The sequence below is a fragment of the Neospora caninum genome, chromosome V (genome assembly GCF_000208865.1).
Source record: "Neospora caninum Liverpool complete genome, chromosome V".
Taxonomy (NCBI): Eukaryota; Apicomplexa; class Conoidasida; order Eucoccidiorida; family Sarcocystidae; genus Neospora; species Neospora caninum.
The window spans coordinates 778,826-896,260 of record NC_018391.1 but is presented as its reverse complement, the minus strand read 5'-3'; the positions used below and the strand labels follow the sequence as shown (position 1 = coordinate 896,260).

At 54.3% G+C, this 117,435-nt stretch overlaps 12 protein-coding genes across 12 annotated transcripts; 5 read left to right on the top strand and 7 right to left on the bottom strand.

Moving 5' to 3' along the window:
- Positions 1-2,810: 2,810 nt before the first annotated feature.
- On the bottom strand, positions 2,811-15,759 carry NCLIV_013170 (putative WD domain-containing protein; the record flags this gene model as incomplete). Its single annotated transcript, XM_003881508.1, has 9 exons — positions 2,811-2,876; positions 3,335-3,874; positions 4,338-4,770; positions 5,090-5,401; positions 5,803-12,696; positions 13,199-13,777; positions 14,358-14,596; positions 14,984-15,349; positions 15,655-15,759. The coding sequence occupies 9 exons, from the start codon at positions 15,757-15,759 to the stop codon at positions 2,811-2,813; spliced, it is 9,534 nt and encodes a 3,177-aa protein (XP_003881557.1).
- Positions 15,760-21,641: 5,882 nt separating this feature from the next.
- NCLIV_013160 (conserved hypothetical protein) lies at positions 21,642-30,492 on the bottom strand (the record flags this gene model as incomplete). Its single annotated transcript, XM_003881507.1, has 8 exons — positions 21,642-21,771; positions 22,306-22,350; positions 22,876-22,994; positions 23,233-23,334; positions 23,779-23,840; positions 24,320-27,202; positions 27,689-27,866; positions 28,288-30,492. The coding sequence occupies 8 exons, from the start codon at positions 30,490-30,492 to the stop codon at positions 21,642-21,644; spliced, it is 5,724 nt and encodes a 1,907-aa protein (XP_003881556.1).
- A 3,800-nt stretch (positions 30,493-34,292) lies between these two features.
- On the bottom strand, positions 34,293-35,717 carry NCLIV_013150 (conserved hypothetical protein; the record flags this gene model as incomplete). Its single annotated transcript, XM_003881506.1, has 2 exons — positions 34,293-34,521; positions 34,954-35,717. 2 exons carry the CDS (start codon positions 35,715-35,717, stop codon positions 34,293-34,295), a joined length of 993 nt encoding a protein of 330 aa, XP_003881555.1.
- Positions 35,718-39,408: 3,691 nt separating this feature from the next.
- Positions 39,409-44,492, top strand: NCLIV_013140 (conserved hypothetical protein; the record flags this gene model as incomplete). The annotated part of the gene is made up of 3 exons (XM_003881505.1): positions 39,409-42,714; positions 43,184-43,596; positions 44,102-44,492. 3 exons carry the CDS (start codon positions 39,409-39,411, stop codon positions 44,490-44,492), a joined length of 4,110 nt encoding a protein of 1,369 aa, XP_003881554.1.
- Positions 44,493-48,893: 4,401 nt separating this feature from the next.
- NCLIV_013130 (conserved hypothetical protein) lies at positions 48,894-59,624 on the top strand (the record flags this gene model as incomplete). The annotated part of the gene is made up of 14 exons (XM_003881504.1): positions 48,894-48,897; positions 49,444-49,694; positions 50,238-50,291; positions 51,133-51,580; positions 52,263-52,780; positions 53,214-53,343; positions 54,514-54,999; positions 55,367-55,542; positions 55,795-55,923; positions 56,537-56,613; positions 56,987-57,158; positions 57,495-58,217; positions 58,841-58,992; positions 59,525-59,624. 14 exons carry the CDS (start codon positions 48,894-48,896, stop codon positions 59,622-59,624), a joined length of 3,420 nt encoding a protein of 1,139 aa, XP_003881553.1.
- A 1,851-nt stretch (positions 59,625-61,475) lies between these two features.
- NCLIV_013120 (putative activator 1 36 kDa) lies at positions 61,476-70,188 on the bottom strand (the record flags this gene model as incomplete). Its single annotated transcript, XM_003881503.1, has 16 exons — positions 61,476-61,562; positions 61,854-61,890; positions 62,508-62,586; positions 63,040-63,093; positions 63,785-63,920; positions 64,122-64,159; positions 65,032-65,075; positions 65,385-65,422; positions 65,933-65,963; positions 66,319-66,409; positions 66,803-66,984; positions 67,671-67,753; positions 68,303-68,379; positions 69,184-69,240; positions 69,622-69,685; positions 70,075-70,188. 16 exons carry the CDS (start codon positions 70,186-70,188, stop codon positions 61,476-61,478), a joined length of 1,212 nt encoding a protein of 403 aa, XP_003881552.1.
- A 2,683-nt stretch (positions 70,189-72,871) lies between these two features.
- NCLIV_013110 (conserved hypothetical protein) lies at positions 72,872-80,862 on the bottom strand (the record flags this gene model as incomplete). The annotated part of the gene is made up of 11 exons (XM_003881502.1): positions 72,872-73,006; positions 73,350-73,478; positions 74,041-74,149; positions 74,706-74,846; positions 75,268-75,343; positions 75,934-76,032; positions 76,562-76,768; positions 77,193-77,745; positions 78,237-78,464; positions 78,986-79,569; positions 80,037-80,862. The coding sequence occupies 11 exons, from the start codon at positions 80,860-80,862 to the stop codon at positions 72,872-72,874; spliced, it is 3,087 nt and encodes a 1,028-aa protein (XP_003881551.1).
- A 6,728-nt stretch (positions 80,863-87,590) lies between these two features.
- Positions 87,591-90,044, top strand: NCLIV_013100 (putative KH domain-containing protein; the record flags this gene model as incomplete). Its single annotated transcript, XM_003881501.1, has 2 exons — positions 87,591-87,890; positions 88,197-90,044. The coding sequence occupies 2 exons, from the start codon at positions 87,591-87,593 to the stop codon at positions 90,042-90,044; spliced, it is 2,148 nt and encodes a 715-aa protein (XP_003881550.1).
- Positions 90,045-94,228: 4,184 nt separating this feature from the next.
- NCLIV_013090 (putative protein kinase (incomplete catalytic triad)) lies at positions 94,229-96,405 on the top strand (the record flags this gene model as incomplete). The annotated part of the gene is made up of 2 exons (XM_003881500.1): positions 94,229-94,988; positions 95,597-96,405. The coding sequence occupies 2 exons, from the start codon at positions 94,229-94,231 to the stop codon at positions 96,403-96,405; spliced, it is 1,569 nt and encodes a 522-aa protein (XP_003881549.1).
- An 802-nt stretch (positions 96,406-97,207) lies between these two features.
- Positions 97,208-102,885, top strand: NCLIV_013080 (hypothetical protein; the record flags this gene model as incomplete). Its single annotated transcript, XM_003881499.1, has 8 exons — positions 97,208-97,239; positions 97,541-98,208; positions 98,572-98,680; positions 99,574-99,689; positions 100,122-100,339; positions 101,000-101,092; positions 102,310-102,402; positions 102,862-102,885. 8 exons carry the CDS (start codon positions 97,208-97,210, stop codon positions 102,883-102,885), a joined length of 1,353 nt encoding a protein of 450 aa, XP_003881548.1.
- Positions 102,886-105,661: 2,776 nt separating this feature from the next.
- NCLIV_013070 (conserved hypothetical protein) lies at positions 105,662-109,434 on the bottom strand (the record flags this gene model as incomplete). Its single annotated transcript, XM_003881498.1, has 6 exons — positions 105,662-106,187; positions 106,887-107,008; positions 107,596-107,680; positions 108,087-108,239; positions 108,689-108,930; positions 109,291-109,434. The coding sequence occupies 6 exons, from the start codon at positions 109,432-109,434 to the stop codon at positions 105,662-105,664; spliced, it is 1,272 nt and encodes a 423-aa protein (XP_003881547.1).
- Positions 109,435-112,571: 3,137 nt separating this feature from the next.
- On the bottom strand, positions 112,572-115,692 carry NCLIV_0130 (ADP-ribosylation factor domain-containing protein; the record flags this gene model as incomplete). The annotated part of the gene is made up of 4 exons (XM_003881497.1): positions 112,572-112,709; positions 113,643-113,723; positions 114,318-114,480; positions 115,628-115,692. The coding sequence occupies 4 exons, from the start codon at positions 115,690-115,692 to the stop codon at positions 112,572-112,574; spliced, it is 447 nt and encodes a 148-aa protein (XP_003881546.1).
- Between the last annotated feature and the right edge of the window lie 1,743 nt (positions 115,693-117,435).

Below are 117,435 nucleotides of genomic sequence, written 5' to 3'. Positions count from 1 at the left end.
ATAAAGATCCCGAATGAACAGGGGTCGGCTTCCCAGTGCGCTGGAGCAGCACGTGGTTCGGATCTCACGCAATCTTCCCATTGCTATGAATGTTCCTTCAGACCAGATTCCTGAGGTATTTGCAGATCCCGGTCCGAGGCCGGAACCGATGCACATTCGGATAGCCAACGAGCTCCTTGAAATGGTAGAAAAGGGAGACCAGGACTGAGGCGCAGTTCCGCAGGCGATGACTGTTTTCGCAAAAAGAGCTGAACACCGGCGCCGAAGGATGTGGAGATTCGATTGTCGGCACGAAAAAGCCGTGGGCGCCTTCGAGGAAAAGAGTGGATATATGTCGCCAAGTTGTCTCGATCACAGAGTTCTCTTACCCAACAAGGGGGTCATCCAGCAGAGCTGGAGAACACGGCTCGTATACAGCCCTCTTTCCGAAGAGGACCCAGTGGCAAGAGGAACACAGCGAAATCGTACTTCTGTCCTCAGAGCAACGCCGTAGGCGTATTCTACTTGTGGATGCCCTCGGCTCGAACTGCCGAGCTGCAGACTGAGGGAACGAAAATTGTTTGTCCTGCGTGTACGGGACGGGAGATTTGTTTTGTATCCATGCGGACGGGATTTGAGCAGAAAGCTGCTTAAGCATTTGGCAGCAAGTGTTTTGGGGTCGCCAGCGACTGCAGAACTCACTCCACAAAAGGCAGGCACGCGTCTACCCGCGACGGCCTTACGATGTAAAAAAGCGAATATGTTGTGTCTTGCCGCAACTTCGAGTTGACGAGACATACGAAGAGGAGCGGCAATTTGATGCGCGCAACGCCCGTGTACAGAATACGGTCGTCCAGGTTATCTATCTTCAGGCCGTAGTCCAAAGACGTGCGCGGTGGGAAGCCCTCTACGGCAGCAGTCTGAAGGCAAACCACACGCCAATGCGTGTATAGTGTGTGCTCTGTGCTACGTCAGTCAGTTCCAAAATAAACATGCCAGTGTGCAATGTGAGCGGGCCCAGGTGGGTCGAGCGCTCGCGATAAATGGGTGTTTAGAGAATAATAACAGCCACAAACCTGTAGATCTCCTGACGTGAATCGGCTTTTTACGCAAAATAGGAACTCGAGCACATGGGAACCACTGCCTGGTCACGGACCCCCGCAGCGACCGCAGTACGCGTTTACCCACCAGAATCAGGACACCATGGACCGCAGAATGAAATTGCATTGGCGAAGAGAAAGACACCATTGACGCAGTCCCCCAAAAGGAAAAGGAACGGAAGTGAATGCGGAACAGGCCGGACTGTCCGACCATCCATATACGGAATACGCCTGCAAGCAAGAACGCCTCCTGTGCTCAACGAGGAGCGGCGAATCGGTGTCGACGGCAATCGAGACACTCAAAATCACGTCGGTGGAATAAAATGACTGCAACACCGACGTAGCTTCTGCATACGCTAAAACTCGGTGTCACACGGCGACGGAAGCCTCGCGGCGCTTGCGCGACCCAGCGCTGTAGGGGGTGCAAATCATGGCCTTGCGAGCGTTGTTTTTTACACTGCGCCGGTTGTCGCTGAAAGCCCCGGTCCGCTTGAGCAAACGACACCACGCATACGTGTACGGCAGTTCACGTACCAACTTACACCAACAAGGCGCCGTTTGTTCAGTGCACGAAATCACGAATACATGTACGCTGCAAAACCGTGGCGCGGGATCCAGCGAGCCGCGATTGGGGTGTACACCCAAGTCTTCAACGCCTTCGGGTCAGCTGCGCTCGGAAAGTTCCGGTCACATGACGCCGGCTGTTCGCCTTCCTCGAATACGTGAACCGAAGAAAGTCGCAAAAACACGCCGAAAATGTACGACTCCCTTTGTTTATGGGACAGCCGTGGGACTTGCGCTGAATGACCTGTCAGAAAACTATCATCAGTGAACTGGTCCCCGACGTCCCCGTATACATGCAAGCTTGTCTACGTAGTAGAAACAACAACGAACGAGACATGTGTGCGCTGGCGTACTCGCAGGCCCGTTGCTCCCTTGTTCTGCATGCACGGGATTCCTTTTTCTAGCTCTCGTGGAAAGTACGACAGAAATATGTACACGGATGCACACACTTGAAAACCCGCATATTTATAGGTGGCCAGAGACGATGAAGGCAATACCCACGGATGCGACGCTCCTGCGATGCATTTTCCCCCTTTGATCCTGCACATTTCTACCGTCGAGGCACATGTGACCGGAATGTTGACACCGCGTTTCCTTTGTGTCAAGAGCCGCTTCCGACGGTAAGCGATTTGGAACTGACACAACTCTTCACAAGTTCATTTTGGGCTATCTAGCAGAGCTGAGTAGCCTACGTTCTATTCAAAAAAGAATTGCCATATACATAACGCACAAGCAACACTATTTCTGCATCATCTCGACACCTACATGTGCATCACTTGATAAAGTCTGTACATCCATAAAATACGCACTCGCGCATATTTACCTATACTATCCGATTCAAGTGAAGTGTGTACATTGTGATATGATCTTGGTATTGTGGGATATGCTTCATCTTCTCTCGTGTCACCCTTCCCCTCTCTGCCCGTCCCTGCTCGGCTCAGACACAGACGCGCACGTCGTGTGTCTCCCTTCTTCCCCCGCTCTCCATCTTGTATCCTCTTGTGAGACTTCTCTCCTCTTTTTTCTCGCTTCTCTGCTCACAGCAGGCGAACCCTTCGAAAACAACGTTCGTCGTTACAGTGAATCTCTCTTCCTCCTCGGCACCGACAACGACAGGAAACAAATGGGAGAAGGAAAGAGAGAGACAGCCGGCGAGAAACTGCCGCGTCAAAACGACTGTCTCCGATGCAGTTGAGCCAGAAGATCCAGCGTTCTTTCCAAAACCTTCGCACCCTGAGAATAAAGAAACAAAATCTCTCACAAAATACGCAGATTACATCAATGATCCACTGCTGACATGCGACAGATCAACGAGAATTCCCCTCTCATGTCCATACGAGTGTGCAGTTCTCTTCATCGACACATCTAAAACGCCCTCTTGCTCTGCCTACAACTTTTGCGCATATATATCATGACAAAAAATATTCGTCGGCGAGCGGCTCCCTATCTGTAATATGCCTCTAGTAGACCAATGTATCACCGCCCATATCTGAGTTCTCCCAATAGACACACATAAACCAATACATGCATACATGCCTAATACATATACACATCCCTCTACAGATAAACATATATATATATATATATATATCGCTGCAAATGTTCTATGCGTCTGGTGAAAATATCCATTGTTGCATGTATCTTGCATACGCTTGATGTGCAGCGTGTACGCCTTTGCCTGTGTCTTTTACCCGATAGAGGTTGATCACGCGAATTCGTTCGTTGGGCAAGTGCGCATTGTCGCTGGCTTGCCCCAGGGGAATCTGAATGGCGACGACGTCGTCCAAGTTCGCGGCCTTCTCGCCTTTTCCGTCGGTCTCCTTCTGTCCCTCGTTCCCCGGGTTGCTCGACGTTTTTTCGAGAGTCAGCTCGCTCGGGTGTCTCTCCTGGTCGGCGCCCACGAAGGAGGAAGAGCCGGAAGACCGGAGACTGGGAGTGATCGCGCACGCCGTGGAAGCGCAGCGCAAGACGGCGCTGTGCCGAATCAGAAGATCCGTCAAGACTTTGATCACCGGCATTGAACCGCCTTCGAGAATGTGAAGAGGCTCCACGCCCCAAATCTGGGAAAAGAGAGGAAAGCCCCCCGGAAAAAGAGTGAAAGCAAACGACGCACGAACGCGGCTGACAGCGGGGACCATCAACAACGGAGACGCTTCTGCGGAACCCCGCGGGAAGACAGTGGGGCGCGATGAAAAGGGGAAAGTGCACCCCACGAGAGCGACGAGGCAGGACTGCGAGAACGGAGACGCACAAAAGAACGAGACGTACAGCGGCGGCAGAGACCCGCGCAGAGAGCAGGAACACGCGATCAGGACGCCTTTCGAAGAGGGGACTGCCCCCGGGCGGCGCATTCGCCTCGAAAACGGAGTGGGAAATGAAGTGTAGAGACACACGCGGATTTACGGGCGGCAAGAGGAACACCGTGAGGCGCCAAACGACCAGCCAGCAAAACGAGGAACACAAACCCGACCAGACGAGCCTTCACAAAAGGGGGACGCAGCGCACACTCGCCCCACACGACGGCCAGGGCCTAAGCGTCTCTTTTTGAAAGGGCAATGCTGGAAACGTCCAGTCGCTCCTCGGGGCGCAGGGCGCGGCTTCTCGCCGTGAGAAACGCGCGACCTCGAGAGACGGAGAAGCAACGCCGCCGAAAGAACGAGCCGCCCCCACACGGGTTTTCTGGTTGCTTCCTACCTCTTGAATGGCCTGGTGAGCCGCCGAGAAGAGCTCTTTCGCGCTGTGGCTTTGTCTGTTCGTTTTCCAACCTTGGCCGTGGCCCACCAGGTGTACGTACACCTGGTGCTCCGACTGCATGTCTCGGAAGAGCGCCTCGACGTAGCGCTTCAGGGCCAGAAAGACCGCGACTGGGTTTTGCGACGGGACCAGGCGAATGCAAAGGTCGCAAAAGGCTGCGGAGGGAATGATGCGGAAGTTGCCGCCCGCCGAAGGCGCAACGCTGCCATCTCGGGCGACGGGGTGGGCGTGGTCACAGCGTGCATGCAGTGAGGGCTCGGCCTTGCCTGTCCACTCCGCCAGAGACGAGGCAGGCAGAACGGCCGCTGCGCCGTCGGCCAAACACTGCGCCGAAGACGAGATGTTCACGACAGACAAACACGGCTCTAGCCACCTGAAAAGAGAAAACGGAGACACGGTGGAAGTCAGAGCGTGAGAGCGGCGCGCGCGCAGGCGCTGAAAGAACAGGAAAAAGAGGAAGAGTCGAGCAAGGACAGAGCGGGACAAGACAGAGAGAAGGCGGCGGAAGAAGCGAACGGCAAAGCAGATCCAGAGCACGCAGTTCGAAGACGCATGGAAGCGGAACAAAGGGCCGAACCGCCACATGGCGACGGGCGTCGAAGCGAGAAAAACGCGCCTCTCAGCTCTCTAGGGAGAGATCGCGACCCACTTGCGAGACACCGACCGCGCAACTTTCTAGAGTCTCCTCTCACCTCTTCCGCAGAAGCGTGGGCCCGTCGCGGCTCCGGAGGCCGGCATGCTTGACCGACGCTCCATAGGCCGCGGCGTCAACGGGAATTTTCATAAGCGAAGACACTTCGTCGTCGGGGAGAGGCAAAACTCCGTCGTAGAAGTGCGGCACGCGCACACGCCCCGTGCGAACGTCCGTGAGGCTCGAAACCGCCTGCAGGAGCTCCTGGAGCGGCTCAGCCACGGCCCCGCCGTGGACGCCCGAGTGATGCCCAGTCTGCTCTCCTCCACCCTTCACCACGATTCGCGCATCCACCACGCCGCGCATTCCGTATCTGCGGAGGCAACCGACACAGACGAGGAAAAAACGAAACACTCGCGCCGAAAGAGAGATCCGTCACTTTTCCCCTCGCTTGCTGACACAGTGCACGGTTCTCTCCGTCACACCTGAAACAGAAAGACGTCACGCCTGCTTATACATGTTTATAAACATCTACACATATACAGACACGGACAGATGTGTATACGCATACAGACACATTCACACTCACAACCGCAGCCATTTACATAAGCGCACGTCCAGACATATACATATATATATATATATATATATATATATATATATATCAGCAGAGCTCTTATACGGCCAGCTGTACTTCGATATGTGTGAAGGATTGTGCATGAATTGAAAGAGTGGTGGGAGGCCATATATCTCTTCGTTTTTTTTTCGACGTACACGAGGCAGGGGTGGACGTCGTCGATCCAGTAGCTGTTGGTGCATATGACGAAGAATTTTGTGCCGACAATCCAGTTGAGGTGTTTCTTCAGTGCGTCTTCGAACCCGCCACTTCCGCTTTCTTCGCGGCCTTCAGAGACCCAGACAAAGTTGAACGGCAGGCCTTTCTCAGTCCGGCATTTTCTCTCTCGAGTGCCGTTCCCGCTCTCGCGCTTCGTCCCTTCGGTGTCTCCGTCTGTCTCCCGTGTCGCCTGGCCCACTCCGTTCTGTGCACTCGCGCGCCTTCGCTCTTCCTGACGGTCTCTGTTCTCTTCGGTTCGCACCGCCAGGTGTCTCCGTCTCCGTCGGTGCCGGGCAAACGCGCGAACGGCAAACAGCGTGCAGAGAATTGGGCCCTTGTTGTCGCTCACGCCCCGACCGTACACGTAGCCATCCTCGCCCCACACACTCCATGGATTGCTTCTCCACGAGGAGAGAGTCTCCGCGGCGCCTGTGCCGCTGTCTCCGTCCGCCTCGTGACCCTCCGGGCCCTTTCGCCGCGCCGTCTCGCGCGGAGACGCCCCACACAAGGCCTGCAACTCTCGCGCTTCGCCGCCGTTCACCTCTGCGCCCACCACGTCGTAGTGCGAGTAAAAGACGACCGTCGGCTTCGACGGGTCGCTCCCCAGCCGCGCGAGAACGAGCGGCAAACCCGCCGTCTCGCCCGGATCCCCCCGGCCCGACTGCGGGGCACAGGGTGCGAAGAAAGGCCCGTTGGCGGGCGCCTCGCGAGGCTCGCGCCCCGCCGCCGCACCGGCCCTCGCGCCGCGTTCTCCGCCGGCAAGGGTCGCCACGGCCCAGGGCGAGCAAGAACTCGCACAAGACGTGGGTATGAGCCGCACCTCCGCCCCCAAGAGCCGCTCGAAGCAAGACGCTAGGAAAGAGGCAGCTTGCCACCCCGGAACCACACAGGCAGGAGAACCTGAAACGGAGGGAAGGGAGACGAAGCGTCGAAGGAGGTTCATGAAGCAGGACGAAGACGACAGCGAGACGGAAGGCGCCGAGACGAAAGGGACGCCGAACGGAAAGGGCGCAGTCGGGCGGCTGGCCAAACGCTGGAGGTATGCGAAAGTCAAGAGAGAGGGCGACGGAGACGCTCCCGCACTTCGTGGGCCTCGAGCGCGTCTGACGGCGCGGCGACTCGCTGCCTCTGTTTGCCGTCGCGGCGTCTCTGGCCTCCGGCTCCGACCTGAGCCCGCCAACCCGGTCCCGTCGTCACCCTCGACCGCCTCGGCGTCCCGTCGCCAACTCTCGCGACCGCGGCTCGGCTTCTGGGCTCCAACTCGCGCCTCGCTGTCGGGCTCGCCCGTGCCCGCAGGCGCGCGGGTCTCCTCGGGGTCGACGGGACCCTCCGAGGGGTTTTCGAGCTGGAGGGACTGGCCTGTCTCCGTGAGGGACGCTAGCAGGGCGAGGTGCCTCCCGCGGTTCTTGAGTGAGGGGACCTGCCAGACGCGCAGGAGACCGTTGCCGGTCGCTGCCCACAACTGCACGGTGTCGGTGCCGTCGCCGTCCAGCAGCAAGTTCATTTCCACGTCGTCCTCCGAACTGTTGCCGCTGCTCTCGCCACTCGAGTCTCCACTGCTCTCCTCTGTTCGCATCCCGCACCGTGCCTCCTTTCGTGGGGGCTCGTGCGCGCCCTCGAGGGCCTGTTTCCGCCTCGGGGCCTTCTGTGAAACCGTCCTGGGCGCCGCACCGAGGCCCTCGTCGCTCTCTCCTCTCCCCCCTACGGCCCCGCTGAGACGCGGCTCCACATCCGAGCCCGAAAACCCGCGCTCCAGCCGCCGTCTCCTCGGGAAGCATTTCTCTGCCGCAGCCGTCCGCCCCACCAGCAGCAGCGCCGTGACAGCCACGCCCTGGCCGCTTCGGGCGAGGGCTGGAGACTGCTTTGGTTCTGCATGCGGGGGTGCGTCGCCGTCTGGGCCGAAGGCTTGCCGGAAGGAGAACATGCTCGGGGACAGCAAGGGACGATGGGTGTTGCCTAGACAGGCCGTGCCGAGGGCGTGGACGACCTCCAGGGTTTCCACGCACCACACGAAGATCTCGCCATTCGCTGCCCCGCTAACCAATAACCCGTGCGCACAGCTGGACGTGAGCGAGAGAACTTCCGCGCTGTGTTGGAGGAGTGCATGCACACATACCATGTCGTCGATCCGCCACACGCGAATCGTTTTGTCGCGACTTCCAGAAAACAACAAACCTTCGGTCTCCACGTCCGCCTCGTGCCCCCAGACACCTGCGGAACGGCGACCTGCGGCGGGCCCGAAACGCGCAGATCGGACCCGCCGCGGCGCCGACTCTTCGCTCGACAAAGGGGACAGTGTCTCCGAGAGACTCCCCGCCTTAAACGCGGAGCCTTCGGCCTCCTGCGCCGCGCCGCCTGGAAGGTGCGCCCTGCGGCGGCTCTGCCGCGCACAGCCATACCCGGGATCTGTTTCCCCCGCGTAGAACGAGAGACACAGGACGCCGCCGCGGTGTCCCCGCAGCTCGCCCCGGACTGTCCCCGTCTTTGGAGCCCAAACGACCACGCGCCCGTCTCCGCCGCCCGAACAGAGGTAGGGCCCGCAGGCGACCACGCACTCCACGAAGCCGACGTGCCCCGGCGGGTCAGCTGCCCCCGGGAGGGCAGCGAGGGGCGAAGACTCCGGCGGAGACGACCGCATGCACGACGCCATCGCCACCCCCGTTTCTCTCTTCGGTTCCCTGTCTTGCCTTTGGTCGGTTTCTCGGTCCTGCCTTCGAGAGCCTTCTCGCCCGGGGGACGATGCGACCGCTTCCTGTGGTGACGCACAAGGCTCTTCTGGCGCAGCAGCTCTCACTTCACGACCTCGAGAGCTGTCTCCGTGCTTGTCTCCGTTCGGGGAGGCACCCCTGTCTCCTAGTCCCTGGTCCCCCCCCGATCTGCCGCCGTCCGGCGCCGGACTCTGAGGCTCCACCATCCCCACCAGCTGCGACGACGCGCAGATGGCCGACACACTTGAAAACGCCCCCGCGTGGCAGAAGCCTCCTCTCGAGGCCGCAGACGTCGGCGAGGCAGGCGGCGACAAGCAGGCGGTCGACGGCGAGCGCTTGCCGCGCTCAGGGGTGCCTGGAAGCGAAGACCAGCTGCTCCCGCCGAAGAGATGGCGTCGACCTGACCCCTCCACCTCTCTCTCGTCGTCCTCTTGAGGGCGGTGCGCGCGTGTCAGCTTGCTCCGGTCGCGGCCGCATTGCGAGTGCGGCGAGCACCCCGAGGCTTCCAATGCAAACGGCAGGAACCGACACTCGAGACGCAGGTCGCGGCTGCTGAGCAGGGAGCAGCCAAGGGCCTGCAGAGGAAACAGCGGGACGCTAGGCGTTTCTGTCTCGCGCTCGCCCTTCCCGGTTTCGTCCAACCTGTCTCCGCAGCACGACGCCTTTGAGAGGGCAAACAGCGTACACGGCTGCGGAGACAGCGTCTCGCTGAGGGTCCGGGCGAGCAGCAGGCCTGGCGCAGTCTCGCGAACGACCGGGGGACACGCGGAGCGCCTCCGCGACGCAGCTGCCTTGGAGAAAACGCGACTCTCTCCTACTGGTTCTTCGCCGCGGTGCCCATGACTGGCCTCGCCCTCGGCCTGCTCGTTCTCTGCCCGTTTGTCGACTGTGGGGTGGACCTCTTCCTGTCTCCTGTCGCCAGCAGCACTCTCCTCGAACGACCGCATCTCTGCGAAGGACTCGAGTAGGGACAGGTTCCGATATCGTCTGAGGGAGCGTTGCAGCTCGTCCTGGAGGGACGCGTTGATCAGGGGGAAGACGTCGAGGTTATCCGGAGCTTTGCATGCAAACACGCCGCCGGAGAAACAGCAAGGGTGGCCGGGATGTCGCGCCCCGCGTTTCGGCTTCTTCCGCGGGTAGCAGACGTGGTCCTTTGTGTCCACGAGGACCACCTCTCTCAGCAGTGCGGCCGCGAGTGCAAAGATTTTCTTGCCTTCTTCTTCGTGGCGCAGACGAATGTGGTGAAGGCCCGCCTCGTCGGGAGTCTCCGCAGACGGCGTGGCGCGCCCCACAGCCGACGAAGACCTCGAAGACGCGGCGGAGGACGCACCGGACGCCGAGCCCAGGGAAGACGCCAACAGGAGCCGGTCCAGAAACACGAGGAACGCGTCCACATACGCAATGTACCTCAGCAGAGAAGGAATCGACATCACCCCGACCTTTGTCGACTGGAAACCCAGAAAGAGCAGCGACGGCGCTGAGAACGCCGAGGCGAAGATCGGCGAGACGTCAAGCCCAGGCGGCGACGGCCGCCCTGAAGAAAGGGGCGAGAGCTCGGGCGGGGCGAGCAGGGACGGTGGCGAAAAGGACAGAGGCCCCGACGCCCCCTCCGACCGCAGGATCTTGCTTTCTGAGCCCTTCCGGGACGAGCGCGTCGGCCGTCGTCCCCACAAATCGCAGCAACGCGAACAGTGGTAGTAGGTGTACACGCATCCTGCTCCCGAGTCCAGCGGGAGACGCCTGTCTCCAAAGATCCGTTTCGCGCCTCGAGGCGCGACCTCGCAGCCTCTCGCCTCGCCCCTCCCACCCGCCTCCTCGCTTCGTCGACGCCCACCCTTTCCCCGACGAGACTGCCTTTCTTCTCGCGTGCCGCAGCCTTCCTCTCCTTCGTCCCCCTCCTCGTTCGACTGAGCCTCAGCTGGGAAGCCCGAGACCGAGAGGACGTCTCCCTGGTGGGGTCTCAGGCGGATGCGGAGGGCGAGCAGGGCGTTCGCGTCTAGCTCCATCTCGACGTCTTCGATTTGATGGGATTCGCGCCGGATGTCCCGACCGGCTTCGCCTTCGCGCCCCGACTCGCGAGTCTTCTCGTCTTCACCTTGCGGCAGAGCAAAAGGCGGCGCTGCGACGGCCGCGGCGGCCGACGCCGCAGCCGAGGAGAGCACCAGCGAGGAAATATCCCACAGCGCGACGGACGTGTCGCTGCTTCCACTGACGAGGTAAATTTTCGGCAGTTGGCGACGGCAGCACGTGCATCCGCTGCCTGCCTCTTCATCGGAAACGGGTGTCGACTGCTCCCTGCCTTTCCCCCCTTCCACTTGCGTCGCTAGCCCCGCCCCGTTCTCGCGAGCCTGCGCGTCGCGTCCCCACGCGTCCTCGCCTGTGGAGGGCTCTGCCGCGGTTCTCTTCGCCTCGCTCGCGGGATCCGCCCGCCCCCCGGGCGTCACTGCAAACGCAGTTAAACTGAGCACGCCGCCGGTGTGGGCTTGGAAGCACCGGCGTCGCGAGAGACAGGCAGAGGGCGTCTCCACGACGGTGATGCTGCCGTCTTGCCTCCCTGCAATCAGGAAGCGACAGGTCAGGTAAAGGCCCTTCGACTGCTGCACGTACCGCGCCTGCGTGTGTCTCGAGGCGGAGCTCAGCGCTCGCCCCACAGGTGTCCCCAGAGACGCGCCGGGGCGCAGGAGCAGATCGTCAGGCTCAAACGCCTCGCTTTCGTCCCCACTCGCCAGGGACGAGAAGGACGACAGCGCACAAGAGCAGCGGGAAGTGTCGAGGAGGAACCGGACAGTCACGGCCGTCATGCTCAGAATGGCGCTGCGGCTCACACGCAAAGTGTGTACCAGATGGTAGAAGGTGGACGGGAAGGCCGACGGGGAGGGCGAGTAGAGCGAGACAAGGGGTGACGAACACGCGAAAAAGGGCGGCAGAGAAAGACCCCGCGACGGCGCCAACGGCGACAGCAGCCGATGCGATGCGGGCTTCTCTTCCCCGCCCTCGACGCTGGGGCAGAAGGGCGCTGTCCCTGGGAAGAGCGCGACGGCGGGGGGAGGCAGCGCTGGAGACAGAGTAAAACTCCCTGACCACGCACCTTGCGGCGCACCTGCAGCGTGGGGCGAAGCCGCCGACGGAGACGAATCAGAGAAACAGTCGTCTCTGCCGGTCTCGGGAACCTCGCACACGCGAAGCGGAACGCCACACGCGAATGCCTCCAGTCCTCGACTCGACACTAGTCCTGGCCGTTGCGATTCCCAGAGAGCCCCGTGTCCAGTGGACGCCAGCTCTCCGGCGAAACGCGGCGAACCGTCTTCTCTCTTGGCCGAGATCTTGGTCTCCAACGCCTCTTGCCTCTTGTCTGTGACTCTGATCTCCAACGCCTCTCCTCTCTTGTCTGTGACTCTGATCTCCAACGCCTCTTCTCTCTTGTCTGTGCCTCTGATCTCCAACGCCTCCTCTCTTGCCGCACACTCGTCCGTTTGGGCCTTCATCGCGGTGGCGACGCCTCCCGCGTCCGTGTGCCCCGCGGCCTGGCGCAGCTCCTCACCCGGTCGCGCCGCCGGGGACACAGGCGTCCCGGGGAGGGCGCACTCGGCGTGAGGGAAACTCTGCGCGGGGCTCGGGACAGACGAGACCAAACTGACTCTTGCGTCTGTGCTTTCCGTCGTGAATAACGAGAAGCGCGTGGGAAGCGTCTTCGCTCCGTCAGGCCTCCTGCGGGGCGACAGCACGCACGCCGGGACCTCGGGCGAAGCCGCCCTGCACAGGGGCTGCGCGCTGCGCGCGGACACGACGCCTGCCGCCCCGCCCTCCACATTGTGCTTCTCCACGGGCCCCTCCCGCGGATTTTGCCACGGAGACGCAAATCGAGACCCGAGAGCCGGGGTTCCAGTGTTCACCGTTATGCCACGGCCGCGTGGCGACGTCTGGTGGAGCACTGTCGAAAACGGAGAGAGACTGCGGGAAGGAGACGAAGTGAAAAAGAAAGACGGCATCGTGAGCGACACCGTGATCGGGTGAAGCATGAGATCGATCGCCGGCGTGATGAGGACCAAGTGGTTCCGCGGGACTGCCATCCAGTCGTCGGGATTCGCCGTCAACGGCTCGCTCGTCACAATGCAAATGTCGGTCCTGGGAAAACGCAAACGAAGAGAAGCCAGCACAGCCAAGATGAGAGCGCACCGCGCGCAAAAGTCACCCAAAAACTTCGCGCCAACGGACTCCCGCGCAGCGGCAACGGGGGCGCCTGAAGAGCTTTTCGGACGCGCTAACCAGACACTCACGTTGACAGCGACGGGAGGAACCCTTTTTACCGTGCGCCTGCGGCCTAGGCGTATACATCCATATATATACATATATATACATATATATACATATATATACACATATATACATATATATATATATATATATATATGCACAGGTGTGGAATGTGTCCATATAAAGAGGGGAAAAAGATCGGAAGAGCGAGCAGGCCCACGTGCGTCGATGCCTGCTGAAGGACGCGCAAATGCACCGCGTCGTGTGTAACTCGAGTCGTGGCAGTCGCGACCTCCATTCGGCACAGAGAATTCCCTCCAGTGCGCGCCCGCACACATCCGCCCTTCGCGCCCCCAAGCCGTAGAAGGCGCACCGTTTATCCGAGTGAGTCATGACGAAACTCTCGGGGTCTGCTCCCTGTTGCTGCCACCGCGTGCCGGTCGCAAAGTAGAGACTCGCGGCTTGGGATCCATCTTCTTCGAACTGTGGAGAGTCTTCCTGGTCACTGCCTTCTTCGGTCGCCTCGAGCATCGCCTTGTACCACTGCGAGTACACCGCAGGCAACTTGTCTTTCGGCCGCGGTGCCGGAGAGAGCGGAGACAAGGGCCTCCTGCGTCCCTCGCCCTTGGAACCAGGCGAGTGGGGCGTGCGTTCGCGGTCGCAGGTTCTCTCGCCGCAGCCGCCAGTGACGAATTTCGTCGCCACCACGCATGCGCCGTCAGTGACAACGACGTTCAAGAGAGTGATGGAGGTGCTCTTGTGCTTTTCGAGGAGGCAGCACGTCACGTTGATCATTTGCTCCACTGCGTTGCGCATCGTCGCGGGCGTCGAAGGCTCCAACGGGGAGTGCGGCAACAGCGAGAGGAAGAGCGCAAACAAGCAGACGCTGTCGATGCTGCTGTTCGTGATTGCGTACGTGAAGAAAGGGTCAGGGAGCAGCGACAACAGCGGCCTGCACAAACACGCGCAAGGTACAACACAACCAAAAAAACCACCTGGGGGGGGGGGGGGGTGGGGGTGGCTGCTCCTGAGGGGAAGCGCTCTGTAATCACATTTCCGACTCGGGAAACGCACAAACGAGACGACCAGGGGAAGAAACGCGGACCCGCCGCTCGCCGCAGGCCTGGCCCGAAGCAGAACCTGACCGGCCCCTCGCACTACGCTCGACGACGCACACGCACATGCCAGGAATAGATGGAGAAACCGGGAACCACCGACAGGACGGAGAACGGTGAGAACAGGAATGAGACGAAGGAAGATTGTGGAAGCGGGGACGAACGTCCTCCCGCTCGGAACACAACGCGGCACTTTCTCGCTGCCCGAAAAGAGAGACACAAAGGACACTATTCCCCGGGAACGTCTGCCCTCAAAAAGAGACGAGACGTGTGAGCACGTTGTGTGCACGATTCAAGACAGAGAGAAACCCTGTCCACTCTGGAACGGGCGACGAGAAAAGGGAGGGAAAAGCAAAACGAAGCGAAGAAAGCAAGACGAAGAAAGCAAAACGAAGGAAGCACGAAGATCTTGCTCACCTTCGGATCATCTCAAAGTCGCCGATGCCTCCATTGTGCATGAAGAGAAACCGCCCGCAGCGGAAAGGGTGGCAGCAAAGCTCAGTACTGACGCTGCTGCTGCACGTGGCCCAGAGAGGCAAACCGCCGTTGTCTGAGTGGTCGCCCGCGCTGATGGCCTTCGCCGCAGCGCCGGCGCAGCTTCCGCTCAAGTTTGTGCTCGCGGCTCTGACGTGAGCAAATATGAGTCGACTGGCAATCTGGAACAGCGCACACAAGGAACCACAGAGGTAGGAAGAGGAGACAGAGGAGACGGTGACGCCACGCAAGCGACCGCGCAGAAAAGGCCCCAACGAAAAACATCCAAGCGGTCTGCCTCTCTCACAGTCGCCACATACAACGCAAAAACCCTCAACGAGAGAAGACGCAGAAAAGAGACACGAGACTGTGGAGAGCGCGCATGTGTTTTAGGCGCAGGCGCGACGAGGACGCGAACCTACAGAGAAGTCTTCAAAGGGTTCAGGAGGGAATGGGGCGCTAACGGAGCAAGAAAGGAGTCCGGAGAGAAAAAGAGACCACGCAACGCTGTAGAGAACAGCGCGTAGGTTGAGACTTCAAGATCGAGTTTTGCCTCGTTGGAAACTCACCTTCTCCGCGAGAATGAAGAGGTTGCGATCTGCCCATGCAGGCTTCAGAGAAGTGAAGACGCAGGGCTCTGCATCCGCAAGCGACGCAGGAGAGTGGTGAGGGTGGGGTTCGCCTCCCCGATCTCTCTTTCCATTTCGCTCCACGCTCCTGTCGTCGTTCAAACAGGCTGAGTTCGCGGAAGCCGGGAAGTTGGTCTCTCGCGAGCAGTCCTCGTAGGCCTGCGAGTCGAAACACGACTCCTCGTCGTCGTAGGCAACAGGAGGGGCATAAGAAGACGGGGAGGAGTACCACCCCACTCCGAAGCCGTCGCCATTGAGGGAAGCTTGATGATAGGCTTGGCGGATAGTACGGTGAGGAAGGCGTTCCTGAGGGGGAACGGAAAAACGAAGAAACGGTGAATGGAAAGCCGGAAGGAGAAACGAGACAAGGAAACGAAAAAGGCACGAGAGAAACTCAGACGCGGAAAGGCGAAAGGGAGAGAGGAGCTGAGACCGAAGAAGGGAGCCAGCGAGGCAGAGACGCGAACCCCTGAGGTGAACGAGGGACTGGAGAAACCGAGAGAGAGAACAGCAGGAAAGGCAGAAAGATGGGAGAAAGAGATGCCGACGAGATGGGAAGAGAGACCCACAGAGGGCAGACGGCAAGCAAAAGAAATGTTTGGAATAGCTACCTTGCAGTTGAAGGACTGGTGAATAATGCCCATTCGAGGACGCGTCAAAATATCCGCCAGAAGCAGCGGCTGGCCGCTGGTGATCACGCACGTCAGTCGGCACATCGTTGGATAAAACAGACGAAAAACTGGAAGTGTCTCCGTCCAGACGGCTCTCTTATCCGCTGTGGGCGGCGTCTCCCTACAGAAACGAAGCTTGGTTCATCGTTTCCTTCCACATTGTCTCAAGGGCCGTTCCAAAAAGAAACGCATGCTCGGCTGAGCCTGAACTCCTACAGTCCGGTCCCACCACCGCCCAACCCGTTCGTCTGCTTCTTCCCCAGTCGTTTCGTCTCCCCAGCGCTTTGGGTTTTGCTTCCTTCGCCTGCAAGGGGAAACTGTGAGTCGGAAGCGTTGCTTTTGCGCAGGAGGAGTCGGCTTGGGGAAGAAAATCACCGAGACGCGGCTCCCCGTGGATGGCGCGCAGCGGCTCGTACGCCGCTGTCTCCGGCAGTCCAAAAAAGGGGAGAAAGTGGAATGCGCACGAATAGATTTTTTGTCGAGAAGGCTCTGAAAACACGTTTTCTTGCGAGGAGGCGCGCTCTTGCAAAAGATCGGTTGCGCCGCATGCGCAAAGCGTCAACGGTCCGAAGAAACTCGGAGCGACCCGGACTTGCCCACTCGCTTCTACTCACGGAAAAAGGAAAGATACAGTGAAGAGATACGAGGAAAAAACGCCAATGACACTTGACGCAAGAAAAGAAGCCGGACTGCGAAACTGACGGAGACGCCCCGTCCCCCCCGGCGCGGAGTTTAGGCGGGAGCACGTGGACCGAAGAACTCTCGGCTGGACCCACCACCGGGAAACCATAAAAAATCAAAGATGACAGCAGTCGACAAACTCACAGGAGAAAAATGTGAAACGGGGAGAAGACGGGAAATGGCAGGGAAGACGATAAACTCGGAGGACCGACACGGGAAGAACCCGAAGAACGCGTGGGCAAAGTCACCAGTACAGATTCGCCGATTCAGGCTCAAGGTTGCCGGCAGCCTGATCTTGTAGGAGGCTCATACCGGACTCGGTCAAACCCTAGTCAACGAGGTTGCCTTCCTCGTTAACTTTTCCAATTTCCCGTTTTGAAAAAAATGGCACTCTCTCCGCTTAAGCAAGCTCCTTCTCAGTGTTCCGTGACCGAGAACGGCTCAAGTGTCTTGCTGCTTGAGGAAATACGCGCCTCGCTTGTTTCTCGAGACAGCCTGTCGCCCCCCCTGGCGTGCTGCTGCGGCGTTCACCGGAGAAATGTGGCAGGCAGATTCGAAGCGTCTGTCCTCTGTGCGAAGACGAGATGGAATTAGATATGAAGGCAACAGAAGGAGAAGAGACGTGTGCGTTGTCTGTGGTCACTTGTTGACCTGAAGAGCTGGAACACTCATGCAAGCAGACCGACGAGCGGATTCGTTGACGAACCAGTAACACCGGAGAATGTTGATTTCTCGGCAGATAGAGACTACCCAGAAGATGAGGGGAGGTTGTGTTTTCGCGGCGGGCAAGGCAAAAAAGCATCCTTAAATTGCCGAAATAAAGACATAGGAAAAGTGAAGAGGCTCTAGAGGACCGCAAGAAGTTTTAAGGATCGAGCAAGGCCGCAGGGTAGTCGGCGTAGTTGCTGATCGTCTCCACAATCTTGTCCGTTGACCGGTGCCGGAACGGCAACGCGACCGGCCCTCGGCATTTTCGAAAAGCAAGAAGAGACGTGTTTGATGAGCGACCAAGTACTCGGTAGTTGTCGTCGTTTCAGAGGGAGTCATGAATTATAATGGTCGTGCCTGTCCTGAATACTGCCGTGAAGCTCCTTTGTGCGACGGCCTGGAGTGGTGACCGGTGGGGAACTATGTAACTTTTTGCCTGGATGAGTTAACTGGGGTATCGAAATCGTGCGTTTGACTCACCTCTATTCACGTGGCAATTGGTTCCCAAAGGTATGGGACATCGAAGTCGGAACACTCACCGAAGTGGTTACCGCTTGGTCAACAGGCTCTGTTGCGCCTCTATCGAAGAAATGCAGAAGACGGGATCAAAGTTTCACGCATGTATCGTTCAGAGCTGCTTTTAGCTGTTATGCAGTACTAGCGAGTAAAGTATAGAGGACGCATCCCGTGGTTTCATCGGGGGTTATCGCACGCGCACCGCTCCCGCTGCAGCCCCCATCTCGAGGTGACGCTCACAGTGTTATGGGAAGCTTCGTCAAGATTTGTGTTTTTAAAACCGTAATTGGTCTGCCGATTAAATGAACTAGCCAAAAAAAAGGTGGTGAGTGACTGCACCGTATGCCTGGCGATGTCATCTTTCACTCAAAAGTCACAAGCACACACCACATCTAATTGGTAGTAGAGCTAATCGCGTGCCCGTCTACAAGCTTTCGCCCGGTGACAGGGATAGTTTTAGAGACCCCTTCCCGGAGACCAGCCCCATTCTACATGACTCGAAAAGGTCAAAGGTGCTCGACTTGTGACACCTAAATGAGGCCCACAGACGCTGGACCCAACTAGGCTCTGTTATCTATGGGCATTCGTCCACACAAATCATGAATTGGCCACAGTGAACTGTCGACGCATACACGACTCTTGAAAAAGCATCTTCCGTGGAAGGGTGCACGAATACGCAAACACAGGTATCGCATGCTTTAATGCCAATAAACATCTTTTTCGGAGAGCCCGCGGGAATACGAAAACACGAGTATCGCATGCTTTGATGCTCCGTCACTCCCTGCCAGCAGATAGCTTCTGTCATGGAAGGTCGCTGGTGGACACAACGCGAGTGATGCAGCGGGCAGTTACGGCACCCAAGGGATCTGTACCGTCACTAATGTATTTGTGGCTTCCGAAGCATGACGTTCGGCACTTCGGACACGTTGTAATGCTTGCAGACGCACTGCAGGGTCTACACGTGGCAGGTTGGCTGCATTTTTTGCTGCCGACGCCTGTTCCTGTTGATACAGTAACGTGCTGGCCAACAGCGCCTTCTGCGCTGACACAAGTTCAGCTGTGCTCTGTAATGCTGTCCTCAGTTGCATTAGATTTTCGACATTTCCCTGTGCTGGGCCTCGCCACTTCCGCCTTGCCAGAACATACCGCGTGAAAAAAGCCCTTGGGCTTGTCGCATCGCCTGCATCGTTTGCGCCTCCTTCTGCATTCCTCTCGTTGCTCCATCGAGTCGCATTAATTGAGCAGCCAGGGCATTGTGTACACTGTCTGATGCACTCGTGATAAGAAATACCTGTACTGCATTGGTCAGCCACAGAGCAGTAGAAATCCACCAGAGCAACCTACATCCAGAAGGAATGTGGCAGCTCAGAAACACGCGCATCTTATTCAGGTCCGAAGGCACCCCAATGAGAACGGGTGCAACTGGTGACAACTGGTATCAGTGGAATGAAGCCAAGTTAGGAAAAGCCACCCACTCAGGACGGGACGACGCACACAAAGGCACTGGACCCAATCTGTGATGTCGTACCCTCAACAGGAACGCCAGGCAAATTGAATTAATAAAACTTGCCAACGAAGAGCCTAGAAGGACGAAGGACCGCCGCCGGGTGAAGGCACTGTCTGGGTTTAGAGAAAGTCAGCGAAACACTAAGGTGCCAGCATCTAATTGAGCGGTCAAGAGAAACGGCGGCCTCTGTCGGCCCTTGTGTACCAGCTCACGGCAGCCTTTGCTAGAGAATGTGACAGCAAGTGCTGCTACTCCTTTTAAAACATGTATCGCATTGAGCGATTAGATGACTTAAAACGACGGATGTGTAACCACCTGCTACACACACCGCATTTTCAGATGCCCAGCAACAAAAGCGGTTCTAGTCACCAAGGCCTGGTACGGTCTTCGGGTTTCTGACACATGCAGCTCCACAGTCACTAGCTGTCTCCTGCAAGTACCATGTTCGTCAAGGAGCCATCTTACAGACTCAAATTAACACTGCACACCAGCAACTGGACAGCACTAATTGTATGACTCTCTGAACACACGGAACGCTTGACGAGACGTCACCGCGTCGCGGCTGCCCGAGGCGTCGCTGTGCGTGAAACCCTGCGGAACCCAAATCTGTGCAGACGACCCCATTGAAGTTTCCCCTAGGGCGCCTGGATCCGCGCCGCAGTGCTAGAGCACATGTGGCTCTTCCAGCCACTTGACGCAATGGGCTCAGGTGTGAGGGAGTTACCAGGGAGTGGCGGGCGAAACACGAGAACCACAGGAAGGTATTACTCGCTCTGTGGAGGATGTGCAAGTTGGCTGTGATGTGTTGACATCCGCTGGTAGTGTCTAGCTGATAAAATACAGTGCGGCAACGCGCTTTTGACTTTGCTAATGATCCCCGCTGCTACCCTGTGCTCCAGGGAGGGCGAACCTAGCGTGGACGGCCTCGGATAGTTCGAAAAAGCACTTGTATTTCGTACAGGTTGACAGAGACCAGTGCCGGTGTATATGCATGTGACTCAAAGAGGAACTGCCTGTGTGCCTTGAAACGCACAGTGGCGACAGAGATATGCCTTTCCTTCTTGTGTAACCAACATTTCGGTGGTTGCCAACCGAGTCCAACTCGCGGGGTGCACTGACAGGCACGGTTCACCATACAGTAGGCACGATAGTGAAAAGCAGAAAATGGTGTAGTCGTTCGGAGGAACCTTTTATATTCCCTGTCATCTCTAGGCTCTGGACCTGAATATTCACCCGTGAAGAAAAGGACGCCGAACCACACCGGCTACATGTTGGTTGCAATTACCGCTGGATCCAAACAAAGTCGCTAATATGAAGAAGTTTAGAGGGTGCGAGCAAAGGAGCCTTCTGACCCGCACTTTACGGCCGTGACGAACCGTCACAAGTCTGGTGAACTGGAGCTGATAACAGTTCTTTCTCCAACGACCAGAACACTAGCCTCTGTGTTTTAAATATGAGAGCCAAGAAAGGAGCAAAACTTGGGGCCCTAAGCCGGAAAAAGAACAGAGGTATACGTGTTAAACACGTTTGCTGAGCATATCGATAGAGTCCATTCACCCGTGGAACCCCTTTATGTTGATATGCACTTTGAGACGACCTCTTTGTTGGGGGTGTTTTGATTGGTTCGTTCCAGAGACCAAGTGCCTAACCTGTGTCTGACGATGTCCTGCGACATCTCCGTTGGTTCGTATCCTTTACCGTGGAGAGTGTTCTCGTGGTCAGAGAAAGTCTGTGCGGCGTTTCCCTGGCCACAAATGTGAGGCGAGTATGGTCCAGGTATTGACAGTACGTGTCAACCATATCATGCTGACACTCCCCTCGGCATTCCCATTCTTCGTGGTTCGGCAAGCGTAACCAAATCGTCCCCCTCAGCACAGGATCTCATAATACAAACCCTCCCTCCCTGTCTTTCACTTCGATGTGTTTGCTTACTTTGAGCTCGTCTTGCAGCAATTCTCTCGTGGCACCAAGCTTCAAGAAGCTGGGTGCACGTCGTTGGTACAGCGATCGTTTCTCCCGAAGTTTGTTAGCTGCCTGTCTAGCTCTATGTTTTTACTAAGTTCGCTGCCGGCCGGTTATGTATGTCGCTGCTCATCGAGGCATTTGGATTGAGAGGCGTCTCAATTTACGTCTTTTCCCTTCATTCCTATCGCTGCTGGTCTCGGTCCTATCGGCCTGGGTGGAGACCAAGTGTAACATTTTGTTTGCCGTGCAAAAAACGCCACTCTTCTGTGTGATCTGTCTCACATTCGTCTACAGCTTCTTTCTGTGGAAACGCCGCACACTGGATATTTATCGCTCGGTGGAACAGAGATCTCCCAGTAAATCTCGCTTCCTGGCTGCTTTTGCGGTTTGTTACCGGCTCCCCTCCAGTTTCTCCTGTCTCTCTTGTGACGCCAGCATTCGTCAACTGGCGCACGCAGGGCACGAGGCGCGAAGCTCATCACGAGCAAGCACTGCGACAAGACCACGGATTTCTCCGCAGAACAGGAATCGTTCCACACTAAAAAGGGTCTTATTGACAAGATGGCCCGAAGAGACGGGTACGAATGCCGTGGTCTCCGAGCGTCCCAAAAAAAGCTTCCAAAGAGGAGGTCGTGCCTCTCATTTGCGAGTGGGGAACGGAAACTGCCTTCTTCACCTTCCTGTGGCGCAGGCAAACAACGAGTGATACGGTCTGAGACAAGAAGAGAAAGGACGAGAAGAGCGCGACGAGAGTGACAAGAGGCACAACAGTAAGACGAAGGACACAAAAAAGCGATCAGAGAAAGGAGAACAAGACCAAGCGAAACAACACGGAAAGATGGGGGACGGAGAGTACCGAGGCACGACTCTGACGGTAGAGAGATGAAATGGAACCACAGGGACATAGTTTCATCTTTGTCACGGAATCTGGAGACTAGTTCTCTATCTCCTGCCTCTCCTCGCTCCCCTACGCTGGCACTGAAGCCCACCTTGTACACCTCGACCCTACAACCCGCTCACAATGGGACGATGAAACCACACACTATTATATTCCCCCGTCTCTCTCGGACATGGGAACGGAGGGGAGGGAAAATAAAGGGCGGGAAGGGCTGAAGTTGCCGAAGGAGCGGCGACAACAGAAGGGCGAAGAGGAGAGGGGTCCGAGATCCTGTGTCTTCTCCAGTGTGCAAACAAGTCTCCGCTGAGCTCCTCACTGCACTTTCCAGAAAGTGAGGTAAACGTCGACGTCCTCGCTGTTTCTGCAGCGCAAAAATCAAGAAAAACCCGAATGACGAGCACCTTATTCCCCTCGTTCTCTGAGTGACTGGATTCGACGCCCGTGAAGAAAAACGAGGATTCAGAAAGCGAAGAACGCACTCTTGCCCCTTTTCTGCGTCAGCTCACAGGCCGCCACATAAATTCCTCCTGCGCGAATTGAACTGAATGCATGAGCCGTCTTCGTGACGACCTTGGCAGCTTTCTCGGGCATTCTAGCGCAGGTGGCTTCCCTCTTCCTCTCTCCTTCCACAGGTCACAAACACGGATTTTCCACTGCCTTCTCCCTCTCTCTGCTCCCTTCCGCTACGTTTCTCGTGGTGTCTGTCCCCCGCCCGAGGCAGCCTCGGAAACACAACAGAGACTACCGCCGACAAAAGGGTGACGCAACTAAAGACCGCTCGGTCGCAATGCCGCCCTCTCCCACGCGTCTTCCTCCTGGACGTGTGTCTTTCGTCCCTTTCTTCTGCCTCGCCCGCCTTTTCTGCCTCTTCTCTCCACAGACGAACCTGTTAAATAGGCTCCACACAGTGTGGTGCGGAATGAAAAAAACGCTCTCTGCGTCCAGCACGGCTTCTTTCTCTCCGATTGTGACGCGAAGACCAGTCCCCGAAGTGACCACGCCGTACTGTCGACAAATGAGAGATGCCAAGGGAAAAAAGGCGGGATGGAGAGACAAGAATTGGGAAAACGGCGACAAAGAAGGCCGGAGAGGCGGATAAAGCAGTCAAGAAGGCGAAAAAACGACAAGCGAATAGCAGAGAAGAGAACCGGAGAGAGATGGAGAGATGGAGGGAGTCAGCCAGAAAGAGCGAGCGAGCGAGAGACACGGGAGAAAACGAACCACGAAATCATAAAAAACCTACATGAACAAAATCGCCGCTGTCGATAGGCGGTTTCGTCTCTCCTGGCGCAAGACGAAGGAGGAGCGTATGGCTGCTCGTTCCGCAGCGACTTAGAAGGGCAGTCTGCAAATAACGCGAAACGGAAAGCGAGACAGTGAATGGAAGCTTAAACGGCGAACAAGACGCCGCAGTGCGGCAACTCGACCTGTGACGCAAGTAAGATACAAGACACAAACCAAGCAGGAAAAAAAGCTGAATCTGAATCGCGCATGATAAAATTGAGTCGCCTCAACACCAGAGCCAATGGGAGCGAGACCAGAGAGAAACACCCTCTGCAACGCCTACGAAAAACAGAGATGCGTGACGTCGAAAGTTGGGGTACCGACACATACGAGGAACCACGAGAGGCAGAAGACAAAAGAAAACAGACAAGCAAGCTCTTTGCTTTAGGCTGACGTATAGGGAATTTCATACACACATTTGCATCGCCGAAGTAAATGTGTCGACTTGTGTACGCTGTGGAATCCGTCCTCAAGCACAAGGCATACAGAGGCAACACTTGCTCACCTGCAGCGTTCCTTCGGCGTTTGCGTTCATCCAAAACCACTCAGTGGGGAGGGTAACAGCCTCTGTAGGCAGATAGACGGAGTGTGAGAAGAAACCGTTCCTCGTCCCAACAGCCCCACAAACGGACAGGAGACACCGAGACTCGGGCCAAGCCGGCAGAAGAGAGACAGAGAAAGACAAGAGGGAGAGCGCGAACGAAAAAGGGTGAAATGGGGAAGACAGAGAGCGAAAGAAGAGGGAAGGAAATGTGCCCGAAAGTAGGAAGCGACGAATTCCGATCCGAAACGGAGAGGCAAGGGCAACCAGGAAAGACACGAGAGACAGAAGATCAGGGCGAGAGTGGGGCGACACACGAGAAAGGAGACCGGAGAGCGAGAGGGAAACGGCAGACGGGCGAGAGAGAACGCGGGACAGGACGCAGAAGAGGAAAAGGTGAAGCGTCGTGCAGAGGCGGATATCAGATACCCAACAGACAGCAAATCGGACGTCATGGAGAAAAAGGACTGCTCTTCCTTGACATGAGAACAAGCGAAACACGTACTGTAGGTGAAGAGTCTTCGTGTTCCGTCTTGTCCCTCTTCATAGGTTGTGCTGGTAAGGTCCGACGCGTGTGTGTTATCTTCCCCGCCTGGTCCCTCTTCTTCACCGGAGCGTCTTCCTTTCCGGTTTTTGTCGATCTCTCTCTCCTCGTCACTTGGTGACCCCCCTTCCGATCGGCCCTTGGAGTGTCTCTTCTCCTGTTTGTTGTCGCTCCTTTTCTCTCTGGCCTTGTCCCGGGTGTTGTCTCCCATCTCCTCTACGTCTCCGCGTCTTTCGCGTGCTGAGTCGCTGCTTCTTCGTCTCCCTTCCGCCTCTCCACTTCTTCGTCTGCGACCCCTTTCTTCTCTCTCTTCCGAATCCCCTCCGCGGCCTTTTCCCTGGTCCTCGGCTCTGCGTCGCCTCTCTCGCTTGCCTCGCCCTTCCTCACCCTTCAGCTCGCGCCTTCTCTTTCTCTCCTTCGGGCCCCTCTTCTTGTCGCCCGCGTCGAGCACCCGCAACGCCAGGTCCCGTCCTTCTGGGCCTTCGGTCCCCGAACCTTCGCCCCCCGAATCGGCCAGTTTGAAGTGTTGGCCATGGCGGAGCATCTGCTGTCTTTCGTCGACGGCGAGTTCCTGCAACCGGCCGCTCCGGAGCAGCTCTTGTCGCTTCTTCTCCTCCCTCCCCCCCATGGCTCCGAGGACTCCGTCGACCGTCACATCCCGCGCGACAGTGCGCAACGCATCCTGGTTGACGCACCTCGAGACGCCAATCAAACCCCACTCGCCATCCTTGTACCCGTAGCGCGCGTACTCCCCGAGCCAGGGTTTCAGAGCAGGCAGCCGCTGCCGCAGGGGATACCTGCGCTGTTTACTGCCGGTGTCAGATCGCGCAGGCGACGCCAAGGCCCCGGTCGCCGCCTCGCGATGCTCCGGCGACCAGGAAGACTCCCCGTAGGGCCCGTCCTCCCCCTCGAGGACCTCCTGAACGTCCGCGATCGGCTCCTCGACAAGACGCGCTCCAATCGTGACGACCGGCAGACGCGCAGAGACCGACCGAGCGAGACGCCGCGCCTGCTCGCTCCGTCCACGCCGAGAGGCCCGCGTCTCGGGAGAAGAAGGCAACGAAGTCTGAATGCCGCGTTGCACCGACCCAACTGCCGGCGGCAACACCAAAGGCCCCGCCGCCTGCTCTCCATCCGCCAGCGCATGCGGAGCCGCCAGGCTGCGAGACGGCGTCGCCGAAAGCGCCAGAGGCGTCAGGGAAGTCCCCCGAGAAAGTGTTGAGGCAGACGCATCTGGAAGGGCGAGCTGGAGACGCGCGGGAGTCGCTGCCTCGTCTGCGCGATCCGGGGAGGGGCTGCAGCCGACCTCCGTTCCAAGCGCGGCGGCCTTGGCAGCAGGATCCGTAGACGCAAAGCGTAGCGTTTTCTCAGTCGCGCCTCCGAGACCTTCCCGGGCCCCGCTGGCCTCCGGCCGTTCCTCGGCCTCGCTGTTCGCGGGCTCGACATCGAAAAAGTCACCAGGACAACCTCCCGAATCGTCAAACTCAAGTGGAGACGAAAAAGTGTCTTCTCCCAGCTTCGCCTGAGAGTCCAACGAAGAAGGCTTGAGGGGAGACTCACTGACTCGTGATTCGCGGACGGTCGGGATGGGCTCGCCCCCTCTGCATTTGGTTTCACTGTCTGTGGAGACGCGGAACGGGTCTCTGCGAGCGAGATAATCTTCCAGAGAAGTCCCGCTAGAGACGCTTCGCAACTCGTCGCTATCTTCTGTCTCTCTGTGTTGACGCGCCAGTTCCGCGAGCGTGTGTCCCAGAGACATCGTGTCTTCTCGGGCCGGTCCCCCATCTTGCCTGCCGTCTTGTCTCTTCTCGGGTCTCCTCTCTTCTCTCTGTCTCCGTTCCTCTTCTTCCCCCTGTCTCCGTTCCTCTTCTCTCCTCTCCGCGTCTTCCTCCCCGGCAAAGGCGACTGTCTTCTTCTCCCTCTCCGACCGCGTTCCCGCATGCAGCGAGCTGGCAGAGGCAGGCGAAGAGGGCTGCAGCCTCTCCGCGTCGCCGAGACCTCGCCCGTCTCTGTCTCCGTTCGGAGCCGGATCAGGGGGATGACTTCCCTTGTTCCTCGCCCCTCCCTTGCCTTCGAGACTTCCCTCGCTTCTGCGCCTTCGTCGCTCGCGAGGCGACAACAGGCGGCCGTGTGGGGTGAAGCCCGCGTCAGAGAGGCTCCCCGGGTCGCTGGCCCGCCGCCGTTTAGCCTCCTTGGAAAAGTCAGCAGTTGCGGAAGTCTGCATTTTCCCTTTGTTGGAGAGAGCTCCACCTTTCAACGTTCTCGACGAAACGCGAGATGGCCGGTCTGTCTGCCCGGATGGCGAGATACTCCCGTCGTCCTCTCGTCTTCCGCCTTCCTCGTTTCCCGCCTCTGAATGCGCCCCTTCCCTCAAGTTGTCCACGTCTTCTACGCGGCCTGAGAGAAGCACTTCTCGCTCGTCCTGCTCTCTTCTCCGTTCTTCGCTCGTACGAGGTGAAGACGTGCCCCCAGATCCTGCCCGCAGCTGCCTACGCGCGGCGGGCGAGGAGACAGTGATGTGCGGAAGAGACACCGGGGCCCCTCCGCCGAGAAGCGGCAGCGGACGCGGAAAGCCAGCGGAGAGAGAAGAGCCTTTTTCGGCAATACCTGCATGCGGCACCTGAAATCGGCGAGACTGTGGAGACGACGGAAACAGATGTCTCCTCAGCGAGAGTTCGTCTTCGCGAGGCCCTGGGGGGCGCCGACAGGACGCAGGCTCGCGTAGAGGCGCCTCCGAAGGAGGGCGAGGGACACCAGCGCGCGGAGAAGCATCTGGGGGCTGAGAAGACGAGGGGGACGACGCCTCCTCTCCACGGCGCGAGAAAACCACACGGCCTGGATGCCCTGAGTACAGACACAGCAAGTGAAACAGAGAGATGCGCGGACAAGCAGGAAAAAAAGGAGGCACGACACACGCAAGAGAGAAAGACACGCGAGGAAGTCAGCTTCCCCCTGTCGGTTTGATCTCCCGATTCGTTTTCGCGTGCACCCGTCTCTATACCTTCTTGCCGCAGCTGAGCCGACGAAGCATGAGGCCCCCGCGGCTCCGCCGACAAGGACACCTCACAACTCACTGTCCGGAGAAAACGCCCCCCCTATTTTCGCCTCTTCTTGTCTCTCGTTTTCCCTCTGTGCATCTCGTTCTCGTCGTCATATGCATATGTGTCCTTTAGCTTGTAACCACTCGAACAAACCGCCAGGCACCTTCCGCCCGTTCCCCCGCCTCTGCTGATACACCAGGCGAGACGTCTCTTAAGTTCGCGTCCCTCACCTTCCCCCCCCCTTTCTTCGACCGTTTCGAATTGAAGATCGAATTGACAGTCGGCTGACCTTCACGGGTTCTTCTCTCTTGAGACGACCGATGCGGGGCGTTCGCCTCGCGGTCGAGCCTCAGCTGCACAGAGGGGCGACTGCGGGCCTTGTGGGGCGCCCCCAGAGACAACGGCGTTCGCGCAACCACGTCGCGGAGAGGCGGTTGAACGGGCGCTCCAAGTTGAGGAGCCATCGTCTGAGGAAAAAAACGGGAAAAGCAGACAAATATATACAACCCTATGTGGCCCGCACGCAAATCCCGTATACCCCTTTCAGGGGTGCCTTCGGGTTGCCTAGACTCTCTCTACCTCGGTTGCGTTTCGCGTTCGTCAGTCCCTGATTCTCACTCGGGCTCCGGGCGGGTTCCCACTCGAGACCTCTGTCCCTCCAGTCCTCCGGTTTCCACTGTGTCCCCTTCTTTGGCTTTCGTCCTTCTCTTTCCTCGTTTCGCACGCCGGCCCCCATTTTCCCCTTTCTCTCGCGCGCGCAACCTCGTCTTTCATATTCTGTCTTGCTGCCTTCCCTCAGCCTTCTTTTGTGTCTCTGGTCTTGATCTTCTCCTCTGGCCTGGGGATGTTCATCGGCCTCTCCCTCCGCTTTTTTCTCGCCCTTCTTACCAGGTGAACATCGTGACGGTTCCTCGCCGTCGCGTTGCGTGTGTGCTCCACAGATGCGCCACTCTCTCCTGCAGGTTCGTCCCTGCGTTCTTCCGCCTGATTGTTTGGTTCTTCAGTTCCGCCTTGCGCCTCTTGTTCTCCCTCTCGTCTCTCGCTGCTTTCTTCGTCCGAGGAGCTGAGCACCGCGTCCAGGAAGCGGTCATCGTCAAAAGCGTCGTCGTCCACAGATCCGTTGGGCGACACAGACGAGGGTCTCGGGAAGACAGGCGTCGCGCGTCGGCCAGCAGAGAGAACGGAGTCTTCATCGGAGATTTCTTGGAGTTTATCTTCGAGCGCCTTGTCTTCTTCGGAAGAAGACCTTCGTCGCCGGTCTCGCCTCGGTCGGTCGACAGTGGCTTCCTCGCTGCCCGCCTCACGCCCTCTCGCGCCGCTCGCTCGCCGCGCGCCCGTCGCCGGCTCCCGACCTGCGCTCTCGTCTCCATCTCCAGTCTGCTTCCGCGGCTCGTCCCCACCTTCTGCGCTCCTCGCCGAAGACCGCCGCGAGGTCAGCAACTCCAAACTTTCAGGGTATTTCCCCTGGAGCAGCGAACGGGCGACCTCGTCGCTCGTGACGGCGAAGTGCGACGTGAGGGCCATCTGGTGTCTGTACGCCTCCCACGCTCTCTCTCCTAGCCGCACGCCCCAGACCCACCTGTTGGGCGCAATCTCGGCAAAGTCGCTTCTCTGGTTCTCGCCGACGACGAGCGCCACACTGCCGGAAGACGAAAGGGGAGCAGATGCGCGAGGAGACGCAGGGACGTTCTGATGCGACGGAAAGGCAGGAGTCGCAACAGCGGCGAGAGGGCAAGACCCGGAGACAGACGAATGCAGCGACGCCGAACCGCCAGGCGCCGCGGGTTCTTCGCTCCGCCCCAAGACGCTCGAGAACGAGCACGCAGCTGGAAAGACCGTCTCCGGAGACTGGAGATGAGGGAGGGAAGCGGAAGTGCCGGAGACAGAAGACCCCAAAGACGAAAGATGAGAAGAGGCAGGCAAACCTGGAGCGGCGAGCGGCGGCGGCACAGCATGCGAGTGGGGAGGCCTTTCGGGGTGCTGAAAAGGAGATACGCCCGGGAAAGACACCGTTGCACTGTCCCCTCGGTTTTGCTCCGGACCTCGAAAGGGACCGTTTCGTGATGACGGGAGCGAGCGGTGAAAGGGGCTCGAGAGAAACGTCGGATTTCTTTCTGTCTCCGTGTGCTCTGCACGGGCACAGGTTTCCCCGCCTTCGGCCGCTCTGCCGGGTCTTGCCTCCGCTGTAACCGCAGAAGGCGAGACGAAAAACAAGGAGGGAGGCTGCCTGCTGCTGGATCTGTCGAGCGAAGTGGCTGTATGCGAGGAGCGGTCGGAAGGGAGGCGGGACGTGAATTCTCTGACAGGCTGCCGAGCCGGAGAGGAATCTGCCCCGTTCTCGCCTAGAGAGCCACTGGCGGGGCCGGCAGACGCCGCCCGCTCGCGGTGGCCCCGAGAGACCACGTACGCCAGTCCGCCTCTGGCTCGGCCAGTGGAGAGGGAAAGCGTGCGACTTTTCGATGCGGAGACGGATGCGGCCTCCTCTTCGTGTAAGGATTTCCGGCGACCCGTCGACTGTGTCCGTTTCTTCCTGCGCAACGGACTCGTCAAAATGATGGGAACTACCCGAGACAAACTCGGCGCCCGAGCGCCGTCGGGGCACACGACATACGGGAAGGCAGGTGCAGAGACAGTCGGGACCGCACCGGGCGGCAGCGAAGACAAACCCGAGAGCGCAGATGTCAGGTACGCGGCATTCCCCGGCCCTGGCTGAGACTGTGTGGAAGCCAGAGAACCAGGAGCCGCCGGAAAGGCAGCAGCCGGGGGAGGCGGGGCCGCAGTCGAGTTCCGCTCTGGGGGGAGACCGGGTTGCGCGTCGGAAGAGGTGAGGAAAACAAAGGGGAACGGCGGAGAGGAGGAAGGAAAGGAAGACGAGAGCGCTTGCGGCTGAGGTCCTGAAGACGGATAAACGAAAGTGGCGCCCGACCGCTGCTCGCTGCCTTCTCGCGAAACAGGCAGCGTGGCTCTCCTCTGGGGTGTCAATACACCCGAGGGGAGGCCAGTCGGCAGTTCCGTGTGTCGCAGTTGTTGATCGGCGGCCGCACGAGGCAGCGACGCGTGCGGAAAACCGACAGGAAGCTGGAGAGACGCCATGGTGGATGGGAGGTTGGCAGGTTTGAGGGGGAAATGCAAAGGACCTGGAGACTCGAGACGGGCGCAGCGTCACGATTCTCCGAGTTCACGCGACAGGACAGCGCAGTCTGGGGCCGGTGGACTGGTTTCGCCGGTCCATGCATGCCATGGAAGGGCAGGAAAAATGCCTGGGAATCAGGAGGGGACGAAAAGACGATAAACTGGAGAGTAAGACTGGAGAAACGCACAAAGAGACGGAAACGATGGCATATTTGCGATGCGAAGAAAGAGTGTCACGCCTGCGCGGCTAGACAAGCGCACGGGAACGAATGTGTCGGCAGAGGTTCGGCGGAACTGGATGAGTCAATTTTGCGCCCTTTAGCGCGGACCGAGAACCAAACTGACGGACCCAGCCACTGCGCGTGATGAGCCAAACTTAAACGTGTTTGCTTGTAACGGAAAGAAACTGTGGCTTCCTAGACGTCATAGATGCACGCCCGGCCGGCCTCCTTTCTCCAGCTGTCGGGTGTACAACGCCACAGAAAACGCACATCCTGCGCGCGGAGCGTTTCAAGAACAAGCGCGTTTCCGTCCGTTGAAACACACAAAAAAGAAAGGAGGCACGCTTTGGAGGGGAATCCCTAACTTCTTCGTCGCCCCATCTTCTGATTCGGGAAAAACCGCCCGCCTCCCACTCTCTGCCGCCTCCTCACACGCGTTTGCTTATAGATCATTTTCTGCCTTTATCGTCCCCAAATCGTGAAGAATGTGTGAGCCTTCTAGAACACACACATCACGAAATTATCGAGGTTCTTTGGTCGTACTGTACTGAAGACACACATCATACCCGAGAAATCGCTGCCACTGCCCAGCTGTGTGACCTGGAGATTCTGCGAGAAGCGCAGTTTTCTCCCGTCTTACAACAAAAGGGAAAGACAGAGTCGGCAATTGCCCTTGAAAACGCGACGCGAAAAGACGAATGCTTGCAGGGAACAAGAGAAAACGTTATCTTCACATAAGAAGCAATGCGAGGAAAAAACAATGTTCAAGGGCGCACATTCAGCACTGTTCCTTTCTTCCACGCTGGAGAACAGCCGCAAGAGAGCGCCATTCCGGATGCGCGGCGTCGCAGCGCGAGGACAGCGAAAGGGGCCAAAAGCAACTGTTCTTAGTTGTCCGCGTTAAGAATGATTGTAAAAGCAGGCCGTTAGAAAAACACTGGAGGAAATCTCCCCACGGAAGCAATGGATCAGACGCTTATCTTCTGGTGTGTAGAGAACCACAGAAGAAACGCGCAGGCCGACTGCTCTCTCCTGGACACGCTCGCTTGCTACTCGGCGCTGTTTTTCTTCGGCCGTCAGCAATCATATATTCTGGAACTGTTCAGTCGGGTGTTCGTGGAAAAGGACGGAAAAGCAAAACACGAGCGTTGCGCACGCAGCTGCGCTGTTGGAGTCTAGCTGACGGATTTGAGAGTGACGTAGAAGGCACAGAACGCCGCTGCCGGTATAGTGTCTCCGGTCCCGAAGAGACGTGGATAAAACTGGGTCAGGGGTTTTCCTGTACCTTTTAAGCAGGGCGGCATAACGAGATCGAAATGTACTGCTATCAGAGGGGTTTCTCTCCCTGAGTGGGAGAAAAAGGAGAGCCATCGCCCTGCTCTACTGCTCCGGCGGCGCCGACAGTGAATACGTGCCGGAGATCTGGAGCACCCCATAGAACACAGGGGAAACCTAGATACCGCTAGCAGGTGCGGGTGTCGTCGGCACGCGGAAGCCTATCAAAATGGCCGTCCCTTGTACGATTTTGTCTTGCGCAGGGGGCCTGCTGGCTGGCGGCGTCCTGGAATCGCCTGCTGCGTGTGTATGGGGAAGTCAGATTGTTCAGCTTTGGCCGATCCCCAACAGCGGTTCTTCACCAGAGACTCCACGCCGCCCCTGCCGTGATACTCGTAGCACTTTCGGCATGCGTCCTTCATGCGTCAAAACAGCCTCGGGAAGAGCACCTGTCCTGGGATGAAACACTAGACACCAGAGTTCGCAATGTACGGCGACACCTCACCACATCGCATTCTCGGGGTTGCGAAAATATGCCAAAGATGCTCAGCCTTGAAGCGGAGATCCAGGAGGAAATCCCGAACCCAAAGGAGGCTGCTCAGCGGGAGACGTATCCGGGAAAGTGGTAGGCGCCGCGCGGCAGATCAGAGAAGCTGCCGGTTTCCCGAAACGCCCGACGCAAGAACATCGAGAAGCCTCAGAAAACGACGAGGACTGGACAAGGAACGGCTCGAGTGAAGATGCGTCAAAATCCTAACTGCACCCTGACCGGCACACAAACTTTTGCGCTCCTCGATTTAGATCGCAGGATACACTCGCTCTCCGCGGGGTTTCGTTCCGCACGTCACACGAGACTCGTTCGTCCACTTCTCTTGACGCAGCGGCCAAGGCCTTTCTCTGCACTCTTACGGGAAACCAAGGAACGGTCTGGTGCACTCGTCTGCACGTGTCCAGTCCAATATATCCGGGAGTCTGGCATGTGCTACAGAGGACGGGTCTAGGACGGACAGACCCCGCCCGAGGCAAGTTTCCTTTTGAAACGCGATAGCGCCACACGCGAATGGATACACTTCCTTTTCCTCCCGGAGACCCGTGTACACTAGGCTCTCGGCGGTATGCGACGAGTCGCCGCGCAACAGAAGGGCGCCGATGTCTAGGCAAATCCTGTCCAAATTTATTCCACGTATCTACGGGTTCTTCACCTTACTTATAGGTATCTGGTTTGTTGCACTCTGGGCTAGTGGATAGCGCGCTGTATCACCTCTATCGCGCGGCGCAAGGCAGGCGGACGACCCGCGAATTCTTTCTACCGACCGCGAGGCTCCTTTCGAGAGCGTGCGAAAACGCGCGGACGAACTGACGCTTGTGACCAGCGTGGCGCCGCAGCGCTAGAACTCGAAAACAGAAGCTCCAGCTTCGTTCTCTGCACACCGAATTCAGCATCTACGCCGTGTCCGTCTACACCACACGTGTTGCCTTTATGCACACCTGCGCATGCGTTCTTCTCTGCCACCTGAAACACTTCTTGTTCCACGTCGAGCGCGTCTCGAGAGTAAACGGTGGCTGCTCGAGATGCCCAAGTCGCTCAGCCACCTCGCTGATGGAGAAATCCTTGTCTTGTTTACGACTGAAGTGTGTCGGAACAGCTGCACGTGAGGGCGCCGCGACGAGGCGTTTTCCTTGGAACAAGAAAAGCCGTAATGTAGACAAGGTCGGGCAGACGCCGAGGAACCAGTGCAGGTTGCACAGAAAACTTGTCGCTTCAACGTTCGCTAAGCACCGGAGCAAGGAAGGTGATTCGACGACGAACGCCCCTACGCGGTATGACACGAGACACTCTCTTCTTTGCAGCCGTACCCACACACAACAGTGTCAACAGAGAGACGCACACTTGTCTCATCACCTGCGTAGAGCAGTTCGTGTTGCTTCTCGCTCTTTCCTCTCTCTTCCGTCTCACAGCGCGCGGCCGCACTATCTGATCCCTCGCGTTCCCCGCTAGCCTCTATATCACTTTTTCGACAGCCCTTCCCCCGCTCCGTCCCTACTCCCTAATCGACTCAAATCATCCACCCCGCTTTTCGCACGCCGAGAAGCATGCACCTGTGGAGGATCACACGCTTTCAAAGGCGCGCAAATCTCTGTTGAAAACCCCACAAGGAAATCTTCACTGCCGGCTTCGATCCTCCTCACTGGCCGCAAATCTCTTCGGAGTCCGCTCAGCCTGTGCACGTTTCAGCCCCCCATTTGGTTCCTCTCCTTCGCTCCTCAGTGGGACTCTTCCTTCTCTTGCGCACTTAACTCCATCAGCAAATCCCTCATTTTACACCGATCCTTGGAAGAACTCGCAGAGGCAGCGCTGCCGGATGTCGCCGTTCCAGCGCTGCTTCCTACCCGTGAGCGAACCTTGTCATCTGCATCAATCAACTGCACCACGCGGCTCCAACTGCCCTCCCGGGCACTGGAGAAACCATTGGGTGTCTCATTCTCCTTCGCCCTGAAGAAACATGCAAGAATCGGGAAAAGACGCACAACTGAAAAAAACAGAGCCAACAAACAAACGACGCATGACCGGACGCGTGTGACCTTCGGTCGTCAAAGAAGCCTCTGCAGGGACAGCACGCGTTAGCTACGAACAAACCTGGTGTACTGACACCCGCCGGGAAATGGACACACATCTATCTTTCTCCCTGTGTGAACACACAAATATGCGCCTAGATCCACATAGAAAAGCAGCCACGTGACATTCACGAAAGCATTCTCTTGTTCGCTCTCTGTCACACGAGGAAATCCCAAGTCAGGTACAGAATCGCTTCCATACATTGATCTCAGTCCCCCAACAAGGAAGCAGATCCATTGCGGGAAAGACTTTCCTCCCCATCGTTCTCTCTGTCTGTTTTAGTGACGTCTTTTGCTCTTTTTCGCCTACTGATTCGCCTTGCTCCTTCTGTCGATTAGCTGTTTTCTGCGTTCGTAGAAGTCCTTGAGTTCTTCCTGCGCAAGATCTCTCTGTTCACGCTTCAGAGCTTCCTCCTCTTTCCTCCTGCCTTCCACTTCCTGCCTCATTTGCTCCTGCATGGCCTCCGCAGCTTGTCGAACCCGTTCGTCGACTTCTGTCTCGAGATTTCCACTGATCATCCGTGGCCCCTGCTGAGTGGGAGTTTCCTGCGGGACCTCTTCTTGCTTTCCTTCTCTTGGAGATCTCTCCTTCGCAAGGCCATAAACACCATTGACCTGTCCCTGAGAACCCAGTACCTCTTCGTCAAATCGCATGTCTCTCTTTTGCCCGGCTTCGCCCTCGGTGTGGAGAGCCGGTGGCGCGTAGCCTCCCGCCCCCATTTCTCTGTCTCTGTTCCCCCGGTCCACCACAAACACGTCGTTCTCTTCAAGGAAAGAGTCGTCGGCACGTTGTTCCCCGGCGAAAAACGAGTCATCGTCTTGAGAGGAGTTGCGCACGCCATTCAGGAAACCGTTGTCGTTCTGTGAATACATCGAGGAGCTGCCGTCCTCGTACCCGCCGCTGCCGCTGCTCAGTTGGGGCTGCCTGCTCTGGTCGCGGCGCGGAGAACGCGACGAGAAGGGGGAAACGGCGTCCGGGGACAGCGCTGGAGGGTTCAGAGCGATGTCGTGGGAGGACGTGAAGTCGGCCATGTCGCCGAAGCCGCCCCCGGTCGCGCCGAAGTCACCGTCCATTTCTGCTACAGAAAAAAAGAGAACGAGACGGGGGACAGACGGAGGAAGACTCTGAAAATAAAGGAAAACGCAGAGGCTCTGGACGGGTGGCGACGAGGAGTGCCGGAAAGCTGGCTTTCTCACCGAGGAGAGCGCAAGACCAAGGTTCACAATCGCCACAAGGGGCAGGACGGGCAAAAAGCCACGCTTACGTTTCCCAGTTAAAAAAATGCAGTGCCTGCGGTGGAAAAGTAGCCAACGAATGATCCGCCGGTCTATTACAGGAAACAGAGGCTAGACAGAAGCAAGACTAAACGAGGCGAAAAGCAGCGACGACGAAGGGCGGTAGACACGGGGACGAGTCTCTTTAAGACAGCAGCTCAGCAGCCGGCGTTAAGTCTTCGTATCCACAGGTAGAGATCGGACAAAGCAAGTTAAAAAAAAAAGACTGAAGAGGCGCGGCGCACAACACAAGCGAAAATGAGAACCAACAAAGCGATGCGTCCGTTCACGAGAGCAGAATGTAACAAGAGGAAGGCCTGCTCCCTGAAGTGCCTAGTTTTCTCCCAGAAATCTTCGTCCGGAGGAGAATCGGACTGACCCAAAGGTGGGCAACCGCTTCCTATTGACGTTGAAAGGGTTACTTTTAGGTGTACAAACACCCGAGGATGTATAGTGGATCATTGATTCACGAACTGGTTTGGTCGCATTCGGACACACGCTCCGCCTGAGGTGGCAAAACAAAGAGAATCGGGAGAACGCCCCATCAAGACACGGCCCTCTTTCCTTCCTCTTCTTTTCTCTAACAGGGAAATTAGCCCTTCCAGTTCTCCGCTTCTCGGACGGTGTTGCGCGTGTGCGTCGTCTGCTGTCAGTGCGTGCTCAAAACCCAGCAGAAAGAACCGGCTTTCTCCCTTGCGTTCGCAGCTGAAAAAACAGCAGGCGCGCGCGCGCGCTCGGCCCAGACACCTCTCCGTCCTCTCTTTCGCAAAAGTATACACTTCTTGTGTTCTCAATCCCCCCTGGCGGTTTCGGCTTAAAAACGGGAGCAGCACGTAGAGCGTGCGAGCGCGCAGAGTCTGTGTCCCCGGTGTCCCCATTCCACCGAGGATTTGCCGTCCGCCCGCCGCAGTCCCCTCAAGCCCTGTGCTGCCGTTGACGTTGCCGAAGATTTCCCCCTCATGCCACGAAACATCAGCCAAATCAGTTTGTTGTAAAGGACGCTTGCATACGGAACTACACTTTTCTTTTAAGGAGAGAGAGAGAACGACAGCAAATACAGACTGGCAGACGCTTTCCCCTCGAACCGTGTGTCCCCTCTTGGGGTGCCGTTCACCGGCGTTATAGAATCACACGCGGCGTGTTGCCACTCACAAAAGCACACACGATAAGAATAAATATCTACCAGAGGGAGGGCTAAATAGAAGGCGCGTTCTTCTAGAGGATAACGATGGCGTGTCACTTGCTAGGCCTGTTAGACCTTGAAGGGGCGCTGCTTTGGCGGGGTTTTGCCTTCCCGTGCATCCGGGTAAAACGGTCGACTTCCGCGATGCTCGTTTTGCCTTGAGCGGCGCGTCAGCTTCGGTCTTTCGATGATGCGGTTCGCCCAGATCTTTGATTTTTGCGGTGTCTTCATCATGCAAAGTGACGCCTCGGGCAACTGTTGTGCCGCTACTCTCGGAAGATCACCAGAGGGGAAAACGTAGTTTCTTCCCTGGTCCTCCACGTGACACGACTTAAGCCTGCAAAATTGTAGTACGAGAGTGGATACAACGTACTCACTTTCGGTCGTCAACTCGAGGCACCGCGTTTTCCAGACACTGCCTCTACGTTGTGGCTAAAGCTCGTACCTGGTACCAAAGAGCAACCCACCTACCGGTGGTTCGACTTTTGACACCAGTCGTTAGCAAAGTCCTCGGCTTACCCGGCGCTACAAAGTTTTCTAACCCTCTGTTTCCCCGATGGAAGTCCTGCCATGTCTCGTGGTAACGTTACTGCCCTTGCACCGCGTTCGTTTCGCCGGCGCCCACAAAAAAGGGCTCTCTGCTCGCGACGAGCGTCCCCCGTTTTTTGTGCTCGGGCCGGATCTCTGGTTTCTTCGCTTTGCAAACCCTCTTCTTATTCCGAGCTGGTAAGAGGAGACTCACTTCCTCGCATAGCCTTCTTCGACAAATCCGGACGCACATGCTGTCTCTCTTGCTTTTGCGCGGCGCTCAGCCTCGATGGGAAACATCCGTCGTGGGGTGCCTGACGCCCTCCCGGTGAAGCCTTTTCAGGGCGTCTCCCCTGTTGCGCGCGCACGCGGCCGGACGGCGCTGTTTCCCCTTTGTTCATAGCACTTTCTCGAGGACGCAGTGAAGATTTTGTGAGGCGAGACGACTCTCCCCTCGCGCACCTTGTTGTCGTTAGCGCTCTTTTTTTGCGAAGGCGCCGGAGAATCGCGCCGGAACGCAAGGCGCGCATCCGCGGACGACTCAAAAGCATTTGCAACCGCGCACGCTACGCCTCAACTGCTTTCTTACACGGCCCTCGTTTCGAACCGTACCTCTGAAGAAACCCGCCGCGTTTCGCGTTAGCAGTCTGTTTTCGAGAAAGCCAGACAAAGAACTGTAACGTGGATTGGCCGACGGAATTCCGAGACCGGCCTTTCCCGTTTGCGCTGTCCACTGCGGGACGTCGGGTGAACGCACGCGCATTGAGTCGCGCCGCCGACGTACAAGGTTGAGACCGCGTCGAGGTCGTCCCTGATTGGGAAGCGCAAATCTTTTGGTCTTTTTTCGACTAGGCAATCTCCAACTTGCGGGTTTTTCTTGTTGTTCGCGTAGACATTTGCGTTGCGTTGCCGCCCGTTCGTTTTCCCTTGGCCGTGAGAGTCCGATCCCGGCCGTAGGCTTCCTTTTTCCCTTGGCTCCACGGTGAACGCACTCCGCGTTTTTTTGAGCTTTTCGCTCGCCTCTTTTCGGCACTTGGACAGGCCGCGCATCTTGTCATTCGGTTCCACGCGTCCCGGACTTTTCGTTCTCACCGGTTTCGCTGTGCAGGCCTTTTTTCACGTCTCCGGCCAAGTGTGTGTCTCACCGCCCTCGCACCATCGGGCTTTCCCAGCTTCGCGCGTCTTACTTCTTTTCTGGCCTTCCTCGCTCCAGACGTTGTCTCTTCTTCCCTTTGTACGGGAGATCCCGTCGTTTTCCGCGCGGGTCTCAATGTCGGCTTACCGCCGTTCTGCGCAGACTCCACGCACCGCCTCGACCGTCTCGCTCCCGTTCTGTTGCGCCCCCGCTCAACTGACGCACCGCTCTCCAGATTTGTCCCGTCTCCAGCTTTTTTCCAGCTCTGCTCAATCGTATTTCTAGAGCGTCGTATGCGGCGTTAAAGAGGTTCCCTCCAAATCCGGTAAAGCATCCTATGGCAATTCGGCTGCCTCGTGTCACCGTGTGATTGCTGCACACGCGTTTACCGTCTTTTTCCCCTCTCGGCACTTTCTTGCCGCTCGTCTTTTTTGTGACGACCAACCTCCTCGCGTTCGCCCATCCGTCCCCCTTTTGTTATAATGCCCTTCGCGTGAAAAACTGTCCCGTGTGGAACCCTACGGTTTCTGTGTGTCTTTTTCGGGACTTGGCGTTTCTCGTCCGAAGTCCGCGATATACGTACTCGGCCCGGCCGTGTTTTCTCTCTCCGTGCTGCCCCTTTGCCTCGCACACAATCGCCCACGATGGTGAAGCTCTCCAGTCGTCGGCAGCGTCTCGGTCTCCCAGGAGAAGCGGGAGTCGCTGACGAGTCTCTTCGGGCTCCAGCCTACAGTGGCTCGTCCGGGTCTCCACCGCCGTGTGGGCACCTGCCTCTTCCTCGCTTCACCACTCGCGCTTTCCACAAAACCCGCCCAGCAGGCAGAGGGTGCAGGAACCTTCCGGCGACCTCGACATCCGCTCCGGTGTCGCCCTGCGCGTCTCGGCCGCTTTCCCGTCTGTCTTCGAGAGTCGACCCAGCGCATGCAACGGACAGCCGGTCTCCAAGCTCACAGGGTTCAGGGGTCTTGACGCGGGTTCTGTCTCTGCTTCGCTCCCCCAGCCGGCTCGGCTGCTGGGCACATTCCCGAAACCCCGCCTCGCTCTCTCTCCCGCTTCTCCCTTCTCCCGGATACGGCTCAGACCTGGCAGAGACGGAAAGCGCCCTTCCGCCGATACACCACGAGAACAGAAGCACAGAGCGAGAAGAAAGACAAGATACCGGCGGACACCTCCCGCGCCGCCCCCGTAAAACGCGTTCCTCTTCCGCGTCTCCGTCTTCTTCTCCCTCGTGCTCGTTCTCACCTTGCGACCCGTTGGCGCCGTCTCCGCGCGGCCGGGCCCTGTGGCACGGCGGCCTGAGGAGGCCCAGCGAAACCCCGCAGCGGCTGCGGAGCCTGCAGCGGCCAAATGGCGATGAGGCGCTGGAGACGACCGTGAGCGGGTGGAGCTGGGCCTCGTCGGTCTGCCCGGAGAGCCCCGCCTCGTTCGGGACCCGATCGCCTCGCGAATCTGTAGCCGCAGCTGTGCCTACAGACGCGAGGGCGCTGGAGGCGCATCCCGCGTCTCGCTCCCCGGGGAGACAGGGGAGAACCCCCCGGGAAGACGAGAGCGAAGGCAAAGACCCCACGGAAGAAAAGGAAGGAGCGGACGGGGCGCAGACACCCATTCGCGTCGAAGAGCTGAGTCTTTTCAGTGAGGGAAGCGCTTTCTCTCTGGTCGCTGGGCCTTCTTTTCGGGACAGCGAAGAGTCCACGGGACACGTGGAGGGAGTCGACCAAGGACGAGAGCGACACGGAAGAGAGCAAGAGACTGGCGAGGCCGCAGAGGACGAGAACGAAGACCTACAGAGAGTTCTGTGCGAGGTGGGTTCGATTTCGGTCCTCTCAACCCCTTGTCGGTCCTCGGTGGTGTCTCTTGTCGAAATCTCTGCGGCGTCTGCGTCGGTTGTTTTGGAAGACGAGGGGAGCGAGGAAGCGGAAACTCGCCATGCACTTTCGCAACGGGACAGCCGCAGTGCTGAGGCGGACGGACAGTTTGGAAGAGGCAGCGAGGCCGACGAGGCAGGCGACGCGAGGCGTCCGAGCTCGACGGCGACGGATTTGCGTCTGGATTTTTTCGCCGTTCCCAGCTCGTCGTTGCTGACTTCGCCCGAAACTGTGAGACAGGACTGTCCAGACATGCCGCGCCTGCGCTCCGCTGGCGCCACGTGCGGACCTGAAGACTTCGAGGCCGCAGTTCTCTCGTCGTTCGACGACTCGGGCGACGTACCAGGAGAAGGCGCCGTCGTTCCTCTCCGTCCCTCCCCTTCCGGCTCTCGGGCGACATCTCGATCCCGAGAACCGCGCACAGAGGGAAGCGGTGCATCACTCTCTGCGTCGCCTTCCTTTCCGCCGTCGTTCCCCGCTGCAGATTTGTTCGGCCCTTCCTCGCGGCACGGGGCCGGTCTCGACAGCCTGCCCCCGCAGTTGGCTGTAACGTCGCATCTGCATGCGCCCCCGTCCGAGCGCTCCGGCCCAGGTCAGCGCGTCTCCGCCTCCAGCTCTGCGCTGGGCCTCGAGTCTTCTCTCTCAGCCCCGCCAGAGGGGCGAAGCGAAATCGACTCGTTTCCAGTGCGACGCGCAGGCCGCCGAGCAGTTGTGGTCCACGACGGTGTCTCCTCGCGAAACGGCCGCAGGCGGAGTCTCGAGGTGTCCCGTCTCTTCTCCGCGATCGGGGACCTCGTCGCGGAGGCCCGAGAGGAGGCTGGGCGCGCAGCAGCCGAAAGAGCCGAACGAGCAGAGAGAGCAGAGGGAGTCGAGAGACCGGAGGGAGATGACAACCTTGACGCGGCGAGCGATACGGAAGGCCTCTCCCTGCATCTGGACTGGGAAGCCGTGCTGGGCCCTCTGGATCCCGCGGAACTCCATCGCGCCGCCACAGCCGCTGCTGCTCAAGCTGCTGGCGAAGAAGGGACAGTCTCTCTTCTCCGCGCATCGCAGACCTGCGACAGCGGAGCAGACCCGCTCCTGAGTGTCTCGAGGAGCGTCGCGATTCTCTGGGAGGCGAACAAGGCCAGGCGACGGAGAGAATGCATGCAGCGTGGGTTCCTGAAAACGGTCGACGAGGTCCCCTTCACGTGCCCGGTGTGCCTCGAGTGCTTCGCGAGTTCTGGCGGGAGCGCGGGCACCTCAGCCGATGCTCGCGAGCGCGCCAAGGGGAACTGCGTGGTGGGGGGGAGGGAACAGCCCAGTCAAGAAGGGGAGAAAACGGGAAAACTCGAGAGGGAAAAGAAGAGCGCTGTGGAGTTGGAGCGTGAGAGACGAGGAGAGGAAGCGGCAGAGAGCGAGCACGGGGCTATGGAGTTGGACGGGCGGGTTGCGAATCGTCACAGGTCGCCGGCTGTCGAAGCCGCAGCCAGACGAGAGGAAGGAGATGCGCAAAGAGACGAGGAAGCAAGACAACCTGCCCGTGGGCTGGCTAATCGGCAGGGATCAACGGCAGAGCTTGAAATCCAGGACGGTACCTCGTGCACGGTTCCAGTCCGGGCGACTCCGAGCGCAGGAGGATCCGAGACTAGACACTCGAGCGGTGACGGAGAGTGCCTCGCCGACCTATCTGCACGCTCCAGTGGAGAAGCGAATGACCGGAACGACCCGGAGGATGCACACGTTCCGGCAGACGCCGGCAGTCTCCCGCGCTCCGAAAACACCAGCGGGAGAGAAGACTTTGGAGAGGAGGAAGTTTCGGTCCCAGCAGAACGGACAGCCGTGAGGCTGTTGCGGCCCGACGGCCGGACGCCCTCGCCGCTCCGCGGTTCCGGCGGATATACACCGCACCGTCCCGGTGCGCGTCGGCGCGCGGTCCAGAGCGTCGGGGCGAAGAGCAAAGAAGACGCGGAAGGGCGCGAATCGGCGGAGACGAAACTTCTCGAGATCATTTCCATGGCTGGGCGATGTCACCACGAAGTCTGCAGCTGTTGCGCCGGAGAGTGGGTGAAACACCAACTGCTCAGCAGCGTGGCGCCTGCTACGGTAAGAACCTCCGAGGAAGAAGCGTCCCCCATTCCCTTCGCTTCTTCTCAGCGGCTTTCCAAACGGGGCGAGCGAGATCTCCGCACTCTCGGCCAGGCCCTTGCGCTTCAGTCAGGTGTTCACCTTCGCGCGCCTCAGACTTCCGCACAGTTTAACTTCCCTCACGCCGCCTCCCCGGCTCAACGTCACACCAGGACCTCTGTGTCCCTGTTCTTCTCGCTCTCCCTGTCTTTCTCTCGTCATTTCTGTCCTTCCCTCGTTCTCCCTGTCGTTCTCTGGTTCTCCCTGTCTTTCTCTCGTTCCCTCTGTCTCTCCCTCGTTCCCTCTGTCTTTCTCTCGTTCCCTCTGTCTTTCTCTCTTCTCTCTATCGTTCTCTCGTTCTCTCCGTCTTTCTCTCTGTTTCCTCCAATTTTGTTTCGCTTTCTTCTCACAGCGGCGGACTTGTGTTTTCTGCGTGCTTTCCGGACAGTGCCCAGTGTGCCGAGCGGGACACTTTGACGTCAGCGCTGTCCGTTTCCTCGCCGCGACTCTGGGCGAATGGCTGCAGTACGAGGGCCTTCTGCAGGCGGGGCGCAGCCTGCCTCCGGTGCTCTCCGCCAGTAGCCCGCAGTCAGCCTCCGAGGCGCTGCCCGAACACGAGACGCGGGACCCGGAAACCGCGCGAGAAGAGCTGGAGCAAGACGAAGAAGCCGCGACGGACTCTCGGCGACAGTCCGTCAACGACTTACTCAGCCTTCTTCTCCCCCCCGAGCACGCCGAGAGGCAGCACGAGCACCAGCAAGCCCTCCTCGAAGACGACGTCTTCGTCCACGGCTTCCGCAGATGCCCAGGATGCGGCATTGCGATCCAGCGTGTGGGGTCGCTCGACGATGTCGTCTGCCGGTGAGCAAAGGCCGCGGAAAGGCGAGAGGAAGAGGCGCGAAAAAAGCGGAGGAAGGTTCGGAGAGAGAAGCGCCGCGGGCCATCGAGATGCGCGCGCTGAGGTGTGCCTGGGGGAGGGGGGGAGACGCGCCGGCGGCTGCTACGATTTTCAGCGAGGTTGTCAGGAAACAAAGCGAATGGTCCGCGACGACGGGTGTTGGGGCGGAGGGGGGTGAAGAAGCACGGTGAAAAGAGAGAGGAGGAAACGGAGAGGCACCGGCGTGGGTTCCGTATGTGTTTGAAAATTTCTCCGGAGAGGCACCGGCGTGGGTTCCGTGTGTGTTTGAAAATTTCTCCGGTGAGGCCTGCGGTCTTCGTTTCCCGTATTTACCCCCAGACTTTGTCTGTTTGTGGCCGTTTCTCGTCACCCTGCCTTTGTGGGTGTTCGTCTGCATTTCCTCGTTCCGGTTCGCTGTCTTCTCTTTTCTCCATCCCTCTTGCGACTCGTGTTTCCCGTTTTCTTCAGGTGCGGCTGTCGCTTTTGCTTCGCCTGCGGGGAGTCTCTGCCTTCACAGTCCTTCTGGGCGCTCCTGCAGCACCGCCGGTCGTGTCGCACAGCCTCCTTCTCCTTCGGGTCTCCCTCCCTGACGCGCTCCTCCCAGAACCGGTCCTCCCGTGTGTCTTCTTCCTCTTCGTCGCCTACCTATTCGTATTCTGCCACGTCTTCGGAGGCTGCCTCGGCCTTCCCGTCGTTCGGCGTGACGGTTCGCGGACGGCCCGGAGGCGGAGACGCTGCTGCGCGAAGCGGTGCGGAGACGTCCCCGGGGGGCATCGGAGCTGTGGGGGCGAGCCTGGCCTTCCTGTTGAGAGGCCGCGAGGGCGTCAACGGCGGTTCGTTGTTCGGCAGGCTTCTCTGAGAAGTACAAAGAGAGACGCCGCGCGGCGCGTGTCGCGCGATTGGAGGACGTGGACGCCGAGGAAGAAAAGAGGCGGAGAAGCACGAAGAACGCGATAGGCAGGCCAGCGTTTTTGGTGTGGATGGAGAGTGCGAGGCACGCGCTGGAGATTCCCGGGCTGCTCTGAGAAAGGTTGAGGGGAAAGAGAGTTGATCCACGAGGAGGAAGGAGAGAGCGAGGCAGGCGAAAAGGCAAAGAAAGTGATGACTCAGGACGGAACGGGGTGAGGGACAGGCAGACGCGCCGCGGAGAGTTCCAGCGGAAGGCGGGAATTCCCGGAAGAACCAAACAAGCGGCGAGGCCACAAAAGAGGGGCCAGGCTCCGGAACGACGAACCGCTGTGCAACGGTCCAGAGCCGCACAAAGGTCGATATGGCCATCAAAAGGATTGCGTTCAAGGCGGGTGCACACATTGACGGACGAGCGGGAGACGAGAAGACGAAGTGTACAGCTGGCGTTCTTCTCTTGTCCTTTTTTGGTTTCCTCAATAGCGACGCTTCCAGCATACCGGCGCTTGTCTCCCCGTTTGGTCTCACGCCGTTTTCCCACTCTTTTCCCTGGAATGCCCGAGCCCCCTTTTCGGTCTCAGGATGCTTTTCGCTGGTGCGAAGCAGTTTCCAGATGCACTTTTGTTCACCGCGTTCTCCGTGCGCCCCTCTCTGGAGAACCGTTCACGTTCCTTCCTCTCCCTTCCACTCACGCTTTCTTCACTCTCTTGGATTCCCGTCGCTTCTTGTCTGTTCGGGCGTTGGCAGAGTGACGCGTTCCCGGCTCGCGCTGGAATCCTAGCATGTCCGACTGGATCGCGGCCGTCTCGGCTGTCTCTGCTCTTCGCACCAGCTGAGCAGCCGCTTCGGTCCTGCACAAAAGCCCTTGCGCGTTTTGTCTCCCGCCTGCATCGAGCTCAAGTTTTTCCAGTTTTTCGTATCCGGTGCGTCGTGAAACGCACCTCGGACCTGCGGCTCAGTCTCCCTCGCTCTTGACGTGGCAGGCGCTCTGCCGCGGTACGACGAGGTGCCGGAGTCGCCTGATGGTGCGGATGTTTTTTCGTTTCTGGTTGTCCGTTTCCCTCTTCTTGCATGTTTTTCTCTGCCTCTTGTTTTTTCCCGAAGCAGCCGTTTCCAGAGAGAGGCCGATTCCGCGACCGCCGGGATCGTGCGGCGGATTTCGGGCACAGCTTGCGGGGCTCTTGAACGCCCCGCTTTTTTCTTCTTGGTATCCGCCGCGGTGTACAGACCGGAACAGCGAGAGGCTTCTTCCACTGCAGCCACGGTGCGTCGAGGAAAGGGAGAGCTCGTTCCTCGCGACTGCTTTGACACGGGTCTCTCGGCGGTCTTCTCTGGAGCATGTGCTTTGAGAAGCCGCAGACGCGACGGCACGACGGATCTCCGTTTCGTCGAATCTTCGCGTGGTTCTCACCGAAAGCGTCTGTACAGAGTAACAGGGAAGAAAAAAAAGGGAAGGAGCCCCCACACGACTGGCCCAAGCAGTTGGGCATGCGTAAGCGAGGATCTGAGTCCGAAACCGATCGAGAACCGCCGCGATGGAGAGCGTTGCGTGAGGCCTCTTTTGGCGCAAACGCCGGGGACCACGACGTACTCTCCGTGGGCGCGAAGTCGACAAATAACACTGCAAAAGACGGGATCTCTCGCGCTGACCAGGCAGCCGGTAAAGACGCCTTCCGTGCGCTTCGACCGTGTTCGTTTAGTGGAAGCGGCGTTTTGGGAAAGTCGAGGTTGTTGGTGTACAGAGTTGTTTGGGAATCCTTGGAGGTGTACGGTGCCGCTTTACTGCATATTCGTGCACTCTGGGGAAACACGAATATTCCTTCCAACGGAGAAACTGACGTGGGCGTGTGGGGGCTCCTGGCAATTTGAGACGTGGCAGTCCGTAACTGCGGATCTCGCGGTTCGTGTCAGAAGCCCAACAGTCGGATACGTCAGACAGCCCCCACCCGCGAGTGAAGTTCGCCGGAGACAAGTGCTCAAAAAGGGCGACGGCCGGATGGGTGGAAAGCTCGAGACACTGCACGTAAAAGGCTTGCTTGGCATCTGTTTGTGACAGAAAGGGATGGTGTGTTCACAGCCAAACCAGAATCCTCGCCAGCGGACAAAACTCGGAACAGGGCGGAATTCCGACGCCGCCTGGTTCGACCCGGCGAGAGGGAGACCGAAGGAACTGGGCCGAGGTGGCCTAGAGGGAAAGTTTTGTGTCGTGTCAATCTATCTCGTATGTCGTACAAACTGACGGGTTTTTTGCAGCAGATCCAGCGACATTCTTGTCCCCTTTTTTCCCCAAGCTCTCTCCTCAGAAACTCTCTCGAGGAATAAATGAAGCATTGTCAACGTCCAGGGACCGTCAAATCGGTCACAAATACACACGCAGAGGCACGCGGCGCGCTTTCGCCCTCACCTCCTTTTCCACTCGGCTCTAGAGCTGCTCAGGAGCACTCTGTTTTCCTCCGTGCAGGCGCATCTGGGCCGAGGAGACGCGCCCGCGGTTACCTCCCATTCTCCAGGTCGTTCGAGAAGCATCGCCTGTCGCCTGAGCGAGGCCGGATGTGCAGTCGTTCAGGAGGAACGATAAATGCGTTTTTCGGAAGTGTGCGTGTCGACGGGGCATCTTCGACGGGCTCCCACCCCCCCTCTAGACACGCGCCCCCAAAACTCAAGCGCAAGCGAACGAACTAAAGAACGACCGAGAGGGTCAAGGCTCAAACGGAACTCTCCACACAAAAGGCTTGTAGGTCCAGGAAACGCTGAGAGTGGGAGCAAACGAGGGCGTCTCGAACGCCACAGTGGCGCTGCGGCGAAACGGACAATGTGTACTCTTTAGAGGCCTCGCTGTAGGCAGACACAAAAGGAACGTCGGAGGGTGTCTCGGCAGCACCCTGCCTCACACGATCCCGCTCGTCCTCAGTTCCTCCTCGTTGCTTTAAACCACACGATGAGAGACGAGACTGGAACCTATCTATCCTGAGAAACGAGGACTCCAAAGAGGGGGGGCGGGTCGGAGCTGCCGCGCGCGTATATACGCTCAGCCGCTCAGCTGTAGGTGAACACCCCGCGAATTTTTTCCCGGTAAAGGGACAGAAAAGCTCCCGTTTTCTAAGGATCTCTACCCGTCGTCTAGCACTTCGTTTAGGCTGAACGAAAACGACACACGGGCGCGCGTCTTTCTCGCGGCAGAAGACGCGCAACCGTCCCCGGCGATCGGCGTCAGTGGCTAACCGGACTCGTCCGCGTCGAGGCCGCGGGGTCAGGTAACCGTGTCTCCCGTCTGCGCCTCGCTCTGCACGAGAGAGAGGACAGCGCGGAAGCCAAAGGCCAACGTGGAGAGCTTTCCACGAAAGAAACGTCCTTCCGTGTCGGTTTCTTACGTGCCGAGTTCTGAATATGCGCGTCGTCGTCACATCTGTGCCGTGTGCGGACCCGGCCAAACCGCGCGATTTCTCTGGCCTCTTTCTCCCCACTGCACACGTGAGATCTGTCTCACTCTTCTGTTCGGGGAACCGAAAAAAAGGTGTAGGGGGAGCCGAGGACCGGAAGATTTCTCCGCTGCCACGCGAAAGGGGCGCAGAAAAAGACGGAAAGAGCGATGCTGGCCAACAGCGTCGAAAACTCGGTCGCCTTGGGAGGAGAGACGCAGCGCCTGCAGCGAGACGGGACGCCTAAACGCGCGGGTTGTCTCTCGGAAGACATCTTGCCGCGCATGCGCTTGAGAAAAACTGTGCGAGACGGGGGGCGCGCAACCGCGTGTGGCCGATTCGAGGTCAACAGGATGTCTCTCTGCAGTGACATGCAAGTCGACACACTTGGTGCCGAGAAATCCCTCTTTTCTCGGTTCCCTCCTGTGTTTTCGCATCAACCGTAGCGGCCGCGTCCGACGCCGTTTCCCTGGTCTCAGAGACTCGCGCACCGCCTCCCGGTGTGTCTTGTTCTCTCTCTCCTCTGGCGTCACCTGCATCTTGTTTGTATCTGTTCTTCCCAGTCTTCCGCTCTCTCTCTTGCTGGCCCTCCTTTTCTTCCCGCGTTTCTCTCCGCTCTCGCGTGGTCGATCTCGCGATCCTCTGCGCCCCCAGCGAAGATCCACGGGGCTCCCGCCGGCCGCTTTCTCTCGATATTTCGCGCGATTTCGCAAGTGCTGACCATTTTCTTCGTCCCCTCTTCCCGTCTGCTCTCCATGGCCGAGGCGCCGATTCAGCTCGGCTGTCTGTACAGCACGCCCAAGCTCTCCCGCCGGGGTCTCGACGCCGCTCGCGCGCGGCAAGGATGCCACGAGAAAAGAACTGAAACGCATGCAGCTCTCCTCGCTCCTTCGTTCTGTCTCGCCGACTCCTCTCGCCACCTCCCAACAGAGAAGATGCGTGCGCTTGTGGAAACGGATCCGTCCGCAGCGCAGCAAACAGACCGCTCGTGGTTCCGGCGCGGGTGCGTGCGCCGAGAGGGCTTCTCGCCGCTCGCTTCTGTTCACGCGGCACGGCGCCGCGGAACACCTCGAACAGAGCGAAGATGGCGACTCTCGCTGGGCACACGAGAGAGACTCTCAAATTCCGTGCTCAAGGCAGAGACAGGACAATCGAGCTTGAACCTGAATCGGAAACTCGGGCGTCCTCCTAGACAGGAAACGTCCCCCAAGAGACGGAAAGGCCTTTACACTACCGGACTCAGAATGCGCTCGCAGCTTGGATTGCGTGTCCCGTCGCTTTGTTTGTTGCCTTCTTTGGGCACTTCTCCCTCTGTGTCTCCTCTCTCTTTGGTGCGCTGCTCTCCTCCGTGGCCTCTCGCTCTTTCTTTTGGCCGCTCGTCTCCTGAGGTTCGTCTCCTGCGGCTCTCGCGGCGCGAGCGAGAAACCGAGACGCGCGCGGGCCTTTGCGGCGCGTGCACGCGCTACGGACTTGGGGAAAGGGGGACGAAACACGGAGGAAGAGACGCCCAACTCGGCCCGTCGCATGTGGAAGGAGCGGCGCTAGAAGAAGGACATTCTCCAGCGGCCGAGGAGAAACAGGACACCGCGTCTGCAGTGACAGCCGCGCGAGACTCCATTCCAACAAACGTCTCAGGGAATTGCCGACGGCCTTGTCCAAACAAAATGCTCTCCTTTGCCCTCTTCTCACTGGTTTTTCTCTTCTTTCTCTCGGGATCCCACTCCCTGGTGTCGTCAGTACTTGCTCTCTCTCGGCCGTTCTCGCACTCCGTACGTACACCTGAACCTCAGAGAAGCTACGTGGATGGCATCTGATGCAGAGGGGAAGCGCTCCGGTTTCTCTTAGCATCAAATGGCGGAAACGGGCCGGCCTTGCCTCCTTCCGCAAGGGAAATGCGTACATGCACGTGTGTACGTTCGCGTCGATGCAGAGATGAGGAGGCGAATCGAATTGCATAGGCACAGACACACACCGCGGCACACGCGTAAACTTAAAAATCCAGGCCAAGTCTCGTTTCCACATGTAAATGTGTGTCTCCGGTTCTACGTGGCAGAAACATAAAGCGTGTCTAGCGCATCATTTTTCGTTGTGGACGAGACAGGTGAATATCTCCTGTGGCTGCTCTCGGTTTTCCTGGCGACTCCGCATCCTCAGGTTCACATTGTGAGAGGCGACTGCTCCTGTGTCTCCGGTGTTCTGTGTCGGATTGCTAAGGTGCATGCAGCTGTTAATTGCAAGTCCCTGGAACCGCGTTTTCTCTGTGCATCTGTACATTGCAGATCCTTTCTCCTCGCGGCTTTCGCGGAGCCGCTGAGCCCGCATGCTCCACTCTGGTGAGAAAGGCTGATTTGCACTCAACTGCGCTCAAGCCTACCGGCTTTGCATGCATATTTCTCCGTCTTTCGGCCCTTATATCTATAGACATCTCCAGTTGTACAGGTGAAAGAGACCTGTTGTATCGCTGTCTCTCCATGTGGGTCTATACAACTCTCACTATGCAGCCGCCTACCTGTCGGCGCGTCTATATGCACACGCATGCGCCTCTATCCTTCTCTATCTAGATCGAAATCTCTTTCTATGTCTCCGTCTCTCTCTGCACGTATCTCGCCCCGTACCTCTCTCTAGCTCTGCATCGCTATCAATCAATCTATCTACATCTCTCTATCTGTCGATCTGTCTATCTATCTGTCGATCTATCTGTCGATCTATCTGTCGATCTATCTGTCGATCTATCTGTCGATCTATCTGTCGATCTATCTATCTATCTATCTGTCGATCTATCTGTCGATCTATCTGTCGATCTATCTGTCGATCTATCTGTCGATCTATCTGTCGATCTATCTATCTACCTATCTATCTGTCTACCTATCTATCTACCTATCTATTTCTCTCTCTATCTCATTGACATGGGTATGCAGACGTATATGCATATATTTGAGAGTATGTGGTGCGTCGTTTTTGTTTCTCATGGTGTACCTCCGAGCGGCGGCCTGGGGTGGTTTCTTCTCGGAAGGACGAGCGCTAGAGAGGGCCCTTCGCGAGAGTCGTGGACATCCAGCAATTGCCAGGTTTGTGTTTCTTACGAAAGAGGGGGGTTGTGCGTTTCGGAAGAGCGAGAAGGACAACACGCTTCTCGTTTCTGCGCTGCACTGGGCTACGCGTTTTTCCTTTCAGGCGCTGACAAATCTCCTTCACGAGTCGCCTGCTCAGGCGCTCAGAGCCCTCCAGAACTTCCTACGCACGCCAGTGTCTCCACCTACGCCCTCCTCACGCGGCCTGCGAAACGCGAAGGAGGCTCTGAAGGCAACCGAGAGAGAGGAGAGAGAGAAGGAACAAGACGAGAAGGAGAGAGAAGAGAAGGAGAGAGAAGAGAAGGAAAAAGACGAGAAGGAGAGAGAAGAGAGAAGAGAGATGGCCTTGTCGCCCTTCTTCTCGCCGCTGGTTGTGGGCGTGCTGTGCGCTGCCCATCCGGAGAAGGCGCAGATTGTCTCGCAGGTTCTCGGCTTGTCGCTGCGAGGTTCCGCCGCGGAGCCGCGAGGCAGTGAGAGAGAAAACGGGCGGCTTTCCCCTGGAGAACTGGCCGTGGAAGGCACGGCCCGACTCCACGGCGAACGAGAACAAAGTGAGAGAACGAGGACCCGCACAAACGCTCTTCGCCCTCCGCGGCGACACCCGAGCTTCAAACCCCGTGGCGCATGCGCCACAGAGAAGGCAGACAGACAACGCGCAAAAATGACATCTAGACTTCGGACACCTGCAAGCATGCAGATAATTTTGATATATATATATATATATATATATATATATATAACTGTGTCCAAAGAAAGATGCACAGAAATGCGGGCAGCGTTGAACTTTGCTCATATATATATATATATATATATATTTGTATGTGTATATATGCATATGTCAATGTATTTGTGGAGCTGTTTCGGTGTACGCGTGTACGCTGGTGGATAAACTGAGACGTTTGGTTCATGTGCGCATGCATGCGAGTCAACTCCCCGTATCCAGGCCGCAGGCAATGTGCTATTCAAATTTCTCGGTCGGCACCTATACGTATATATGCATATGTGCATTTGCACTAGTAAATGGATCCACGGGTACGTGTCTGTCTATATTCGTTTACAAAAGCAGATACACATATATTTGTATGTGCTCATAGGTATACGTGTGCGACGAAAACCTTCAATCCACTATTTTGTGTCTGTTAGTGCTTGCGTGAATGCGCGGGGATGTATCTGTCGTAGGGGTTGAGGGATGGAAAGAACTGTGAGAGCCGCCGTTGGCGTGTGTCTTTGCAGGTTTTTTCGCGTCTCTTGAGCATTTGCCTGGCGCGTCACCGGCCGTGCTTCTCCGCCTTGACTTCGCTCGGACGCCCTTCTCGCCTCCGACCACAGAAGAGGGCGAAGGCGCGTTGCCGATAGACGCGCCGGAGAACGCGAGTTCCACGCTCGCTGCTCTCTTGCGGAGCGACGGAACAGCCGCCGAGGCAGCTAGTTGGGCGAGGATCTTGGGCCACGTCGGGTCAGTCGCACTCCTTCCGCTTCACACGGGTCAGCTCCGTTTCTTTCCAGCAGCGGCGCACCCGGCCGCTGCTGCGGGGGTGTCTCGCTCTCAGGAAGAAGACAACCCTTGCACTCGAAACGAAGCGCGCTCGCCTCCAGGAACAGGAGACACTCCCCCTCTGGCTGTGGAGCTTCCCGACGAGGTCGCTGTGATCCTGAGAGGCCTCGGTCGTGGTCTCGAGGAGAGAGCGAGAGAGGCCGGAAGACAGCAGCCGAGTGGAGGCGAACCGTTCCGTATCGTTGTTCTTCTGATGGTGAGGAAAGAAAAGGAGAACTTTTGAGGCTGCGTCAGTTCCGATACGCGTATCGGGTCCTGTCTCTGCGCTCTCCCCGCCCTCTTCTTGCGTCTTCGCTTCGTGCCTCTCGCTTCGTGCGTGGCCTGTCTGCATCTCTCCTTGCGTGTCTGTTCTTCGCGTCTCTTTTGCTTCTTTGCTTCGTCGTCGCCGGTCGTCGCCAGTCGTCGCCAGTCGTCAAGCTTCGAGCAGCGCGCGGGTCTCCGCTCCGCATGTTGTGTCTTCTCGTGCCGTCTCTTCCTCTCTCTCCTCCCGTTCGCCAGAATGCGGCGGACAGGCGCTTCGTCTGGTTGCTGCTGCGCGTGCGTTTTCGTCTTCGTCGACGTCGAACTGGACGTCGTTCTTTTCTCTTGACTTGGTTTCCTGCCTTTGCGTTCTGGCGACTCTCTCGTAGGACACGCCTGACGAAAACTGGGCGGCGCTGGCCAGTCAAGCCGTCGCGCATGCAGTGGAGGAAGTTGTGAGAAGGCGCGAGACAGAGAGGCGGCCAGCGGCCAAGAATTCCGGAGAGAAGGACAGCGACGGTAGGTTGCGTCTCTTTGCGATTCTGGCGGTCGCGTCTGTTTCCTGTCTCTGCCCTCGCGCGAACCCACCAGTTTGCCTCGATTCTGCCACTGCCTCGACCGCGTCTTCCATTTGCGGCGCGCACAGAGGAAAGCGGATTGTTGCTTGATCAGTTCTTCTCTCGGAAAGCGGATTGTTGCTTGATCAGTTCTTCTCTCGGAAAGCGGATTGATGCTTGATCAGTTCTTCTCTCGGAAAGCGGATTGATGCTTGATCAGTTCTTCTCTCGGAAAGCGGATTGTTGCTTGATCAGTTCTTCTCTCGGAAAGCGGATTGATGCTTGATCAGTTCTTCTCTCGGAAAGCGGATTGATGCTTGATCAGTTCTTCTCTCGGAAAGCGGATTGATGCTTGATCAGGTCTTCTCTCGGAAAGCGGATTGTTGCTTGATCAGGTCTTCTCTTGGAAAGCGGATTGATGCTTGATCAGTTCTTCTCTCGGAAAGCGGATTGATGCTTGATCAGTTCTTCTCTCGGAAAGCGGATTGATGCTTGATCAGTTCTTCTCTCGGAAAGCGGATTGTTGCTTGATCAGTTCTTCTCTCGGAAAGCGGATTGTTGCTTGATCAGTTCTTCTCTCGGAAAGCGGATTGTTGCTTGATCAGTTCTTCTCTCGGAAAGCGGATTGTTGCTTGATCAGTTCTTCTCTCGGAAAGCGGATTGTTGCTTGATCAGTTCTTCTCTCGGAAAGCGGATTGTTGCTTGATCAGTTCCCCCGGCGGTTTCTCGAATCCACACTTCATGCGCCACATGCACACTCGGCGCGAGAAAGAGAGAGGACACAGGAGCGGAAAAGAGAAAAGTAGGAAAAGAGATGAGATAGGAGGGAAAAAGAGAGAGAGGGAGAAAAGGAGAAGAGAGAGAGAGAACGGAGGAGTGTGGAGTGCTCGCGTTTCGACGTGCGTGCGTCGTTCGGCGAAGACGAGATGTGTCACCGATTTCTGTGTGACATCGCGAAGAACGTGGATGTCTCGGTTGGCTTCGCTTTTCCCTTCCTTTCCCGTCTCCCTCGCGTAGCCCTCGCGCACCGGGCGTATTCGTGTGTTTCTCTCGTCTGCAAAGGGCGTCTCTTTCTGTTGCGTGAATGCACGTTCCCTCCTTCCCTGTGTTCGAGCTCTGCATGCGTCTCCAGGCGTCCCGTCTTCACAGCCGGCTTCTCCACTTGTCTCGGCACGCGTTCTTCCCGTCCCTCCCCTTTCGTTGGATTCCTCCTCCGGTTCGCCGGCAATCGCGTTCGGTTTGGAAAACGAGTTTCGGTCGCTCCTTGACGAAGCGCGTCGCACTCACGAACTGCGAACGAGGGAGAGACAGGAGCGACTGGCCGCGCATGCAGAGAAAGCGGCGCAAGCGAAGAAAGAAGAAGGGGAGAAGGCGGCGGAAACGACTCGGAGAAAGGTGAAAGAAGAGAGACAGGCCGCCAAGAACAGAGCTGGAACGAAGGGGGAACATGACGAGAGAGAAGACGGCGAACGTGCGCGGAGAGCAGGAGACGTTGGACACGGAAACGCGGTGAATGAAGCCAAGGGGGAGAATGAGGCTGCCACATCTCCGCGGAGTCTATACACTGGGAAAAAAGACGAGGAAGAACTGTGGAGCCAGGCGTATGACACCTTGCCAGGTAAAAGAGGATCAGAGACAGAAAAGGGACAGGGGTGAGTGGGGTACGCTGGCCAGCGCGAGGGGCTGGAACGTGTCGGCGGGGGTCTGTGAGTTTTTTGTGTGTGGTTAGGGAGGGCCTTTTCTGAAGAAAAAATGAAGACGAAACCAGGGAAGAGTTTCGTTCTCTCTTCGCAGAGACGCATGTTTTGCTCGCACAGACGAGGCAAGCCACATCGTGCGTCAGATTCTCAGATACGCCTAGACTTCTCGTTTCTTCGGGCTGGTGGGCATGCGATCCTGCATGCTCCCTCCGGCGTTCGACCTTGATCTTTCTCAGCCTGAAGCGTTGCCGCTGCGTTTTTGTCTGCCCTCTGTTTCTTTCGAAGACATCCTCGTGAAGAAGTTGTTTCCGTCGTGGGCATTTTCTTCGCCATCGAGGGGGGAACGAAAAGCGGGCGAAGAAGCCTTGCCGACGCTGCCTCAGGAGGTTCAATTTCCTGCTCTCCTCGCTCCAGATGTTCTCTCCTGGAAGGTGCACGAGAGGCTCCTCGCTCATGTGACGGTGAGGACAGAAGGACAAAAGACGAAAACAGAAGACGAAAACAGAAGACGAAAACAGAAGACGAAAGGGGAGAGTCGAGGCGGAGAGAAAGAGGAAAGGGGAAGAGACCCGAAGAGAAATGGGAGGGGGGGCGGGAGTCAAGCGAGGGGATGGAGAGCACCATCGGCGAACAAACAGGGTTCTGTGAAGAAGGCGCGGCATAGAATGTGAACGCGTCTTTAAACTGTTTCCGTCCTTGTCGTTTTCGCTCAGCCCGTCCTTCAAAAGTGGCGAAAACGCGTCGAAATCGAGGGGAAAATGATTCCGAATTTCGGGAAGGAAGCCAGGGAGATTCTTCAAACGCTCCTGCCGCTGTTCGATGCTGCGACCCTCGCCGCTGTGGTACGACGCGCCCAGAGAGAGAAAGCAACGAAAGGAAGAAAAGCAAAGGAGAGAAAAAAAGAAGGCCAGAAGGGAAAGAAATACAAGCGTTAACCTTGCCGAGTGCAGGTGGCGAAGCTGAAGAAAGAGATGGAGGACTGTGGCGAAGCTGAAGAAAGAGATGGAGGACTGGGCATCTCCGCTTTTGTGGAGTGAAGGGCGCGCCAGAGCTGCTCGAGCCTTCTCGCCGCCGCTCCTTCCGTCGTCTCTGGGCTGCTTCCATTCCACGCGTCTATCAATCGCGTCGAATGGAAGGAGGCCCGCGCTTCGAGACAAATCGAAACAGAGAGAACAGGTCCAAGCAACAGAGCGAGAGAGGTCGCCGACTTCGAGAGTGTCTCCCCGTCCTCATTTGCTTGGAACACGCCTTCTGTCTCGTTCGTTTTTTCGAACAGGGGTTTTTACTGGAAACACACGACTGAACGAGGCCGTGCGAGCGCGCAACACGGAGCCGCGACTGTTGTGCGTTTCTGTTCCCTCACGAGGCTGGTTTCTCTTTTGAAACAGACACCGGTCTGCTGTCTCTCTCTTTTTAAGTTCCCTCAAGAGGCTTTTTTCCCCCCCCTTTCTGCAGAATACCCCAGCACGGCTGCTGGCCCGCCGCGATCTTCAGACGCTTCTTCAAGACGAACTTCGTCATCTCTATCTCCAGTAAGTTGCCTCGCCTGTTCGCAGCGAAGCCGAGAGTCCCCTATTCTTGAGTTCCGCCTACCTGCGCTCGTGCGATAAACCACTGTCCCTTCGCCGGGAACTTTCATCTGGACTGTGTCGCACTTCCTCTTCTGCCTCGACTTCCTTTCCCATTCTTCCTTTCCTCATTGCTGCCTCGCTTTCTTCCTACCGTTTTCTCAGTTTGGCTTGCCAAACTCACTTCTCTTCTCTCTGTTTTTTCTCGTGGCTGCGTTGTGGGACCTGTTCCGCTTTTTCCGCTTTTTCTCGGCATCCGCGCCTCTTTCTCCCCCCTCGTCGTGACTCTTGTGCGTCTCTCTTTGTGTGCGCCGTTTTTGGCTGAGTCGCCTCTCAGGCAGTTGATGCTTCTCGAGCGCCGCACCCGCGTCCGACTCCGCGCCGCTCTCCTCGCCGCGCTCAAGGCCTTCCCGCCCCCGCGCCAGGCTCTGCGGGCACTGTGGTCGGGAGAAAATGAGGAAAACGAGGTCGCGGCGGCGCGCGAACGCATGCATCGAGCTGCGGAAGAAGTGGGTGTCAGCGAAGAAGCGGAGGAAAAGGAAGAGCAAAGAACGCCTAGATCCAGAGAAGCGAAGAATCGAACGGGCATGGAAACTGCAGACTGTCACGTCCCGCGTTCGCTTTTGTTTCGGCGGAGCGACAGTCGTCTATGGGCATCCTTTTCCCGAGAGAGGTTTTTGCGGGCGGGAAGAAAATGCCGCGAGGCGAATCAGGAGGACGGCGCTAGGTGACAGGCCTCAAGCAACCCAGTGGGGCGTGCGTGGACTTCAGTAAAGAACGCGGGGGCCGCAAGAATCGCGTATTCTCTCCTTTCGCTCTCTCGTGTTGTTCCTTTTCCCTTTCAGGTCCTCACGCATTTAACGAACGAAGCAGCGACGCTCCTGCCGAGCCTGTCCATCGAGACGGTGGAGCGTCCAGAGGCTCTGGCCGCCTTCTCTCGCTTCTCGGCGGATTTTAGGTCGGCCTGGCGTTTGCCTGCAGGCGAGTTTGCAGAACACGCGAAGGAGAGAATTCGTGCTGTCTCGCGAAAGGCCGTCGCCGCGTTCCAGGCAAACACGACAAGCCTTTCCGAACGGCTCAAAGTTGCCTCTTGGATGCGCGCAGGAGTGCAACGCACTCGGGCCTTCGTATCCCGAATTACCAAGACAACCATGACTTCCCCGTCGTCTTCTCCCTCTTCTTCTCCCGCTTCTTCTTCATCTGCGTCTCCCTCTTCTTCCTGCTCTTCTCCCTCTTCTCCCCCCTCTTCCTCCCCCTCTTCCTCCCCCTCTTCCTCCCCCTCTTTTTCCCCCTCTTCTTCCTCTTCTTCGTTTCTAGCTTCTTCTCCTCTATTTTGTGGGAGAGATGCAGAGAAGACAGCCAGTGGAAGCGGAGCGGGCGGTGCGCTGGAGGGAGAAGAGAGGCTTTCTGAGCAAGTTCAGAGTCGCCTGAAACAGGCTGCCAGTGCCGCGTTTGAAGCGGAGCTTGCGAAACTGCATGCGGCGCTCATGGGGAAGTTGACGGACTCACTTCGCGAGCTCACAGAAGAGTTTGGCGCGAGCCCGCTCGCCGATAAAATTCGAAAGCAGGTGAACTCGCGAATCCAAGAGCCGCGAGGTTCAAACCGACCCGAGCGGAAAGAGGCAACCCAGGACGTAAAGGCACGCGCACCTCTCGGGGAACTCATGCACCAAGAGAGAGGGTTTTGCTTTTCTCTTTTCCGTGGCCGGTTGCATGCGCCAGGCCCCTGCGTGGTCTGAGTTGTGCAGAGTCTCTGTCGACTCCAAACGGATTCACTTGCATGCGGCAGAGTGCGCAGCTTGACAACTGTGGGAGCAAAAATCGTGGTTTTCGCACGCCGACGCAGTTGAGAGGACTGGAGAGACACCGGAGGCGACGTGGCAATGTAGAGACATATAGAGGCAGAGTGCGGCGAAGGATCTGTTGACGAACGCGAAAGCGGGCATCCCAAGCAAGCAGCAGAGAGGAGAGAGGCGAGAGGAGAAAGAGTATCAATTTCATTGGAAAAGAGGAAAAGACTGGAATCCACTCAATTTAGGCCCGGCCTCCAGTAAACGTTGATCGATCTGTCACGCCTAGACACCTAGACACGTCGGCCCTCATACAGCCCTTTTTGCCGCCTTGTTCTCCTTTCCCTTTCTTTGCCACGGTCAGTGAAGTGTGTCTCGTCTTCCTTTTGTCTTGCTTTCAGTCGAGTTTCCTCGGGGGCGTTTCGCTGCGAGAAGCTTTTCGCTTCGCGGTTCGGCCCAGTCTCTCCCTGACGGCGATGCTTCGACGCCGAGGCGAAGGAAACGTTCAGGGCTTCTTCGCGTATAACACCGGTCCGCTAAACATGATTTTGGGGTGAGCGAGCGCGCGTGGAGGCAGCTCTGTTTCGTCTCGATTTCGGCCCCTCTCTATGGGAAAGGCGAACACAGACACACGCCCCTGCGAAGGCACGTAAAGAGTGGATTTGAGGCTTTCTCTTCATCTTTACTTGAAAGCTATAGAGGCAGGCTGACGTCTTTTGCACGGTTCTCTGCATATGCTTCCTACTCGACAGGAGGTCTAGGGAAAACCATGTACATAACCGACAGGCACGAAATAGAGCTGCCGACACCGCTAAGTAGATATTGTTGTTTAAACATTTGGACACGAAATTATATGTGCATTAATGTATATCCTTCGTCAACACACGACAATATAATTATGCATGTATATATATATATATATATGTCGCTTTGTTTTTGCGCAAATGTATCTCCACGTGTTTAGGCGAAAATGGTGAACGGTGTCTGTGTCGGTTTCTGCCGTGCTTTCGCATGCGCCGCTCTCTGTGTACACGTCTTCAACTTGGACTCTCTGTTTTGTGGATTTCTGCGATTGCCAGATTCAGCAACGACGCACCCGTCGTTCAGCCTGACGGCAAGCTGGCTCCAGCCTTCCGCCTCCAACCGAAAGTTCACTTCGACGTGGTTCGCAGTCCCTCGACGTAGAGAAGGGAAACGCACACCGGCACTGAGAACATGGCTAGTTATTCTGCTTCTTTCTCGCTTTCGACTAGTTCTTTTTCTCATCGTTCAACGTGAAGTCTGCTGTGTCTCCTCGCTCTGGTCTACAAAAAAGCGCCGTTCTTTATCCGTGCAAATCCTCCTCTTCGCCTCCGCCGATCAGTCTAGTACCGACAGGCACTCTTGACTGCGGGACTCTCGTCGCTGTGCGTGCAACTTTAACGCAAAACACGCCTATGCATATATATATATATATATATATATATATATATATATATGACAGGCATCTGCATGCAAATACGTTCTCTTCTCTTCGCATATATATATATATATATATATATATGTATATATATATATATATATATATATATTTGTGTCTTTGTGGATATGCAAGGGCTCTCTCTCTCCTGGTCTTCATAGCCGACGTACACACGTGTTGACATAAAAACAAGTATATATGTATATATATGGAGAGAAAAAGTATGTGCAGTTGATTAAGTGCGCGGAGCGTAGCAGATTGCCGAGACTTTGACAGACCTTGGTGTGTTGTTTTGTCACGTTGTTCGTTGGTTAACCTGCCGCTGGATCTGCCGACACCCTCGACCGTGAAGGATGTTTTTCGAGTTTGTCTCTTCGACACACGCTCTGGGCTGTCGAGTTTTGTTGTGCAATGCCTTTTAAAGGAACTCCGCATTTGCTTAAGAGACTTTTTATCACAGTTCCCCTTCGTGTGTATGTGCACATACCCACAGCGTTCCCGTACACAGCTCGACGCGATCCGACTCTCCATTTCGTATCCCACAAAGACAAAAGTATTTCGATATCGCTATATCTGTCGCAGTTGAATGACACATATAAATATATATAAGGAGAGGAACGAATGGTAAAGATATAATTCCACACTAAAATATATAGAGAGAGATGGAAAGAAACGGAATAACACAGATAGACTTCCATATATATATATATATATATATATATAAAGCTAGATGTGGAGGCTAACGAAGCATGTGTTTTAGATTTGCTCGGTCACTTTGATAGCTCGGAGTCGCGTTTCTCTCAGTTTTGGAGAGAAGTTGATGAATGTGCGTTCTCGCTACACTGAAGAAGAGTCTTGCGCTCCAAGCTGTTGTGTGTTTTTCGTAAAAACACAGGAAAGCTGATCGCACATGTTCCCGATTTAAACCTCAACCTTATCCACTTTGACCACATCTGGCTAGAAATATGTGTAAGCATGTTGATACATTAAGCTGTGTGTATCAATCCCACTATATTTAAATCTGTCTCTTCCTTCTATTTCTATATGTCTTTGTGTATCTATCTACGTACATATTTGCAAGCGGTTGGAGGCTATGTGGGTATTGTGTATATATATATATATATATATGAGGGACTGTTCCTGCGTGCTAGCAAGTCAGACGGAAGCCCTGTGAGAAAGAAATTCCGAACAAGTGTCTTTCTTTTCAGAGAAGTTCAGCCCTCTCGTATTATCTCTCGCCTCAACTGGCGCGACTCTACAGAGCCTCGCGCATGCATAAAAAAGGATTTCTCGAAACAGACTCATACAAAGATACCTTTATACAAAAGTCAATGCATATATATATATATATATATATATATATTATATGCATGTAAGCATATGGGTGGCAATGTATTATCGTTGCATATACAGATTGATGCATATACATACTTGTACATATACATATGCACATATATATATATATATATATGACTAGACATGTGTATGTGTGCACATGTAAAAGTCGTATATCTTTATCTGTATCTGTCTGCATGGGGCGAAAGAAGCGGAAAACAGCGGAACGGTTTTCCGCCTCGTCACTGCGAAGGAATTGGAGGCGTTGCAGCCGCTGCAGCCTGGATGCCGGCGCGTGCTTCGAAGAAGGCGGCGACAACTGCATGCATCTGCAAAGAAAAACGCATGAACCCCGGCACTCGCGAGAGTGTACAGGCGCGTCGATAAGAGGGAGACCCGCGAAGTGAAACGTGCAGCAGATTTAGCGGCGGTCTTCGCGGTAGTGGCGGAGAACGCTTTTCAGGCAAGAGAGATACCATCTGTGTTCTTGGAAAGGTAGCGAAAGAAATGAAGATGCGAGCGCTGAGAAGGAGCTCTACAGAAGTGTGTAGCCAGAAGCGAAGAGACAGCGGCAAGTGAGAAGAAAAACGAGAAGAGAGAAAAGGGGAGTTGCGACAAACCTGAACAGCCTCCGAAGCTCCAGTGGCGAGACGTTCCCTGCAGCGAAAGGGACAGAAAAAAGGAGAGAGGAGACGATGGGGCAACGATCCACAACTGCGGGGAAGATGGGGAACACAGAAGAAGATAGACATGCAGAGAAGTCGCCGAACGGCAGCAAACCAGCAAGAACAAAAGGCGAGAGAACCAAAACGAGGGCGAAAAGAGCACGAAAACGACGGCGATTCCAAGCTGAACAAAAGGTGCCTCAGCGAAAGAAATTGAGCAAAAAGTGTGTTTCGTTGAAGGCGCCTATCTTATCATTGCCGCGCGCGCATGCATGGCAGAGCAAAAGAGATAGAGAAAGAGAGAGAAAGAGATGGAGAGAGACAGAGAGGGAAAGGGAACACGAGATAGAGTAAGAGAACATGAGAGAGGGAAAATGAGAGAAAGAGAACCAAACGGAACAGGAAAATGGGAAGAGGAGACCGAGAAAGGGACAGAGAGAGAAAAAGAGAACAAGCGAGAAAAAGAGAGGACAGATGGAAGGCGAACAACAAAGAGAGAAGGAAAACGACAAAAAAACGCGAAAGAAAGAAAATGAGAACGAGAGCAAGCGAGAGAAAGAGAATACGAAAGGAAACGAAAGAGAGAAAAAGTGAGAGAGCGAGACTTACTCGAGATCTGCCAGCCGACTGACGAAGGTGATCAAAACGTTTACAGGCCAATCGACGCGCAGAATTCTCTCGTGAAATGCTGAACGAAAGAACGGCAAACCCAACCCCAACAGAGGAGCCTCCATCTCTCGACCAACAGAGAAAAAAACCGTTTCGGCTTGGGTGCCCCCTGGATTTCTCTACAGCTATTCAAGTACCAAAACGCACACGTGGAAAGGTATATACACACATAAATATACGTAGATATACCTGTGTGTACATGCATACACACAACACACATAGACAATGTACGTATGTATATATATATATATATATACATACATACAGATATGATCGTTTTTACGCATAAGCAGGCATGTGGAGATAGCGGTTCGTAGGTTTGCATGTTCACTGAAGTCACTGCATGACTTTCACCGACTCGTTTCCACCAGGACTAGCCACATTTCCAGAACGGGATGTGGACCTCGGATCCACGCTCTCTGCCCTCTTAGCCCTCGCAGGCTCTTCAGATGCCAAACGTTGAGCGTCTCACCAATCACCCAGTCGCGCATGGCGTATCCCTTAGTGTTGACAAGTTCGTCCAACTCTGAAAGAAAACGGAGAAAAAAGCGGGTTCGTCACATTCCTCCCGCACGGAATGACAAACACGCGGTAAAGGCTTGATAAGCATATATATATATATATATATATATATATATATATATATATACTTATATGCATGCGTGCATACATGACTCCATCTCGTTGTGTATCGAGATATTCCTGCGTATACCGACCGTTCCACCACTATTGTTCTCCCTTTCTTTGTACAGATATAAATATACATAGATGTATATCGATTTCGATATATTTATTCAAATATATATCAATACACGTATGCGTGCACATTCACAGACATTAGCATACACGTGAATTCACCGATATATATCTGTATATATATATATATATATATATATATATATATATATGTGTAGTAATATACACTTGTAGATACTGAGCGAAGAAGGCATTCGTCCTTGTGTTGTGGTTTTGCGTGACACGGGTTTTCTATCGTGATGCAGTGGAACTTGTCTTTTCGCGGAATGTCGATTCTAGTCCGCGTTGTTCTTTTTTTCCTCTTCCGTCTGGTGTATCTATAGCGGCTTGTTCTCCAGGCACCTTCTGCCGTTCGTACACCCCGTCCGACCGCCTCTTCGTTCTCTCGCGTTTTTTTCGGGGGGGAGAAGCTTTGCGTTTGCGGTGTCAGGATTGGTGCCTTCGCGCGGAGAGGAATTCACCTTTGCAGCATGCGAAAAAATCCGCGACGAGGAGTCGCTCGAACATGGCTGTAACTTCCGAGGGCGGGGGAAGGCCCAGAGTTCGGTGCACGATATCCGCATTGACAACCTCTCCGGGGTGTGCAAGGTGCGAAGCCTGGCGAGAGCAGGAAGAAGGGGAAAATGCGAGGAATACAGAAAAATCAGGAAAAAGGAGAAAAAGAGAACTCTTCCCACGTCCAAGCTTCAAAGAAACTCGCTCTCTCAGACGCTTAGCAACAAACAACTCAAAAACCAGAAACGGGGACTAGAGAAAGAAGGGACACAGTCGGTTGAAAGCTCGAAGCCTCAGCCTCACCTGCATGCAGTTGAGGAGCCGACGCATGTCTCCACGAGCTGAGAAGACGAAAGAGAGAAGAGAGAGAGCGTGAGTCAATTCCGATCTTGTGGCCAAGCACAACACACACCAAAGACAAAAATCATTCCTTATCTGCCACTCCCCTCTACGCGGATACCCTTAAAATTGTGGATGAACCTATGTCTGTTGAGATCTCAATGCGTGTATACAGATATATACCCAAATATATCTGTGGAAGTATATACGTTTCTGTAGGTAGGTGTGCATACATGTACGTTGACTTGTACATATATATATATATATATATATAGCTTTGTGTCGGTCAACATGTATAGCTTTAGGAAGAAGAGGAGTGTATCTATCTCTGTAATTTCTCATGTGCTTTTCTTTTCGTTTGCATGTGCCTATACTATGACGGATGTCTCTTTCAGCATCCACGCGTTTTCCCATCTACCTCGCATTCTCTCTAAGCATTTGCATATTGCTGTGTACACAATCACGCAGAGATTTCTGCATTTTTTTAAAAGACTATGGACGGAGAAGTTGTGAGGCGTTGAATGCTGTGGAACACGGGGGGACGTGGAAAGAGACATTTTAACTTCAGAAGAAACGAACTTGAACCTGCCTTTTGTAGCACACATTTTCTAGGTCCTGTTCTGGCTCTTTCACCTGATTCTTGCGAATAATTTCGCGAAGATAAAAAATCCTTTTTGAAAGTAGTTGTCATTTCGTTCAATTTACGAATAAGTTTTGAAAAGGTAGCAATCTCAGCGACGACATGTGGATTCATCTACTAAAAACCCATGGAATTTGAGCAATTGAATTTAAATGAAACATTTAGAGATTGTTTTAGACTGTGTTTGGCCCACAGACAGACCGCGAGAAATGCGTGTTTTTCCTTTTCCCTCACCGATCTTGACCAGTGCGTCGAGACCGTCGTCGCTGAGCTTCATGCTGTATAAACAGTCCAAGCGAGAGAGAGAGGCGATCGCGTCCAGACGCCGAGAGGAAACAAGGAGAAGACGAAGAACCCGAAGAAACAGAGAGCCCACAAAAAAGGAAGAAGGGGACGCAAACCGCGAGAGGCGAGACACTCAGAGAACAGAAGAAACAGAGACAGGCAGGGGAAATCTTCGGGAAGAAGAAGGATAAGCAGAAGGACAAGAAGAAAGACAGAGGTGAGAAGGATAGAAAGGAGGACAGGAAGAAGGACAGGGAAAATGGCACAAGGAAGGACGAAGGATCTGTCACGGCCAGACTTACGTTTCCTCCTCGGCAATTTGCGCCGCTTTTTGCTTCAGCTGAAAAAAAACAGGCGACGGGGCAGGAAGGCGATGAGACGCCCGATACAGCGGAAACGGAAAAGGAAACATTAACAGGCACAGAGATCTCTTGTGATCTAACCCAGGACAGGAAAGACTTACGAAGGCAACGGCTGAGAGACCGATTGAAAAAAAAAGAATCACGATACAAGCACATATCTGTATATGAACGTAGATGTGTCTACATATATACATATACGAATAGATAAATATATCCATATGCATATATATATATATATATCCGTATGTAACGAGAGGAAGAAGGTTGATAGGCAGGCAGGGGTACGGACGCGTAACAAGGTAGAGGCATCGTGCAGTCGCGACGAGCAATATGCAAAAGACACAAATGCACGTAAATGTACGACGGGCGAAAGAGAAGAAGAGAACCCGCGCGAAACGCCCGAGAGAAAGAGATGGGACGCCGAACGTGAACGTCAAAACAAAGAGAGGTAAACGGCATGCACGAACTGAGGGCGTCTGAAAACTCACCGAGAGCGAGGAGACAGGTGTGAAGCGGAATCTACGAGAAATCGGAAATTGAAAAAACAAAGACGGGCCATGGCGACGAACAAAAGGGAGAAAGAAACACACTGCGGGCGCACCGTTCCTTGGGCTGTGTCAACTGGGCGAGGAGTTGCTTGTGTTTCCTTCACGTGTCCTCCCCCGTCCTTTTTGTGTCTCTGTTCTACTTTGGGCCTTTGCTTCTTCTTTCGGCTCGATGGCCCAGCGCTCTCTCTCCTCGCTCGTTTGTGTACTCACGTCCCTGTTAATTTCTCATTCTTTCCCCCCTAGTCGAAAAGACGGAGGAAAGCTGGTTTTTTGCTCCTTCTTTTTTTGCTGTTTCTGTCTCTGCGTGTTTGTTTCCTTTTCCTCACCCTGTGCATCGCGACTGAATCGCCGGAGTGATTTTGTTGATGAAATTGCAGATCAAACAAAAGCGGACGTTGCGCGCATACGCCTCCATAACTGCAGCGCCCGCGCAAAACCGGAAAAGGCACACAGGCACGCGAGGAAAAGCAAAGGCGGTGAGAAAGAGAGAAAGGGAAAGAAAGAGAAAGAAAGAAACAGTACGAAAGAGGAGGCACCGAGGAAGAGAGAGGAGGAAGAGAAAGAGAGAAAGGGGGAGGAAGAGTCAGAGGAACAGAGAAAAAAGAGGATTCCTATCAAGAGACAGAGAAGGCGGACAAGAAGGAAACGAACTGTGTGAAGACGGGACGGCTACGCGACAGACGAAGAAATTCGCTCCCTCACTCCCCCGAGTTGACTCAGTCGTCGTTTGTCTCTTTCTCTGTCTCTGTCTGTCTCTGTTTTCTGGGGGGGGTTTGTGCGTCTTGTTAACTTTATTCTCCGTTTCCTCACTTCTTCGTAGAGCGTTCTGCGCCGCATTCGTCATCTGATCGGCCTCGTCGAGAATAATTAATTTCAAGGAAGGCCCAGCGCCGCCTCTCTTCTCTTGGCTCTGCGCAAGCGAACTCGCTTCCTCCTTTTCGGCGGACGCCGTCGGCGCCGCGGGTTTGCCGAACATAAGCCGGCCCTGGCCGCTACAAATCGAGAAAAAGAAGCGCCGACAAGATGCGCAGAAATTCGAGAAAGAGGGAGACGACAGAAGGAAACATCACATTAGAAACAGACACGAGAACCGTGCGATTAGAGACGGAAGAAAACACACAAGACACCGACAGAGGTTTGAGGACGGCTAACCGGATGCGACGAGGCCGCGCGAAAACGAAGGAAAACAAGGTCTGTTATCAGCTTTCTAGGATTCTCTACGTCTTTTAAAAAAGAAACATCCCTCAGCATGGGCAGTTGTGAAAGAGAACGTGATACTTCACTTGCCTATGCATCTCTATTCAAGTGTACATAGGTCTGCATTCATATATGTATACAATAATTTATAGAGCTATATATATATATATATTATGCATACATACATAGAGATATGCTTGAACAGGTTCGTGTAAAAATGTACATATATTCATCTTCAAAGACATGCATATAAAAATATGCTTCTACATATATATATATATATATATATATATTAGTATCCTTTTGTCGGTTTGTAAATGGTTTATGTGGTGTGCATGTGCATTAGAGGAGCATCCTACGTCTCGAATCAGGAAAACAGTTTCAAGAGACAGGAGAGAGCGACAGCGCCGCCTAGGAAGACACGGAGGAGACCGATTTTCTGGGAGGGAGGAAAAGAGAAAGTAACCGAGTCGCCACTCACTGGAAGGACGTGGAGGACGTCTCCGCAAAAGTTTTGATTTGCTCGCGCACGGTGTTGATGCCACGATCGTCCGAAGCATTGAGCTGATCAAAAAGAAAAAAGAACAAGAGACCGTTCAGAGCGGCAGCGAGCGTTTGCAGGACGATACGCCAGCGAGTCGGCAGATGGGGACGAGAAAGACGAATGGAAAGGGGAAACGAGATATGCATACACAAATCTATGCGTGTACACGTATGTACATCTATATCAACGAATCTGCGGTGGGTAGCAGCAGGTGCACTTCCAAATAGCTACATGTATTAGAAGAATCTGCAAGTATGGAAGCGCCTGCGCTTACGAGAGCGTCAAAACTCTCTACGAATTCACGCATATATATCTCTCTAAAAAAAAGATCTGTACGTGTGTATAGATACACCCATACACCCACACATCCACAATAGCTATAACCCCACCAACCTATGTATACATGTATGAACCGAAATATACGTAAACATATCCACACAAATACATGTATCTATCTATACATATATATGAAGCAACGCACGCGTTGGTGAATGCGTTTCTATACATCTGTGAATCTACGCTAGACTTCTATGTGAATAGAGGAATCAAAACGTGGAAACAAATGCTACCTCGAGCACGTGCGTTCGAACAGCGCTGCCGTAGAATTCTTTCGCCACCGCCAAGATAGTCGACGTTTTCCCTGTTCCTGAGCAGAAGGCACGAAGGACAGAGAAAACACGAAACGTCCACGGCACGCATGTGCTTTGAAAAAAATTCTCTTCCTCCAGAGAGTACAGACAGGTCTCCTGCGTATACTCTACACCGCGCCCGGGCGACGCCACTTTCTTGGAAGCGAAGGAACAGCCAAATCTCCTGATCTTCTCGCTGTCACGAGAACTTCCAAAGTTCCTGCAATTGCCCGTTTCCCGATTCGCTCATTCGTGTGCAAACGCTTCGTTGCGAACGCTCAGCACACACAGCAAGGTGGCGAAAAGCTGTCGGCGACAAACCCTAAAACCGTAGAGCCTCTCGAGCAGCTTTCAACATCTTGATGCGCGGAGGGGAGCGGAATTTGCACTTTTGACAAAATGAGAAAGACCAAAAGGTCGCCAGGTTCCTAAAGAACTGCAGAGTTTCACTCCGGTGTCGTCATCAACCACGCGGCGCAGACTCACGAGATTTACGTCTATTCTTGAGGATGAGCAGAAATTAGCAGTACACACTTATATCCATGATATATATCTATATATGGATGTAGATGTATTGCATGTGCGCATATATGCCTTTCCGTACCGAGTTACATCTTTCTCTCTTCACCCCTGTTCGAACACGTGCACTTCTAGACGATTTATGTATTCCGCATGCGCATATAATTTCAAATTTATACAGACGCATACGTTCATATTTACATATATATATATATATGTATATATATGTGAAAATTGAGAGCCATTCGGGGGTTATGGATGGCATTTGTTTCAGTGCGAAATTCTGTTTTTTGAGAGTTTACCAGGAGGTCCATGAAAGAGAAGATGCGGCAGCTGGCCTTTCTCCACATAATGGCGAACTGAGGAGACAGTCCACACGCAGCCGCGTGACGCACGGTGACCTTGAAATTTCAGTCATGTACCCGTCTTATTTTCATCAGACGGCGAGAAAGAGATGCAAAAAAGACGCAACGCGAGACAGAGAGAGCAAGAAAGAAGGAAAAGAACAGGAGAGCATGCGGTTTGTCCCTTCCCATAAGAGGCTCACCGAGATCCCTGTCGCAGCGATACTCACAGAGATCATGGTCACTCACGGCGGGAAAAAACAGGAATTTCAAAGCGAAGAGAAAAAAAACAGATGAGGCAAGCGGAGAGGCAGAGAAGCAGGCAAGGCTAAAGAGGAGAGGCTCGGGCGGCAGGTAAAAATGACAGAGGAAGAGGCGTTTTCTTTCTCTTTTTACTTGTTCGGATGATGTCATCATGTGCCAAGACGTCGTCGAGACGCTCAGGACGGTACTTCTCCACCTGAGAAGAGAGCGCAGAAAGAGATGTTGTGGTTGTGTAAATGATTCGATTTCGGCCGAGGAGAAACGCCGCCGATCTCGTCGAGATAGGAAGCTCGAACATAGCCGGAGGAGACGCTCAGAAATGCAGTTGCTCTCTCTGGAGGAGGAAAACGCGAACTCCTCTTCTCTGAAGAGAAGAGAGAAGAAATCGCGAGACAGAAGCACACCACCAAAGATTCCAAAGAAAGACAGAAAGAGGGAAGAGGTAGCAGGAAGCAGACACACAAATAGAGACGCAGAGGAGAGGGAGCGGACAGAGCGAGGGTCGGGAGAGGAGAGAGGCGGGAGAGAATTGAGAAGACACAACGCCCGAAAAAGAAGACAAGAGAAGCGAGGAAATATCTTTACCCAAGGTAGAGCCCGCTCTGAAAGCCCATGAGGCGGCAACTTGCTTGCTGGCCTCTCCGAGGCCTCGGCGGATCTCGGGGAGTCTGAGTTGGTAACACCTTCGGTTTGCGCCATTCTAGAAGCGAGGAAGGAAGACGGCGAAGAATTCGAGAAAGAGAAAGAAACTGAAAAACGCGCGCGGGATCGTGTGTGTGTGTGTCAAGTCGAACTTGTACTTTGGACGCAGCGGGAGACAGAGAGGAGACAGATGTGAGGCCGAGCAGGGTGCAGAGGAGACAGAACGACGGAGAAGGCCGCAGAGAGCAGGGAGGAACAAACAGAGGGAAACGACGATTCCTCAGAGAAAACCAAGACAAGTGACGGACGAGGAAGACGAAAAAAGGCAGTCGTGATTGTGGAAACGGCCGAAGAGACAGAGCCGGAGACACAGAGGTGGAGAGGCAGAGCCAGAGCGCGTAGCGGGGAAATAAACAGAAGGCGAAGAGAGTGGGAAACCGGAGAACTTTGAGAGAAAGGGCTACGTTCTTGAGTCGGCGAGGGCGAAGAGAAGGACGCTCGACTTTGAGAGGGAAGACACAAATTAGTAAGAGAGAGAAGACAGACAGGAGGGAAACTGCCTTCGTGCAGCACACACACCAGCGTGTGCACACTCTCTCGCCTTTTCGCTTCACCCCGGAGAAAAAAAGGAAAAACGGAAACAGCCACTCGACCGTTTTGGACGGCTTCTCGAGTGTACATACACCTGACATTCGGGGCTTTTCCCGCGGGCTCTGAATTCCGGGTTTTCACCACGGAAGAAGCGCACGCGTTTCGAAAAAGCGCCGGGTCAAATCCAGCGCACACCCTGTCTTGTCTTTTGCGCTGCCTTCCGCCAGAAAAAAACCGCGAGAAACGTCTCTTTGGTAATTCCCCAGCAGAGAGGCGCTGAGATCGGAGAAGTGTCAGTTTGGGGCCGAGAAGCCCTCGTTATCTGGTCCCTCTCGGCGAAACAACAGTCTCCCTCGCGAGAAAAGACGCGCCTCTGCGTTGACCGAATCGCAGCTGCGCCGCCCGGGTCTGAAAATTCTCCTCCCCGTGAAACCGGAACGGAACTTCTGCTTCTGCCCGTGCAAAAGTTGCCTCCCAGGCTTCCCTCTCTCGACTCGCCGTTCTTCTTTTTGTCGAGGCTCTCTCAGCGCTTTTTGGCTGTCCAACGCGGTTGCAGGCAGATCGAGGTGGCTGAGGCCAAGACTTTTTGTTGACTCGGGTATCGGAAAACGCCAAGCGTCGCTCTCTCGTTGGACTCTCCGCTTGGTTCCAAGAGGCTCCCAGTCCCGTTGGGATCTCACAGACGCGCTGCCGCGCATTCGCGGATCTCACTGTCGTCTGCGGTGCAAAAGCGCAAGTCTAAAATCGTGTTCCGCTGTTTCCCCGTGTCTCACAGGCCTACACAGAAAACGCGTAACGGCAACACTCTACTTTCCCGTCCCGCGGCTTCTTATATGCGGGAAGTTTAACGCGTGAAAATGCACCAGATGCTTCTGTATCTTGAAGCGCTATAGCGATGCCTGCCGACGGCTCGCCCAACGGCTCAGAGGAACCCAAATAATAACCCATCCACTGACTACATTTCGAGTCGTAAATTGTTGACGAATCAACATTCGGGTATGTAACGCTCGAATCTCAGATAATAACCTAGATTAAGAAGGTTTCCGTACACACTAACATCAGGATGGAGACTACCAAAGTGAATGTGATATTCGTACAGATTGTGTACAAATGTTTGTTTTTCAAATATACGCTGGACACAAGAGGAAAGGAAGCGCAACTCTGTGGCAGAAGGTGCGCTAGTGTGAAACGACGGGGCCGGTTTTCGAGGAAGATTCTCTCGTGACTGTTTTTTCGCTGACGCTGCTTGGACACGCAGGCTCCTGTTTCGGAAGAACCCGACGTGTGTGCGACGCTCGAAGAATCGCCGAGACACATGTGCTTGAGAAAAGGCGCTTCAGTGAACAGGCCGCAATGTGACAGGCAACCTAAGTGTATGCACCGCTTCGCGTGAGTGTGGTGTTACTTGATATATATATATATATATATATATATAGGTTTGGATAGACAGAGACAGATAGGGACGGAAAAAAGCAGAGAGAGAAAACGCTGCTTTTCGCGACTTCCCTTCGTTTGAAGGTGGAAAATCTCGCCTGCCACGCACGTGTCTCGAAGCAGAAAGTAGTTGCAGCGCAGAGGCTGCTGGTTTCCCTCGCGGGCCGCATTGGTTTTGAAGGTCTTTCTTCCAGTGCGTGAACGAGGAGGCTTCTAATCTCCTCGAAACTACAGGAAGATTCACGAATACCGAAGAAGCTGCCTCCCCCGGTGCCCCACCCCATGCCACGCATGGATAACCTTTTTCGAGTGAAAACACCCGCCCGCGGAAAAAACACATCATGCAATCTTCTTCATCCACTTCTTTCACATTGACGATGGCTACTTCAGCTACTCGAGAGACCACTGCATTTCCATTGCTATTAGATGTAGCGTGTCCCCTTTCGCCAGGGGACAGAACGCGCCCGCACATCTCATTTCTGGGCGACTGGGAATACCGATCCACACTCCCGTGTGTTTGAAAATGGACAGATGCCTGCTTGCGTGTGCGCGCGTTTTCCAAAAAAGGCAGAGACGAAGCCTCCGCGTGGAAGCGCTGCCTCTGATCCTCGAGTCCCCCGCACACGCAACCTCCGAAGAGAGAGAGATAATCCACTTGTGCAAAAAAGACGACAATCACGCACTGGAAAAGAGCGATGCTGCCTTTCGAAAAAAATTAAACGCGACGCATGCGCCCTTGAGAAGCGCGATTCCGAAGCATGTATCGATCCAGAGTCCGGAGGGACGCCGGCGCGTGTTCCGCTGTAAATTTTCCATCTTGGAGAGACATCTCCCGATCTGCCAAAAACGCCTGAAAAACAAACGAAAATCTTCAACAACCTATTCAGCACACACCTCCGCTGCATATAATACACGTCTCTGGAGATATCTATGTGTGAAGACTAGAGGCAGATATATATATATATATATATATATATATATATATATATATATGCGTGAGGAATGTGTGGAGGGATTTGAATGCATGCTTACGTACGTATATATGTTTGGAAATAGATGCATATGTACGGCTGACGGATATACGCACGTATATACGCATATATATATATATATATATATATATGAGACGAGGGCCTTATGTGGCGATGTGCGTGCATCCACGCATCTGTATATGATGCACCCGAAAGCGTTACCTGCAGCAGCGTATCGGCGGCTAAACCAAAAACATGCACGCAGACGCTCGCCACGTAGAGCGACAAGATGAAGGAGAGGACGACTGGAGCTCCGAGCGACGACAATTGGCTGTAGGTGCTCGGAAACATCTGAAAGAAATGCGGCCGCAAGACCAGAGAGAGGAAAGATGGAAAAAAGGCAGACACGAGCGAATGAGGAGCAGAGAACGGCGGGTACAGGACAGGAAAATAAGTCTGGAGGCGAAAAACGACATAAACAGAAAACGACAGCGCTCGCGGAAACGACAAGGACGGCAGACTTGAAAAGAAGGCACGGAGTCATACAAAGACTGCAGGTGAGACGCATGTGCATTTGTGCGTCATCCAGCAAAATGGGAGACACGGAATAGGTATCCGTGCATGCACCAACACTGCCCAGGTGTGTGACGAACGTTTGTACGCGAAAAACAGTTATTTTGCGGCGTCGTCACCCGAAAGGACATTCTAGTGTACGTACAGCTGCCACGTGCTGTCTCTCTGAGCACCTCCAGCCGAAAGGCCGAAGGTGTATCCCCACAAACGGAAGGCGCCTTTCCTGGCACGAAGAAATCGCTTGCCCGTGGAAAATGCAAAGCCAGAGCCTCCTGCAGAATGCCTTCCCGGCGGGCGGGAGGCGCGGTGTGTCCCGCTCGCGGCGGTGTCAGATCCTTACCGGCAGCAGGGTGTATGTACACCAGGCGACGCAAATTGAGATCGAGAGTTGGCCAACAAGCTGCAGAAGCCAGCCGATCTGCCACACGAACGCGGTGGCAACGGGATTTCTGAAGAGGAAATGACATCGCATGAGCATCCGTTAGAGCGAAAGAGTTGAGAAGGTAGCGAGAACGAGGACAGCCGAACAACACGCGCAGACGGGAAGCGCACCTTCTGCTCCGCAGCCTCCCCCCCAACCCCCCCCCCCCCCCAGCCACGAAACAGGCAGAATGACTAAGCGGCAAGTGACGCACACGGCGGGAGAAAGAGAGGAGAGGGACACACGTCATCTTTCCACATGTTTGGCTGTACGTACACCCCACTGCAAGTGACTGCGCTGTGCGTGGCAGCTTTTCTGGACTGAATATTCTTCCGGCCCCTCTGTCTTTCGCTCTTCCCCAGGCACGACCCCTCTCTAAACAGATTCATCCTCTCCGCAAGGGCGACGGACTACAGACGCAATGGCAGGTCGAGTTTCTGTCATTTTTCGAGATAACTTTGCTCCTTCAGTTTGTTTCTGCCTTTCCACCTGCCGCGCATTGTGCCTACTTCAACTCGCGAGTTTATGGGTGTATATCGGCAAACGAAAACGCAAAAACGGGGATTCAAGGGGACTTTTCAGACCTCGTTAACGTCGCAATCGCCGTCCACGAAGCCTGCAGAAGAGGCTGGCCAAGAAGGGCGACGAAGATGAAGGCTGTCGGGGTAACAAACTTGAATGGAGTGTACAGACACGCCACGCAGTTCGATAGGCGATACACAACCCTGGAAACCACAAATCACACAGAATGCAAAATGAAGCGCACTTCTCTCTCTTCTCACATGACGTAGATATTGAATTGTAGACATAGATACCTTGGTAGAACGACGTAGAAATATAGAAAAACCTAAGAAGCTACCTAGGTCGACAGAAAGGGAAGGGTTCATAAATGTTTGCATAGTAGAGGCAGATGGATGGGAATATGCATGCACGCACATACACAGGCACAACTCTAGATCTTTCCACAGAAGCATGTCTAGAGATACTTGCATGTGAATGTATATGTCTGCAACGACAGACAGGCATCTGAAAGAAAAACATGCAGAGACTACCAGAAGCCAGAGAGCAGAGAGTTTCCGTGTCGACATTGCCGAAAAAAACGACAGCTCTCTAGCACACCACGCGGAAAGAGAACTGTTTTCTCACCGCTTAAAGGCCGACTGATTGCGGCGCACTGCTCGGTACCGCGCCCAGCCAAACAGGAGTTTCAGCATCTGCACAGCTGCGCATGTGCATGCGCATGCGGAAGAAAAAAATGCGCTCAGAGGTGAGAAACATCCACATCGGCGAGAAGGTCAGAACAGGATTCGCAGCCAAGAAGTGGAACCAGAAAAAGCAGACGATCGGGGGTAGGAGCATGAAGGAGATGTCGCAAAAAGGACACGAAACAAAAACGAACGCGGCAGCGAGGCTGCCAGAAAAAAAAATTCCACCTTCGTGTTGAAGACACTCAAAAGAAAACCCGAGGCGTCACGCCAAGGCGCTGCTCTCTGCCAGGTACAAGGAGCTACCAGGGTTATATTGAAATAAACAGACCCACAGACGAGACCCTGAAGATCTATGTTTATGTCTGTATGCATATATATATATATATATATATATATGTATATAAAGAGAGAGAGAAAGAGGAAATGCACATATAGATTCAGCCAAGGAGATCTACAAGTCTCCCAGACACACACGGCCTTACACCTATTAATATATGCGTGTGTTTATTTATTTGGGTGTGTGTATGTCGACAGCGACGGATTCAGTAGAGACAGAGCGGAGCGGGAAAAAGGAAGAGAAGATGGATTTCTGGACGAGACCTACAGGAGAGAATAAGGCCGCCAAGAGCGGCCGAGCCGAGGTGATAGGAAAAAACGACCTTGGCAGCCTCCACCGCCTTCGCCTTCAAACTTTCTCGCCGATCTGCTCCACGCGACAAAACGCCCGTCAAATTACCATTTCCGCCTCCAAACTTACATGCCCCCAATACACGCATACGCATATAGAAACAAATACATGTATATATGTGTATGTTTATGTATATATATGCCTGTGCTGTATGCATGCGTAGGCATGTGTTTGAAGAAGCAGGGTGCTCGCAGCCACCTGCACGACGTCCCTCGAAGCAGATTCACGTCCATAGACGATGTCGCTGTCCACATATACATCTACATTTACATATATTCCTATATGTATAACTACATATATATATATATATATATCGTATACCTATAGGCTTTGGCATCTTTAGAAGGCTCTGTAGGTCTGCCACGAACCACCAGGGTCCATGTAGACGTCCTTGCTCGTCTCCTCTTTTGTTTGTATCGATAGACCCATCTAGCCACCAGGACATACGCATCCACCTAAATCTAAATCTATATATCAATACAGATATTTGTGTATGGGTAACTCTATGTGCGTATTGGTTTACGCGCTTGCGGGGTTGTCCTACCGTGCATGTGCCGAGGCATGAAATACCAGGCTGAAGCATAGTAGGCGACAACCATCCTGGAGACGGCATTCAAGAATCCTCCCGTCCACAGGGCGACAAAAAGGAGAGAGAGGAGCAACGCAATCGACGACCCAGACAGCAGCGGCAGTCTCACCCAGGGACTGAGGGTCGGAATGCATGCGCTGATTGGCAGCATTGGAATGGGGCCTGCGAGAAAAAACTCCGAAACAACTTTGGAGACGCGTGGAAAGCGAAGCGATGGAATTGCGAGCAAATCCACACTGAAAACCCGTCCGCTCCAGCGACACCGAAAGAGCTCGAAAACCAACTCTCGCGCCTTCCACCTGAACACGGCACGCACCGGCTTCTACACCGCGAAAAAAATAGAATCCGACAGAAGAACGATTAATGTGAACTGACATGTCTCCACGGAAGCCGCTTTTGTTGGTTTTGGAATGTGTTTCTCTCTCCCCAGTGTTCTTTCTCTTTGTCTCTGTTCCCCGCCCCCCCCCCTTTGCTCTCGCTCATGTTTCTTTCTTTCGAGCTCTATGCCGTCGCTTGTGTGTCTTCCCGCCGCTCGCGTGTCGCGTCCCTTTTTTTCTTTTTCTCTCCGTTTTTCCCCGAGCCTGACCAAGCGCCAAGAGATGCGAGACAGCTGCGACAACGAGAGCCCCGTGGGAGGCGAGGGCGGCTGCTGCAGCGAGAGGAAGGAGGAGAAGGAACTTCCGCGGCGCTTGCTGGAGGAGCATCGCAGAGGCCGTCAGGACCGAAGTGGAGACTTGCAGTTCTCTCCGGAAGAAAACGGAGAAGAAAGCAATCAGAAGCGCCGCGACGCAACACAGACACACCAACGCAAGGTTCCCCGCCCCAGAGCCGACAGTCAGCGGGAACGCCACCAAAACAGACTTCGTCACAGACGAAGAAAGAGAAGAAGAGACAGGGTTGGCAGCGTGAGTGGACTGAGAGACGAATGCACTTTCCACCGGATACGACCGATCAAAGGGATGCGTGTACGAGGACAGGCTCCTGGAGGCCGCGTAGGCGCAATAGAACTCGTAGGCGGCGCCAAGGAGAAGAATTTCAAGGAGGAGAACAAGACCGGCAACCACGGCATGCGCAGCCTTTTGAAGCAGCCACAAGAAGAGATAGCCGAGGAGGAGTGCAGCGGTCGGCGCCACGACTACCTGCAAAGTAGAACATCAAAACGTCCACAGCAAAGACGCAGATCTCACGTGCACAAAACCAAGGCACAAAACGATCTACGAAAAAATAGACGTGAGGACACATCCACACACCGAAACACATACGCACATGTACATTATATATATTACAAAGTTACATCCATTCACGTACGTTATGTATCTATTACTGTATGAATGTCGATGCAAAAGCATTTCGAGAGACTCTCTGGAGAAGCTAAAGCCCAGAGCTTTTCCGGCGGCACCAAATCCCACCTTGCAAGCACATGCGCGTTCTGTCCCTAAAAGTCGCTCTCCCTAGATCTCTCTCCCTGCCTCTCCCACTTGCTATCCCGCTCTCTCCCTCCCTCTGTCTCTCCCACTCGCTTTCCCTCTCTCCCTCGATCTCTCTCTCCCTCTGTTTCTCTGTTTCTCAATGGGGTTTTCGACGGGCACAAAGTTGCGAGCGCTGCGCCATGCGCGTGCTCCACGCGTACCAAAGGCCAGGCGATGTCGATGTCGGCAACCCAGCGAATCCACGACGAGAGGAGGCCGTGGTCCTTGGCCTTCCCATCGGCGCCCACAAAGAGACAGTAACGTCGAAGCAGGAGCGCAGCCGGTCCTGAGCTGTACCAGCTGCACAGCCCAGCGGATTCTGCGTCCGACGAACAGGCGCCTTTCTCCCGCCGCGCAGAGAAGGCGTCAGGGCAGGCCTTCGTACAGACCTGAGAGAGAAACGCGGCCAGGAGTCGCGACAGCCAAACCACATAAAACATTCTCGTACTCCGCCGGAGCTTCCCTTTTCCCGCCGACCCATTCCTGGCCACGCATATGCATACACATGCATATATATATATATATATATGTGTGTATGGACATGCGAATTTCCAAGTGCATGTATGGTACGTATATATGCGTGTAAATGCGTGACTATACGCCAGTAGGTCTCCGTGCACTCCAGCAATGTATTTGTCAACAGCCTTGCACAGGTGCATCTGTTAGCTAGAGGAACGTCGTGGACCAAAACTGAGACCCGTTTCTTTCTCTCGCACGCTTTCTCGGCACTTATTTCTCTCCAGGCATCCCCACAAGTGTATCTCCACGTGTGTACACACCTAGCGTCCTATGCAGATGACCGCATATCCCACATACAAGCATATATATATATATATATATATATATATATGCGCATACATATCGGTATATGTGTGTATGGCTGCAGACTTGTGTGGTGTGTGTGTCTTACAGGAATGATGCTGCAAGCAGAGAGTTCGTCGTTGATGGGGGTTTCTGGTTGTTGTTTCGCAGGCCAGTAGACGAGGGGGAAGTCTTCGACGCCGGGGTCATGTCCACACGTTCGGCCCTTCCAGTCGATGCCTGCAGAGAGGCGCGCGACCGGCGAAGCGCCAGGGGCGAGGCGAAGCGCCAAAGCTGCCGCGACGGCGAACCAGGCGAGCAGCAAGAGAACGAGGAAGAAGAGATCAGTGCACCGCCGCTGCGGCAGCGGGCCTCGGCTCACATCCAGGGGACTGCGCTTCAGAAACGGGTGTTCCCAACTCACGTACCACTCGGAGAGATCTTCGGACGGATAAGACCTGGCGGGTGTCGAGGGCGAGGAAGACGTGCGCCGACCCAGCGAGGAGGCGGAAACCGCGCGAGGCGACGCAGCGGCCGCGTCTCTGGCCGGGAGGAGGGGTCGCCTGGCGAGCCGCGAAGAAACGGAAGGCGTCCACTCTCGTTCGGACGAAAGCGCCACGCTCGCAGCCGTCCGCAGCGGCGCAGAGGTCGGAGCCGGGAGCTGAGACAGACGCGGCGGCTGATACGAGCCATCTGAAGAAGGAAAGGAAGGCGTTTTTTGTGGACAGCGTGTGCTCGTGGACGAGGCACCAAAAGGCAAGGGAGAAGGCGAAAGCGAGGGCGAGAGAAAAGCACGGCGTGGCCGCGCGAGAAGCCACGCATCTGGAGAAGGCGAAAAAGAAGGCCGGTAAGGCCTGCCTACAAGAGCCGGGTCCGACCAACAGAAAGGAGAGAAGCGACACCGACGACGAGGAGAAAGCGAGACAAAGGCCATGCGAGAGGAGGAACGGAAGACAAAGAGAGAGACAACCAAGACACAGGTCCCCAGGAGGCACGACAAGCTGAGAGCCGGTAAAAAGACGCATACAGGAAGACACAACAGAGAAAAAAATTAATTAGAAACACAAGCAAAGACACGTGCATACATCAGTATATAGATATACATATATATATGTCCACATGTGTATCTATATGTGTATTTGCATGTGTAAAGACCTTACGGCTTTCCGTGTCAGCTGGCGAGTGGAGGTCTGGAGTTTCGTCCTCTGCAAAGTACGCATCGCGGTCGCCGATCGCTCCTCGGCCGTTCGCACGAGACAGGCCGGCGAGGCTGGACTCTCCGGCGAGGTCTGGGCTCGGTCCGTGGAAATCTCCCACTTGCGCCCTTCCGATCAAGGCTGCCGGCTGCTCTCGCCGTCCCCAACTGCCGCGGTCGCCCGCTGTCCCGGCGTGAAGCGCGAAAGGGTTTTGTGGAGCAGAGGCCAGCCTTACATTCGGATAAAACAGCGCACTGCTGGCTCCGTCGTAGCACGTGCTGGCGGCGAGACTGTGGACGCTGCTGGCGCCGAGGACCTCGACGTCGCGGGGGAGGTTGGGCGAGGGCCCGCGCCCCGTGAGATCGTTCCAGGTTTCTGTATCCCCCGGAAAGTCCAGAGGCGCGCATGCAGGCGCGAAGGGATTCCCCGTTCCCTGCTGGTTGACCACCGTCAGCCGCTGCGAAAGCGAAGACAGCGATGCACTCGACAAAGAGCTTCGGGCGGCTGCAGTCGCGAGAGTTGCACGAGGGTGAGAGTGTCGATCGGCAGTTGGAGCAGAGCTACCCCAACGGATGGAGGGAGAAAAGGAAGAGAGAGAGGGCGAAGAACCAAACTCGCCGTCGACACAGTCGGCGGAATACTGGCCAGATGTCCTGGATGCGGACAGTCGCCGATCGCGGCCTGCGGAAGGTGACGAGGCCGCGCCAGTGGAGCCTTGGGCTCCTGGGCCCTCGTCGCGACTGCGGTCGCGCCCCAGTGAGGAGTCCACGGCGTAGGAGTAGAACGGCATTTTGGCTCGCCGGAGGGGGGGCGGGAACTCGCGAAAAAGAGACAGAGACAGTCGGAAAAAGTGACACAAGCACAAAGGAGTAAGGAAGAAAAAGGAAGAGAAAGGACGAGAGAACCGGGAGGGGAGAAGAGAAGCCTCGGGTTCGCAAGGAAACAAGGATCAGGAGCGAGAGAGACAGGGATGACAGCGAGAGCAAGGCCAGAGGAAGCGCGAAAAGATACAGACGGGGGAAGAGGAGAGCACAGAGGAGCCAAGCAGAGGGGGCTACGGGGTGCACGCAACTCCCACGTTGTCTTGTTTGAGGAAAAAGAAAGGGAAAATATGTTACGCACTTGTCTTCCCGGCCCCTCCGCTTTCTTCCAGACTCGTTTTCAAGTGCTCATGTCCATTTATGCAGAAATGTAGAGATGTTTCGGGGACACGGGCATAGGGTGAAGTATAAAGACAGACGTACAGAGATACGTGGAGATACACAGGGGAAGAACGAACCTGGAAGAGGAGGTCGAATGCATTTAGAGATCAAGGGAGACCGGATCACATGCATGCATATATATATATATATATACAAAAGTATACACATGCATGAAGTTAAGTATGTGTGACTTTCGGGTGCCGGGACGAGCGCGTTGTGGAACGGGGTAACTTGCGGTGTTTTCCGCAACAGAACTTTCCTTCTTTCGTACAGGCGGCCCATGAATGGTACACAGGCATATCCAGGAAATGGCGACGTTGTAGAATGTTGACTCTGTGCGCCTTGCCACCGGCGGTATCCCTTAGCAGAGGTTACAGGGAGAGAGGAACTGCCGGAACCGCGACGCCAACCCGAACAGGTTTTCGGGAGGACTTCCTGTGTTCGCCTGCAGCTTCGAACCAAACCAAGCCAGTCTGACAGGACGGGGGAAGAGGATTGAAACACCGCCGTCTTTTTCCATTCTCAAAAAAATCTAGGGGTACAAAAAAGACAGGGGTACCCGCAAATTGAGGTTTGCGCTCGGCAGCAAGGCTCTCAAAATTCCGTCACCTTCGTAGAGAAATCGTGGGATGGCGGTCAAACGCGTTTTTTAGCTTTCTACCATTCTGGTGGAAACGTGTGCACCGCTTGGTGTTCGTTTGGCATAGCTGCTGGCAGGTTCCGACAAAGGACCGCTTTGAGAGACGAGACGAGCCCAGCGCGCGAGAGACGTGTGCGACTTTCCCGCTCCCCCATACACAAAAGAAGCTCTGTATTGGGCAAAACCGAGAACCCTCCTTTTCAGAGTATAGAAGCATTAAAGGAGAGGGACCGACGAACGGAAAAGTGGGGGAGAGGAGATAACCGCGGTGCTCCCCGATTTGGAAAGCCGCTGCGTTTGAAACGCGCCTGTTGATGAGTGGGTCAAATCACCCGCGCTCCGTTGTTGCAAGGCACGCGTTCGCAAGGAACTCAAACAGCGCGAAAGAAGGAACGGTGGTGTGGAAAGAGAAGCGCACTGCGTCCATGGCACGATAAGAATTCTGTCTCAAGAGGGAAAGAGAAAAGGCCGTCAGTAGGGGACGCGTATTCGGACCCTCTCGAAACGCCGAAAGCTGAAACGTGGCAGTGACTCACGCTTCTTACGCGGTTTTTTCGGCCGTGCTGTGCCGTTGGCTGCATGCCGCGCCGTGTCTGGTGTGCAGGTATGCTCCGGTTCTTTTGTTCCCGTAGGTAACAGGCTTTACGAATGGAGCGTTATTTTCAGTGTTCACAAGCAGCGCATAGCACCGGTGCCTGAGCTTTGGGAGGCCGTGCCCACCGGTCTTGCTTTCCTAACCAGGGTGGGGCGTGTGAACGGCCGGAAAATACACTGGACTGGGAAGACCACTGGTCACCGAGAAAAGCGGAAGATAAAAAAACGAAAGGAGGGAGGGGATCCTGCCTTTCTTTTTCAGAGTGTAAGAGTCGGAGAGCAGCAATAACTCGGGGTTCATAAGTCACGGCCTCCTGTGCGAGACACGTGTCTGTAAGCGAGTGCTTGTGTCAATAAAGTCACTCTGTGTCGACAGGGAGGCAAAAACCTGCCTTTTGTTTGTTCATTTGGAAAAGGGCGGAAGGACCAGCTTTCTGCACATCCAGCGGCGTTTCAGGGAGGCGGCAGTGGATGAGTCCTCAGTGTCATCAAGCGCGTTCTTCACCACTCTGCCGCCAACTGCTAGGGCACTTGTCGGCATGCAACCGCACCGCGAACGCACCGGCTGGTATCGTCTTCCAACTTTCGTTTCGTATCTGTGAAAACCACGGCGACGGAGACACGGGTAAACAGGTGTCGAGAAAATCGTTAAAACGGAGATTCGACGAGAACCTTGAAACGAAGGGCCGTGCCGTAGGTCCATCAGCGGAGTGGGCTCCTCTGCGGTGCCCGCTCCCCTGATGAATGCTCACGCCGCGCATGTGTCTCTGCAATTACCATTCGTGATTAAAACCATATATGAGAATATCCCGGCGCGAAACGTCTCCGTGTTTATATATGGTGTTCTGTGTGTACGTATATATATACATATGGTGACGAAATGGAAAGATTCAAGCATCACCGAGGCGCTCGTCCATACACTGCAGCTGCTGACGTTGGGAACGGTAGAGAAAGTCAACATTTCCGTGGTGATGTGTTTCTTCGCGGCGACTCCTCTCCTCTGACAAAGACCCGGCAGGTGGCTCATCCTCTCTTTTGGGGCGTGTTTTTGCGAAAGTCGACGAATTTCGCGGCTACCCGAATGCTCGAGGCGTCACATGCGAAACACGAAACCCGTTGCCACTCCATGGAGCTTGGGAAACCGTTCTGTTGTGTCGTAGAGGGGTAAGGGGAACTGGTAATGGCGGGGGGGAGAGCATGAAAGATGCTGGCATACAGACGGAGGCTTGGCAGCCGACTCACAGTACTGTTGTCTGCGAGCAGACACGCAGAATCAGTTTTGTTACTCGGTAAAACCCCGTTGCAGACCTCTGGTCACACACACACACACACACACGCGAAGAAGCATGCACACTGAACACGTGCGCAGCTTCATTGCTCATTGGTTCCACAACTGATCAACGACTGTCTGTTCAACATCCATTCTGTGACCGACAAGAGTCTACGTCTGCTGACGTTCCGTAGATACCGCTGTTACTGGAGGGAACTGCGGATAACCGAACGTCGCTGTCCTCGCCTGTCGCTTCAGATCAGGAAGCAGGAGCCCAAGCGGCTGGTAGCATACGATCATTTCCGTCACAACGGAAAGTTCTTAGGAGATGTATTCTTGTGCGTTCAGAGATACATGCCCAGAGTTTTCAGAGAGATGATAAAAACATCCGCGATGTTCGACATGCTGAAGTAATCGCTGGTGCACGGGAGGAGTGCTTACTACGTCGCCCTCGGTTACTGTAAAGTGGCAGGACGTCGTGCAGTTCTCCCACATATGTTCTCACAGGGAAAACGACTCGCACCAGACAACCGTCACTGCCGAACACTCGGGGCATCCACTGGTTCTGAGACTATCGAACACAGTTTGTATTGTCGGTTTATAGAAGCTTCTATGCCGCGTCAAAGTTCAGCGCAGTGAGGCAAGTCTCTGCCATTGCTGCGTCGTAAGAGACCTCACACTAAAAGGTAACCCACTGCTTCTGTGGGGCTGGATAAGTGGCGTATATTCTGAAGGAGTTTTTCTCCAAAGCGACGTTTTACCGTTTCAGCGCCTCCAACCTTCTGCAGGAGCGAGGGCCGGGAACTGTATATCCGGGGCCTTTTGAGAAGACTCTCAGGGGTCGCCGTCTGTCTAGCATTCTCATGTCGCGTTGTTAGAAGAACTACAAACTCAGGAGGAACCACGGACGGTCCCTTCCCGTCGTTTTCCTCCACGGAAAGACGCCGGTTTCGAACGTTGGAAACACAACTTCCACACCGAGACTTTTTTCACACTTTTTGTAAATCTGGATTCTTTTGGGCTTCCTAGGAAACAAGAGCGAAATGTTTGGGGCGGCTTTATGTTCTTAAGTCCAGAACAACCAACGTGGGCTCCGTGCTTTTTTATGCCGCAGGTGCACAGCTCAGCCTCCCCCACTCTATAGAGGTATTTTTCCTCAGTTCCAGAGCATCTGGGAGGCCCCGCCATTCTGTTTTTTGTATTTCTGAATTGCTGCACGGTATAGGCGACATGTGAAGCAGACTATCCTTCCGTTCCCTTGTCGAGTGGTTCTTCTCTGCGGCAGACCTATATGTGCGGCCAAGAGGGTTCACATGGGGCCATTTTGCTGACACGGCGCTGTTGGTCCCCCCCAAGACAGCCGTGGCTGAGGCCTGTGTCCAGATTCAGCGAGGGGGTTGTGCTGAAACGCGTGGTATATTTCCTGCTCAAGGGAAACGCTTTCGATATACAGAACTTACTAGGGAGAAACTGCACATGTTTAAATGTGCTGCCTGGTGGCTTCCCGACAACAGTGAACTCACTGTTGGCTGTCGATGTACCTCTGACGGCTTTGGACGAACAAAATCCCGCTCGCGGAAAAAAGTGACTTCGAAGGCCCAGCGGCTGTGGTATTCCCGTTCTTGTTTTCCATGCCGCAGTCCTACGCGTCGGATGTCGTGAATAATGTGGGTAAAGCGTCGCGTTTCTGTCTCGCGAATACGCAAGAGTCGGCCGGTGCGCGGATCGTGGACTCGCCGCTGGAGGCTGCCTCTTCTTCCGTATGGAACAAAGGATGCGTTTTCGTGAAACTTTCTGTCTCCGTGTTTCCGCCCCCCGCGAGGAACCGAAGATTTTCTTCTGCTTTTTCGGTGACAGGAACCGTGGTTGGGCGGCGTGCCTTCGTGTTTGAATCAAGGAGGCGCCAGGCAAAAATCGAAGATCCTCAGCATCGGTCGAGCACGGCGGCCGATTGCAGTCTTTTGCGCAGACAGCTTCGCGGCCTGATTCGGTTTCGCGTGCGCGAGTGGTCCGGCCTCGTCTGAGAGTCGTTTACCGGCAACTTCCTGCACAGCTAGACATCCGTGCGTGACGTCCATTCATTCTTATTCCTTTTTGTTGGATCTTCAGTCCTTCAAGATCTGCATATGATGAAGCTTCTCTCGCCACCGGTATTCTCCTTGCGTGTCTTTCTACTCTTCCCGGACGACGGTGGTGTGGTCATCGCGCAGAACCCTTGATTCTTTCTTCCCGAAACAGTTTCTGCCGGCTTTTTTCACAAAGCAAGCGAGGGAGTGATTTTTTCGACTGTTTATGAAGAGAAAACTAGTGGATACTCGACTCAACTCGATAGCGGACGAAACACCCTTCACTCTTCCTCATTTTTCGTTTCGAGGTAGTCTTCGCGCGCCGGCCGCCAACAAGCGCAAACGTAACAGTGGCGGTGTGATGTCGCAGGGCTGGGCCGTGACAAGAGTTCTCTCCCTGCCGCTCGACAGACGGTGATCGCGTGCCTCAACCTTGTCGCAAAAGCCTCAACACACAGGTTTCTGTGTAAAACCTGGAAATTGATTCAAGTGAAAAGTAAGGACGTTCGTCCAGGCGCCGTTTTCCCTGAAAAACCACAGCGGAGTTTGCCTGGAAAGGCGCGACCGCGAGAGACGACCGCTCGCGCGCGGCGAATCGCACTGTGAGACACTTTGGGACGAGCATCTCTCGACAGGAAGTTTCGTTTCGAGCAACAGTCACTTTCCCCCAAATTCGAGCAGTTTGTGACCTCGCTTTTTCACCACCGTGTATATTTTCCTCTTCCTCATCTGCCTCGGGATCTCCGCAAAAAACTGGCCGAGTGTATTCCTGTGTGTAAGTTCTGTCGTCGGTTGAGTTGCGTATATGTCTACGCCGCGTTTCCACGGCCGCCACAGATTTCGAAGAAGCGACGGAAAGGGGCGTTTCGGTCTTTCGTTTTCGTCCCTGAGAACTCATCGGACAGCGCGTGCCGAAAGGTGAAGCGGTGCGACGCTCGCAAGTTGGTTTTTAGCCAAACTGAATGCTCGCGCCGGTGAGTTGACGCGACCGAGGACGATCTGCTAAGTGTGTCGTACACGACGTTCGAGTCACTTGTTCATTCATCCAGCAATTTCTTTTTCTTTTTCTACAAGGACACTTCTTCCCGAAAACCACTCATGTTTGCCAGGAAGGTGGATTGACAGCCAGATTGACTCGCGCTGTGAGGGCCGTCGAATTGGGCCGGCGTTTTCTCTGGGATCAGACACTCGCCGCGTGCAAGTTTCGGCGCGGGCCCCGGGATTTTCTCTCCACTTGTCTGCTTGCTTTCCGCGAGGGAAAGGGCAAATATTGTTCCCCATTTTCGAAAAATCATTTGTTTTCTTCTATTTGGAAAGGTTTAGTCCAAACGAAAAGTCCTGTCTCCGATTCGGGTAGAGGACGAGGGACGGTGCAACCACGCAGTTGCACGAGATCCGAAGGTATATGTATAAATTGAGCGTTCTTCTCCCTTTTCTTGAGTCGCCGCTTGGGAATTGTTTCAAAGCGGGCGCCAAAAGGCAGCAGAAGCAAAGGAAACGAAGAAGTAAACCGCGCAAGACGACTCTCGTCCTTGCGCGCAGGCAACGTAGGCTAACCGTTGCTCTGTTTCTGAACGAGTAAAGTAAATTCTGAGGAGGGTAGCTGGTGTCATTTTCTTCGAACTCGCTTGGTCTCCAGCCGTGCGAATCGTTCTGCAGCAAAAGGAGACAGGGTGGAGGCTTGGTATTCAGGAAAAGCGTCCCGACCTTTGTGCAGGTGTTCGCGTTAGGAGCCTTTTCCACAAGATGGAGGAGCTCTCTCGAACGGTTGTCCCGCGTTTTCTGGCTGCGGTAGAGGCGAAGGGGGACAGAGAAGTCACGGCAAAAGACCGGCTTTTTGCGGGCAGAAGGGAACATGCAGCAGCCACCGAGTTGCTTGGAGAAAATGCAGTGGTTCAGCAGTCCATGGCGGACGCCCGTCTCGCGCAAGCTCCGTCGGCACCCTGCTACGTGAAAATGCTGATTAGCAACCAACTCGCTGGAATGATCATTGGCAACACCGGACAGGAAATTAAACACCTCAAACAGATCACCGGTGCAAAAATCGTAAGTCTCGTTGGAAACGTCAAAGCCCAGACAGTCCCTTGCCCTCAACTGGATCTGCCGTGCCAGGATCTGCTTCTTCAGTCGGATGATTTCTGCGTTCCCCGGCAGACCCCTACCTACGCGGAGTTTTCAGTCAGGTTCCGCTGTCTTGTCATGCCGTCGGACACCGAGTGTGCTTTGCGCGGTCGCGACTTTTTGCTCGTTTTTTCTTCCGGGTACAGCGCAGAAATTACCGGTGACTTCTTTTGTGGATGTGGTGTGTTTGTGTGTGTGTGTGTGTGCGTGTGTCCCGTTTCCCGAACACAGGTCCTTTCCCCCCACGGCATGTACTTCCCTGGGACGACCGAACGGCTGGTGGCGGCCGAAGGCACGGAGCGCGCCGTGTTTCAAGTTGTCGACTGGATCATTGATCGCATGGATGAGCTGGCGCAGTTGGCCCCGCCTTCGCAACCTTCTTCCGCCGAGGATTTGTTGCGTCCAACAACGTCTTCTTTGAGCAGCGGATCTGCCGGCCTGCAGCCCCGTGCACTCGCCTGCAAAATTTGCGTTCCTCGCGCAGTGATTGGGAGCCTGATCGGGAGGAAAGGCGGCTATATTCAGTCGGTTCGCTTGGCTACTGAAGCGAACATCAACATTTCGCCACTCTTTGTGACCGCCGATGAGGCGTGTGCGGAGCGCGTCGTCACAGTTGAATCCACTCGGAAGCAGAGCTTGAGGACGGCTGTGTTCACGCTGGCGCGCAAGATCAACACACACCCCGAGAAGGCGACCTGCAAACATGTTTGCTACTATCGCAAGCTGAACTTTGAGTCGCCGCCTGCTGTAGCTGAGCGGGGACATCGACAGCCCCGGCCTCGGAATCAAATCCAAAACGCCATCTCTAGGAATGCTTTTTTCGACGCTGCCTCGGACGCAACGGGTCACAACGGTGACGTGGATCTGCTGTGTACATCCACCTCTTCGTCCTTTGGTGCGAACTCGATGACGTCTCGCAGTTCGCTGTCCAAGATCGGAGGTGGCGCGGGTGCGATTTCCTCTCACGACGAGTTTGGCGCCTTTGAGGCCTTTTCGATCGCGCACGCGCGTCATTCTTCGCGCCTCGTGTCCAGAACGAGCGAGAGCTTGAAGGCCTTTGGTCAGCATCCCTCCCAGCCTTCCCTGGATGCGTCCACTGGCGTGGACAGCGGCAGCGATGAAGGGGTGGTCTCTGCGACACGGGGCGAGCACCTTCCGGGCCGTCACCCAGCTGGGGGTATCTGTGACGCTCGCGCAGAGTTTCTGCAAAGCCCTCAGAAAACAACAGTCGTGAGGCGCGGAGAAATGAGTGCTCTGGGCGCGCCAGGCCGCACAGCTGGCGCTGCGGACGCTGCCGCAACTCTGCATCTCTATCTCAAGCAGGCCGCGTCCCTAGGTGGGGAAAGAGGACCGCAGGGACCGGATGCCGCTGATGGAGAGGGTGCAAACATGGACGTTTGCCACGACACGCCGTCGACGGTGTGCAGCACAGCGGCAGGGAGTATGGCCCGACTGGCGAGCATTCTTCAGTGCATTCAGGAGGAATCGGAGCAACACGAGTGGAAGGGCGCGGGAGCCTCGGGCGCGCCAAGACAGAGAAGCGGTCTGTCGACCAAGGCCACGGTGTCGACACTAGACGCAAGCGCTCCGGAATTTTTCCCTCTGAGGCCTAGATCAGAAGAGTCGCTGGGGGAGGCCAGAAAAACGGCCATGGGTACATCGCGCCGGACCTGTGGCGTCCGGGAAACCGCACTCGGTGCCGGGCTGCCTGCTGAAGAGGAGAGGAGGCATCTGGAGACATCCCTGCATCAGTCTACTGAAGGCAAGGCGGAGGAAGGACCAGAAGCGAGTAAGCAGTTCATTGAAATCGCAGACGTCCTCGAGTCTGAGAGAGCAGCAGAGACTAAAACATCCCTCGAGGTGCGTGCGAACCGACAGACGACTGCTTCAAAGGGTGTGGAATCTAAATCAGCAGATGTGGCAGATGGAACGTCAACGGAAGGTCCCCGTTCGGGGTTGATCAGGATCACTGCACTCTTCGATGAAGGTTTTATGGCCTTCATGAAGATGTGGACTCTCGCTCTTGTCTTGGGACTCGTCGCATTTATTGCAGCCAAAAGTTTTTTCGTTGAATGGTGACGCGAGACAAGGAGGCTGAGTGGAGACGTCCCCATGCCCTCGTCACACCGCAGAGATGGCTCCTGTGTACCTGTACAGGAGAAGCAACTGTTGGAAGAGAATCCATTTTGTTTTCCGTGAATGAAGAAGTACAACACCATCAAAAATCCGGTGTATTTTGGGCTGACGTGGCGCGCTACTTCATCGTGTACATACCTGTAGACATATATAATCTGTACGTGTATATGTTTTTTGGGCTTCCGAAAAAACATCAAGGGAACATGAGAGTATATGCGTGACATGTCTGTGGCAGGTCGTCCGCGCGGAACCTGTTCCAATTTTTACGGGCCAAGGAGCCGCTGCGGGAGATACATTTTATACCGTTGTGTGGGACCTTGAGGGAATGTTTGCAAGAGAGATTTTCGGCTCTGTGTGCACCGTGTGTTTCTCGTGAGAGTGAGAATCTGTTTTGTTTCATCGAACAACATGGAGTGCACCAGTTCCATGGTTCTCCCACGTATGTTACTGTCATGCATAGGCAGTTGGTCCAGTAGGAACAGAAGTCACCCGTGCGTGGGCATAACAAGCATCGCTTCTATGCGTTTCTGAATCGAAACAGTCTTGCTCACCTGAACACCCTCGCCTATATACTTTTAGGCTGTCACAGAAGCAAAGCGTCTGATGTTCTGGGCTGCCTGGGTGATGGATCTCGTAGCCACGTTCGTCGTGGGTTAGTTCTGACGACGGCAGTCTGCGGAAGAGTCCACACTAGATGTTCACGTAGCCGCTCAAGGATCACTCCGTCAGGGAAATCCGTGGCAAACGCGTGATGACTGACGGCATCGCTCGCAGGAAGATAGGAAGCGTTTTATTCACGGAAGTTCCTGGGCGAAATGAGTATGTAGAGTACGCACTGTCTTCTTGGTACCCCACCGGAGGAGGCATTTTGAGTGTTTGTCGTGCGAGCAGCGATATCACCCCGGTGCTACGTTTTGAATTCCATCGGCAATCAAAAGGCGCAGTTCGAAGTAGGGTGCTCAGCAGATTTTTTGCCATCAGTGCAAGGAGTGTGTCGAATAGAGACAGTTCGACGAACTCTCACTGCCATGGCTGCAGCAAGTTAAACAGCGGAGACTCGGCAGCTGTGAAACCTGGACGTCATAAGTAGCTCTTTCCTCGCAAATAAATTGCTCCAGAAGTGAGCGGTTTTATGACGGCCGATAGTTTTGTCCAGTTCTACGGACCTTAGAGAGGACGGACAGACCTCAAAAGCCCGTTCATCCATCCCTGGGATAAAGATCATTACCCCGTTTGATGCCAGGGCCTCATGCTCCGTGACCAGCTTTCTGCATTCTTGTGTGGAATGGGGAGTAGTCTTAAACCAAGTTGGAACTGGGATGGCACACTGTAAATGTTTGTACATTTGACAAAAGAAGCTGCAGAGTGGCTGAACTCGGCTGCTGTCTTGTTTTCGGCATGGCTTCTGGGCTGCTGTAGCAAGTGGATAGACGACGGAGCGGCGTTAGCTTCTGCCGGTTCAGAATCGCGTAGTTTAAACCAAATGCGGAGATGAAGAAAACACATTGTGACTAAGCATCTTTTCCTTACATTTTGAACCGATCCACACCTGCTGCAGCCAGGAGTCGAACCCCGATTGGTCACCTACTTGGAAAGTACTGTAGCCGGTGGACGACTCACGCGGGGCGGCGCAGGTTTGAAATAGGCACTGCCCTCTTTTTAGGAAGTATCAGTTTCTAAGGCCCTGCCTCTAAGCGAAAGAAGAGAGAGAAGACCATCCTTCGCTTCGCTGGAAAGGAATCAAGCACCACTTCCAATATCTACCAGAGGTTCATTTTACGTGTTTGCGTCGCGTGAACGCACGCGCATATAGGTAACGTTTGGCGCATCTCTAAGGTTTGCCTGTGCGTTTGCTTGTTTGTTACAAAAGCTGACGAGTCACACGTACTTGTATCTCGGCAGCGGGCTATATTTCGCAGGAAACCCCTGCATACAAACCTTTTTGGCTGGAAATAGAACGTAGACTCCCCAGCCACGTGCATATATATGCATATATACACACACAAGTAACTACGTAAGTATTTTCCTCTCAGGCAAACGTCGACGACAGTCCGGCTGGTGGCATTCGAAATATTGTATGTGGACGTAGTTGTACTGCTACATGCACTGCTTACGGACTGGCAGCTGCCAGGATCCGCGCAGGGTGGAACCGTGCGGTTGATGGCTTCTCGTGGTCAAACGGAACCGCCGAAGAAGCCACGGTTGGCAGAACGTTCCTGCTTCTTTCCGTCTCCCGCAGCTTTTCTCCCATCGATCTTTTTCGCGACGACCCTTCCCCGGGTCTTTCTGCATCGCGCTCGGGTTGGGAAGACGGCGGCGACATGGTACCGGCATTCTCGCGAAGTTGAACGGAGCTTTTGGTCGTTTGCGTCGAAAGTGGTAGACTCTTCCACTGCAGGGAAGGCAGCTACTAGCAGCTGCGTTCGTGTGCAGTTGGGCGTGTCTTCAGTCAACCCTTTGAAGCGTCGCCCGTTCCGTTTCGAAGTCATATATCAAATCGTGTGATATACCTGAGTCCACTGACACATTATCAAAATACGTGGCTTGGAAGTTTCTCGCATGTCATTAATAACGACTTTTTTCCCCCAGATCTTGTCTTGATTCGAAGAGCCCGCGAGTCTTCGAACAGGCAGGGCTGAGTAGATTGCATGTTCCTCTACGATGTAAAAAGAAATATAGCAGAGAGAAACACCAAACGTGCAGGCTCGTTATATATTTGATCCAGTCAGTGTCCAAGAAGACTACTCCGTACGTGCATGCTTCATTTGTCAAACGCGAATAGTCAACACGTGTTTTGGAATCGCCCCCGAGCAAATCGAAGAAATAACGATCGCCGTTTTTCTGACCACAAGATACACGAAGATACGCAGGTTTTCGGTGTGCCAAATCCCACCTGCAAAGCTACCTCATTTGGTTCCACTCCCGTTGTGCAACAGAGATCCTCTGTCTCATACGTTGTATTTTTACGCCCTCTCCAGTAGTGCATCGTACACCCTGTTGCTGTTCTTGTTTTCCCTGCGTGCTTTTGGCATCGCGAAAGTTCTGGAGTTTCTTTGATTTCAAGAGAGAAGCGCTGTGTCGGATATAGCAGCAATGCTCAACTAGACTTCCCTCTTGCGTACAAAATTCTAAACACTGGGAGACAGCCGGTTCATTTGTCCCAGAGCAAAGAGGAGGTGTTCTCTCCGCGGACAATGGACGACTTCACCTCGAACTCCAGTCCGGATTCCGCTGCGACACTAGACTGGCTGAAGAGTGTACGACGGCGCGAGAAGCCGCTGCGTTGCATTTCTCTACACTGCCCTGAAATGAATTCCACTCGCAAGACCACTTTCGTTTCGACAAAGACGTCGCTGTCTTCAGCCCACAAGCCTACGTGTAAAAAGAACAAGAAGCACGTGGGTCAGAAGAACTTCTCTAGTCTTCCGATTCAAACTCGAACAATAGGAGGTGCTCTAGGTTTCCAGAGATGCATCGAGAAAGAAGACGCCAGCAGAGGGACAAACGGCGAGGGGACAAGAGAAGAAAGAGAAGCCAAACACCGGCTGTGTCAGGGAAACCAACATAAGATGCTGGATGTGCACTCGCATTTTCTTCAGACGGACAGAGGACAGCGAAACTTCCATAACCAGCGCAAGCTGGCCCCGACGTCATCCCCCTCCCCTCCGGAGAGGGGAGACAACGGCGCTGACTTCCAAAGAAAAGCCGAGAAATCGAACGGGACAAGGGAGAACAGTTTTCGGGCAGCAGAGGACTCTGGGCGAGGCAAAGAAGACAGTTTGAGGAAATTGATCCACCAGGGCTTTCCTGGGGTGCCTGACCTGCAGGCAAAGTTCAACTCCAAGTGCTCGCACACTGCGAGAGAGCGCGAGAAGAGAAACACAGACAGGGAGGAACTTCCTGTCGGTGTTGAACGGAGAGTCGTGACTCTCTGGCGAATTCCGCATCGCGGTGATAGGACGATTGATAGGGCGTTGGTGTCACAAAGTGCCGACAGATGGTTGTACCGTGTTCTCTCGGGGGGAGAAATTCTTTGGTTTCCCAACTCACGAAACAATGCGCTCTCCTTAACTACGGAAGGCCCCTTGGCTACTGAACCCCCGGGGGTTTCCAGCATCGTCAAAGAAATGTCCCAGAGCTTGCGCCACTCTGGTGCCGGAAACACCCTCTTATTTTCGCCCAGTTGCCCAGTTCACAGCCTCAACAGAACAACCAGCAGGGACACAGCAGAAGGGGAACTCCACGTGTTAGGAGCAGATCAGCGAGACGACGAAGCGTCGAAGCTGTTTTGGGCGACGAAAAGCAACACGACTCTCCTCGAGCATGCTCAAAAGATCAGACACGTGCCTGCGTCTTCGCCCTCCGATTTCCCGATTGGTGACTCTCTGTATGCAGCATCGAGCTCCCCACTACCCCGTTTGTTGCCTGCACAGCATCGGAATCCTTCTCTGCAACTAGCGCGTCCCAGTCACAAGAGTTCTGAATTTTTGCTCGGCCACGAAGGAGGTGCTTCTTTCTCGTATGCCACGATCGCAGATGACGGCAAACAGTCGCATCCGTGGAAGACAATCCAAACACAGAACACGGAATCGTCTCCGCCATTCATTGCAGCCTCAGCTCCTTTCACGATTTGGAGAGAAAAAAGAGAGATCCACGCGGAAAAGGAACACAACGCGGGGCTGTGTCTCTGTGAGGTTGCCTTAAGCGCGTCGACTACAGCGGGGACATCGGAATCCACTCAGTCGTCCTCTGTTGCGACACCGGCCGAGATTTGCTCGCAGCCTTCACTTGCTTCGCTCGTCAAGTTCGCAGGCAGGGCGACGCGAGTCGAGGGGAGACAGAGACTGTACAGAAACACGTCAACAGTTCTGGGCCACGGCTTTTCAGGTAAGCGTGGACATGCACAAATCTAAATACAGAAAGCCGTGCCACATTCATAGAATGCGATTCAGAGAGAGAAACAGAGGGGTCGAACCCGAGACAGATATAACGGCCGATGGAGATGAATGATATATATATATATATATATATATATATATATATATATACCGCTACAACCGCCACACGCGGTATGGATCAAAATGGGGGGGTAGCAGGTACAGATGTCGATACATAGAGGTCTTGATCGGGATTATCCATCTTTACCCATCCGCACCTGCTAGATAGATCAAGAGTCTAACCCGTGCGAAGCGTGGCTGTAGAAGAGCAGGAATATAAGCATGCGGGCTGCACTGCATATCTACACCGGTAGCATCAGATGCACGTCAAAGTTACTCTGTCGCTTCAGTGCAAATATGCACACGGACAAATATCTGCATATATCTGTGCATATTTCGATGCACACTTCTGCGTTGCTCCGGTCCCCTCGCAGTCCACAGCTTCCGCACCTGTGTAGACGCGCATAAAATGTGGATAACTACGTGTGTGTGTGCGTTGTGTGTATGCGTATGTGCGTGGACGTGTGTCTCATCTTGCGCCTCATCCCGCTCCCCCAGGAGACGTGAAGATCTTCAAGCACCGCCACACTGAAGAGGTTTTCGCCCTGAAGACCGTTCTCAACGAGGAAGGCCGCATGCAGCGCGGCTGGCGGCTCTGCAGCTGGCGAGGCAGGCGGCCTTGCCCTCGGTCGTCTCCTGAAGAGCGTCTGCGCGGGGAACCGCAGAAAGCCACGGAAAAGGAAAACGCTGTCCCCGGCAAGACACACAGCAACGTCGGCGGCGCCGGGAATGCAGACCCCTTCGGAGAGCCACGAGGAAAGACGCGAGGCGAGACCGACGCCGCGAAAACGGTGAAATCTCAAACCCGCGGGACACCGAAAAAAGACAGTCGAGGCCCGAGAGGCTGTGGAGAGGTGCCGCGGCGGAAGAACCCGGAGTCACAGGGGCCCAGGAAGGCGCCCAAGGCATCTGAGGAAAAAGACAAAGATATGAGACGGGATTTGCAGGCCATCATGGGAGAAGGCGTGTACGCGTGTCTCTCTGCGGACCACCCGACGATCATCAAACTGGTCGAGTTTGTCGAAGACGACGAAGGCGTTCACTTGATCATGCCCGTGTGCAAGGGCGGCCCTCTGAGCCGTGCGAGTCTCCGAAGGTTTCTAACGGGATCGAACCCTTTCGGCGACGCGACCGCAGGGCCAGGCGGGAAGTTCAACAGGACTGACAGGGGCGATCCGGCGGCGCCCTGGCAAACCGAAAAAACAGACGAAGAAAGCTGGAGAAGTTGGGAACGAGTCGCGAAGAAGTTCACTTGGCAAATCCTCAAGGTGCCGCAGGAACACAAGCGCGTGCTTCGAAAAGGCTGATCGATCTCTCCGTGAATAATTACCTCCATATTCATATCTGTATATGCATGCATTGTATATACGTGTGAAAATCTCCTTGTATATACGATTGCACAAATAAAAGTGCAAGTCGGAGCCTTCAATACCGTTCTCTGTCGCCACATATGTATACATGAATGTGCAGATTCATGTTATCTTTCTTTCAGCATAATATCCTGGGAAATATACACTTACAGGCGTGAAGCAGCAAGAGACACACATCAGTAGACACTCATGTTTGACATATGCCTGCAGGCATGTACAGATGAATGCAAGGGGGTCTCGGCTTTGTAGCGAAGAGCACCTCTTTTCGCAGAGTTGTGTTGTTGCTCGTGCGTTCAAACCACATGCGCTGGTGTACATGCGTGTATGAAAGCCAAAAGTCTACATGTATGCCTTGGCGGAGCACTGCCTTGCAGGCCTTGAGGCACCTTCACACGCAAGGGATCATTCATCGTGACGTTAAGGCGCAGAATTTCTTGTTGGTGGAGCCCGCGCACCCAAAGCTGCTCGTAAGAATCCGTGTCCCTTTGAAAATGCGCACATCTCGCAGAGAAAAGATCTGGAGAGTCGTCTCCAAGAAACACGTACCAGCCCACCAAAAAGTCCAGTGTCACTTCTCTGGAGTCAGGCATAAAAAAATATCTTTGTATATCCTCAGATGCATACGTGCATATACTCGTACATTGTCAGCAGCGAGATGTTTGAAGAATGACACGAATCACCCGGGAATAAACTAACCTTCAGAACCAAACGTGTATATGTCGTATAGCACATCAAAAGGATGTATGCGTGCATCCCTGAGTACCTCTATAGGTGTGTACATGTGTTCATAAGATGGGCGTTTCGCTACTTTTCACCTTAGCGGATGGCCTTTCACACTGAATGTGGGAAGAAGTTTGTGAACTGCGTGGCGAGCGTCAGGCAGTTTCATAAATACGGATAACGCGTTCTCATCGCTGTCAGTGAGACACTCGAATTTCGAGGTAGTGTCGCAATTCCAGCATCCCTATTCTACGAAAAACAGCGGAATCACTGTTCGTCTGACGCACATGCCTGTTCAAGCATCTCCCTACGTGCTAGGAGTGTTTTCCGCTCCTGGTTCCGCTACGGTCAGGTGCACGTCATCGGTTCGGCGGTCCCAAGCCTCCCCTCCAAGGTGGCGATTTGTGTGCACGCAGCTGATTGATTTCGGGTTTTCGCTCTTCACTTCGACGAATGCGCTCAACCATCCCGACGACTTGGGTTTTTCCGAGCAGAAAGCCCGCAGCATGCAAAACGCAAAGGGGGGAGAAGGCGGTGAGTCGTTTCCGCCCTTCTCTCAGCCGAATCAGCCTCCACGGGATTCTCCCTTCCTGATCCAGGCCACGGTGACCCCCGAGGGAGTTGAACACGCGCAACAGAGGGAGGAAGGCACGTCGGTGTCCTCGACAAAAAACCCTTTTCCTCCGAGAAGCCCCACAAACCAACCTTCAGCTGCTGCCATGGCGTTAGAAGGGCGCACACCGGCGGTCAAGTGGGAAAGACAGGGAGGCGAGGAGGCGCCTCCCCACACGCCCAACAGCTGCCTAGGCGAGCGCTCTGTGACAGACATGGAGGTTTCCCCGTTGCAGCCAGGCGGGGAAAAGCGAAACGAAGAGATCCCCTTTATTCCTGACACCTACTTCCTCTCTTGCATGACACGCAACAACTGGAAAGGACCAAGTGCGCTCCTCAGCAAACGCATCGTCGGCACCCCAGGGTTGCATCCTCCAGAGGTGCTGAAGCATACCTCCTACACGCCAGGTAGGAAACAGAGCCGAGTTGAACCGAACGGGCGATTTGCCAAAATGTTACCAGCAGAAACGAGTCGTTCCTGGAGGGAGAACCAATGGGGAAAGTTGCTACCCGAGGTCGGAAGAAAACGGGGCGTGGAGCTCCGGAGGCAAAGAGACATGTCCAAGGAATCCTCCGACGAAAGTGACCCCGTAAATGGAATTCTTTTCCCCTCACTTTTAACATTTCAAGAAGGTAGCTAGGCAACTCTCATGCAAGGCGTTAAACTTGCTTTCAAAAGTGCAAGATGACCGTGTACAGGGTTTTTTACCGTAAGCGCGAACGTGTAACAAAATCTGCGCTGTGACAATCCGTGTGAATCTGCGATCTCAGCAACGGATATGTGGGGTCTAGGCCTCCTCATTAACGCTCTCTTGACGGGATCGCTCATGCCTGAACTTGCCAACAATGGCAACCTTCTCTTCGACGAAATGCATGACAGGTCAGGTTCTCGGGGAACACGGGAAGATCTCTAGGCAAACACTGCGGATGCATGCTACACATAGCGGTAAGACCACGGAGAGAAACACGTGAGGCCTCCCCATATATATATATATATATATCTGCGTGTATGCAGATGATCATGCACCTCGAATCATCTGAGATGTCACATGTAAACGATTTTGTATGTCTCTCCAGAACGAAATAGGTACACGTTCCACAGAACCTGCATGCACATATATGTGAAGGCAGTTATGCATGTAAGTGCTGCCGAAAGATAAAATAGAGGTAGATGCAGATGCATTTGGAGGCTTCACGCGTTTTTGCAGATGTAGGCAGTACAGATTTACGCCGACCCGACACGCACGTATGTGCTGTGTCCACGACTACACGGACCTATCCGCTTCTCTGTCCAACTCCTATCTCTATTTATGTTGTATTTATATGTATACGCAAGAGGGCGTCGGGCTGTGTATCTACACACACAGGGAGTGTTTGGAGAGCGTTTGCCGGTTCTCTCTCCTTGTACCCAGGGTACTAAGTCCAGCTTGTCGCGATTTTCTCGAGAAGTGTTTGAGACGGAGACAAAAGATGAGAATTACAGCAGCGGAGGCTCTTCACCATCCGTGGCTGCAGGAAGAGCGACTGGAAGAGGAAACTAAAATTCGTCTTCTCGTTCAATGTGCACAACACACCGATTCGCCCATCCGCAAAATGATTGATAATCTGCGAAGGTAATACCGTCGATGAACGAACGAAGACAAGTCCGTGAAATCTTGTCGCTGCATCTGTTCGTTTGCCAACCCTACTTTCATTCCTCTCTTGTGCTGTCGCGAGATCCAGCAAGAAGTGGAATGAAGGACCTTGATCCGTTTTTTCATCCTTTCTCTGCAGTTTTCCTCTGCAGTCGCTCTTCCACCGCCTCTTCTATCTTCTCCTCGCTTACGCCTTGCCGCCCTCCGAAATTCCCGAGGAAGTTGAAGTTCTGTTCTACGCCTTCGATAGGTCCAGTAAGGAGCGCACACTGCTCATACGAGAATATATGCATATCTATGTATGTACGTGAGCATTTATGCATGCGTTTACTCAGCTTGCACGCGTATCCGGAGGGGCCAGGGTTTGAAGATACAGAGAGACTGGCATGAAAAACAATACTTTTTATCAGTCTTAATCCTCGGCCTGTCTGTTTATATGCATTCGACTTTTACGGTGCGGGGCACTCTCTCTGGACGCGAAAAAGGCGCGTCAGCACGGTAGACATCCGTTTATAAATAGTAGATAGATACATAAATGTAGTGGTGTAACTGATTGCGTTGGTGGAGAAACGGTTTGTGTGTTTATACACATATATCTGTCGAGAGACAATGAGACATTTGTTTGAGCAGCTTGTTGGCTTCATCGGGCGCTGCTTGACCTTCGTCGCTCCTCTCTTGTCTTTCCAGAGAGGGGCATGGTTTTCTACGACGACTTTGTGTCCACACTAAGAAGCCTCGATCTCTCCATTCGAGATCCCGAAGCGCTCGAGATCTTCACCTCCATGTACACCTCAACGCGGACGGTTTACAGTTCCACTGGTTGTTGCCTCCACCAGGCTGTTCACGCTCTGGAGTTCACGCCTTTCCTTGCAGGCGTAATGGACAAGCAACTGCTTCTGCACGCCGTAAGAGAGACAGGAGAAATGCAGGACTCTCAAGAGAAGTGAACCTCTCCCTTGCTTGCATGCATGCACACCTGCATGCCGAATACCTACACGTGGAAAGACACATAAACATGTAAACATATATATATATATATATATATATATATATATATATATATTAGTATATGTAGATAGATGTAGGTACCAATAGTTATGCTCCCGAGGGTTGCGTCTGCATGCATGTATTTACAAACGTATATGTAGAGAGATCTGTACGCCTTTCTACACATATAATGAACGCCAAGCTGCCGTTCTTTGCTTTTCCTGGCGTGGTATCTACTCTTGAGGTTCTAGCGTTGAAACGGGAAGAAAGAAACGAGACAATTGATTTCTGCAGCTTGAGCAGTACCGATGCCTGCAAGTGCATGTTCCCTACAGAATTAAATGCCAGCATATGCATGAACAAATTTAGACGAACAGACGCATATCTGCACATGCATTAAGCTGAGTGTTTGGGCCGGAAGAGTGCACCAGTTTTTTCTTGTTCTCGCGGCAACGCGTGCATTGACGATAGGAGAGACAGGCTCACGAAGTATGCTCCAAGCCGGTGACGTGTTTGTGCCAAACTGCATTTTCTTTTGCGTAGACATTCTCACGCCGTTGCTCCTCTGTTTCCCGCAGAACTCCCTGAGGCGCCTTTTCTGCCGACTGGATCCTTCGCGGAAGGGGACTGTGGCTGTGGGCCAGGTGATCTCCCTGCTGGGGTCGGAAGGCGTAAGTCGAACTTTTTGCGCTTTCTTCTAGACTTTCGTCAGTGCATGGCGATCGCGCCTCCAGATTGCTCACCCTTACACACCACAGTTGCGCCGGATTCTGTCAAACAGTTGTCTTTTGCGCGTCGAGGCCACCTAGAAAGGGACGGCAAAAGGCACGCGCGTGTATCTCTACCACTCCTACACGCAGGCACCCCCTCCATTCAGTGTCGATGCGCTGGGGATGAACAGAGTTTGCCATTCAAACACCACACGTCACGAATTCCACAGGCGGTCGCGTGACGCCGAGCTGTCCTGCGCATCAGCCTTAACGTATTTCAACACTCAGTGCAGCGTGAGCGGCGTTTTCGAACAGCCAGAATTGTCTTCCTCACCGTCGTCGCAGTACACCTTGTGATGGAGAATGCGTTGATATAATCGCCGCACACGCGCTCAGCTTGTTGTTGAGAGGCCGTCACGAGCCCGAAACGATAACTTCGAAATCTAACGACTTGCCGTAGCACCATCACACACGAATATTTTCCCCGTTGAACCGTGGACGATTGACTCATGGTTATTCGAGTAAGGTTTGATGTTCTGTGCCACCCAATCTAAAATCGTCAAGTCCTAGCCGTTTATTTACACCTGGTAATCCTGCTTCAGTTCCTCGTATCTAGTTTTTATGCATTGACTGATTGGGACCAGACCGAAAAATAGTTTACCGGTCCTAGGATGTAGGGCGCGGCGACTCGTGAGAAGACGCCTTCCCGAGCCTCAATCCATACTGGTATGGTGTTCATTTGGTTCTAGTTCCACAGTCGTTATCATCTTAACTATGCTCTGCTAACACTTTACAACTTGGCTCCGGCAACTCAAACATTCCAGGTCTATAAACTTGTAGCCCACTCATAGTATATATACTCCCCAGAAAAAGCTTAAAAATAACCCTGCTTTCCAAAGAAGTCTTGGGTTTTTCTTCGCTGAAGTCTGAAAGAGACGGCTCCTGCGATCTTCGGTGCTCGGCACTGATCTGACCCCTGGGCGATTGAAAAAAGAAACAAAGAAAACGCCCCCCTGCGGCGTAGATGCGGTAGCAGCCTCACGCGCGACAGGAGGGCCGACACACCACAGGGGAGCTCTCATCGCGCTGAGACGGAGGAAAGTGAGACGTTCCTCAGGGTATTCCAAGACGTTCTTCTCACCGCCTTCGACCAGAACGTGTGGCGTGTGTGGATCCAGAGACTCCGAGACGAGTTACGGCACTACTTGGCGGAGATGGGCATACAAGCGACGAGCGCGTTCTCCTTTGAGGAACTCGCTATTGCGCTTGAGGTGAGCCCTTCACTTTGTAACCGCGCGAAACGTGCAAACACCTGGTTTACATGGTAGAAGAAAATACCCAACTTTTGATGGCAGAGGCACAGCGGCGCGGCCTCCCGAACGCAGAGCAAGAGAAAGGATTTTGCTCGTTACCTCTGTGCCGTCGTTTCGGCCACAGTCTCTTGTTTTCCTGCTAGAAAAAGGGCGGGGAGAAGCAGCAGAATCGGTCCCCCTTGCCCCATACACAGTGTCTCTCTCTCTTCATAAACATGTAGTGCGTGAGAGCGATGGGGAAGTGACGGAGGCAGAAGCGAGTTTGCTGTTTGCTAGCATCCGTCTGAGACGACGTGGACCCCTGCTCGAACGGGGGAGAAGGGCCATGTGGAAAGCAGGGACAAAACGCACCAAAGCGGACAGAAAAAAAGGTAGAAACGCAGAAGTGCCTCCGTTTCCCAGTCGTGGAACTCTCAGAAGGACAAGGCGCCAGAGGTGTGAGAGTCCAGTTTGAGAAAGGAAAAGAAGACAAACGAAAACGGGAAACCCATTGCAAAAAAAGGTACGAAGGTTTCTCTGAGGTTCGCGAGGGAAAGGCCTGCAGCAAAGGGGAGTTCTGACTTCGACGGGTGGTTCTCTTCGAAGCTTAACTGATTTCTCTGGCAGAAAAAGAACGGATTGACGACCCTCGGCCGCCGATCCGCTGGTTTAGTTCGTCAACAGGCGTTACTCTCATCGCCCGAAAAGCGATGCCAATCCTCCCAGCGCCGGAAGGTAAGCGGTGTCTGAAAACACTCAAGCGTTTCGTTTCTGTTCACAGAAGCCGCTCCGACAACTCGACGAGAGGCATGCGTTACCTTCGTGTTCGGACTTTGTAAAGCCCGCCGCAAGCACGCGAAAGTCTGGCGTTTCTGCGGATGCGTTCCAAAGGTTCTCCGGTTTGTGTTCGGCCGGCAAAGCGGTTTGGATACAGTAGGAATTGGCAACAACTTCGATTGGTCGATTGATCTGTCTTCAGCAACCTGGGGCTTCGTCTTCCATCGTTTCAGGCGCAGGCTCTTTCGATCCGAAAAAGGGCCACATATCCTCACGCTTATGTTATGCCGGTCAAAACCATCGGAAGCGTTTGGCTGTGTCTCCTGCCCTAACTCCCCGAAATGAAGGATCTTTTTCGAGACTTTTGCTTTCTGCAGAACGGATGCTCTTCAAACTGTCTGAGTCGCTTCCTGTGGAAACCCCTCAACTTCCTCTCTGCATCAGTGTCTCCTCGGCAAAGGACGCGTCCTGAGGGAACCAAAGGTCTCCCCTGAGGAGAGGTTTTGCGCCCACAAAAACGAGAGAGAGTCTCTTGAATTCTCACCTCAGACCCTCGCAAAAACACCCGAAAGACAATACACGCGAATAGCCTTCAACAAGGTGTGAAACAGATGCAACAGGATTTCTTCTCTCATGAAGCGCGACTCCCATCAATGAATTGTAAACGAAAATCGTGCTCCTGCCTTCAGCACTACACCTAAATGTCTGAATTTATATTTTTACATATATATATATATTTCTGTTCCATCGAGGCAGGCATTTTGACGGGTGTATACATGAATACGTCTCTCTTTTGATCTTTGTCACCTGGCTACGACAACTCCTTTTAATTGGCGCACCCCCCATTTGTATGTAGGGTTGTACATGTGGGGATTCGCACGTGTTCAGGTATGTGCATATTCGTGCCCAAGTCTGTTTCATATGAGGAGGCGCGAGTGGTGCGGGGAGGCGGCGTGAAGTGCGCGGAAAGGCAAGCTCTAATTTTCTGTTGACCTGCTTTCTGTATAGCCCGCACGCCAAAAGCAAACGCGGTTTTTGAGATCTCCGGGGGTCTTGTTCTCGTTTTCCATTCGGTGAAACTTGTCTTTGCTGTTTATATCTTTGAGCATCTGCATATTTGCATACATGTGTACACGTACCCTTGAACAAAAAGCGCGACCATGCGAATCTGCGTGGAGATGCCTATTTGCACACAGACGCGACCGGCACAGATCCAGAGTGCGTCGGCTGACTTTCTGCCTCCGCTCCTGCCTAGTTCAAAGAAAACATCCATATGTACGTACGTGCGTCAATGAGGGACGAATCAGTGCTCGTTTATTCCTATTGAATGAAGCACACCATGCGTAGGGATGCACGCATATTTGAATGCGTCGGACTGTCTCCTGCACAGATGCCTTTTGTCTCCCGAACATCTCCTCAATGTGTATCGCATGCTGAGGCTTCGGTTCTTACTGGGACTTGTAATGGAAACCTGCGCGGCGTTACCACTGCATGCACCAAAGCAACCCCGCATGCATGGCAAAAACTGCCCATCCCCCTTTTTCCACTTCACGGTAGGCATGGTCTACGCCACGGCTGTGTAGGCTTCCTCATTGTTGTCTACAAAAGAAAGAATTCTCTATTTACATTCTACATGACCACCAACAGAAGAATATGAACAAATATATGAAATGAGACGGGTGTCCGAAAGCCATTGAGGGAAGAGTCGTAGGCACTACACACGACGAAGTAATGCCGAACTGTCTATACTGTGAGCAACTAGGCATCTCGTAATTCACCGTTCCTCTATCTTTCCATACAGGTAATCATCTATACATACAAATATACGCATATATATGCGTTTATACTAATAGGTGCTTATATATATCTGTGCATTTATGGACATAAATCCCCAGGTAGCTACGTATATATATATATATATATATGGAGATGCTTTGAGAGGGTCACGTCACGAAGGACGGACAGCAGTTGCTGAGAAAGTGGAAGGCCTTGTTTGCGAAAATCTTTACGTTGGAAAACAGAAAATCAAAGCCCGCCACAGCCTGGGTGGGACCGCGCCCGAGTGAAGACTGCAACTTCTCTCTCGACGAGAAGACAATCCAACGGCCGGAGAACACGTGGCTCCACGACGCACGGCTCCAAAAGCCTCGAAAACAGAATTCATCTGTGCCGCTGGCATTAGCCGATACACCCGGTGCTCCCTCCCGAAATATGCCAACCAGACATATATATCTGTATATCCTATGCAACGTCCACAACGATATATCTATATAGAGAGATCTGTTGTATACTGTATATGTGTTTTAGGCAAGCGTAGGTGTCAGTGCATGCATCTCTAGCATATATATATATATATAAATCACCGGCGTGGGTGCTGACGTAGCCTTGGGAGAGGCACTTGATTGCTCATCATCCCGCCTTCGACCTTTTCCTTGCGTTCGCCTTCTTTTCTCTCGGGTTTCTAGTCGTATCTGCGCTCCCGGTCATCCTTCGACCTTCCGCGCTCGGATCGGACCTTGTAGTCTCTCTCTGACCGTCCCCTTCGGTCTTTTTCTTCGTCTCTTCGCCAGTCTCGCTCATGCGTGTGGGGCCGCAAACTCGCGCCGTAGTCCTTGTAGCTGCCTCTCGAGGCGCCGCGCTCTGCTCTTCTGGCCGACTCGGAGGTCCCCGGGCCGGCATGGTGCGTCTCCTCGCCTCGTCTTATATTCGGATAAAAAAAGGAAGGGCCGTGGCGGTTGTCGCGTCCTTCCATTTTGGAGCTCGACTCGAACTCCCGACTGCATGCACGTTCTTCCCGCTCCCGGCGCATCGAGCCCTCGAAAACTTCTTTGCTGTCTCCTCGGCTGCTCGCTTCGTAGTCTCTGTCTCTCTCGGCGTGACGACCGCGGTCGCGGCGCGAGCCGCTGCGCGCCTCAGTCGACGCACTCCCGTGCCAGTTCCCGTCTCGCGTGGAGTGCCCGCCGGATCGGCCTTCGTAGTCCGGGAACCTGCACAAGGACGAAAGGAGAGAAATTGCGGGAGTTTGTGTGCCACAGAAGAGTGAGAAAGCGCTCTTGTAGGGACAGCTCGCCACGAGGCGAATAGGGGCAGACCATCGAAAAAACGGACTGTGACCAAAAATCAGGGTTTTGTGACAAAGAGAGAGAGAGGGAAGAGAGAACAATCGTCGAGTTTCTCGCCCGATACACCGGAAAAAAACTCTTCGGGGTGCACGGGGACGGTGCGAAACAGAGACACAGAAACGGTCCTGGCTAGGAACCTCAAGCCGTCGGATGTAATCGCTCCTTTCTGCCCTTCAAGGGTCCTCTCCAGAAAACATTCAAATCTCCATCCGAGCATATTCGCATACATACATGTATATATATATATATATATGTACGGAGAGGTGAGTATTTCGCCCGGTGGAGAAAGAAAGAGAGACATAGAGATGAATTCGTGCAGCCAGAGAGTTCGGTAGTCGGATGGATCCTCGTATGTCCGAGGTCGGAAGAGACACACACCGCAGGGGTCTACGCTACACCTTTGTATAGCTGCGTTCGTGACATGCGACAGTAAGGTTTTTCAAAATAAAGCATCGGAGTGTGAATTCGGCGGAAAATCTGACGAGAAACTGAACATGTTTTGCCTCTATGATGGAAAACCGAGACGGAACTGTCTCCTTTTGTACGAACAAGGGAGACTCGCACCTTTCATTGCCGCCGTAGTAATTCTGGTTTTGGCTCGGCGAACCCGACACTCGAAGCGTCTCGAGTTGTTCGCGCAAAGACGCCACCTCTTGTTGAAGCTGGTCGCGTTCCGCCGTCACGCCCTAGGAAGATTTAAAAAGCACAAATCCCAAAGTTATTTTACCAGAGAGTGAGCCTGCACCCGCGCAGACCGAATCCCGATTTTTCCTTCTCGCAGCTACTCTGCATCCAGGCTCACGCAAGCGCGATTTGGGGTCTTGCGAAAAGAGAAAAAAGCGCACTGAAGCTCGCACGAAAGTCTACGCCTTCGCTGCTTTGCCGAGGTTGCAGTATGCGGCAGAAACAAAGAGCCGGGGAACCACACCGGGCGCTCCTCTCAAAACCTCCACGGCGAACTTCGACAGTCTCTCCTCGCTCGCAACAGAGAGGCACAGTCCGCACCGGCCCGCTTGACTCGGCGCTCCGTACACAGACGCAAATACGCATAGAAGTATGCAAGTGCACGGGCACAGACACCGACTGAATGCACACATCTCCATTTATCCAGATAGACGAACAGAAACAGATTTCAACGCATGCTGCATACACCTATGTATATATATATATATATATATATATGCATGTGTAAAGATAGTTTGCACAAATGACGCTAGATGGGTGACTCTTTTACCCGGCAGGGTCGGAAAAACATGCACGCGTTTTCACTCACTGCCACGGTGGTTGAGAGCTCCTGGAGTTGGAGGGCCATAGTCTCGTTGTCGCGATCCATGTCGCTGTTCAGTTCGCGAAGCTGCCTGAGACCGCATGCATGCGCAAAAACGAGCTTGGCAGGAAGTCCTCAGCCATCCCCAGGGACATATATATATATATATATCCTTCTGCATATTTCTGCATGAAATTTATAGGTTTCGACACATACACTCATAGATGTGTACTCTCTCTCTCTCTCTCTCTCTCTATATATATATATATATATATATATGCGCGACAGCGTATGCATCCAAGTACAAGCACATACATACGTATACATGCACGTATACAAGTATACATTCACGTAGAACTCTGTAGATGTGCACCATGACGCGTCCAGTTGTGAGCTGGTCAGGGCAACAGCGAAGCAGACTTTTCCCGACTTTGTGTCGGGTTCGCATTCTGAACGTCTTTGAGCAAAGTCTGGGCGTTCAAGAGCAAGGCGTTTACCTGAGTTCCCCGCGCAAGAACGCGACATGCTTCTTCAGGCCAGCGACTTCAATCGTCAGAGGCTGCAAATGCGTCTCGGCGAGGGAGCGGCCGAGCTCGTTGTTCTCCTCCTGCAGAGTCTTGCACTTGTTGATCAGCCGCTGACCCATAACACTGCACAGGAAAAGCACATGCAAATACATATATATATATATATATATCTGTATGTATGTAGACACAGACGCATGATGTAACTCCTAATATATATATATATATATATATATACATATGGATGCATTTACACTGATGCACATGCATATGGCTCCCTGTATATTTCGTTCCCGATATATGTTAATGTAGATGTGTGTTAGTACAAGTCGATGCGAGATTTTCGTGCACGGGGAAGGGTGTGAGGACGGCAGAAGTGCAGATTTTAGAGGCTCGTCGGGAACCCGAGAGACGGTGCGCACGCCACGTCCTCGTTAGTCCCCGCTCCACTTGAGAACCTCCGGCTCCGAAACGAGCGTTTGTCGATGGAGACAGCGTCTGAAATGATGTTTTCTGATTTGAGGTACTGTTCTCTCTTGGTTCGCCGCGCGGGGTATCCCGCGCCTTCTGCCTACCTCTGACCGGAGAAGTTCTGAGCGGCCAGCTGTTCCTTTGCGCGCCGGAACAGGGTCTCTGTGTCGAAGAGTTTCTGCCTGAGCGTTTTGATTTCCATGCTCACAGCTGGATCCAGGACGGCAGTTCTCAGCCGATTGTTCACCACGTCGTGGCACGCGCGGTACGCCGTGACATTCGCCCGCGTCTCCGCGAGTTGCGCCTCCAGCGAGGCGATCAGCGACAGCTGCAGATGCTCCCGTTTCTGAGCGCGCGAGCGAAGGAGGCACACGAAGAGACCGAAAGTTAAAGTGGATCAAGGGAGAGGCTAGAGGAAACATGCACAGACTAGAAGGGTATTAGGAGAAGAGAGGTGGGAAGATATACGGAGATTAACGGGGAGAGACTAAGACAGAGGTAAAGGGAGAGATATAAAGAGAACAGCTAAGAGGAAGATGAAGAGAGTCGGGGTAAGGAAACAGCCGAGGGGCGGATTAAGAGGAAGATTAAGAGCGAGCTTATAAGGGTCATATATACTACAGGCAGAGAGAGAGGTACCGAGAGGAGGAGAGACCAAGAGAGAAGAGACAAAAGGGAACGAGACTCGTCTCAGTTTTCTCCTCACCTTGTGCTCTGAGATCACTTGGAGCAGCTGGCCAACAGAGGGGACAGGTGTCTGTTCGAGTGCATCCGCGGAGGCCCCAGCCTCGCTGACTCGAGCCGCGCTGGCGGCTCCACAGTCGGCGTCAACACTGGAGGCCTGCATCATTCCTCTCTCAGTAAAAAAGATAACCCCCTTTCCTTCCTGAACAGAAATCTGAGAAGCTCGAGAGAAGGTTTCGTCTCGGGCGGGAGGGCGCGAAACTGCTCCAGAAAAAAGACCCCGAGAGAGCTGTTGGCGTCGGCGCAGTGTCCAGGGGAGCGTCCCGCAAATGAACGATCTCGCAGCTGAGAGAGCCAGATGAAAAACGAATTCGACGGCTTATACACGAGCACAGAGGCTTGCCCCTGAAGGCCCAGGTGACGAGAGAGAAAGCAATGTCTTCACCTCAGGTGCCCTGTCTTCACAGACCACGAGAGAGAAAATGACAGCGCAAGAGCGGGCGCAAAGAACGTGGCAGAGACACGGAGAAGAAGCACCGCAGAAACGAAACATGAGAGAAGAACGTTTTTGTTGACCGAGTTCCGGAGAGCGTTCAGACTTGTAGTTTTTTTTTCTCAGAGTCGTCCCTCACTGCTTTGTCAAAATCACATCTAACGGTGCGCGGGAGAACACATCCATGAGAGAAGGAGAAAGCTTGAGAGCTCTACCTCGCGAGAGACACATCTCGCCAGCGCCTCACCGATGTCGGAACCAAAAGATATATTTATATGTATATTTATATATTTGTATATATTTGTATATATTTGTATATGTATATATTTGTATATATATATTTGTATATATATATATATATATATATATATATATATATGTATATTTTTAGAAGGTGTCGGATTCCCGAGTTGGTCCGGAGGGTGTGTGGCCTAGAGGTAGACGGGCAAGGAAAGCTAAAACCAGGGAGCAGTGCGGCCAAGAAGAAGAGAGCCTTTTTTCGCCGGCATTTGTGGCGAGTGTCTCTCTCGGAGTTCGATTTTCCTCAGCTTCGCCCGACACGGCCAGGAGGCAGGCGTCGCGTAGCTTCGTCGCCGAAAAGGGAACAGATGCACATCCCTGCCAAGTTCAGTGCAATGCGCCTACCTGGCACAGGAGAACGACACATCAACCGCTCGAAAGAAACCAGAACTGCGACACAAATTTGATTTAAACACGCGAATAAATGAATCATAAAAGACGCAATGGAGAACTCGAGAGGAGCGAGGCGAATGCGCTGCTTCGCTTCTTTTCGGCTTCGTCGAAGACCCGCCAAGACAGCAGGTTCCCCGGAAGTGTTTGCGAGAGAAGAGAATGCGACCGAGAAAGACAAGAAAACAGGAAAGTAGGCAAAGGCGTTTTTCGTCCTCGACAAGAACCGAGGGTGAAAATCTGCTCTTTCGCACAGAAAAAAATGCGCGCATGCATGCGGCCCCCTCACGGCGCCGCTCTTTATACCGAGGGGACAGCTGCGAAAGGGGAGAAAGACGCACGATCTCTTTTCGAGCTCTATTTTTGCGAGCCCTCGTTTTTTTTCTTCGTTGCATCGCCCAGACGCACTCTTTTGCCTTCTTTGGGAAAAGAGAAGATCGGGCAACGGAATCAAACGTCTGAGCCCCCGGTGCCTGTTTCTCGCTGTCTCCGAGTGTCTCCTGCTCACTCCACGCCTCACCGCCCTTCTGTTGTCTCTCTCCTCAGAGCTTCCCGGAATCTTTCTTCAGAGGAGGCAAAGATTCGCCGCCAGCGCGGCATCTTAGGAAAGAACATCCTGGAAAGCAGTCTGCCTGCACGCACTCTCCGGGGTGAGACGTTTCTTCCTTGCGCACCAGAGACAGGAGAGAAGAGAGAGAACGGAGAGAAGAAGGAAGAGAAAAAAAAACCGGAGAGACGGAGGAAGAGAAAAAAAACTGACAGAAGGAGGAAGAGAAAAAACGGAGAGAAGGAGGAAGAGAAAAAACGGAGATAAGAAGGGAGACAGAGAATAGTGAGGTGCGGCTGGCAGTTCTGAGGCATGTGGACGCCGCGTGCTGAACGTCGATGGACAGACATCAGGCGAAAGAGGTAAGTTGTTGAAAACGTTTTCCAGAGGCAGGGAGATGTGCTGCGAGGAGAGGCCATGAGGGCGCGAGTCTTTTCACGGGTCGTAGGCGGAAGAAGAAATGAAAAAATGAACTGGCCGCTGAGAGAGGCTGCGTGAGAGAAGCTGGCTGAGTTCGAAGAAACAAAGAGGAATCGCTAAAAAGTGTGCGCGGCTCCGAGTTGCAATTGCTGTGCGAGATCGGCGGAGAACAAGGCGTCTCCCTCTACAGTCCACAGAACCAGGCTAGGTCAAAACCCAGAAACGCCTGTTTTAGCGGGTTTCTCGCGCTGTGTCTCGGGGCGTTAAAAAAAGGAAAACGAAACTGCGCCCCACTGGGAAAAGAACGCTTGAGACGCTGCCAAGTCCCGCCCGAAGGAACAGAGAGGAGTCTGCTGTATGCCGGGGCGGGGGATCACAAAGCACAGCGAGGAGAGACGCGTTTCTTCTCTCGCAACGGCAGACCGTGGCAGAGACAGGCAACTGCATCCAAAAAAGTCTAAATTCTCTTTTCCTCCTGGACCTTCGTGAAAAAAAGAGCGAGAGCACGCCTGACAAAAGATTTTCCTGCATATAAAACGGGGCCTTAGCGCACTAGAGAGGTCCGAACTCCCGAGGGCGAGGCTGGTGAGTCTCCAGCGCTCTTCAAAAGGAAATGAACGATTGTGTGAAAGACCGTGCTTGGTTCGCAAGCGTCCTGAAGAGCGTCGCCTGCCTGGAAGCGTCGCCACGCGTCTGTAGCGATTGAAAACGCGTGGCCCTAGAAAAGGCGATACGTGCACGGAAACGGTCCAGTCGGTCACCCGCGCCGCGCGCGTGTGCGCGCTCTCCCTGCCTTCAAAGATGCATCCACCCCTCCGAAATTGTCTGTTCCACTTGTACAACCTGCGCGCTCGTCCCACAGGCCGCGCGGCCAACGAACGGGGCGCGTCACTCACTCAAGGAAATGGAGGCTAAAGTCTTGGCGAGGCCAGGGGCGCTCTACCGCGTCGAGCACGACACCCAATTAGCCCAGTAGTAGCCTCAGGAGTTGAACCCATCAAAAGCGCGCATCCTTTGGTGTGTTTCCAGCGACGCGCACACCAGCAACGCAGAGGGACGAGGACATCCAGCGAACGCAGGCGCTGTCTGTTGCGGGCCTCCAAAGCTTTGAAAGCTGCGCCATTGCATAGTTGATTCACCGGCTTCCCTCGGACTAACTCCGGACGAACATCCGAGAAGAAATGTCTTCGACAAGCCAGGAAAAACCCTCGAGGAGGCCAGCGCCTTCCCACGCGCTGCAAGCTGCGATGCTCCAGTGACGACTCTCTTTCATTGCATCCAACTCCAGTGCCTGCACGCAGCCGAAAACAGGAACAGAAACGGGTAAAACACCGCACGACAATCACCTCACCCCACACAGCTAGTTACAAGAACCCATATCTACATATATATATGTATATGCTGGTAAGAAATTAGATACAAACAAACATGCATATATATATATATATATATATATATATATATATATATACATGTAGGGAGGGGAATGCGGGTGTGAACAGAAACAACATATAGACTGGCTGCAGACGGCCAGGATCTGGGTTTTCGCAGCATTGCTTGGACCGTTTTCCGTGAAATAGAAAAAGACGAATCACGGTTTTTCTGTCTGTCCACGCCTGTCAATGTATGAATCCGTACAGGCGGTGATACAGATGCTGCGGCTTTCATTCAAATCGACACTCCTGGGGGCTGTTTTCAGACACATGCCAGCTTCGGAAAAATACAAACGCAACGGGCAGATACACACGCATGTTTCCTTATATATGTATACGCACACGTTTACTTGGGCACATATCCATATATAATGCATATATATATATATATATATATATATATATATATATATATATATATATCTGGATATACGGGTGTGTATACCTGTAAAGTTGGGTCTCTCTATATATTTGGATGCCTGCACGTAGGTGCATGCGTGGCCACGTGTTCACATATGGTCATATGTGTATGTATGTATGTATGTATGTATGTATGTATGTATGTATGTATGTATGTATATGTATGTATGTATGTATGTATATGTATGTATATGTATGTATATGTATGTATATGTATGTATATGTATGTATATGTATGTATATGTATGTGTATGTATGTATGTATGTATGTATGTATATGTATGTATGTATGTATGTATGTATGTATGTATGTATGTGTGTATATGCATGTGTGCGTGGTATTCTTATTTCCACTGGTTGAGGAGCCCGACCTGAGAGATTTCGGCTGCTGTCATTGCAGAGGGGACATCCTGCTTGTTTGCGAACACGAGAAGCGTTGCACCCGCCAAACGCTGAAGAGACGTAATGGCGACACACAGAAAAGAGGTTAGACTCGAAACGTAGCAAACGAAGAGCGCACCCCGCGATGTGCTGCGCCCCTATCCCCCTACTTGGCACGGTGCCCAGCGGCGCGTTTCTCATTTCAGGGCGATTGTCTTCGCGGCCTACTTGGTGGAAACACGTCTGAATTTTCTCAGGCGGAGGTGATGTTCACAAACTTCTGGAAACTTTCCGGGATGACTAGTTTCGACCTTTCCCGCAGCTGCTTGTAAGAATGCCAGTTCCTTTTTCTCTTCTTTCTGCGCGGCTCCACCCTCTCTGCGCGCTCCCAACTCGAGGGGCTGCTCTCCCTTTCACCAAGCCGACAGCCTTCTCTTCGTGTGACCGTCTTGTCTGCAGACCTTCTGCGCTTATATTACTGTAACCCTTTGCGTCTCCGTTTCTGGTCCTCTGCATCCTTTCACCTCTTTGCATCCTTGCCTGCTTTCCCTTCCCAGCGCTTCCACTTTGCATTTGAACCCTTTTCCCTTCGGTTCCATCTGCCCAGTGGATGCCCCTTTCGTCGCTTATCTCCCTGAGACTTCTCTTTGCTTTTTCTTCCGCACCTCCTCCTTCATCAGCTTGTGGAGCTCCTCGCGGCAGACGTCCATCCGAGGCCGGTCGGCCGAATCCACTACCCAGATGACGCCGTCTGTCTCCTCAAAGTAGTTTCGCCAAAACGAACGAATCGTCCTCTGCCCGCCAACGTCCCAAATATTCAACTTGTACCTGCAAACAAAAAGACAGGGGAAAAGTCACCTATCTCGAAAACGCGACTCTCAAAGCTAAAGCTCGCAGAGAACCACACAAGTACACATAGAGGCACGCATGAGCTCCATGCAGACGTATGAACAGATATATGCATAGAGAGAAGAGGCTAAGACACAGAGAGAAGGAAAGAGAGCGATGAATGTCCACACAAGGCACGCACATACACCTTGAAAAGGTCTCTAAATATAGACACTCGGAAGCGAGATCGTGGAGTCAATCGACAGGTCTAACGCCCAATGCATATACGCTTCGTTTTTCCTTGTCTTGAATTGCGTGCCTGCTAAAGTATGTAAAAATATACATTCACATACAGATATATCTAATGCATAAATCTATATATATGTATACATATGCATATATATATATATATACATACATATGTGAATACAGCCAACTAGATATCTATCGATACAGATATAGGCCTGGAAGGTGTCTCCCAAGGCAGTTCGCCTGTGTATCCGCCATTCTTTTTCTGGACGTGGAAGGTTGTATCTCCTTGAAGAGAAAGCATAGGAAAGACTATGCCTTCCTTCTCGCTGCGGTGTCTACCAATTACCCCTGAAACGCGAAGGTGCTAATGGAGAAGCCGAGAGTGGGAGACACTGTGTTCCAGTCTTCGCCATTCATCCGTTTGACAATCGTCGTCTTTCCCGCGTTGTCCAGTCCTCTGCACAGAAAAGAGCGTTCAGCGCTGGCCATGCATGCAGAGAGAGGTGCGAAGAGAGAGACAGCCGGGGTCACGCGACAGAGGTAGACGTTGGCGGAGGCGCCGCCGCGAGGAAAGAAGTCCGAAGGAGACACCAATGACAGGAGAAGGAAAGACTGTCCCTTTGCTCATGACGGCAGACGAGCAACAGCGGCATCGCCGAGCGAGCGAGTTCTCCCTCCGAGTTAAGCCGCTGCCTTTTGCTTCACAGATCCACACATGCTTGGTCAGATTTCACCTTCCCAGCTGCATGGATTGCGGGAAAGACTGTGCGGCCTCGAGAATGGCTGCTGGAATGTCCAGCACTGAGGCACAGACCGAGGTGTACATCCACCGGAAGCAGTCGGGCTCGCCACGGGGGGTCTGTTCCCCTCATCTGTCTCCACCGTTCGAACTCACAACATCAGGAGACGAAGTTCCTTCTCCTTCTGCTTCGTCTTCCTCAAAACCTTGAGCAACACCATGGCGGAGGTCCGATTGACACAGTGGAGTGGAGAGAAGCCGATTTTTCACCACCCACACTTTTGTGGCTATCAGTGTTTATACACTCGCCCGAAGGGAGAAAACGCGCCTTTCTCGATGAAGTTAATAGGCATTGATGCAGGCAGTATTGCACGCCTATGCGTAAAGCGGGAGCTTTCGGGTGTATGCAGAAGGGCATGAAAGGACCACAGATATCCTTCGCTAGTTGACAAAAACATGCTCTCTCGATTTTTACAGTCGCTCCTCCTTTTCCAAGAAGCCAGGCGACCAAGAGGGTAGACGTGCCAGGGGAGGTTCAGTTGCATGTTCTCCCTTCAATGAAAAGACGAGAGACGGATTCCAGTTGCCCAGTGTGCCACAACAAGCCAATGCATACATTCATAGTTACAAAATGTAGCTATATATACCTACAAAGTCTGCACATATTCATGTAACTCTGCATGTATACATGCATCTTCTCTGCTGCTGCGTTGTATGCTTGCAAATTCACATGTATAACTGAATTTTGAATGCGTGTAGGGAAAAACATTTATGCGCGTAGAATGTCCTGTTGCCGCGTGAATGCACGGGGCTTGAGAATTGTTTTGGACGTCGACGTGAAATTGGCAGCTCGTTTGCGAAGAAAGGAAGACGCAGGGAAGATGTGTAAAGAGGAATCTCAGGAACAACTCGAAGGCACAGAAGATGTCGACATGAACACACAGCTTGAAGAACGCCGCGTCGCGTGCCCAAAGGAGGCACACTGGAGACAAGCTGGCCAACCGACGAGAGCGTCGTTAAAGGCACCGGCGCGCAAAAGCGGGCCGGAACCGATGAATTTTACGAGCACGAGAAAGACGCAGGGATCCCTTCAAGATGCGCGTTAGAACTTTTCCCCTCGAAAGGAGCGTCGGCACGGCGCGGAGAACGGTCACACCCACGCGCCTGGGCTGTTCATCTTAGAGGACGGGGGGGCCAGGTGCTCGAGTTGGAGGACAGAAGGCGAGAGAAACGCCACACACACGTGGAGAGAACGCGCTGTCAAATCCTTTCCCTGCATCCTCATTCGGAGAAGTTGAGAACCCTCGCAAAAATCGCACAAAGTGACAGTTTTTCGCTCTTCGAGCTTCGCCGGCACAGCCGGCGGGAAACGCGTGTCTGACTCGGGGGAGCACCACGCGGTGTACGTACACCCGAGAAAATGGTAGTCTAGCTGCATGCGACCGCGCGCAATGTCACGAAAAGTTGCCCTCCAATCTGCGGAAAAGCGCCGTTTTTCTCAGGGAATGAGCAGTCTCTCGCCTTACACATCTCTGTCGACGAAAGGCCGGTGGTTTCCTCTTGTCCAGAAACAAAGACGCGAACCGTGCGCTGGAACGCCAGTGGAATGCCGCTTTCCTGCTGTCCGCCGCTGCCCCCAGCGTGGCGCTCGCCCGCTTCACCCACTGTGCATGGCTCCAAGAGACTCGACGCGTCGCGAAGGCTTTCACAGCCTCGACGCGCGGTTTTCGAGCATATTGTAACGATCAGGACATCCCTCTTTCTGCGTGTGCGCGGTTAAATAGGTCTTGTGGCCTGTACATACCTGAATTCCTACAGACATGTGCGGGGATGACTTCGCGACCCCGGAGTCGGCAAGACACGGAGACCCAGCGCGTGCCCCGCCGTTGATCGCCTTTCGTGAAAGGCTTCTTCTCAACAACTGGTTCTTGGGTTTTCTCTCTCAGCGGAAAGCTCCTCATTGA